The sequence below is a fragment of the Oryzias latipes genome, chromosome 8 (genome assembly GCF_002234675.1).
Source record: "Oryzias latipes chromosome 8, ASM223467v1".
NCBI classification, from domain to species: Eukaryota; Metazoa; Chordata; class Actinopteri; order Beloniformes; family Adrianichthyidae; genus Oryzias; species Oryzias latipes.
In genome coordinates this window covers 17546964-17689887 of record NC_019866.2, presented here as the reverse complement: position 1 = coordinate 17689887, position 142924 = coordinate 17546964, and the positions used below count along the sequence as shown (strand labels likewise).

Sequence of the window (142924 nt, the reverse complement as noted above, 5' to 3'; positions counted from 1 at the left end):
TTTCAAAAATAACACACACATTTGATCATAAAATTTATTAACATGTTTCAGTTTATTTTATTATAATTTGATGTTTTGTTTGAGTAACCAGTGATAAAGGTAACCACTGTTGCTGCTTCTTGTGTCAGGCCTGACACAAGAATGCATGCCAGTCAGCAGAGGCCTTATATTCAGCAGGCAGCTAATTGGACTGAACCATCGCCCAGTGGACAAGGAACTCTTTTTGTGTTTCTTTACTTTAGTTTCCATTTTGATGGTCCTTAGTTTCATTCATTGTGTATGTTAATTTATCACATGTTGGACATTAGTTTAGTTTGTTTTCTGTATTTTGTCTTAGTCTTTTTAAGTTCCCCCTTGTGTGTCTAGTTGGTTTGATCAGCCACTATATATGTTCCCTTGTGTTTTCAATTAGGTAGGCCAGTTTAATTAAGTTGGTTTGTCTGTTCAGTTGTCCTCTGTTACACTTAAAAGCTTGAGTTAATTTTGTTACTTTGACCTCTTTTAAGGGCCCATTTTTGCCCATTTACACTTTTTGAAAAATAAATTTAAATATTTTTGATAAAATTATTTGCTGTCCTTGCCTTCTACTGCTCGGTCCACCACACATCTCTTTGTCACCATCCGGCTACATTTCTCGAGGAGGGGGGGATAAGACCATGAAGCAGCATAGAGCAGCAAGTTTACTGGATGTTTATCATTACGGTAAGGTTCAAATGTAGTACATAAAGGGCGGGGCCTGTCCACACACACACTCAAATGTTATAAACACACATGCTAGCTGCAAAAATGTCCACATGTCAACATGTACACAAAACAGATAGTGTTCACACATGCATACTTATGCCTTTAAACCAACTGGTGTGAAATTTTTCATTCATTCAATCATGCAAACTATTAGTGCAAAGGTGAGCTAACACCTGTGCTCAGGTGAGTGTTTATGTTCTTCTAAAATGGATGGTAGAATGTGAAAAGAAGGAGGGAGAGTGCCTAGCCACCCCCACACCAAGACCCCAGACGCAGCAGCAGTGGCAGCTGGAACCCCCCAACGTCACACGGCACCAGGCAGGGAACAACCGCCCCCCGGGCGACCACATCCAATACCCAGGCCAGGGCCACCAGGACCGCCGCGAGGCCCCCAGAGCCAGAGAGCAGGGAGGCACGGGGGGAAAGAGAGCGCCGCCCCAGCCCAACCAGGAGAGCAGCCCCCCCGCCGCGCCGGGAGAGCCCAACGCGAGAAGGGTGCCCACAGCCCCAGACGAGCACCCCACCACCACCCAGGAGTTCCGGGCATCCCCCCGCCCCAACCCCAGGTACGAGCCAGGACCCCCAAGGGAGACCCGCTCCGCACTCCAGGCAGCCACCCACCCGGCCCACGGTTGGTCCAGGGAGGAGCAAGGCAGGGGCCAGCCGTCCCCGCCCAGGAGGGGAGCACCCCGGGGACAAGGGGGGCCACAAGGGATGTTGTAAACATGGCCCGACCAGGCTCGGCCACAGTTAGAAATTTGGCGGGGCCCAGCGCTCAGGGGCAAGGACCAGAACCCACCCCCCAGGGACACGGACACCCCCGGCTCAGGTGTAATTTGAACCCCCTCCCCGCGCGGAGAGAGCACTGCCAGGCCCAGGAAACCGGCAACCAGGGGACACGGCCGCCGTTGCCAAGGGCCCCATACCCCCCACCAGGGAAGGGGTAGGGGGATAGATGGTCCTAGGTCCCACCTTACTTGCAAAATGTGTATGTGTGTTTGTGAGGGTGTGTGTGTGAATGTGTGTGTGTTTATGTTGGAATGTATATTTTGAGGGGGGAGGGCGGTGTACTAAGGGGGGTGCAGTTAAAATTGGCGGGTAGGGCACTGAGGGGACATCTCCTGATTACTCACAGTGATGTCCCCTCACCCTCCCCACCAAAGGGGCCCTAAATGTCTAAGGTGCGGTTAAAATTGGCGGGTAGGGTGCTAGGAGGACATCTGCTGGTTGCTGGCAGTGATGTCCAAGCACCCCCCCTACCAAGGGCCCATGTCTAAAGTACAAATAAAACCGAAAGAGGGGGGGGGGCCACTCCATACGGCAACCATGGGAGGGGTACCACTGCCAAGTAGCCCCCCCCCCCCAAGGCGCATCGCAGGCTAAACCCCCCACCCCCTCACCCTAATATGAGGTTATGTGAGGAAGGGGGTAAGTTGGGGACAGCTGGTAGACTGTCCCCCGGTGGTCAAACAGCCCCCCCCCCAGCCCAGGGGCCCCATCCCCGGAGGCGCCGACACCCCATGCCCAGCACCACCCACCCCACACAGAGAGAGAGGAGCCAGAAAGTGCCCCCCCCCCCCGGAGCGAGTCCAGGCCCCCACCCCCAAGCGCCGGTCCTAGAAGAGCTCTGGGGCCTCATTTATAAAACTTTGCGTAGGATTTGCGTCAGAAGTGGCGTACGGATGAAACATAGGATGTGCGTACGCACAGAAATATTCAGAGTTATAAAACCGTGCGCACGCACATCCTACGCATCTTTCCCTTAATAAATCACTACCAATTCTAAATGCAGTGCAGCTTTTGCGGCTTTATGACACGCCTATAGTTGCCCATAAATAGTCCGTGAAACGCCCACAAATGAATATTCATTGATTGCGAAACCATGCCAAACACGGAGAGAAAATCAAAAAAACGTAACTTCACTCAATGTAAAGTAGAAGTTATCGTTGGCGAGGTGGAAAAGAGGAGAATAATGTTGTTTGGAGGGCACAGTGTGGCCTTACTAATGCCAAAAAGGCACGTGAGTGGCAGACGGCGGCAGACGCTGTAAATGCTGCAGCCTCACAACCTCGGACCGTGGCCGAAATAAAAAAGAAAAGGTCGGACATCAAAGTCAAGGCAAAAAAACGTCTAGCGCTGACCCCCCCCCCCCCCCCCCCACACACACACACACCCGTGTCTGCCACGGGTGGGGGGGGGGGGGGGGACACCGGAGCTGACCCCTCCTGATGAGAGACTGGCGGCAATAATTGGGGAATCCCTTTTAAGTGGAGTGGTGACTGAGGCGCAGGGGGACACCGACGCGCCAGATGCACCGGGTGACACACCCCCAAAAGCCCGCAGAGGAAGTCGGAACCGGCTCATAAGCCACTCGTCCTCGTTTGCCAACAAGTCTCCTTGCTGTCTAAAGATGCGTTCACTCCGAATTCTTCCATTTGCCACATCTTCTAAGAGCGCAAGATCAGCCATTGTGCGTCATTACGCATTGTGATGGGGCATTTTATTTCCCTCCATTTAATTACATCTGACAAGCTGCAGATGTCGGTAATAATCGACGTGGAAATGGGAAATTGATCAGCGCAAATGTAATTTCTTGTTGCTTTCTGAATGGTCGAGACATACGCCATACATTGTTTCATCAAAAATAAAACAAACTAAAGGCATATGCATGAATACCATAATTCTGTAGCTTATGAAGAAATGTTTTACTATGAAAACAACTTTCCCTAGTGCAGTGTTTTTCAACCAGTGTGCCGCCGTGGGAGATGGTCAAGTGTGCCGTGGGAAATTGTCCTCATTAACTGATCTAAAAACATTTCCCATCTCCAGGATTTCAGCTCTCTGTTCATCCAAACAGGCCCTGATAAAACACTGAGTAGTTAGGAATATAAAAGATGTAAAATACATTTTCTTTGCGTTTATTTTATTTTATTAAAGACATTTTGATAAGAATGACTGTACAGTACCGCGATTCAGCTGCACCTTCGGCTGTATTTTGGAAAAGTCCCGTCCCTTTAACTGTCTCCACCAATCATTCTTGGGGAGCTTAATCACATGTCATCAGTCTGACCAATCAGAAGTGGTTAAAGTCTTCACTTCCTTGTCCCGATTTAGCTCGTAAAGTCGCTCAGTTCTAACAAAAATAGCAGCTAAAGCTCGTCTTTAGCGGTGTAGCTTTGCACAGAATCCGGTATCAGACCGTGGAACAAGTGAACAAAACACTGAAGCACCGAAAACCGATCTCCAGCCGTTTTATGCACTACATCTCCCATGATGCATTGGGTCATGAGATTGACAGCGCACAAGGAGATCTGTTGTTAAACGTCTTGAAACAACGAACACACATCAATCTGTTTTTAAATCTTCTAACTTAACTTTTATTGCATTTTTTAGAAAAGCAAACAGCTGCAGTTTCCAGCTTTTTCTGACACAATTATCTCAAAAATGCATGTGAGATTGTGGAGGGACTGTAGATCAATACAGACCATGAGTTTCTCCTTTTTTTTTTTTTTTGGATGCTGGTGTGCCGCGGGATTTTTTTTAAGGTTAAAGTGTGCCGTAGCTCAGAAAAGGTTGAAAAACACTGCCCTAGTGGACAATTAATGCATCTCTCTCTATCTATCCATCTGTCTGTCTGCACCTATATCTGCTCCGCCAGACGGACACATTGACGAGAATATCAGTTTTGTACATTATTTCGTTCTGTTAAATATATTATTTATGAGGATGAATTGCACAACATGCCAATATTGCAGAAAATATTTCACTTTTCTTTTTGCAAATATGTGTTCATTTGAATTTCTGTTGTAATTTTCGCTTTATTTTTTTGTTTGTTTGTTTCACTGCTGATCGGTCCAACGGGTGTTCGTGTAAGCTGTTAATTGTAAGACTTGCTTTGTGAAGTCTTCATGTTATTTCTGAGAGGCAGTATTGTCATTTTCACTTTCACGTGTTTCTTCCATCTGCCGACGGCGTCGCCGTTTCTCATTTCACCCGTTTTTGTGCGTACGCCTGGGTCAGAGCTTGCGTGAAGGACCGCACATTTTCCCGTCAAGTTTGCTTTTTATAAATCTCAACTATTGCGTAGAGAGTGGCGTACGCCTTCTTTTGTGCGTACGCAACGTTTATAAATGAGGCCCCTGGTCAGGCCTGGACGGGACCGAGGCAGCCAACCGGCCGGGGCAACCGCCGATGGCCTCAGCGGAGACCCCGACCCGTCAACCCCTCAAGGTCCCATACCTATAGTGGGCTCTCTCCCCCCCCCCAGAATGCCCCCCCACAGGACAGGGCCGACAAGCCCCCCACCCCCACCCCAGACCCCGCAGCCGAAGCGGATGACATCCAGAGCGACCGGGGGTCCCAAGAGGGTTGTCCACTCCCGTCCCAGAGCCAGGGAAGGGTTGATCCCAGCCCCTGGTGTAGATGGGCAGCCCACCCAGAGCCCGAGCAGGGCCCCCGCCAATTTTATTTTTTTAATTTTTTTATTTTAAACTTACCTCCCTCCCCAATAATGCATCCTCTGTTCCCTGTTAATGTTAATGAAAAAAGGAAAAGAATTGAGAATGGAGATATGTCATTGGTTCAAAACTGGCCATAAGTGAATTTAAATGTACTGCTTTATAACTTTCTCAATGCTCATGAATAAAATTTTGAACAAAAAAACAAAAAAAACAAACAGAAAAGTGCTTCATCAGTGAGACGGCAGCCTCTGCTGGTGCTGCTTACAGGAGAAAGCAGCAACGCATGAGTGTGAGGCAGTGACCATTGACCCACTGGTTTCAAAAACAACCCCCATCATTGATGGCAAATGATCTCACCTATCATTTTGTGTTGAACTGTGAGAGGCAAGTTTTGCCTGCTGCCAAGTAATAATTTTATTTGACCACATTTCAAAGAGAAAATTAGAGTTGTATGGGACATTTTCCACCGGGATTTCAAAACACTGTTGCTGCAAAAAGTATCCTGTTATTCAAATGAAAAGGTTTTCCTTTTCAATCCAAATTACCCTAACAACAGTATCATTCAGCACACAGTGGCGGTTCTACACTAACTTACTCCCTGGGCGAGTAACCCCACCAGCCCCCCCGCCGCACACATACAAAATTTGACAACATCCTGTTGTGTTCCCTATCTTCTATTTAGCCATTTTACACAAAAAATGCATGAATTTTCTAGACTCGTATTACAGGGGGGTCAAACTCAGTCACACAGGGGCCTAAGTTAAAAACACGCTTAAGGTTTTGGGCCAAATAAGATAAACATTAACTGAACACACCAAAGCTAAACTTTTAAACCTTTTAAACTGAACTTTTTGAACATAAATATGAATAAAAACAGGAACATTAATCCAGAATAACTCAAGTTAAACCTTTTTACTAACTTGTAATATTTTGCTCTCCATAGAAATATATTCTGTCAAAATTATACAAATATGAACATGCTGCAGAACAAAACAAAGAAAGCCTGGAAATATTAATAAGAAATTACAAATCAAATAATTCCGTTTTTTTTTGCTCTTTTATGATTTTTTAGAGCATTTTTTTAGAGCTGAACTCCTGCTTCATTTTTAGCAATAATTTCTTAATGTGTGACGTCCTGTGTGTGTCTTTGTGAAACATATCAGAGGGATTAGATCTAAAAAAAAACTTATTGTGATTAATATGTTTAGGTCTTATTAAACATTAAAGACTAAATCATAGAACTCATCAGTGGGATCACTCCAATAATATTTGGCATTTCCCTAAATTTGTGCAACACCAACAGTAGAAATCCTCCAAAAAAACTCAATCCATAAAAAATGGTCTGCGCCCACCAGCACAGGTGTTTGTTCTGCCTAATTCCTTTTCATGTGCCTGTTTTACGTTGTTTCACTCTGAGTTATTTCATCTTTTTTTTTTTTTTTTGCACCATGAGTGTGAAGAGGAAATAGGATGAAGACATTCTTAAGAGTCTGATGTGTCACAATAAAAGCGTAAAGTGTCGGCAGCTGAGGCAATTTCAAATTAAAAGCTCCAAGCTTCCTCTTTGAATATGGTTGCACATTATGTGTAACGCATCGGGCACGGCAAATGTCGCCCCCTATGAAGTGCCGCCCTGGGCGACCGCCCACATCGCCCATATCAAAAACCACCACTGTCTGCACAAAGAGACACATTCTTCTTCTTCTTACTGCCTTTTACGCCTTGAGACGCTTAGGGCAGCAACGAAATCTTTCCACTTCTGACGGTCGCGGGCCAGGGTGATGATGGTTCCCCAGGTGTGTCCAAATTCCTTCAGCTCGGTTTCTACTGTTCGGCGCCAGGTGATCTTCGGCCGTCCTTTTTTTCTTTTTCCATCTGGTGTCCAATGTAGTGCTGTCTTTATTATTGTGTGGTTTTCACTCCTGAGTACATGTCCTATCCATGTCCAGCGTCTTTTGAGGATAATTGATGACATGTCTTCTTGATTGCTGCGGAGGAATAGATCTTCATTGGAGATCTTTTGGGGCCAGAAAATTCTTAATATCCTCCTTAAATTTTTGGTGTGGAAGGTCGAAAGTTTGGTCAAGTCCTGCTGTGTCATTCTCCAGCACTCTGCTCCATACAGTAATACTGACAGAACACAGCTGCTGTAGAGCTTCAGTTTTGTCTTAGTGCTGTACTGTGATGTCTTCCAAATATTGTTCACGCTTATGAATGCAACCCTGGCTTTATTAATCCTGTTCTGTATGTCCTTATTACTTCCACCTTCTGATGTGATGATGCTACCCAAGTAAGTAAAGCTTTCAGTAAATGGTAAATTCTGATCATTGACCTTGATGGGGGGCTGTGACGTAGTATTCAAGGTCCCGCTCTCTATGAGACCACCTGTAATGGGTGCCCATGGACTGACACCTTGTCGTGGTTGGGGGGCTTGCGTGTCTTGATGACCTGGATAGCTATGCTGGCTGGAGCTTTGTGCTCCTGGTAGGGTCTCCCATGCCAGACAGATTGAAGGGTAGAGACCAGACCAAGAGCAGTCCACTGGCCCTCCAGGTTGGGGGTTTGGCACAGGGCTAACCACCCGGTCCTATAAAACTAAGATGGTTACGGAAACAGCAACAAAGAGACACATGCACCCCATCTATTGACAGCTGTAACAATAAAATGGGATTGAATGCATGCATGGAAAAAAGGTTTCTCCTCGACTATGTGGTTTTAATTCAAGTGAATTCCTTATGAATGAGAAACCATGGACAGAAATCAGTGTTTGGTAAACATGTCCAACTTGCCATACATAAGCGACCCGTCGCAATTTCTGGAAGGCACACTCGGCAGTGTTTTACAGGTTACTCATAGGGCGGTTCAGTTAATTAACTCACCTGCTCAGTGTCCTATTTAAGCCAGGTGCGCAGTTATCACCTTCAGTTGTTACCTTCAGCGCTCATTCGTCGCCGTTCTCCGTGCCCGCGGGTGTCCTTCTCTTTCGGCGTCTTGCTGTATTACCCCCGTCCTTCGGATGGATGATCCCCAATTTTCTGATGTGGGGTTTTCGTTTCGCCGCGTCTGCTCTCCTTTTGCGGCGATTCAGCGGGGGGCTGACGGTCTCAGCGCGTTTGTGTTGCCGCGGTCGCATGCATCTGCAGGGGGTGTGTTTTCTCCGGTGTTCGGGTTGTCCGTGGTGCCCGATCAGGAGCTGTCCGGGTCTTCTCGTCTGCCGTGGTCATCAGAATTTCTACGGTGAGCGGCATGCGGTTCGTTTCTCGTGTTGTTTTTCTAAGGCTTCCTGCTTCCTTTTTACTCGGTAATCGGTTACGTCACGCCCCTAAGGACCCTGGGAATTGTGGTTTTGGACTCATGGTCCACTTCATGGTGCACTTCTGATTCATTTTCTGCTGTGTGGTTCTGCGTCGTCCGGTTATTGTTTCAGGGGTTGGGGGGTCTTTTCTGTGGTTGTGAAGGCTGGCGGTCATCGTCTGGACGGGTTTCTCATGCTGGCTAATTTTGTTGTGGCTTTTGGCATTTTTCTCTGTTGCTGTTTTGTTCATTGGGAGCTGAATGTGACTCTTGACTATCTTTAATTCGATGCTGGCTTTATTATGGCGGTTATTCTGTTTATTTTCTTCGTTGTTGTAGCTGCAGGTTTGTCAGCATGTGAATTGGTCTCTCTTAGGCCCGTCTATCCTCTTCGGACATTTTCCCCATGATTGGTCTCTTTTATACAGCGTCTATGGCTCATTTTGATTCACTCGGCGATCCTCGTTCGTTGCCCCCCGCATGTTCTGCTCCGCCTCCCTTTCCCCGCTCTGTGTACCCCAGTGGGTCCTGCCCTGGCTTCGGGGACTTGAGTCAGCCGCATTAGTGAGTGTGTCAGTCTCGTCGCGGCCTTGTTTTCTCGACTGGACAGTTAATTTGTTATTCTCTCTCTGGTTTGGTTTGTGGGGGCTATGTGATGGATTCTTCCGGGGCATCGTTTTCAAATCCGCCACTGAGGGTGGCCCCCTAGGAAGTGTTCAAGTTGACGTGACTTGATCTGGACCTGTTAGCGGCTCGCAGTTCATCTTTCTAGGCATCAGTGGCTAGTTCCTCACGCGCATTCAGGATTAGTATATATTTTCTTCAGCTGCCCATGCTGTCTCCACGATTTTCCTCCGAACGCGATATAAGGCTGAGGATGACTGTTATCGCTGATGTTCTCACTGTTCTGCCTTTATACCTCTCAGTGGCGTCTCTTGGCATTCAGTTGGCGCTCGAAGTGTTTGTCGGTTTACCTTTCAGCTGTCGTGGCAGTCCTCAAAATATCGACTTTATTATCAGAACCCCTGTACTGGATATTTGTAAGCGATGGGTTCCCCTTCATTTTGCGAGTTATTGATGATTTCTCGGTGGTCAAATTTCCTCTGTATCCCTGGTCTTTTGTATCTCTGTGGAAAAAACTTTATTTTCTGGGTTTCCACGTTGTCTATAATGTATGGTCCTCCACCTGTCCGGATTTATTTTTCTTCCATGGATCTGGATGGTTCAATGATGCTTGCCTCTCCCCATTATGTCATCTCTAACTTTTGTGCAGCGTGTACTTTATTCATTTTTTGGTTTTGAATATGATTTGTCAATGATTGGGCCACCTGGAATTTGCTGTGGCTTTGGTCCCACGGTCGTCCGTTTCATCTTGTGTTCTTGTTCCAGGTAGTTCGATCCTGGGCCCCGTGTTCCTGTTCTGGATATTCATGTCTTGCGTTTTGGTCTTTCCTTCTCGATGCTTGGAGTGGTTTTGTTATACTGATGACTGTCGTGTCTTCAGTCTCCCTCCACTCATTCTTCTGTGGCTGCGCCCTCTGGTTTTGGGGAGAAAGATTTATGCAGAGTGGTTTGTGTATGTCCAGCCGCTAGAATCCACAGCTCTGATGGTTTTTAAGGCACCGTGTGGTTATGAGAGAATTCAGCCATGGGGATTATATTAAGGCTCTTTAAAGAGTGAGATGATAGTCAGGGCCGGCCCTGGTCTTCCGGGGGCCCTAAGCGAAATTTAATTTGTGGGCCCTCTAACTGATCAGCAGCACCAACAAAACGCAACTGTTGTTGTAATATAAATGAGATATATCTAGTGCAGAATGTTGGAAAGAAGTGCCTTCACTGTTGTGCGTGTGTGCACAAATGTATAACTGTCTTTTAAGTAATAATGAAACAATAAGTTTGATTTGGGTTCCATATTGGGTAGATTTGAACTTACCAGCAGCAGCATCAACGTTTTCCCTTTCAACAGAAGATGTGGTGACAGGAGTTTCTTCTGCAGCTAAAAAACAAGAATTATTATACAATAATTAATGATGAAGTTAATAAAATAACTATAGCAGAATACTACTAATAGTTTAGTGGTTCAGTTAAAATCTGTGTGCAGGTTTTTCACAATGTCATGATCTTTTTATATATTTATGAGAAATAGATTGTTGGATTATATATTTGCACAAGATCATATTTATTTATTTAATTATGAACAGTTTGGGGCTCCATACTCTTCAGCCGCTGTTTATGGAAAAAAGGGGTTATGCAGACACCTTTTAAATTACTATACATGCCACATGAAGGGATGTGGATGCTGCACCTCCTCCAATACTTTTTGATACTTTTTGAGAGCAGAAGAAAATGTTGGCTGACACGGAACTGTGCAAAACATCCTCATTATGTAAAACCAAAACTGCAAAATACAAATAAGAAAGAACTGTACCTATTTATAAATAATAAATGTGAATAATAATTTGAGTATAAATGGAAATATAAGCATTTATACACTTCTTATTCTATTATTTTGTATGTTCATAATTTTACAATGAGTACATTTTTTTTGTCATTAATAAATTAGAACCTTTATTTCCTATGTATTTGGCAGTTTTGATTCTCCATATTTCATGCCAATGCAAGATTTTAAGACACATTGTTGGAAAAAGTCAGACTACCTGACTGTATAACAGATAAACAGGAGTTTTTTTACTGACATAAACCGGAAAATGCAGAACGCACTAAATATGTGTTAGCAAAAATGAAACAATACGATAACGTGAGTTAAACATTTATCAGCCATCACCGTTGTCGTTATTTAATCTTCTCTTCGCCGTTTTGGAAGGTCATGTCTGACCTCATCCAGGAAACTTGGGTATCAGAATTATTTTAGAGTTTTCCATTGGAAATTACGAAACGGGGTCGTTTATATGCAAACTTCACCTGTCTTTCTAACTTTACTGAACTTCGGATCAATTAGTATTTTAAATCGCGAATGCACAGAAATACTGGATAATGTAAAAAATATGGCCCCATCATCCTCCAAACTTACCTTGTGATTGATGCTGAAGTTGTTCATCTTTTTTCAGTTCCTGATGGTTAAAGTCTATGTGGCATGAAGTGCTCTTGTTGTCGCTTTGATCAGTGTGACAAAATGTGCTCGTTTTTTTTCTTTTCTCAACTTTATTGAAACAAAATGCTCTCGTAAATGCACACTGTGCCAGGCTCAGATGCAGTGATGTTGACCAATCGTTGCTGAGAGTGGCGTAACGTCATTATTTGGGTTGCCAGATTGGTTCAGGTGTGTTGACGGGGGGATCACAAAAGTGCAGGCAACATTCTTTTGCACAACATTCACAGCTATGAAATAGGTTGCCAGATTTGGGTCTTTTTTTAATTTTATTTTTTCTCCACTTCGGGGCCCTGGTGGTGACGGGGGCCCTACGCGGCTGCGTAATTCGCGTATAGGGAGGGCCGGCCATGATGATAGTCTTATATGTCATCGGTTGTCTTGGTTGGTGTTTAAATAACACCGTGAGCAGTTTTAACCCTGACCGTAAAACCTATATCACTTACACTCTCAAGCTTAGTTCAAGGGTTAAAATCTTGGGTCCACAAGCCAGTCTTCTATCTGCCCTGCTTAAGCAGATGACACCCGGCTAGATGCATCTACATTTAGGGGCTTGTTATGCTCCGCCTCGAATTGCTTAAGTTTCAGTCTAGCTAAATTACTATCCAAACCTACGATCCCTTGTGGATCTCCTGACGCCCTTGGCTAAAATTTCAGTAGTCTGTGCTTTGTTTTCCACCTATTGGAGAACCACTAATATCAAATACAAGAATCAAATTCAGCCGAGCTACAATCCATTGCTACGTGGGATGTTGACCTTCCTTATCTACAATCTCCTTGGTCCTCGGTTACCCTTCCCATCGCCTGTTCCTCGATGACCTTCGGAAGGTGCGTCCCTCTGGAACTGTCAAAGGTTACTTCTCTTACCATTGGTGTATATAAAATTGGTGTTAAGATATCGTGCGGGTTATATATTTCACTGTTGGAATTTGTGATTCTGGTGGTTTCTATGGTGCAATAAATCCACAATGGGTCTTTACCTTAACTATCTACTAAATTTCACTTTCTCAGATTTGTTCTTTAAAAGCACTGTTATTCCATTTATCTCAAGCATTTTGAAACTGATCAGTTTCTGGGTTATTTATATACCGGTATTCTTTGCCGAGACTAGTACTGCTTTTGTCTTTATCTATGCATCGCATCCTGAGCCTGCGAACCCCTACGCCCCGATCAGCTTCTCCGTTTCCAGCGAATGATGTCATCCCTGCATTCCTTGATCTGGTGCTGCAACGATGTCTGCTCGACGTACCTATTGCTGCACTGAAAGTGAAGGGGCGGTGGACCTCCTCTGCGTTCCAAAGACACTTCTGACTGAATCAATCAATATGTCAACAGCAGAATGAATTTAAATTCTTGGATTATAGATGTTAAAAGAAAATTATTTGCGAGGTGGAAGCCTCAAACTTTAGGATGTTCTAAGTTGTATTATAGTATGCTGGAGCTCGAATTTGGTTCTTAAGCTCATTTGTTTGTAGTATGCCAATGAAGCATAGTATTTATGGCCGTTGAGCTCGTTCTTAATATTTAGATGGAACCTCAACTAAATGGATGTTCCTTGAGCGCGTATAATTGGTATGCCAAATGGAAAAAAATTATGGCCATTAAGTTCGTATTGCTGTCGTTGTAAGCTTTGAAATAATGGATGTTACTTAAGCTCGTATAAATAGTTTGCTAAAATCGAAGAAGTTATGGCCGTCAAGCTCGTTCTTAGTTTAATGGAAGCTTGAATAATGGATGTTACTTAAGCATGTCACAGTACGCCATTAGAAGCATTGGATTGGATGTTAAGTTAGTGTCTCATACAGGTTGTTCTTGGCGGTTTAAATTATAGTTCCACACAGCATTTGCGGACTTGGGCTTTACGTTCTAAGATCAAGTATGAGTAATTCTTATGTTCTTTCCCTCTCTCTTTCAGATAGTATGTTCCCCTAGTGGTTTCCACAAACGGGAGCGGCCCTACGGTCAATGGTGCCGGGTCACACATAGTAGATTCACTTGATAGTATGTTCCCTTTGTGGCGCTTTACTCGAACGGGAGCAGCCCAACGGTCAATGGTGCTGGGTCACACATAGCAGATCCACTTAATAGTATGTTCCCTTTGTGGCGCTTTACTCGAACGGGAGCGGCCCAACGGTCAATGGTGCCGGGTCACACATAGCAGTCATACTGGGGAAATGAAATGAAAGGAGAATGGAATGCCGCCGAAAACACACCTCATCTTATTACACACTAATTATACATTCACATTTTTCTTCTTCTGGATGATCTTGGCGTTGGGGGTTTTGTTACCCCAAAGTTTTATGGAAAATTATATTATGGAATTGAACGGAGCCTTATGCCAAAACGAAAGATGTGAATGCCAACTTAAAGAATGTGAATATTAAGTATGTGGAAATAAATATTTCTTACTGCAAGAGTTGTCTGACAGAAATCTTGATATGCACAGCAGTGTGTACACAGCAGGCTGAGGTTCAACCATTTGTAAACAACACAAACATACACCTACGGCTTCATTTTTACTGTACTGATAAAATATAACTACATCATTTTAAGAAGCAATGCATTAAATGCAACATTTGTGCACGAACAAGGAAGCTTTTTCCATTTATAAAGGATTTAGTTTTAGATTTTGAGTCAGTATTATTCAATACATACTCATGTCTGGTCTGGTCTGGTCTGGTCAGATCTGATCCGATTCGATCAGATCAGATTGTCAATTCGATTCAAACTACAGGAGCGAAGTGAGCCACCCGGCCGGTTGGTGCAGAGACAATAATCTCCTCCTGAACGTGGAAAAGACGAAGGAGATGGTTGTGGATTTCAGGGGAGCGCACACTCAGCATGCTCCTCTGACCATCAACAATACAACAGTGGAAATAGTGAGCAGCACTAAGTTCCTGGGTGTGCACATCACAGAAAACCTCTCCTGGTTGGATAACATCGCATCACTGGCTGGGAAATCACAGCAGCGTCTCCACTTCCTCCGCAAACTGAAGAAAGCCAAAGTCCCTCTCCCCATCATGTACACTTTCTAACTTTCTACATAGGTACCGTGGAGAGCATACTGACCAGCTGCATCACGGTGTGGTATGGTGCCTGCAATGCGTCCTGCCGAAATTCCCTCCAACGCACCGTGAGGGTGGCTGAGAGGATCATCGGTGCCCCCCTCCCCTCCCTCTAGGACATCTAAAACACCCGTCTCACCCACAAAGCCCTACGCATTGCAGATGACCCGACCCATCAATCCCACAGCTCCTTCAGTCTGCAGCCATCTGGGAGGAGACTACGTAGTCTTCAGGCCAGGACCAACAGACTCAAAGACAGTTTTCTCCACCAGGCTGAACTCTCTCCCAGGCCTGCCCCCCCTCCCCTCTTGTTGCCCCATTGCCCCCGGCTCTGCTGAACTCTGAACTCTGACACACACTCTACCTTATCAGCACTGAACTGCACCTTCCACCAGTCCACTGGTGAAGAACTAGACTACAGTCACTTCATTTTTTTTCTCATTTTTACAGTCACTTTATTTATTTTTTCATTTTTACAGTTGCTTTACTTTTCCCTTTTTATAGTCACCTTATTTGTTCGTCTTATTCTATTTTATTCTGTAACTTGAAGTTATTTTCCCCGTTTTAGACTGCAGTTTGAATAGAAACGGAATTTCCATTTCTATGCATGTGAAAACATTATAGAGATTGACAATAAAATTTACTTTGACTTTGACTGGGTGAATGGAGCAGAGAATCCGGGTGGGGCAGAGTTAACTAAGGTGACCGCTCTGGGAAAGAAGCTGTTCCTCGGTCTGCTGGTTCTTGTCCTGGTAACCCTGAAGTGTCTGCCTGATGGCAGGAGAGAAAACAAGGGCAGGGCGATATGAGTCCTTCAGACTAAAATGCCAGCCTGTGCAGAGCGCAAGGCTCAGCATCTCTATCTCTCCAAAACATACAGCTTTTATGCGAATTTAAAAACATCAAGAGGGTTAGAGGAGGAAAAAAATAGTCCTGTTGAGGAAGGATGGAGCAGAACGAAATGGGAAGGAAAAGAGGATCAGGGAAAAGAGGAGGAGAAAGTGAGACTGAGTGATTATGTGAACAAGGTGAGAGATGCAGACTGACAGACAGAAGAAGGTTGGATAAGAGATTTGCATGTCAAGCAGTAATAGGTAGATGTACAGACATCCACATTCGTGTGCTTTAGTGCGGCAGTGCATTCGAGAGTACACACACATCTGTGTGTCCATTTAACACAATTCTTCTCTAAAAACATTGTTATTTTTATTTTGTTCTAAGTTTCATTTGCCCTTGCAAATTTGTTTTGCACTTAGCACACACTTGAGCTCAATGGCTATAAAATATTATCAAATCTTCCTATTCCTGCCTCTCTAATCATTATCCCCCCCTGAATAGGGCAGATAGTTTTGATGAGTATTTGGTGATGCTATTTCACAGTCAAATGAAACTCTAAATTCAAATTCCCCTCCATTTAAATTCATATCACTGATTCAGTGCTGGCCTCAGTTCCATTTCATGTGGTAGCTCATGCAGATCTATGGTCACAGGGTGCAGTGATTGGCTGGTCTTGTGATTTACCCCCCTGCTGCACATTTCTGTTTAACACTGACGCAAACTGCACAAATTCAAAGGAGCATATCGAGTTCCTCTGTCCACCGGGAGGCTGGCTAGCATAACGGGCCAGCCCACTGAGTGCCCAACTTAAGCCAATGCAAACACAGGTGAGGCCACCACGGAAACTGCCCTATTCGGGGCCCACTTGGCCTTGCTGGCTAAGTTCTAAGTCATAGAGCTCACCAAACAAAATTTGCACTACCTGCATTTTACTGTACATATTTTAGGGTGCACACCGTCAAGGTGGAAGGTGCACCATACTATAATGCAATCACACCCAAAGCGAGTCGCTCGGCAGAGGCGGACGGTTTCAATGTAAAGTCAATGGTACAGTGGTGATCTGAGGCCCAGCAGCAGATATGAGCGGCGTGGTGCAATTTGGGCAGCACGGCGCAGCCAGACGTTTAATATTTGAAGTCTCGCAAGGTCGTTGTGTCGCGTCAACAAATGAAGGACTCAACTTTGGGTGTGTGACGTTTTCAGTGACTCGATCAGCGGGTAAAATACACATCCAGGATGCTACTAACTACCAAACCCGCGTCCCTGATTAGTCAAAGTTCAACGGTTGAACTTTCAGCTGACTTCAGCGAAATTGCCTAGCAACGCATTGATGCGAGAGTTTTAAACACAGAAGCCAGAAACGTGGATTTAAGGGTGTTTACACCCACTTTTCATCGAAAGCGATTACTCAAATGGCAGTTGCTGAGGCCAGTGTGTACGTAGCTTTTCAAATGTTAGCTGTGTTAAAAGAATCAGGTCACAATGGTCACAATACCTGTAACTCCATATTTGTTTGCAACATGTAAAAGAAATAGGCAGAAGTTGAGACAGGTCCTGGGTGGTCAGGATGAGCTTCCAGAGGACTGGGAAACTACAGCAGAAATTATCAGGGAAACAGGTAGGAAGTTGCTAGGTGTGTCATCTGGAAAGAGGAAAGACGGTAAAGACACTTGGTGGTGGAATGAGGAAGTACAGGAATGCGTCCAGAGGAAGAGGTTGGCTAAAAGGAAGTGGGATGTAGAAAGGACTGAGGAAGGTAGACAGGAGTACAAGGAAGCGCAGCGTAGAGTGAAGAGAGAGGTGGCAAAGGCCAAACAGAAAGCTTACGATGAGCTATATGACAGGTTAGACACAAAGGAAGGAGAAAAGGACTTGTACAGGCTAGCCAGACAGAGAGACAGAGATGGGAAGGACGTGCAACAGATAAGGGTGATTAAGGACAGAGATGGAAAGGTGCTAACAACCCAGGAGAGTGTACAGAAAAGATGGAAGGAGTATTTTGAGGAGCTGATGAACGTGGAAAATGACAGGGAAAGAAGGGAGGAAGATGTGGTCGTTGTGGAGCAGGAAGTAGCAGAGATTGGAAAGGATGAGGTTAGGAAGGCTCTGAAAAGGATGAAGAGCGGAAAGGCCGTTGGTCCTGATGACGTACCTGTGGAGGTATGGAAGTGCCTAGGAGAGACAGCAGTGGAATTTCTAACGAGGTTGTTCAATAGGATTTTAGAGAGTGAGAAGATGCCCGAGGAATGGAGGAGAAGCGTCCTGGTTCCGATCTTTAAGAACAAGGGTGACACGCAGAACTGCAGCAACTATAGAGGAATAAAGTTGATGAGCCACACAATGAAGCTGTGGGAAAGAGTAGTGGAAGCCAGGCTTAGGAAGAAGGTGGAGATTTGTGAGCAGCAGTATGGTTCCATGCCCCGTAAGAGCACCACTGATGCCATTTTTGCTTTGAGAATGTTGATGGAAAAGTACAGAGATGGTCAGAAGGAGCTGCATTGTGTGTTCGTAGATTTAGAGAAGGCGTATGACAAGGTGCCGAGGGAGGAGCTGTGGTACTGTATGAGGTCGTCTGGAGTGGCAGAGAAGTATGTCAGAGTAGTTCAGGACATGTATGAGAGAAGTATGACGGTGGTGAAATGTGCTGTAGGTCAGACAGAGGAGTTCAAGGTGGAGGTGGGACTACACCAAGGATCAGCTTTGAGTCCTTTTTTGTTTGCTATGCTGATGGACAGGCTGACAGACGAGGTAAGACAGGAATCTCCCTGGACAATGATGTTTGCGGATGACATTGTAATTTGCAGTGAGAGTAGAGAGCAGGTGGAGGAACACCTAGAGAGGTGGAGGTTTGCTCTGGAAAGAAGAGGCATGAAGGTCAGTCGTAGTAAGACAGAATACATGTGTCTGAACGAGAGGGATCAAGGTAGAAGCGTTAGGTTACAGGGGGCTGAGGTGAAGAAGGTGCAGGAGTTTAAGTACTTGGGGTCAACAGTTCAGTGTGATGGGGAGTGTGGAAAAGAGGTGAAGAGGCGAGTGCAGGCAGGTTGGAGCGGGTGGAGGAAAGTGTCAGGAGTGTTGTGTGACAGAAGAGTGTCAGCAAGACTCAAAGGAAAGGTGTACAAGACAGTGGTGAGACCAGCTCTGCTCTATGGGTTAGAGACGGTAGCAGTGAGACAGAGACAAGAGGCTGAGATGGAGGTAGCAGAGATGAAGATGTTGAGGTTCTCCTTAGGACTGACCAGGTTAGACAGGATAAGGAACGAGTACATCAGAGGGACGGCTCATGTTGCCTGTGTTAGCGACAAAGTCAGAGAAGCCAGACTGAGATGGTGTGGACATGTTCAGAGGAGGGATAGTGGATATATTGGTAGAAGGATGTTGGAGATGGAGCTGCCTGGCAGGAGGGCAAGAGGACGGCCAAAGGGGAGATACATGGATGTCTTAACAGAGGACATGAAGTTGGCTAATGTTAGGGTAGAAGATGCCCATGATAGAGTGAGGTGGAAAAGGATGATTCGCTGTGGCGACCCCTGATGGGAAAAGCCGAAAGAGAAAGAAGAAGATGTAAAAGAAATAGACTAATACCACTAAAACAAAAGTTGCTGTGACTACACTTAAGCTGCATTCACACCGGACGCGAGTTGCGTGGCAGAGGTGGCCAGTTTCCATGTTAAGTCTATAGTACAGACACAATGTGAGCTCCAGCAGCACGATTTGAGCTGCGTGGCCATAGTTTAAATATTTTTAAGTTTTGTGAGGTTGCTGCGTTGCATCAACAAATTAGGTACTCAACTCAGGGTAGGTGACACTTTCAGTGACAATGGGTCAGGTAGAATACACATCCAACATGGTAGATTGATCCGGTAGTTCCATGCATTTTCTTAATCCGCTGTTTCCCTTTCGGGGCAACAGTGTCCTGGCTACTGTAAGACCTGCTGGGCCTCACGCTTGGGAGGCGAGCTGGCAGCCAGACAGAGGCAGCCTGGGTCGGCCTCCTGAACTGTTTTCTTGAAACAATAATAATCTGTGTTGTAAATGAGATCAACAAAGACACCGCTCCATGTAGCGAACAGGCTAAAAACATTAGCTGAAAGCTCTTCCCACATCAAGAATACATTCTTGGACAGGCAGCAGGCAGAGAATTTGCCATGTGGTGAATGAGGGGCAGCCGATGGAAATTTGTCGCATTTATTGTGACAAACGCAGCTTAACTCCCAACCTTGTTAGTAACATGCAAAAAAAAAACAGTCTAACATCCTTACACATTAGCTGATTTAGCATATCTATAATATTTCACACTCCTTGGTGTGTGAAAGCTAATGGGACTTTAACTTTAAGATTACATTTGGTGTGGTTAACCTGCTAATCTTTCATTATCAATACGTTGTTTTTTCTGCCCTTTAAAATACAATCCTTGTACAATATTTCAGTAAAATTCATTAGGACTAACTGCTAAGTTGCAAAGATTTGTTTAAACAAACAATTTTAATTCATACCCTCTTCTGAATTCTGATGGAAGTTTATCAACAAACAAAAAGATATATACTGTAATCTGATGCAATCTTTATGTAAAACTAATGAAATGTTATTGTTTGTATTAATGAAAAGATTTTCTTTTAAATCAAATGTACTATTTTAGTTATTATCTTTTTATTTTAAGCTGTAAAATCTATTATGGGGAGTTTGGTGTAGGGGTAAATGCCCAACTGGGATATGGTTTGCTCTGAGAGGTCACAATTGTAAAAACAACTTTATTATTCTAATAATAACTATATTATATAAAAATAATAAAATCTTATCAAACATTTTCTGGATGACAGAATTTTTAAGAGGTAAGGTGTTAATTTCAGTGACAGAAAATAAATTAAAATAGATGCAAAAAACAGTAAATAAAACCCACTTTAATCTCAAATGTTCCATTGATGCAAAAATTAATCAGTTTTGCCTCTTCGTTGTTGAAACTCAGAATCTTACTGGCAACATTTAACAATAAAAGTGCTGGAGAACCTGTTTCATTTTGGATTAAATTTAAGGATTAAACAAAATGTCACAACTGGTCTCAATTTTCTTCAGTTTAGCAGTAGTTATCTGTAAAACTCATCAAAACTATTGTGGCCTCTCAGGTTAGCAAACCATACCTCAATTGGACATTTACAGCACAAAAACTCACCACATAAGATTTTGCAACTTAAAAGTAAAGAAAAACCTTAAACACAACAAACAGCAATATGTTTTTTTTAACCCTTTATTTGAAGTGTAATACAAACTTTTTTCAATGTGATAAGTATAATTATTTAAAATTCTTGATTCTTTTTATGCATTAACAGAACACTCCTCTATTTAGGCTGCCTAACTTCTACAGTTGTCTTTTATCATAAAGTTTGTGTTTGAAATGTTGTTTACCAAAAGAAAAAGCTCTATAGAAGCATTTCTGTTTTGAGTCAACAAATGCAGCTTCATTTTGAAAATGAAAAAGCATTTCTGGCATTGACTTTTATTTTTAATTATGCTACAGAAATGCTTTCACGATGCCAAATACAAGAACAGTAAAAGTGTTTACATTGTTTATTTATGTTTGGCGTTTCTTTGTTGCATTATTTATTGATAACAGTGTAGTATTACACTAATTGCATAAACTTCCACCTTGTCAAGTACAAAAACTTCCTGCTTGGTAATTTAATTTAATCTATTGTGTCTAGGGAGAGACAAGTTTAAGTTTTGCTTGGTTTTATTCACACACATGCAGCTTTCTTTACTATTTATGAGAATGCTTGTGTATCTGCATTGGCTTATTTGTGAAGGAGAGCCATCTGGAATCGCATCACATTGCAACTAATAAAAGATGGTCAGATCACAAGCAAAACGTGTCAGAGAACTGTCTCCAAGGGTGGGGGATGGGGGATGGGGGGTGTCAACAAGACGTGAAAGCAACCCACTGAAATGCAGCTAGATAAACTGAAGTTAGTGAATTTATGAAAGCGAACTATTTTATTCATTATTTGTAAAAAAATTACCCACTGATCAGCTGCCAGATAGTATCAGAGTTTTCCAGCCCAAAAGTGATCTAAAAAGCTTCATACCCAGAAAAAAGAAACGCCCAACCCTTACAATTTATCAGAAAAATTATTCCACAAACTTAATTAAAACATTCAACACCTTTAGGAATATTCTATTCTTCATCATCTGTGTCTTATATGCAAAACTGCCCATTGGCAACACTGCCAATGATGCACTTTTTATTTATTATTTGCAATTCATTGACTTTTTTTAATGAATGATGCACTGACTAAAGAGCAGATTTAAATTTAAATGTACAATTCACAATGACAAATAAATTCTGCATTAAAAAAACCAAAGATTGAATATTTGAGCTTTTAAAGCCAAGTGACTGAAATGCACTAAATAAATATAAAAGAAGCTCTTGTTAAATTTTATATTCTGAAATAAATCATGCTTTCTCTGATTATACCAAAATCTTCCTCTACTTTTTAGCAGAATAAATTCTGCATTCCATCTGCACGCACAACTTTCACCTTTACAGTAAAGCAAAAAAGTATTTCATGAGCCTCCAATTGGGAAAGGTTCTCCCACCTGAATAAGATGAGAGAGGCCTGTAATTTTATTCATAGGCATACCTTAACTATGAGAAACAAAATGGAAAGAAAGACAAAAAAATACTACATTGTCTGGTTTTTAAAGAATTTGTATATCATTAAAAAAATAATTTATGCAACCTGGACAATTTCCTTTGTGCTGCTCAGTACCCAGGTATTTATCTCTGAGTCACACTGGTTGAATTCTTGGCTACAGATGTCCAGGATCGATTTTAGGTCAGTGGTTCGGATCATCTCTCGGTGGGTGGAGTGTCCCTGCCCCAGGTGGAGGAGTTTAAATATCTGGGGGTCTTGTTCACGAGTGAGGGAAGACCGGAGCGTGAGATTGACAGGCGGATCGGAGCGGCGTCCGTAGTTATGCGGTCGCTGTGTCGGTCCATTGTGGTGAAGAGAGAGCTGAGCCGAAAAGCAAAGCTCTCAATATACCGGTCGATCTTCGTTCCAATACTCACCTATGGTCATGAGCTATGGGTCATGACCGAAAGAACAAGGAACCGAATACAAGCGGCTAAAATGAGCTTCCTCCGTAGGGTGGCGGGGCGCTCCCTTAGAGATAGGGTGAGAAGCTCAGTCACCCGCGGAGAGCTTGGAGTAGAACCGCTTCTCCTCCACATCGAAAGGAGCCAGTTGAGGTGGCTCGGACATCTAATCCGGATGCCTCCTTGACGCCTCCCTGGAGAGGTGTTCCGGGCATTTCCCACTGGGCGGAAGCCCCGGGGAAGACCTAGGACACGCTGGAGAGACTGCGTCCCTTGGCTGGCCTGGGAACGCCTCGGGGTACCCCCAGAGGAGCTGGAGGAAGTGGCTGGGGCGAAGGAAGTCTGGGCATCTCTGCTCAGTCTGCTGCCCCCGCGACCCGGTACCGGATAAGCGGAGGAAGATGGATGGATGGATGGATCGGATCAAATCAGATTGTTCAAAAGGAACCAAAGTTCTTAGAACCAGCAGGTACTTCCTGTTTGGAACGTGAGTGACGAGGGGTCACTCAGTCTGGTTCTCATATATATTCAAAGATCACAACAAACTTTGGCCAGTATGGCAGATATCATATATATATCCTATAAAAACTTACCAGTCTTTTTTTGTTTGTTTGTTTGCCATACAATAATTAAAATTTCTATGATCCTAGAATCCATTTTCAAAGTGAACACGTATGTTTAATTAAATTAAATTAAATTTAATTTATATAGCCCAATATTACAACAATAGTCATCTCAATAGGCTTCATGCTGGTGATTGTGTAATAAACATGAATCATAAAGAATATAAATCATAGAATTCAATAGCTGATTGCTAAACTAAGCTAAGCAGACTGAACTAAACTGGGTCTCCCTGCCCTTAGACCCTCCTTCGCGGTAATGAAAAACTCCTAAAAAACAGATTTCGGAAAAAGAAGAAGAAACCTAAGGGGTGCCCACATGAAGGAAGGATCCTCCCCCAGGACGAACAAGCGATGTACCAATATTCTTAAAGAGAATTAGCGTATCTAACTCTGCAACTACGTATTTAAATAGTCCAACAAATGAGCTTCATCAAGATAAGTGAGTGGACGGCTGGGGGTGCGTGACGAGCCAGAGGTAGGGTCCACAGCACAGTGTAGCAGCAGGAGCAGAGACGAGGTACACGGTCAGGTTGCATGGAATCTGGAATCACTCCCACTCCGACAGAGGGATTGATAGAGGGACAATACATGAATCACACTGCACCAAACAGAGGCATGGAGAAATAAATCATCAAGAATAGAGGAAAGGAGAAGTACATGCGAGTAGAGGATAGAACCCCAGTGCACCACACGTTCCCCAGCTTCTGGTAAGGGTTAAACTTAGGGTTCAGGACAGGGTTAGGCTTTAAAGAAAGGGGGTGGGGGTGGAGGGGAGTCTTGTCAGTGGTCTGTGGGTACAGTCGTGGATAGATTGTAGTGCAGGCAGGATCTGGAGGTCCCTTAAAAAAATATTTGTGTGGTCGCAGTGGGATCAGATCATCCACCACATCATGCACCACATGCACCACACATCATAGATGTGTAGATGCAACTCTCCGTCTATCTTCTTCGCTGGTATGTGTGCTCAGCAAGGCAGTTTTGTGTTTGAGCGCCGCCAAGTTGTGTTTTACTGTAACTTCAGAGGCTCCAGACACCTGTGCAAAAGCGCCGTTCTCATTGGCCGAATAGATTTCGACGCGACGTGTCAAAAAAAAAAAAACGAACCCGAGGCTTTTTTTTTTTTGACGCTTTGACGCGTGGCTTTTTTTCGCGGCGGTGTGCACACTCTCATTGGTGCCCTTTGTTTAGCCACGAGGCGTTAAACGTCGGCGAAAATCGCGCGCGAAATTCGTCCCGGTGTGTACGGGCCTTAATAGCAACTAATAATTATGTTGCAGTATGGTGAGCAAAAAATCTTGGAATATCTTCCCGTTTGTGCCAGCTCTGCTTCTAATTCTATCACATCACAAAAATGAAGAACAAGAACAATTGGTTTTTTGAACAGAGAGAACTATATAAGGATCTAGCAGCTCTTCCTTGTTTCTATTATGAAGGGAAAATATCCACAGTTGCCATTCTGCAGACCATAAACAAACAGACATGTCAGTGACTGCTCCGTTTGTAAGCAACTTGGAGTGCTAATGTTGCAATCCAGCTCAGTTCTGCATGCTTTTGTCAGCTCCTGATTCACCACGATCCTCAGAAATGCAAATGTAATCTTAAGTTTCTTTATTTATTTTTTCCATAATCAGTAAAAATGCCAAAAAATCCTGAACCAAAAGTCCAAATCATGAAACAACAGAGAAAAGGTGATGGCGCTTATCAGTGCATGAAAGTTGGTTTAGTTTGAAGAGCTAGCCGGGCTAACCTCCTTTCCAGATAGTATATGTTATCAGGTTTACTGTGTGGCATTTCCAGCCAGTTTGGTCTGAAAGCAAACCAAACAAAACAACTGTGAAAATTGTCAGTCATCCAGGCACATCTGGAAGGACTGCCGCTGCAACTTTCTCTGTGAGGAGCAACAATAAATTCAAGCTTTTCTTTTATTTTTGAAATCTAGAATGAAAGTAACTGAACAATCATCTTCACAGCCTGATTCTGGCATGTGTTTTTTTCTCTATGGGATTGTGACCAGAATCACGACATCTTCACTGACTGTGTTCTTAGATTATTCACATCTTTTCATTTCGTGAAAGTCCCCAAGCAGATGTTCCTCAGCCAGTGATGGAATTTGTGAGTCTGTTGCAGCATGTGCAAATGTGTGCATGCAAATGGGCTTCTTTTGTGTTTTTTAATCTGGTGAGGAATTTAGTATTTGTAATGGGGTCCCGGCGACATGCACCCCATTGTGCATGAATGTGAGCCCCCTGTGCTTGTGCCCAGACTACTGCATGGCCCTGTCTGTGACCACAACTGTGTGCAGAATAGCAATGAGCATCTCATTTTACCTCCAGTGTTTGAGTGAGATGGAGCATGCATACATGCATGCCTTTGCCAAGAGGTGTGTGTTGTTCTGCTTAAATACTGACGTGATTGAGACATTAACCACAAATGTATTCTTTTTTGCATTAATAACAGCAACAGTTAAAGTTGTGGGTGAATTTACTGACCTGAAATAAAAAGCAAAATATCTATTTTAAAAAAACTGGGAAATAATCTGCAGAAGCCTGTGAAAGGGACATTGACAGGAAGTGATAAAAGCAAAGGTTTGTGATGCGGGAAAACTCTAGTCTGAGTGTGGAACCCACAAGATTTTACCCTCAGTGTGAGTTTGCATCTGCAACAGCCCAAATCTTTGCATTTGCTCATGCAGCATGTGCATTTTAAGCGCAGGCACAGAGACTGGATGAATCCGTCCTTCCTGGAGGGTTGCACAGATCATGCATATTTATGAAGATTCTGGCCTTGTGCTCCCCTCTTCTCTTTGGTTAATCTGTTGACTTATTTGTTCCACCACGCCAGAGGGCATGCCCTAAGCTGTCTAGACACCTTATTTATAGTTGTGTGCAGGTGCATCCTGAAGAAAAGCTGTGAGGGCTCTTCAAAACACAAAGGCAAAACCTTCATGTGCACACTCTTCAAACACATCTAAATAAAACCATTGAAGCCTCCTTTTATGGTGTAAGTACATCCTGTCCATTTAAATGTATACAGACGAACATGTCTCTGATCAGTGTAGACATTCCACTGTAGTCCTGGTTAGGTAAGCATGCGGCTTTTGTTTAATTTGTGAATCCACAGCAACTATCATGCTTGGTCGTAACGTGAGCAGACCCAAATGCTGAAACCCAAAACGACAGACACTGGAAGTGGCGAGAATGGATTTAATTTTGACAAGTCTTTGATCACTGGGAGACTAGTGGCGAAGATGTCACCGGAGCAGGAGATGCCAGATGCTGAGGAGGATGTTGGAGCCGAGCTGGAGCGACTTCTCTCTAGTGGAGCTTGATTTGCGAGGAACGGGCTTGAAGGCAGGATGGAGTTAGAGTGCTGGAATTTTGAGGAGCTGGAATACAGACTTGAGGCTGATGGTCTTGTGGCTGGACCCAGGTCGGCGTGGACGGATGCGAGAATTCTGTAGGCAGATCGAGAACTTGGATCAGGCGAGAGCAGGGAATTAACAAGAGCATGAATAATCAAAAACAAGAGCTTAGAGAAGACCAAGTAAGCACCATAGAGGGCAAACAAACTGGCGATGAATACTGGTCTGGAGTCGTCTTAAATACAGGTGCAGATGATGAGGTGAATGCCGACAGCTGGGTCCAATAAAGGAGGAAGCAGAGAAGGGAGGGGCAGTAGAGGACTCCTGGGGGTACCATGACAGCAACAGCTTATTATCACACAGAGGGAAAATTGGCGGAATTCTGTAAATGGTGTGCCTTCTTGCCATCACAAAAAAGGTCTGTCTGATGCCAACTCTGCCCTGAAAAATATATGAAAAAAGGTTGATTTCTGCAAATTTTGGGCAGATTCAACCTGCAACCATTGACCCTTACTATAATAATCCCTATCTATATTTCTACTGATAATCTAAACTTGTCTATCAATAATTTAACAATAAAAAAATCATTATTTCATTGGTGCAAAATGTTCCAAGCCTTTTAGCATTGAAAGTATATTTTGCATGACAAGGCGTGCCCTATAGTAGATGGGCTATTTTGAAACTTATTTCATAAGGCACACCAAAAGGGGCATTAAGCAGAACAAAAAAGTCAGCCAGACATTAATAACTGCGTTCAAGTAACGCTAGAACTTGTTTTTAAGTTCAGTTTAGCTCAGGCGGTAGAGCAGGTCGTCCAACAACTAAAGGGTTGGCGGATCCCCAGCCAGCTGTCGCCCCCCGAACATGGCTAGTCTGCAGCTTACCGCTCTCCATAGGGGATGGGTCAAAATGCGGAGAAGAATTTCCCCATTGTGGGATAAATAAAGTATCAAATATTTTATTATTAATTATTATTATTATTAACTCAGTACACATTAGCCATGTTAGCTTTATTACAATATCTTTTTTGCAACACTTATAAAAACTGATTGAGCTGAAACAAATGTTACTGTGACTATGCTAACTCTCAACCTTGTAACACATAAAATAACAGTCATACACAGCTCTACGTTAGAAATATCACACAACAAACATTTTGACAGAGCTCCGTGCATCTTTTAAAATCTCTTCGACATCAGAAAAACACAACCAGTTTATTTACGCACTCTGGATTACAAGGCGCACTGCTGTCTTTTGAAAAAAATGAATGCTTTTAAGTGTGCCCTACAGTGCGGACAATAAGGTATTTGGGGCAAAAAGTATTTAGTCAGCCACCACTTGTGCAAGTTCTCCAACTTAAAAAGATGAAAGGGGCCTGTAACTTTCATCATAGGTATACCTCAACTATCATTACTACGTGATCATTACTAATGTTTTTGTAGAAATCTTCAAAATAAACAACTCTGATCTCTTAACATCATCTGTGTCTTTCTTGCATTTTAAATTAGATAAACACAGACACCACTCCATGTAGCGATCAGGCTAAAAATATTGTAGTACACAATGGTTGTTCCTCCCACACGCGGCCAAGCGATTTTTGGGCAGGAGGTGAGCAGAGAATTTGCTGCAGGGCGAAATAGAGAGGCATCTGCCGCAAATCTGCAGCGCAAATCATGCTTGGTATGAACGCAGCTTAAGATCCGCATTGATCAGAGATGGGATGGTAGCTAGAAGACTGGGGGGGCGGGGGGTCTTTCTCCAGCTTTAGGAGAAGAATGGTGTAGACAGAGTTCATACACTGACGAAAAATATAAACGCAAAACTTTTGTTATTGCTCCCATTTTCTATGGTATGAACTCAAAGATGTGAAACATTTTCCACATACACAAAATAACCAGTTATTATATTGTTCACAAATCTGTCTAAATCTGTGATAGTGAGTACTTCTCCTTTCCCAAGACAATCCATCCCACCTTGAAGGTGCGCCATATCCAGATGCTGATTAGACAGCATGATTATTGCACGGGTGTGCCTTAGACTGGCCACAAGAAAAGGCCACTCTGAAATCTTCAGTTTTGTTTTATTGAGGGGGTCAGGGGACTCAGACAACCAGTCAGTATCTGGTGTGACCACTATTTGCCTCATGAAGTGCGACACATCTCCTTCGCATAGAGTTGATCAGGTTTCTATTGTGGCCTGTGGAATGTTGGTCCACTCTTCTTCAATGGCTGTGCGAAGTTGCTGGATATTGGCAGGAACTGGAACACGCTGTCGTATACGCCGATCCAGAGCATCCCAAACATGCTCAATGGGTGACATATCCGGTGAGTATGCTGGCCATGCAAGAACTGGGATGTTTTCAGCTTCTAAGAATTGTGTACAGATCCTTGCAACATGGGGCCGTGCATTATCATGCTGCAACATGAGGTGATGTTGTTGGACGGCACAACAATGGGCCCCAGGATCTCGTCACGGTATCTCTGTGCATTCAAAATACCATCAATGAAATGCACCTGTGTTCTTCGCCCATAACATATGCCTGCCCATACCATAACCCCACCACCACCATGGGCTACTCGATCCACAACATTGACATCAGAAAACCGCTCACCTACACGACGCCAAACACCCTGTCTGCCATCTGCCCTGAACAATGTAAACCGGGATTCATCTGTGATGACAACACCTCTCCAACGTGCCAGACTCCATAGCATGTGAGCATTTTCCCACTCAAGTCGGTTACGACGACGAACTGGAGTGAGGTCGAGACCTCGATGAGGACGACGAGCATGCAGATGAGCTTCCCTGAGACGGTGTCTGACAGTTTGTGCAGAAATTCTGTGGTTATGCAAACTGATTGTTTCAGCAGCTGTCCGAGTGGCTGGTCTCAGAAGATCTTGGAGGTGGATATGCTGGATGTGGAGGTCTTGGGCTGGTGTGGTTACACGTGGTCTACGGTTGTGAGGCCGGTTGGATGTGCTGCCAAATACTCGGAAACGCCTTTGGAGATGACTTATGGTGGAGAAATGGACATTCAATTCCCTAGCAACAGCTCTGATGGACATTCCTGCTATCAGCATGCCAATTGCACGCTCCCTCAAAACTTGCGACATCTGTGGCATTGTGCTGTGTGATACAACTGAAGATTTCAGAGTGGCCTTTTCTTGTGGCCAGTCTAAGGCACACCTGTGCAATAATCATGCTGTCTAATCAGCATCTGGATATGGCACACCTTTGAGGTGGGATGGATTGTCTTGGGAAAGGAGAAGTACTCACTATCACAGATTTAGACAGATTTGTGAACAATATTTCAGAGAACTGGTTATTTTGTGTATGTGGAAAATGTTTCACATCTTTGAGTTCATACCATAAAAAATGGGAGCAATAACAAAAGTGTTGCGTTTATATTTTTGGTCAGTGTATTAGCTGGTAGTGAGTGGTGATCTTTAATATATATAACCATTTTTATAAAAAAAAATGGTGCCAAGATGTCCCAAAATTCTTTTTAGAATTCTGCTGGGAAGCCATCCGTCCCCGGATCTTTGTTATCTGTTATCAGCCGCAGAGTATCGTAAAGTTCTGCCACAGAGACGGCTGAGTCTAAGGCTGGGATTTGTTCTTGGTTTAGTTTGGGTATGTTTAAAAACTCAAGAAATAATTTAACGTTTCGTACTGATGGGTCAATAAATTCCTATAAAAATCTTCAAACGTGTTGTTTATTTCATTTGGGTTGGTAGTGATATTTACCGTACTGTTCGTTCCCCAATCCAGGAAATTGCGATTTTTTCTTTATTTATTTTTTCATTGATTAGCAAAGAATTTACCAGATTTGTTTGCCTGTTCTTTGTAACTGTAATTGAGTTTGTTTATTAATTCTACAAAAAAATTCAAATTTAATTTTATTAAGATCTTTCGGAATATGTTCTTGTCCGGAAGCATAAGCAGCATCAAGGACTAATTTTATTTTCTAATTCAGATATGGCTGCCTTTTCTTCTTTTTTTTGTTAGATGAAAAGGAAATGATTTTACCACTTATTACTGCTTTTACCGCTTCCCAAAGTACACATAGTGTGACATCCATAGTATCATTGGTTCCATAAAGATATCCAATCCTCTTTTAAAATAAATAATGAAATCTTGGTCTTTAAGCAAAGATGTTTTAAATCTCCAGCTATTAAAATATTAATTTGATATGTTCTTAGATATAGTAATGGAAACTGGTGCATGATGTCACAAGAACAGGCAGACGACTGGATCCATTAGCTCAGCTAGAAGTCCACAAAGCTAAATCAGGGTCGGGCAGTCAGGGGTCGATAACAGGCAAGAAGTCATCAGATAAGAGACAAGGTAGTCAGGATCCGGTCGAGAGTCGTGCAAGAAGGCAGGCAAACAGAGTCAGAGACAAGGTCAGGAGACCAAAGATCAGGTCAATTATAACGCTCAGTAAAGGAAGGCAGAGTGGCACAACCAGTATCTTCTATTTTCAGTGACAGTGGGTAGAAAACCCATCCAATATAGTGAAGTGATCCATGGTTCTCTTGAACTTCCTGTCATTTTCTTATCCCTTTCGGGCCAACAGGGAACCCGCCGGCTCCGAGGCGAGCTGGCGGTCACAGAGAACCGCTGGGGGGGAGGCAGCCTGCTTGAGTCTCCTGAACTTTATGATTTTTCCCTCTTTTCATCATTAATAAAAAAAGGTACCCTGATTTTATTCTTTTATTTTTTTCCTCTTGGGTTAATGCGGGACATCAAGCCTTCAAACTTGGTCAAAGAGAGACGGAAATATGGAATTACATGTCTGCCATAAAGTGAAAGGGCGTTAAGACAACTGAACGGGCGTGTTTAGGAACTAAATTGTGCTGGCGCAATTCTACCCGAGCGACCCCGTATTTTACAATTGCACGGCTGCAATCCTAACTGAGCAGTGATCTTGCGCGGTCACTTCCCCTTTGCGCGCTCACCTGGATTTACGTTCAGTGTTAAGGGGGTATTTTTGTCACTTGTGGGGCGGTGTTCAGGGGTGTGTTTGTCACTCGGGGGCAGGAACCTTTCTGATCTGATTGGCCGAAATTTGGATGTCTTACCGGCGAAGCAGAGGGGCGGGACTTTCACTTTTCAGACCAGGGGGGCCTAACAGGTGGCTCTTGAGCTGCATGCGGCTCTCTGCCTTTTATCATATTTTCTACATACAGTACTTTCATGAGGACGGTACGGAGTGAGGAGAGGACGTGAAAGAAGACCATAGTACAAAGGTGCAGATATGAGTGCTAGGACATCACTGCCAGCAAGCAGCAGTTGTCCTCTTAGCGCTCTACCCGCCAATTTTAACCGCACCTTAGACATTTAGGGCCCCTTGGTTGGGAGGGTGAGGGGACATCACTGTGAGTAATCAGGAGATGTCCCCTCAGTGCCCTACCCACCAATTTTATCCACACCCCCCTTAGAACACACACCCTTTACTCCTCCAAATATACATTCCAACATATACACACATACATGCACACACCCTCACAAAGACACACGTATTTCGCAAGGAAGGTGGGACCTTGGACCATCTGTCCCCTACCCCATCCCTGGTAGGGGGAACTGGGCCCTTGGCAACGGTGACCGCGTCCCCTGGGTGCTGATTTTCTGGGCCCGGCAGTGCTCTCTCCACGCAGGGAGAGGGATCCCTGAGTTCTCTGGCAAGGCCAAGAGCTGGGGATCGCATCACACCTGAGCCGGGGATGTCCGCGTCCCTGTGGTGTGGGTTCTGGTCCTTGCCCCTGAGTGCTGGGCCTCGCCAAATATCCAACTACGGGTGAGCCTGGTCGGGCCATGTTCAAAACATCTTTTGTGGACCCCATCTTCTCCTAGTGCCCTCCTCCTGGGCGGGGGCGGCTGGCCCCTGCCTTACTCCTTCCTGGACCCACCATGGGCTGGTTGGGTGGCCGCCTGGAGCGCGGAGCGGGTCTCCCTTGGGGGGTCCTGGCCCGTACCTGTGGTGGGGCGGGAGGATGCCCAGAACTCCTGGGTGGTGATGAGGCGCTCGCCTGGGGCTGCGGGCACTCTTTTCGGGTGGGGCCCGGCGCTGGGCCCTCCTGGCGCGGTGGGGGGGGGCTGCTCTCCTGGTTGGGCCGGGGCTGCGCTCTCTGTCCCTCCCTGCTCTCTGGTCTGGACGCCTCGGGGCAGTCCTGCTGGCCCTGGCCTGGGTTGTTCTCTGCCTACTTCCGAGTGGCGTTGTGGGGGTTCTGGCTGCCGCACCTGCTGCGGCTGGGGTCTTGGTGTGGGGATGGCTGGGAACTCTCCCTCCTTCTTTTCACATTCCACCATCCATTTTAGAAGAACATAAATACACTCAATTGAGCACAGGTGTTAGCTCACCTTTGCACAAACACTTTGCGTGATTGAATGAAATATTTCACACTAGTTGGTCTGAAGGCATAAGTATGCGTGTGTGAACACTATCGGTATTGTGTACATGTTGACATGTGGACATTTTTGCAGCCAACAGGTGTGTTTATAACATTTGAGTGTGTGTGTGGACAGGCCCCGCCCCTGCTAGTTTTGTATTACATCTGAACCTCACTGTTTTGATAAACATCCAGCAACTTGGTGCTTTATGCTGCTTCATGGTTTTACCCCCCCCCCCTCCATAATCACCCTTCTAACCCCCCCTCTCTAACATCTCTCTCTCTTCTTCCCTCCTCACCTTTTCCGTCCGGTCCAACACAAAATATCCTCAAATACGATTAAAATGAGTAAAGTTTTGCCTTGATTAAAAAAGGGGTTTGTTCAGAAATACCTCTGGTTTGTCAGAAAATTCAGAACCCCTGTTGTTAAAGTAAAATATGTCCAACACATGAGGCCTTCAGCTCTCATCTGTTTGCCCAGCTGTTGGACAGGACAAGTTAAAAAAATAAAAAAAATAAAAAAAATAACTTGTTCGCCCCCCCCTTAGTGTTAGAGGCATTCACAGAAAAAACCGTTGGATGTAACGTGGATTAAACATTAACCAACGACCCAAAACCAAGGTTAGAAAGTGCAGCGGGGTTTTTTGTGCTGTAAATTTTTCTCGTGAAAATCACTGCAGTTGTTACCATTTTAATGCTTTTAATCCACGTTACAGCCGCCGTTTCTTTTCTATTAAAGCCCCGAAATGAAAGTCCCGCCCCGCTGCTTGACATGCAAATTTTAGCCAATCAGATCAGCCAGAAAGGTTCCTGCCCCCAAGTGACAAACACACCCCTGAATACCGCCCCCAAGTGACAAAAACGCCCCCTTAACACTAAGCGTAAATCCAGGTGAGTGCGCAAAAGAGAATTGACCGAGCAGGATCACTGCTCAGTCAGGATTGCAGCCGTGCAATTGTAAAATACGGGGTCGCTCGGTTAGAATTGCGCCAGTGCGGTTGTAAGGTTCACTCACTCAGTTCCTAAATGCACGCTCAGTTGTCTTTTCACCCTTTCACTTTATGGCAGACATGTAATTCCATACAGAAAGACCACAGAATTGGTCGTCCAGATGGAGATTTCACTGCAGGAATGAAGCTGAATGTACCAAGAGAAACTAAGAATGATCTCATGAACCCAAACATGGAGACATGATCTTTGATCAAAGTTGTAATAAAGGTTTTTGTAGAGCTCTTTAAAATAAATAAACCTGATCTCTCAACATCATCTGTGTCTTCCATGCATTGTAAATTAGATAAACACAGACACAGCTTTATGTAGCAATCAGGCCACTTGTGACCAGGGTGTCAAACTTGAGTTACACATTTTTGGACAGGCAAAAAAGGAGAGATTGCGGACATGAATTTTCTGTGCTAATCACGTTCAGTGCACCGTTTATTACTCACACCCCTTAAGTCTCAACAAGATACACTCCAATACACAAAAGCAAACAACACATACCTTACGCAAGAAGGGTGGTACCTTTGATCATCTGTCTCGTACCCCATCCCTGATTGGGGGAACCATGCCCTCGGCAAAGGGGGCCATGTCTATTGGGTGCCTGCATCCCAGGCCAGGCTGACCCTTCTCCATGCAGGGAGAGGGATCCCTGAGTTCTCTGGTGGGACCATAAACCAGGGATCATATCACATCTGATCCAGGGGGTGTCCATGTCTCTGTGGTGCCGGTTTTGGTCCTTGCCATTGAGCATTGGGCCCCTTCCAAAAAGCCTGGTCGGACAATTTTTTTTTATTTTATTTTTTTAACTAGTCCTGTCCAACATCTGAGCAAACAGATGAGAGCTGAAGGCCTCTTGTGTTGGACAGATTTTACCCTAATAATAGGGGTTATGAATCTTTTGACACACCAGATGTATATTTGAATAAACTATGGTGGGGTCATATGGACCCCAGAAGAAAGCGCAGTGAGGTAATTTTGTCTTTTCAGTTTATGTTCGGGACATATGCACCCCAAAAGACATTGCAGTGAGCTATTTTAAATGGTATATGGTGGTCACCCCATAAGATACCGCAGTGAATTTTATTTAACTTGTCCTGTCCAACAGCTGATCAAACAGATGAGAGCTGCAGGCCTCCTATCTTGGACACATTTTACTTTTACAATAGAGGTTATGAATGTTCTGACAAACCAAGGAAGTGTCTGAATAAACCCCTTTTTTAATCTAAGCCAATCTTTATTCATCTTAATCACATTTGTGACATTTTTGTGTTGGACCCAATGGAAAAGGAAAAGAGGGAAGAAGAGAATATGAGGGATGTTAGAAGGGGGGGGGGGGCAAGGAGGGTGGTTATAGAGGGGTTGGGGGGGTAAAACCATGAAGCAGCATAAAGTACCAAGTTGCTGGATGTTTATAATCATTACGGTTAGGTTCCGTTGAAATACAAATCTAAAAGGGGCGGGGCCTGTCCAAAGACACTCAAATGCTCCAAACATATCTGTTGGCTCCAAAAATGTTCACATGTCAACATGTACACAATACAACTAATGTTCACACATACATAATTCAAACCAACACGTGCGAAACATTTCATTCAGTCACGTGACCTATTTGTGCAAAGATGAGCTCGCACCTGTGCTCGAGTAAGTGTTTATATTCTTCTAAGGTGGATGATGGAATGTAAAAAGAAAGAGGGAGATTGCCCAGTCCTCCCCACACCAAGAAACCCACCGCAGCAGCAGCGGCAGCCAGGAACCCCCCCAACACCTGCACGGTAGCAGATAGAGAACAACCGCCCACCGGGCAATCACATTTGCCACCCAGGCCAGGGCCACCAGGACCGCCACAGGGCCCCCCAATGCTAGAGACTTGGGAGGCATAGGGGGACAGAGAGTGCAAGCTCCAGCCCAACCAGAAAAGCAGCCCCCCCCCACCGTGCAAGGAGGGCCCAACATGGGGCCCCGCATTGTGTCATATTGATGCCACAAGACAGCGCAGGGAACGTTTTTTTTTAGTATATAGTGGGGTCATATGGACCCCACTAGATGGCCTAGGGCATTTTTCTTAGTGTAATTTATGTGAACCTCAAAAGACAGAGCAGTAAACTTTTTGCTTTTGTTTCTGGTGGGGTCATATGGAGCCCACAATAAAGGATAGTAAACAGTTTATTTTTAGTCTATGGTAGGGTTATATGGACCCCAAAAGACAGCGCAGTAAGCCATGTTTATTTTGAGTACATGGTGCTGTCGTATTTTTTAAGTTTATGGTGGGATCATATTGACTCCACAAGACAGTGTACTGCAGGTGTGTCAAACTCATTTTCACTGAGGGCCACATCAGCATAGTGGCTGTCCTCAAAGGGCCAGAAATAACTTATACATGTAACTAAATGTAATGAAAAATACAGGTAATTAGTCCTTAATGTTAATTAAATCATTATTTATTTATTATAACTTTTTAAAGTGACAATTACAGTTGCATACAGAACATAGGTTTGCTTGTTAATCTAGAATAAATCCTTTTACATTTGGTTCTGTCAGGTTAGGTTATATAGACAGTGTTTCAGTCCTAATGTTTAGTTGCCCAATCCCATATTTCAAGTCAGATTCCCCCTAGTTATAAATAAATTCACACCAATTTTTATTTTTCTTTATTTTTTTATTTTAAGAAATTAAAAACTTTTACGCTCTCGCGGGCCACATAAAATGACACGGAGGGCCACATTTGGCCCCCGGGCCTTGAGTTTGACACATGTGGTGTACTGGACTGTTTTTGTTTAGTTGAAGGGGGGGTTCATGTGGACTCCACTAGAAAGCACAGTGAACAATTTATTTTGTTCGGTTTATGGTGCGGTCATATGGACACCAGAAGACAGCACAGTGAACTGTTTTTTGTTTATGGTGGTTGAACTATTTAATTTATTTTGAATTTTCATCGTCATCCCTGGCAGACATAAAATCCTGTCCATTTTTGGCCTTGGAGGGATAACGTGTTGACGTAAGGGTGGGCGAACGACCCCGCATTTAACAACTGCATGGTTGCAAGCTTTACTGAGCGGTGATCCTGCACGCTCGCTGGGTTTGCACGCAGTGTTCAAGTGTGAGGTATTGGGGCCAGGGTGGTTTTTGTTCTGCTTTTATTTTGTTACTTTCAGTTTCTCACATGTCTTCTCATTTCAGGTGTCTTGATTTCTCCCCAGTGTAATTCTCCCTCAGTGTCATCACCTGTTCTCCCTGATGTGCGCACATGTTTATAATTGTTAATCTGTCCTCATGTTTATAGTCTGGGTCTCCCCTGCGCTTGTTGCCGGATTGTTTTGTGCGTTTCTTAGCGTTACGAGTAATTTTTTCATTCGAGCAGGTCTACCAATTAAATTTGGACTTTATCTTGAGAGATCATGCGTCCTGCATTTGTCTCCACACGGCATCCCTGACATTACAATCCGGCCAAATGGACACAGTGGACGAAGAAATTTCACGAGCGGCTCTCACCAGCCAGGAGCGGATCGTCCGTCATCAGGAGGAACAGATGAGCTTTTTTCAACGAGGTTTGGTGGAGATGTCCACTCGCCATGAGCAACAGCTGGAGAGCGGATCGAGCGGATCGAGCTGCTAGCGGGGCAGATCCAGCATCCTTTCTCCTCCACTTCGGTGCATGTGGTTCCGGCCCAGATATCCCTTGCTCCTGCTGCTCAGCTGGCCCGACCAGAGAGATTTTCTGGCGACTCCGGGGACTGTTAGGCATTCATCACACAGTGTCAGCTCCACTTCGAGCTGCAGGCTGTCAACTACCCCACAGATCGATCCAGAGTGGCCTTCATGATTTCTCACCTCACCGGCACAGAGCCGGAGCTTGGGCCACCACGGAGTGGCAACGTAGAGCAGCCACCTGGTCCATCATCCACCGTGCAGGCCTTCAACCAGGTGTTCCAGCACACAAAGCCGGGGAGAGATGCAGATGCAAATAATGTTTAAGGGTGGGGGAATTCGTAATCGGGCCTTAGTAGACTCCGGATCTGAGCAGAACCTCATGGATGCCGAGCTAGCCAAGCAAGCTGGTTTTAAGACTGAGTTACTGTCCCGCCCTTTGCAGGTCATGACCCTTAATGGTGAGACTGTTTCCACTATAGACCAGGTCACTGGGCCACTCCACCTAATTATTTCTGGAAATCATCATGAGCACACCCGGTTTTACCTGTTCAAGTCCTCTCATAATCCGGTTGTTTTAGGGTTTCCCTGGCTCATGACTCACTATCCTGTGATAGACTGGTCATCCAACCGGATGTAACCAACTGGAGTAATCACTGCCACAATGCCTGCTTGCGTTCAACTCGGTCTCCAGGAGCTGACCCCGCAGCCCCTGTAGGGCAGCCGCCCTCACCTGTCCAAGGTTCCGTTAGATTATCATGACTTAGGAGAGGTATTTTCTAAATCCAGAGCTCTCTCGCTACCACCTCACAGACCCTATGACTGTGCAATAGAATTACAGCCCGGTGCTCCTCTGCCTAAGAGCCAGCTTTTCAGCCCGTCAAGACCGGAGAGGGAGGCAATGGAGCAGTATATCCGTGACTCACTGAGCTCAGGTCTTATCAGACCCTCTTCATCCCCTGTTGGAGCTGATTTATTTTTCGTAGGGAAGAATGATGATACCCTCCGCCCATGCATTGACTATCGTGAATTAAATCATATCACCATCAAGAACCGTTATCCTCTTCCTCTTGTGAACTCTGCTTTTGAGGCACTGCAGGGTCTTCATTAAATTGGATTTACACAACGCTTATCACTTGGTGCACATCAGGGGGCGGCAGTGGCTCAGGAGGTTGAGAGGGTCATCCAATGATCGAAGGGTCGGCGGTACGATCCCCGCTCCCCCCAGCCAACTGTCGTCGTGTCCTTGGGTAAGACTATTTACCCTCCTTGCCTCCAGTGGGGCAGCTGTGGCTACATCAGTAGCTTACCAAGTATGAGTGAGAAGTGAATGAATGAATAATGGACACAATGTAAGCGCTTTGAGTGACTTGAAAAGCGCAGATAAATCCAATCCATTATTATTATTATCATTATTATCAGGGCTGGTGACGAGTGGAAGAATGCGTTCAGTACTCCACTCTGGCACTTTGAGTATTTAGTTATGCCTTTCGGACTTTCGCACGCTCCTGCAGTGTTTCAGGGGATGATTAACAATGCGCTCAAGGACTTCCTTCATCGCTTTGTGTTTGTGTACTTGTATGACATTCCTATTTTTTCCAGGGATCCCAGCGATCATAGGCGCCATGTTCGTTTGGTTCTCCAGCGGCTACTAGAGAACAGGCTTTATGTAAAGGCAGAGAAATGTGAGTTTAACTCCCCCTGTGTTTCTTTTCTGTGTTTTGTTATTGCAGGCGGGGAGGTGCGACCTGATCCTACTAAAGTGAGCACGGTTGTTAATTGGCCCACTCCTGTGAACCGCAAACAACTCCAGCGGTTTTTAGGGTTTGCCAATTTTAACGACGTTTTATAAGAAACAACAGTTCTGCAGCTGCGCCCCTCACAGGTCTGACCTCCACATCCACACCCTTTCACTGGACGGAAGCCACGAATTTTGCTTTTCGTAAACTTGTCAACCCGACCCCTCCAACCAGTTCGTAGTGAAGGTAGATGCTTCTGACACTGGGGTGGGGGCAGTATTATCTCAACGGGTGGGTGCAGACAACAATCTTCATCCTTCTGCGTTTTTCTCACGTCGGCTTACACAGGCTGAGGGGAATTATGATGTGGGGGATAAAGAATTGCTAGCCATTAAGCTTGCGTTGGAGGAATGCAGGCACTGGTTGGAGGGGGCAGCTCAGCCGTTTGTGCTCTGGACTGATCATAAGAAACTGTCTTATCTCTGGACTGCAAGACGGTTGAATCCTACGCAGGCGTGGGGGTCCCTGTTTTTTGACCCGGTTTGACTTTGTAGTTTCTTATCGCCCTGGCTCCAAGAACGTCAAACCAGATGCCCTTTCCCGGCAACAGGAACCTGCTGTGGGGAACCAGCAGCCTGCGAATGTGATACTTACTTCCTGTGTTCTGGGTGCACTCTCTTGGCAGCTGGAGTGGGACATCAAGGTAGCACAAAACAATGAGCCAAACCCTGGAAAGGGTCCTCCTGACAGACCTTTTGTGCCTAGGGCCGTAAGGAGTCAGGTCCTTCAATGGGCTCATGTTTCTCGTCTGTCCTGCCACCCGGGAGTCCGTAGAACCATCTCCTTTCTACGTCGCCGGTTCTGGTGGCCCAGTCTGGCTGACGACACCAAGGAGTTTGTTTCTGTCTGCTTGGTCTGCGCTCAGAACAAGGTCCGTAATCTTCCACCTGCTGGACTTCTTCATCCCTTGTCAGTTCCAAGCTGCCCGTAGTCCCACATAGCACTAGACTTTGTAACCGGCCTTCCCCCCTCTGCTAGTAAAACTGTAATCATGACAGTTCAAGTCAATTCAATTTTATTTGTATAGCCCAAATTCACAACAACTGTCGTCTTGATGGGCTTCGTATCGGTAATTGAAAAAGTTAAACATAAAATCAAAAGGATCATTAATACATAGAATTCAATAGGAAAATACTAAACTGAACTAACAAACTGACTATGCTAAACTGGACATCCCTGCCCTTAGACCCCCGTTCGCGGTAAGGAAAAACTCCTAAAAAAAACGGATTCCGGAAAAAACGAAGAAACCTCAGGGGTGTCCACATGAAGGAGGGAAGAGGCAAGTTACCTGAACTCATAGAGAAGAATTAACTTATCTAACTCTACAAATACATATTTAAAGTCCAGCAGACGAGCTTCATCCAGCCGGAGTTGGGGGGACAGTCGAGGGCACGAGTCGAGCCGGAGACAGGATCCACAGTCAGGTGTAGGAGCAGGAGCAGAGACAAGGTACACGGCGAGGTACAGAGCAGAGACGAGCCAGAGGCAGGATCCACAGCCAGGTGTAGAAGCAGTAGTAGAGGTGAGTCAGAGACAAGGTACACGGTCAAGTACAGGAGCACGGATGAGCCAACTGGAATCTGGACGCACTCCCACTCCCTAGGATGCGAGAGGGAAAGAGGGACAGTTCATGAATCGCACTGCACCAAACAGAGGCATGGAGAACTAACGATGAATACTGATCAAGAATAGAGGAGAAAAGGAGGGTAGAAGTAGATGAGAAAAGAGGACAGAACCCCAGTGCACCATAGCTATCCCCAGCTTCAACTTCTAGCAGCCTACTAACAACAAATTGTTATTGTTATTAAGTTTAATTTAAACACATTAACATTAAGTAAAATAATCTCTGAATACTAACTAGTCTGTTAATAAGCCTGTCCAAAGAGGACTGTTTTCAGTCTAACTTTGAATGTAGAAACTGTGTCGGCCTCTCTTACATGAGCTGGGAGCTTATTCCATAAAACAGGGGGTTGGTGGCTAAACACTCTACCTCCAACCATACTTTAACTAATTTTAGGAACCACAAGGAGTCCTGCATTTTGCGAGCGAAGTGTTCTGTTTGGGTGATAAGGGACTATGAGGTCCTTAATATAGGACGGGGCCATACCATGTAAGGCCTTACAGGTAAGCAGGAGGATTTTGAACTTGATTCTAGAATCAACTGGGAGCCATTGAAGTGAAACTAACACAGGAGTGATGTGATCTCTTCTGTTAGTTCCTGCTAACAATCTAGCTGCTGCGTTCTGAACAAGCTGGAGACTTCTTAACCCTCCTGTTATGTTGCGGGTCAAATTGACCTGTTTTAAAGTTTGAACATCTAGGAAAACTATTTAAAAGTTTTTTTTCAGCATGAAACTTCTTCTGCTTGCCTTTAGTGTAATCAACATATATTATGAATTTGGTTCTTCTCACATATTTGCAACCCCCTCCTGCATGTTTCTATCACATAGATACTGTTCGGGTCAATTTGATCCGGCAGTCAAACTGGAGGTACAAGGATGTGTCATTATTAGTAGTATTCCTTTATTTGCAGCTGTTAGACATACTTCGCCCCAGTCATACACGTAGACACACACGCACACGCACACCCACACACACGCGCGCACACACACACACACACACCCACACACACACACACACACACAGGTGCATAGGTGTTATGACTTTTGACAGGAACCATTTATGTTCTCGCGGGAAAACTCAACCCACATTCAGTGGACACTCAAAAGGGGAGGGGCAAAACATATAAAGATTCTCTGCATAGGATTCCTTCCAACATTACACTCTGTCAGGCAGACCTTTACAAAATGAGCAGCAGAAGCAGAAAGATGACAGCCCAGGAGGCTCTGGAAGTCATCACTAATCATGATCAGAAGAAGACTATCTTGAGCTAAATTCTGATTCTAATGATTCTGATTTTGAACCAGATGAGGGAATTGTTATTCCTGTTCCTCCAAGCAAGACATTCATATCAAAGAATGGTGAAATACATTGGTCTTCATCCTCAAATATGCGTCAGACAAACCTGTCTGGAGAAAACATAATAAAGACAGTGCCAGGGCCCACTAGGATGGCAGTGACTCATGTGACCATGTCAATTCAATTCAATTCGTATAGCCAAAATTCACAACAACAGTCGTCTCAATGGGCTTTGTATCGGTAATTGAAAAAGTAAAACACAAAATCAAAAGGATCATGAATACATAGCATTCAATAGGAAAATACTAAATTGAACTGACTAAACAGACTAAACTAAACGGTTATCCCTGCCCTTAGACCCTCCTTCTCTGTAAGGAAAAAGTCCTAATAAAAAAACGGATTCCGGAAAAAACAAAGAAACCTCATTGTTGCCCACATGAAGGAGGGATCCTCCCCCAGGACGGACAGGCGATTTACCAGAACCAGAACATAGAGAAGAATTAATTTATCTACCTCTACAACTACATATTTAAAGTCCAGCAGACAAGTTTAATCCAGATGGAGTTGGGGGGACGGCTGGGGGCGCGAGTCGAGCTGGAGACAGGATCCAGGTCAAGGCAAGCATGACCTGTGCGAAATGTGCAAAATTAATTTGCACAAAGCACAGTGTGATGACTGGTCACTCTTGTGCTGTGTAGATGTACAAAAAACGCACAACTTCATATTGCAATTGCTTGTCTGTTGTGTTGTGATTTTGTTTTTTTCTGGTTCACAGTACATGTATGTAAAACAAAATTTCAAGATTATGTTTCAATGTTATGTAAAACTATTGTTTTTTATATGTTAGTCTTTCAAAAGTAATACAGTAGTGAAAAATTTGAAAAAAGTTTGAACATGTATATTTTTAAGAAAAACGAGTGAATTATCAAATAATTGAACCACTTCCTGTTAGTGGTAAGGAACACCATTTCACTAAGTTTTGATAGAACAATAAGTAATGGAGTTAGTAATGAAATATTCACACTGCTTGTTAGGATTTTTTGGGTTTCAGACATCTTTTAATTAATAAAACATGCACCGGGTCAAATTGACCCAGGAACATCATCTCTGTTCCTCACAAATGAACATAACAGGAGGGTTAAGGAACTTTTAGGACATGGTGCTAACAAAGAGTTACAGTAATCCAGTTTAGACGTAACAAACGCATGGATGAGTTTTTCAGCATCACTCTTAGAAAGTATATTTCTGATCTTAGCAATATTCCGCAGGTGAAAAAAGGTAGTTCTACACGCCTGAGATATGTGAGCCTTAAATGATAAATCCTGGTCAAATAAAACCCCAAGGTTTCTAACTGTGGAATTGGGGGCTATACTTATGCCATCCAGGGAGACTATCTGAGAAGACAGAACCTCTCTGAGGTTTTTAGGACCTAGTATAATGACCTCTGTTTTTTCTGGGTTCTAGAGGAGTTCATTAATTGTCATCCAGGTCTTGATGTCTCTGATACAGGCATTCAATTTCTCTATATTATCATTCTGGTCAGATTTAATGGATAAATACAACTGCGTATTGTCAGCATAACAATGATAATTAATGCTGTTTCCTGATTATGTTTCCTAGGGGTAACATATGTATTATAAACAGGATGGGTCCTAAAACTGAGCCCTGTGGGACTCCGTAGTTAACTAAAGTGCACTGAGAGGAATGCCCATTTACATTAACGAACTGATACCTTTTGGATAAATAGGATTTAAACCACTGGAGGGCAGATCCTCTGATCCCTATGCCATGCTCTGATCTTTGGAGTAAAATACTGTGGTCGATAGTGTCAAAGGCTGCACTGAGGTCTAACAGGACCAGAATAGAAAGTAGTCCCTTTTCTGAGGCCAATAACAAGTCATTAGAGACTCTAACTAATGCAGTTTCCGTGCTGTGGTGAGGTCTAAACCCCGACTGAAAGTCTTCAAAGTCGCTGTTGTCCTGTAGGTGGCAGTAAAGCTGCCTAACTAAAACTCTTTCCAGGATTTTAGAAATAAAGGGGAGGTTTGATATTGGTATATAGCTGGCCAAGTTGCTAGGATCAAAACTGTGCTTTTTCAGAAGAGGTTTAACAACTGCATATTTAAAAGACTGTGGCACGTTACCCGTTTCCAAAGAGGTATTTATTATCGTTAATATGCAATCATTAATTAGGGAAAGGTTTCTTTAAAAAGTCTAGTGGGAATTGGGTCTAACAGACAAGTTGAGGATTTGGAGGACGTAATAATTGATGCCATTTCCGCTTGATCCACAGCAGTGAAGCAGTCTAATGTCACAGAGGTTTCTATGGATGCCTCCACTTTTGCCGCTTCAGCCTGCTCTGGGCTGATACTAGGAATAACTTGATTCAACTTATGTCTAATATTTGAGATTTTACTATCGAAAAATGTAAGAAAATCATTAGAGCTGAGAGAAACAGGAACATGTGGTTCTACTGAGCTCTGAGTTAATCTAGCAATAGTGCTAAAAATAAATCTTGAAGTATGTCCATTCTATGATATAAAGGTTGAATTATACTGGCTTCTAGCTCTACGCAGAGCTTTTTTTTTATAATTTAAGATGCCATGTTTCCAGGAATTCAGAGACTGCTCTGAACCGGAGCGGCGCCATTCTCTTTCCAACTCACGGGTTACTTGTTTAAGAGAACGTGTTTCAGTGTTAAACCACGGTGCTACTCGGTTTTGTCTAACGAACTTAGGTTTCAGGGGGGCAACAACATCGAGTGTACTCCTGAGGGCTTGAAAGGCATCATTAACAAACTGGTCATTTATACAAGGACTGATGCCATGGGAGCTGGACTCAAGGCCCGTACACACCGGGACGAATATTCGCCAGCCGTAATTCGCCAGCGTTTTTCAACACGTGTTTTGTGTTCACACCCAGGCGATTTTCGCTGACGATGAGCCGAGCGAACATGCAATTTCATTCCCTGACATTAGATGGCGCTTAATGTAAATCAGAAATACCCCTGTACAGAAGGTGGCGCTGCGCAACTTTACGCATCTTAAAGTTGCTTTTGAAGGAAAAAGAAATCTGTCGCTTTGAGATTTCTTCCATGCGTGTTTTTATTGTCCCTAACAAATAGCTCTAAACAAAATAAAACAGATTGATCTGGGTTCCCAAATCCAATGCCTGCAAAACGTAAGAAGTTACATTCGAACTTACATGCAGCTTGTCTGGGACAAAGCTTCTTCCAAAGCATGGCCCTTTTAAGATGTGGTCCGAGTCCCTCCTCCTGAAAACATCATGGCGGCCGAATCTCCGCCTCTGGTCACTAGAGATTGGCTGACAGAGGAGCCCACCTACTTCCTTCAGCCCATACTTGGAATCACAGCATCTGTTAGAGAAGCCAGCCCACTTCCTTAAGTCCATACTTGGAATCACAGCATCTGGTCTCTGGGGAGCCATTTCACAGATGGACACAGTATGGAATCCCCATGAGGTCCAACACAGGTGGCAGGATCTTTCACCACAGTCAGTCATAAAGCTTTGTTCTTCACAGGAGAGCGGGCGCCTGCAGAGGTTCCCATACATTGAATCAGCCCCAGAGATGATCAATTTATGGTCCATGTCAGACCTACAGCCCAGCCTTCCAAATGGCCTTAGAAGTGTCCCTGCAGGGGGTGAGCTTGGAGCTGAAGTCAAAACCTTCTCACATATGCAACTTAAGGAAGCTTTTTCAAAGTTCAAAGGACAGAAACAACACACACTAATAAAACTAAACTTCAGTGAGACAGAAAAACATAATAAAATGAAGACAACAAATATATATTCCTTCACTTTTCACTCAGAAGAAGTGAATTTACGCGCTTGTCAGAATCAAACAAAGAAAACATGAATATTTCCAGCACGAGTAGCTCTAGCTCCAGTTCCAGCGATGAAGAAATTATTGTTCTGTAGAATGATGAAAGACGCCGGGAAAGACATCGATTTTGGGTACATCCCATAGTTACGAGAAGAGAAGAACATGGGGAGTTTTATCGACTGGTACAAGAGCTGAAAATGTATCATGAACATTTTCTGGGATATTTTAGAATGTCCGTCAGTGAGTGCATCTTCTTCGTCTAATTTCTTCGCGGCAGTGTAGATGCTACTTGGCGAATATCTTCTTTGCCGTGACGTATGTGTGTCAGCAAGACAGTTTTGTGTTCGAGCGCCCCCAAGTTGTGTTTTACTGTAACTTCAGAAGCTTCAGACACGTGTGCAAAAGCGCCATTCTCATTGGTCTTATAGTTTTTGACGCGGTGCGTCAAACCAAAAAAACGAACCCGAGGCGTTTTTTAAAAAATGACACTTTTACGCGTGGCGTTTTTTTGCGTCAGTGTGCACACTCACATTGGTGCCCTTTGTTTAGTCACGAGGCGTTAAACGTCGGCGAATATCGCGCGCGAAATTCGTCCCGGTGTGTACGGCCCTTCAGAGTATTTTCTCAGAATGTCACTAAGTACTGGTTGAACTGTGAGTTTAAACTCAGACACAGATACGGTTCTTCTAAGCTGTTTCTTATTTACTAGGGCAGTAGCGTGTTCTAATGTAAACTTGAGTCTTCCTGTTTGGCTGATTTATAGACAACATGATGCTTTCAAAGGAGTTATACCTTTTTTCAACTCAGTTGTGGACCGTTTCTCAAAAGTGGCCCACTTTGTGGCCTTGAACAAGCTGCCTTCTGCCACAGAGACTACCAAACTTGTTATGACCTATGTGTTCAGGTTGCATGGCATTCTAGTGGACATGGTGTCGGTTCGGGGTCCACAGTTTATTTCCCATGTGTGGAAGGCTTTCTGTGCAGCTTTCGGTGCCACAGCCAGCCTCTCCTCGGCCTTCCACCCCCAGTCTAATGGTCAGGCCGAAAGACCCAACCAGGACCTAGAGGTGACCCTCCGGTGTGTCTGTTCTCACCGCCAGACCTCCTGGAGCTCCCTGCTTCCTTGGATTGAATACGCCCACAACTCGCTAACCTCATCTGCTTCGGGTATGTCCCCTTTTGAATGTTCCCTGGGCTATCAACCCCAGCTGTTCCCTGAGTAGGAGGTGGCAGTCCAACATCTTTACCACCACTGCAGATGCATGTGGAGTGAGGCACGTGCTGCCCTGCTTTGCTCATCGACTTCAAATAAGAGGCTGGCTGATCGACATCGCGCTCCTGCACCTACTTACTCACCAGGTCAGTCCGTCATGCTATTCACAGCCAATATAAAGCTCCGGACTGAGTCAGAGAAACTGTCACCCAATTGGCCCTTTTGAGGTGGTGAAGGTCATCAACCCTGTGGCAGTGAAACTATGTCTACCAAGGACCCTGCGCATTTACCCCGTCTTCTATGTTTCACAAGTTAAAGCTCATGTCACAAGTCTATGGAAGTTTTTCTGTGCCATCAGATTCTGAATATTTTTAACCCTTGAATTTTCATTCTGAATTTTTAATTTTCATTCTGAATTTTTATAACTTTTGAATTTTCATTCTGAATTTTTATAACCCTTGAATTTTCATTCTAAATATTTTTTAACCCTAACATTTGATCTCCCAAAAATTCAATGTAAAAAAATTCGACGTGGAAGACGCTGCTTCTTTTGTGCCACTAGCACAACTAGTCGATCTAAGAACACATCAATATCCAGCCAATCAAGTCATGAGAACGACATGACGTCAGCGTTCGGTACGTTTTACAGAAGTCCAAAAGATGGCAGCAAACTCGGCAGGCGGTTCATCGGTGAGTCATTAATCCTTTATATCTCCCTATTATCGTCTCATTGACGTCGGCTAATAGAGCACAAAAACGTGCATCTTTTGTTGATATTTTATTTTTTCAATTTTTCCTGCCGCGAACTATGTGTCAACTTTCAGCTTCCGGGTTCAGGACGTTATTGCTTAGAACGGACCAGAGAAGCGGTTTCCAACTATAGAGCGAGATGATTTTCTAATGTGCTTTTATTTTTGTTGTGATAATTATTGAGTTCATGTTCGCTCATAATTTTCTAAGTCCATACATGTGGCCAGTGCTTTATTCTTTGCCGAATTTACCCGTAATAACTTAGGGTTAGGCTAATATGTGTCAAAAACCTTTAGCTTCGGATGAACTTACATTCAACGCCGAAATGTGCATCTTGGCTGCAGGTAAATATGTGGGAATAGAATCCGCCTTTTTTCTGGACGTGACTTCTCACTGTCCCAAAGCCGATCCTCTGATTGGAGACACAGTTCTCCGAGTCCACTCATGCAGAGCCGGCGGACAGAGACTGCGGTCAGAAGTCTCCTTTTTGCAACAATAAAGAAAACTCAGATATGATAACCGGCATTATGTTAATGGGAAAATAAAAAAAACAAATTGTTTTTTTTTTTATTTTAATTTGAAAAACGAATGATGGATGGATTGTTGTTGCTGTAATGCCTTCAGGTGCAGAGCGGGGGCATACCCCAAAACAATAAGTCACAGGCTTCTGTTTCAGTAGTTGCAAGGAGGCAAAATAAAAATTTTCATGTCTATATTTAGGAGTTATTGACAATACAAGCTGGAAATCTGCAAATGTCCGTCAGATTTAACAAGACTCTAATTCTGTCTTTTTTTTTCTTTATCTCTCTTCTAGGAACTTCTACAACATATTTTTGAGAGACTTCGCTCCCGTTTGGAACATGTTCTTCAACGCTTACCCCTAGATCTGGACTTCTTAGACTTCATTTGCACTCAAGAACATGTATTTTTAAATGCTTTGTCTAGTCAGTTAACAGTCTGTCCTGCTATTTTAGAGGAACTGACACATCTGCAAGGACTTATTAGTACTGAAAAAGAAAGAACAAACAGTTGCATTGCTGTTGTGCAATGGGAGCAGGGTCCAGCTGGGCGACAACGAATGGCGCTATCCTCAGACTACCTTTGTAGCCTTCTGGAACTTAATCTTCCGGTCACATGCATAGCCAAACTCTTGGGTATGTCCAGAAGAACAGTTTACAGACGTATGAATGAATCTGATCTTTCAGTGAAAGGACTATATAGCACCATGTCAGATGAAGACTTGGATCAGTGTGTCAGAGAAATAAAATCCAGGCAGCCTAATTCTGGGTATCGAATGATGAAGGCTCTGCTGCAAGCCCAAGGACATAGAGTGCAGTACAACAGAGTCAGAGCATCCATGCATCGTGTAGACACTTCAGGTGTCCTGTCACGTATGGTCCATCTAGGATGCATTGCTCGACGAACGTACTCTGTTCCAGGCCCCATGTCCTTGATACACATAGATACCAACCACAAACTAATACGGTATGTTATTTCTGAATTATATATTCTTGATAACGTGAACCTTAATGCAAAGTTTGCGTTGAAATACAGTTGCAAATGATATGCATGTTATTTGATCAAGTGCTTTGTTGATGTTACTTACCATGCAGCACAAAAAAAACACATTTGAGTTATATTTAACTTTTTTGGTTTAAAAAAAATAATCCTTTCTTTTCCCTTTTTCCTACTTTCAGCTACAGCATTGTCATTTTTGGTGGCATTGATGGTTTTTCACGCAAAGTAAGCACACTTGTCAATAAAAACACAGTTGTTTAGATGCTTATTCCTCATAAAGGTGTTTTTTACTGTTCTTCAGATAATGTATCTTGGTACAGCATCCAACAATCTGGCAGCAACTACACTATCTTTCTTCCAAAGGGCAGTTGAAAAGTTTGGTTTTCCTCTGAGGTTAGGAGGTATTTTTTAATTCCAATTTGACATTTAACCAATATTTTCTAAGCACCATTACATATTGTGTGCTTTTTTAATTCACTATATTAGGGTACGTGCTGATCACGGGGGAGAAAACGTAGACGTTGCACAACTTATGTTTACGGTCCGTGGCACTGGAAGAAGCAGCTTCATTTCTGGAAAAAGTGTTCACAACCAAAGGTTTGTTTGTTTTAAGAACCCGATATGTGAGTGTTTTTTTTGTACAAGTAGTAATAGGACAACTGCACTGTCAAAGCATGTGCTACTTTAAGTTGGATTTTAACACACAATTCATTATAAGAAAAATTTATAAATTTAACACAAATCTTGTATGGGTTTAAGGTCTGGAGATTTCAATGGTCAATTCATATGTAAAAATGATTGCCCGAACCACTTTTAATTGTTTAGGTCTGTCGTGATCTTGGACTAGCATGTTATGTTTTTGTTCATATAACTTTTCCTGTGATATTATGGATCACATCAGAATCAGAAATACTTTATTGATCCCACATGTGGGAAATTTGTTTGTCACCATAGCAACTGACAGCAGAGGGAGAAAAAAAAGGCTAAGAATAATATAAAAAAAAGAACAAAGAAACTGTAGCATAAATGCAAACAAGGTAGTATAATTTAAAAAGCTATTTACAGAACAGTGCATGTTCAAGTGTTCATTTAAAAACACAATTTTTGCAATTTCCTACAGAAGATTTATAATGGAATACTCCATTTACTGAATCACTGTTTTTGTAATGACCTAGGATTGAGCGGCTCTGGAGAGATCTGTGGGTTGCTGTGACCAGCACATACTACAACGTTCTCCACCACCTTGAAGAAGAGGGATTCCTCAGCATTGCCAGTGTTCAACACCTCTTCTGCTGCCACTATGTATTTTTTACCACGTATACAGGAGGACCTGGACACTTTCTGCAGTGGTTGGGATAATCATCCTTTAAGAACAGAAAGTAACATGACTCCTAACCAGCTGTGGGTACTGGGTCGTGCACGTCATCCCATTCCCGAACAAGAGAACATGGAGGTATATACGAATATATAGATAACTTTGTGATGTTGGTTTGTTTGCTCTTTACCATTTATTTATTTCTGTGGCTTGCATACCTCAGGGCATGGAGATTCCACATATTGAGTGGGAGGAGAGTGGACTTCCTCATCAGGACCATTCAGACGTCGTTGTGCCAAACATCAACTGCCCACTGACAGATGAACAAATGGCAGCTTTAAGAAGTGCAGTTGACCCAAGAGCTGAATCAGACTCCTTTGGCTCTGATGTTTACATTGCAGCTGTTCAGTTTTGTGAACATTTTTTTCCACAATAAAGGAAAAAAAATCTGTTAAGAGGCCAGTGGGATCAGTTTCATCAGTGGTTTATTTGAGAGCAAAATCTCAATCTTTTTTTTTTAACAAAAACAGTAAAACACGTGACATTCAATGCCACAACAAACTTCCTGATCTTAACAAAACCTTTTTTTAAGAACATAAAACAAACCCAAGAATTTACAGGAGCCCAAATCCTGTATGACAAGTCTCAATACAGGCAAGGAGATCACATCTGAAAGATCTGTAGTCTCTGTAATGACCTGGAATTTTTAAGGTCTCATAGCATGTGGAGGCTGTGGGATAGCTGCTTCTGACAATCTCCACAGACAGGCTCTTCGGTAAAATCTCCCATCCAGTCCAAAATTTGGCTAAATTCATCAATTCAACTGCCGTTCCTGTAAACATAAATGAAGCAAAATCCAGAATAAAGATTATGTTTCAATTTATTTGTCAAAAAAAATTTAACTTTACAATTCTTAAACTGTGTGTCAGTGTAGCTTTAAGGCTAATTTGGAAAAATATGTATTTAACAGACGTAATTACACTTACTGGACAAATAAGAGTAACATAATCATGTTAATGTTTTCATTCATGAATGTTAAGGTTTTCTTTCTGGAATTGATATTTTTTTATAAATTCAATTCAATAGCAGCCAGGTAAAACTTTTTTAGCACTCCCATTTATGAAAGAAACGTACCATTTTTAATGAACTCCTGAAGATACCCCTTGATGCGGCTTTTGGTTTCAGCAGACCATCATCTTCATCTTCCTCCTCCTTTGGCCAACTGATGCGTTGAAGAAATATCTGTAATAGGATAAAAGTATTAAACATGTTGGAACAATTTTAACTTCAATATATAGTATCCCCCCCCCCCCAATTCACAGGGGTTAAGGACCAGAGACACCTGTTAATACGCCAAATTTGAGAATGCCAATACCACATTTATTTTGTAAAAAGCATGAAAATTCTCAACAAAGTGAATTTTTTAAGAAAATGGTAGAAGTACAAATCCTAACTGAGGTCACTGGCAAATATGTACCTCAGGACAAATGTCGCCTGTTCTTTCACTTGGAAAAATCAAGGCTGCAGTTTCAGGTCGCTTGGTAAGCACTGTCCACACTGGAGTCTCTTTAAGCCCTCGTCTCAGCTGTTTAATTTGCCTTGTGACACGTCCAATGACCTACAAACAAACAGATTTAAACAAACAATTTATAAACAAACAAACAAATTATAGTTGGTGATGGCACAGTTGTTAAGTAGAGAATTTGGAATTGTCACTTCATTTCATAAAACCTGGTCTGGAGTCTAATGATGCTAAAAAACAAGCTCTCATAAAGGATGTCATACATTTTCTATCATGGCTTTGCTAATTTTTTTATAGAAGGTCTGGTAGTTTATTTAGAAGGAAAAGCAAAAATACTATACTCAGGCATCCATGATATTTAAATAAAAAGATTCTGCCAAAAAAAAAAACATTTTCACTCACAGCATGGATCAACAGCTTCTCAAAAAGCCATTTTTTATTGCTCTCTGTCAAGCAAGGAAGGTCCCACGCATAGGCCAATTCCTGAACCCTTGCTCTTTCAGCATCAGAAAGTGCATTGTCCCCTTCAAGCTTAAAATAAAATAAAAAGTTAAGATCTAGCGCAAAACGTGATATTAAAAAATAAGTGTAGTTCAGATATTAAAACACACTTCTCAGAACCTAAGAACAAAAATTTTGAAAAAATTGAAACAAAAATTACAAGCTCGATTTTCTCTCTGATGTCCAGGTCTGCGCAGTCCTCCAGTGTAACGGTTGCCGTTTCAGGGCTCCCACCAAGTAGGACATGGACAACAGCGGGGCTGAGCCCAGACAAGCAGGGTCCTTCATGTATGAAGGAGTGGCCAATCATTCTCCCTGCCACCAGGAACATGTTACTCTCCACGAGAAAGTGAGAGGCTGAGGGAACTAAATGGCCAGGTGGTCCTTCAAAAAGGCATGTAACATTGGAATTTGCTGTTCAAGACATTAAAATGAAAAATTAATTAAGTTATAGGTTAGTCTTTCATACGATTTGGAAGGAGGCATAATGTTATGTGCTTACCAAAATTGATGCAAAATCCAGATTTCAGTTTCTCCATACATGTGGAGATAAAGTAACGAGTGACTCCCTGTCCAACAGCAGTATCCCCTTTAATACAAAGGTGAGGTTTTAAAAATTGAGCAAACAGTAAATATGTTTTCTTTTGTAGTAAAATTGCTGTGACATCCATTTACATGTACCTTCCAGTCTGCAATTCAGGGGACGTGCCCACTCTACATTAGGCCGCTTGTAAAATAAAACAAGGGCCAAATCCTGTTGAGCTGGGGTCTGTCTCAGGTCCATGCTCAAAACCAATGGACTTTCCCTTTCATGAATACGGCGATAAAAACTTGCACATGCAGACATGGCTTTTATGGGGTCACTGATGGTTAGCCAACCTATAAAAATAATCAAAAAATAAACGAATGAAGTGGTGGTTTATTTAAACCACATGTCAAGCGTCAAATCTTAAAGGCATGTCACTTTTGCTTGGATGTTAAATTAGTTCACCTTACATTTGAACATCACTGTAACAGTAAACCATGAGTCGGGAGTACAGCAATATTACAAAAAAGGTTACCTTCTGCAACTACTGCATTGTACTAACCATGAGCTACACCTACCATCACTGACAGTTGAAGTTCCAGATGGTCCTGGAACTGCAGTTTGCTCCTCCTCACTGACAGTACCTTCAAGTATTCTTTCATTTCCTGCACTACTCACATAGTTCTTTCTGTTACACTTCGGACAAATAGGTTTAATGTAGAGTAAAAACTTTCAATAGCAAGAAGTTAATAATTACCTTTCTCCACATGAAGAAGCATGCTCCTCGATGAAGTCAGTGGAAAACATTTCCGTGCATAGAGGACATTGCTGCAATGCTGAAGAAATCAAAAGTTACAAACTGAAATAAATTTCCACTGCAAGTTTTAAACAACTAGTTTCTAAATTTGCTGTAGTCACAGTGTGTTTACAAAAGATTACAAAAAATTCTTACATTTGTTCACCACTGGTCCATTGGCATCCACACCAGCACAAGACTGGATGTGTACTGTGAGAAGTTGAAGGGGAACTGCTTCTGTACACTTCTGACATGTGGCTTTGGGCATGCTGCTGAATGCCTTATCAGTTGGGTGAAGAGGGTCGGTGCTGAGCTCTTCTTGTATTGGCGCTATGAATAACGTTGCATTGCCATTCTTATTTGCCAATTTTAAGATCTTGCCTGTGTATCCGGTGCTATCAGGTGCCACTAAAGAGAGTTTTCGGCTCCCCCATCCGCCTGTATAAAACATTTAAGGAAAATTAGGCTATAAAACTTAGATAGTTACATTAATACTTTAAACACACTAAAAAACTTAAGGCCAATTTGATTACTGTTTGAGTACTATCAAAAACAAAATAATCTAAAGCAATCTTAAGGATAAAAAAATATACCCAACTTTGTTATTAGGAATTAAGATGTCATATGTATACAATTACAAATAAATATTATATTTTCAAAACTTCTTCAGGTGTATCAATATGCAAAAGTGATGAAATGGCACTGGAATAGAAACTCAATATTTCCCACCTCGACACTTGTACACCAACCAACCACCAGTAACTGCTGCCAGTTTTGGAAACAAAACATTGAGGGCTTCACACAGCTGTAAACAAACATTATATACATTATTAACTTAATTAAGGATAAAAAAAAAAGTACTCTTATATAATTGTAATAACTTTGTTTTTTTATTTCTTAGATGTCAAACTGAGGGAGTTACCAAATAGATATTGAAAATAGACACACAAACATGACAATTTGCATCTTATTACCTCATCATGTGTTGTGCTTTCATATAGTTGAGCAGTCCTGCGACCCAACCCTGCCTGCAGGTGGACTATCTGCTCTTCTTCAGATGGACTTCTCTCATATTGTTTAGGCAACAAGTGAAAGACCACTTCCAATGGTTTAATTTTCTTTGCAGGGATATAACTTGCTGCAGGAAAGCGCCGCTTTCCTCTTCCACGGGCAAAGATACCTGGAAAGGACCTTTAAAAAACAAAAGAACAAAGATGTGTGACTAAAAAACACTATTATAACAATTTTATTTGAAGATTGACATATGAAACAGATGAACAACATAAAGCTTGCTATGACGTAATAACCTGACATGGTGAGTCAAAAGTCTAGACACATCTCATTATGAAAGTGTAGAAATGTCAACACCCATGATTTCTTTATGTTATATAAACATTTAGAACAAGAACTTTTGCGTTGTAAATTGGTGGTATTGTAGTTAGCACAACCACCTCATGTGAAAAAAACAAAAACAAATTTTCTTAACCTTTTACCTTGGGCAATAAATATGGAGCCATAAATGTTTTGTATTGGTCGAGCATAACGGTATTTGCTCAGTTGTGCATAACCTTAAATTGGACTAACTGGGTGGCAAACATTTGTTTAACAAAATAATTTCCCATTGCTATTAAGAGCATGTGAGCCACATTCAGCTGAGGAGCTGCAGGAGTGAAACCAACTAAAAGAAAGAGAGGCAAAAAGAGGCAAGAAAAAAAAGGCAAAAGAGGGCTTGTCTAGATATGTTCAGCACCCCCCATTGTCGTGCCTGTTTTTGTCACTACAGAAAAACTACCAACACAAAAAGGTTGAAATGAATGAAAACACAGTTCCGTTCAAGTTTACCGTGTCATTTCCATCTGAACAGATGGTCTTTCTGGTCCAGTGTTGTTAGTGTGGCTGCCTTGCCTCTGCTCCCTATACAATGCAAACATATTCATTAATCAGATAAGGCTTGACCTCGAATTTAATAATCAAAAAAAAAGGCAGAGATGAAAACCTCTGGTTTAATACTCAACCCTTCAGTGTGAGTAGTAACACCAGAGTTAGTGCTCTGGTGTCTCCCAGATGATGTTACCAGGTGCAGTAAGCGTTGGATTGACTGCACAATTTCACTGTTATCACTCTAACACAAAACACAAATACACAAATTTAGCCCACGGATGGAAACATAAAATATTAGCGTTATTTATTTTGTAGTCCATAAACGCAGTGCTTCTCAATTATTTTTTGCGCACGCCCCACTATTTGAGAAGCACTGCAGATTAACGCAAAATATAAGGAGATGGTAGTCGCTATCTAGCTATATACGTGGTCTTTCACGTTAGCAAAAAAGCTAACACAAGGCGGGAAAATTAAAAAAACATAAAAAATATTTTGTCATTTATTATATAAATTTGAAAAATAGATGAGTGGTTCATGTAACATTGCTTTGTTTTTATTTTAAGTTGAAAAACGAATGAACAAGTGATACACGTATTGTTTCTTTTACATACGCATACCAGAGTTAGCGGTCTGATTCTGTCTGACCCACGACCAGGTGCAGCAGCAGTCACTAAGCGCGGGATTAATAACTGCACAATTTTTTTTCACCGTGATTCGCGGCGGGAAAAATAGCGAGAACACAAATTTGAAAAAATAAAATATCAACAAAAGATGCACGTTTTTGTGCTCTATTAGCCGACGTCAATGAGACGATAATAGGGAGATATAAAGGATTAATGACTCACCGATGAACCGCCTGCCGAGTTTGCTGCCATCTTTTGGACTTCTGTAAAACGTACCGAACGCTGACGTCATGTCGTTCTCATGACTTGATTGGCTGGATATCGATGTGTTCTTAGATCGACTAGTTGTGCTAGTGGCACAAAAGAAGCAGCGTCTTCCACGTCGAATTTTTTTACATTGAATTTTTGGGAGATCAAATGTTAGGGTTAAAAAATATTTAGAATGAAAATTCAAGGGTTATAAAAATTCAGAATGAAAATTCAAAAGTTATAAAAATTCAGAATGAAAATTCAAAGGTAAAAAAAATTCAGAAAGAAAATTCAAGGGTTAAAAATATTCAGAATCTGATGGCACAGAAAAACTTCCATACAAGTCTGCTGCAATTGTCTCCCCCTCCACCACCTCCTCCACCTCTAATTAATGGTCAGCCTGTCTACGATGTGCATTGCCTGTTGGACGTCAGGCGCAAGGGATGGGTCTTCAGTACCTAGTGGACTGGGAGGGATACGGGCCTGAGGAAAGGTCCTGGGTCCTATCCTCCTTGATTCTGCCCCTTGAGGGAGAGGTACTGTGAGGTATTGGGGCCAGGGCGGTTTTTGTTCTGCTTTTATTTTGTTACTTTCAGTTTCTCACATGTCCTCTCATTTCAGGTGTCTTGATTTCTCCCCAGTGTAATTGTCCCTCAGTGTCATCACCTGTTCTCCCTGATGTGCGCACCTGTTTGTAATTGTTAATCCGTCCTCATTTTTATAGTCTGCGTCTCCCTTGGACTTGTTGCCGGATTGTTGGTGCGTTTCTCAGCGTTACGAGTAATTTTTTCATTCGAGTAGGTCTACCAATTAAATTTGGACTTTATCTTTATAGATCATGCGTCCTGCGTTTGTGTCCACATGGCATCCCTGACATCAAGGGTTGTCACTTGGGGCGGTGTTCAGGGGGTGTGTGTCACTCGGGGACAGTTACCTTTCTGGTTGATCTGAGTGGCTGGAAATTGCATGATAAATCCGGCGAGGTAGCAGGGCGGGACTTTAATTTTTTTAGAGGTATTTATAGAAAAAAACAGCGGCTATAATGTGGATAAAAACGGTAACAAATTCAGTGATTTTCACGAGAAAAACTTACAGCACATAAACCCGCTGAACTTTTCTCCCTTGTCTTGGGTTGTTGGTTAACATTTTCCATGTTACATCTGTCGTTTCTTGTGCAATTAAAAAAACAGGGGTGGCGAACAACTTTGACACAAAGCTGAAATTTTTAACTGTGATAGTCAAAGAGCCACACCACGCACTGACCTGCCAAGACATAAACACACAAACACACAATTAAAGCCATGTTATTTCCAATAACACACTCCTTTCCTTACAATAAAACAGCACCTGATTAAAGGGCGCAGTTTCAATGATGGGTGTTTTTTTCTGTATTTAACATTTTAAAAATACCGGTAAAACATGCATGCTATAGTGTGTGTTTTAAAAAGCCAGCGGGAGCAAAACTGAGTTGATTGTGATTTATTTTTAATTTTTTCAGTGATCAATCAGCATCCAAAAATCCATCAAAGTCCTCATCTTCTGTATCTGAAAAAAACAGCTGAGCTAAATTTCTATCAAACACGCCAGGTTCACTTTCGTCATCGTCAAAGTCTGTCTCATTGCTGTGCGGCTTCTCATGAATCATTCCGGCTTTTGCGAAAACTCAACGAACAGTGCAAGCAGACACGTAAGCCCAAGCTTCTAAAATTCATTCACAGATTGTGGCGTAACTCACCTGGCGCTGCATCCCAGTAAAAGGAGCGGAAGATGGAAAGCTTTTCATTGTAATCCACTGGAAGTTGCTGCGCTCGAGTCAATCTTCCAACTCGGTCAACCTTGCCTTGTTTCCGCGGAAACTCACCTGCGTCCAACTTGACTTGTCGGATATTGCTATCCAGCTTCTTCCACTTGTGAACCATGGATTTATTTATCTTGAATTATCTCGCAGCTGCTTGATTCTCATGTTCTTCCGCTTCTCATGGTGTCCTCTCCTACGTCCTCTTTACCGAAGTCACACAACACATTAGGGCTGCACCATAGGTTCATTTTGGAGAAAATTTAAGACTTCTTAGTGCGCGCGAAAGTACGGTACATGGCCGCGAAAGTACGGTATATAGAAAATATGATAAGAGGCAGAGAGCCACATGCTTATTAGCCGAGGAGAACCGCGTGTTAGCCAGCCCCGCTCTAAAAAATTAAAGTCTTGCCCTGCTGCCTCGCCAAATTTGACATGCAAATTTCGGCCAATCAGATCAACCAGAGAGGTTACCACCCCCAAGTGACAAAAACACCTCTGAACACTGCACGCAAGACCAGCTAGCGCGCAGGATCAGGGCTCAGTTAAGATTGCAACCGTGCAGTTGGGGGGGGGGGGGGGGGGGGGGGTTGCTCGATTAGAAATGCGCTTGCGCAGTTGTAAGGTTATCTCATTTAGTTTCTAAATACACTCACTCAGTTGTCTTTGCACTCGTTCAATATATGGCAGCCATGAAAAGGCATATTTCTGGTCAGGTTTAATGGATAAATACAAATTAATATATCATCCAAATGACAGTGAAAATTATTGCTGTGTTTCCCGATTATGTTTCCTAAGGGTAGCACGTAAAGCATAAACATGATGGGTCCCGAGTCCTGGGGCTCAGTTCTAGGAGTTAGACTCTGTAGCCAACTTGAGTGCAATGAGAGGACTGTCGATTTACCTTAATAAACTGGTACCTATTAGATAAATATGATTTAAACCTTTGGAGGGCAGATCCTCTGATCCCTTTGTCATGCTCTAGTCTCTGGAGTAAAATGCTGTGGTTAATAGTGTCAAAGGCTGCACTGAGGTCTAGAATAGAGAACATTCCCTTTTCTGAGGCTGATAACATGTCATTAGAGACTCTACTAGCTTAGTTTCAGTGCTGTGTTCTCTCTCTTTTTTTTTTTTACCAAGTTGATATATGTGTTTATTTATTTATACTTATGTTTTATTATATATATATATATATATATATATATATATATATATATATATATATATATATATATATATATATATATATATATATATATATATATATATATATATATATATATGTATGTATATATATATATATATATATATATATATATATGTATGTATATATATATATATATATATATATATATATATATATATATATATATATATGTATGTATATATATATATATACACTCAACTCAACTTTATTTATATAGCACTTTCATACAACAGTAGTTGAGACAAAGTGCTGAACACAATAGTAAAAAACATTAAAACATGTTGAGGGGGGGAGGGGGAAACACCGAGGGAGATAAAACTATAGAAAACAGTAAACAGTTAGAAAAACAGTGGTCTCATATTGGGCCAAAAGCCAAGGCATAAAAATGGGTTTTTAAACGGGTTTTAAAAATGGACAGTGAAGGGGCTTCTCTAATGGCCAGCGGCAAAGTATTCCACAGCTTTGGAGCGGCTACAGCAAAAGCTCTGTCCCCTCTGAGCTTCCGTCTGGACCTCGGTACCTCCAGAAGCAGCTGATCAGCTGATCTGAGGCACCGTGCCGGCGAATAGGGAGAGAGAAGCTCAGAGAGGTACAGCGGGGCAAGACCGTGTAAAGATTTAAAAACAAGCAGAAGAATCTTAAAATGAATTCTAAAATGAACAGGCAGCCAGTGAAGCGATGCTAGGATCGGCGTGATGTGGTCTCTCTTGCATGCTCCAACCATAAGACGAGCAGCTGCATTTTGAACACGTTGGAGACGCAAGAGAGACGACTGGCTGAGTCCAAGATAAAGAGAGTTGCAGTAATCCAGCCGGGACGTGATGAAAGCATGGATTACTGTTTCAAATTGTGCAGGTGTTAAAAAAGGTTTTACCTTAGCAAGTTGACGAAGGCTTAAAAAGCTTAACTTCACTACAGAGCTTATCTGTTGGTCCATCCTAAAATTACTCTCCAATTTAACACCCAACTTAGAAACAGTTGATTTTAAGAAACCAGTCAGAGAGCCCAGATCAATCGGGGATGGTCCACTAAAATCATTCGGTCCAAAAATTACAACTTCTGTTTTCTTTTCATTCAAACTCAAGAAACTTAGGGCCAACCAGTCCTTAATGTCGTGGAGACATGACAGGAGCCGCGTCACAGAGAGATTATCCTTTTTAAGCGGCAGATAAATCTGACTGTCGTCAGCGTATAAATGAAAGGAAACGTCGTGTTTTCTCAGAATGGACCCTAAAGGTAATAATAATATTAATAATAAATTTTATTTCAAGCGCCTTTCAGGTCACCCAAGGTCGCTGTACAAGGTTAAAATAAGAAAAACAGAATAAAACGTCAATAAGAAATTATCAGAGTAAAACATGAGTAAACATAAAGACATAGTTAAAAAAAAAAAAAAAAAAAAAACATTTAAGATAGATACATAAAAAAATTATAGGATAGAAAAACAGACAAACAGACAAATGAGGTTGCGATAACTGAATGGATTAACTGTATGATTGTTTGAAGAGATGGGTCTTGAGTTTGGATTTGAATAGTGGCAGTGTGTCGGTGTTCCGTAAATCTGGAGGAAGAGAATTCCACAGCTGAGGGGCAGAGCGACTGAAAGCTCTGCCCCCCATGGTGGCAAGACGGGCAGGTGGGACATGGAGTTGGAGAGAGGAAGTGGAACGGAGAGATCGGGAGGGAATGGAAATGTGAAGAAGGTCAGAAATGTAGGGTGGAGCCAGGTTATGGAGTGCTTTGAAGGTGATGAGGAGAATCTTGAAACTAACCCTTTGTTTTATGGGAAGCCAGTGTAAGTTTTGGAGAACTGGTGTGATGTGGTGGGATAACGGGATCCTGGTGATAATGCGGGCTGCAGAATTTTGAAGAAGCTGCAATTTTTTGAGTGTTTTATTGGGCAAACCAAACAGGAGGGAATTACAATAATCGATCCGAGAAGTGACAAGACTATGAACAAGTACAGCAGTTGTATGAGGTGTGAGAGAAGGGCGGAGACGAGATATATTGCGAAGATGAAAGTAAGCAGAACGGGTGATGTTATTAATATGAGATTGGAACGAAAGTGAGCTGTCGAGGATGACACCCAGACTCTTTACCTGGGGGGAGGGAAGAACAGAGAAGTCATTGACAGAGATGGAGAAGCTATTGGATTTGGAAATAGTGGATGGAGTGCCTACAAGGAGGACTTCAGTTTTGGAACTGTTGAGTTGCAGAAAATTTGAAGAGAACCAGGAATGGATTTCTTGCAGACAGAGGGTAAGGGAGGAAGGAGGAAGTGATGAGGAGGGTTTCGTAGAAATGTAGAGCTGGGTGTCGTCTGCATAGCAATGGAAATTAATGTTGTGTTTATGGAAGAGAGAACCAAGAGGGAGGATGTAAATGATGAAGAGAAGGGGACCTAGGACTGAGCCCTGGGGAATACCAGCAGAGAGTGTGAAGGTGTTTGACATATGAGGTTTAATATGGATAAATTGACTACGGTCTGATAAGTATGAAGAAAACCAGGACAGAGGGGTGTGAGAAATACCAATAGTTTGAAGTCTGTGAATAAGAATATTGTGGGAAATGGTGTCAAAAGCAGCAGTTAAATCAAGGAGAATTAGAATGGACAGTGAACCGGAGTCCGAAGCTAAGAGGAGGTCGTTTGTGATTTTTAAAAGAGCTGTTTCTGTACTATGGAGTGGGCGGAAACCAGATTGAAAGTGTTCGTAGATGTTGTTACTGGAAAGATGAGCACGGAGCTGAAGAGCAACAGTTTTTTCAAGGATTTTGGAAATGAAAGGTAAATTAGAGATTGGGCGAAGATTATTAAAGTTATTTGGGTCAAGACCAGGTTTTTTCAAAACTGGAGTTATAGAGGCGACTTTTAGAGAATGTGGAACAATACCAGACATGAGAGAGGAGTGAATAATGTTGGTAATTGATGGGAGAAGAGAAAGGAGACAGGATTTAACGAGAGATGTAGGAATGGGATCCAGTTGGCAGGTGGAAGGTTTAGAGTTTGTAATAAGGTCAGAAATGGTTTGTACAGAAGGAAGTGAAAATCTTGAAAAGGTTGTCAGAACCGAGGGAGGAGTGAAGGTGTCCACTCCAGAGACTGCAGCTTGGCTTGTGAGCTGTTGATGAATTGTAGAGATCTTAGAAACAAAGAAGGACATTAACGCGTTACAAAAGTCAGGTGAGGAGAGATGATTAGGGAGAGAATCAGGGGGTTTTGTTATATTAGATAGAAGTGAGTAGAGGGTCCTAGAGCTATGTCGGTTTGAGTGAATCAGGCCAGAGTAATAGGAAGTTTTAGCGGACGCTATAGAATCTTTATAGAGGATAATGTAGTTTTTGTACATGTCCTTATGAATTATGAGTCCAGTTTTATTTTGAAGTCTTTCCAGCTGTCTGCCTTTAGCTTTGAGCTGACGTAGTGCAGGTGTGAACCAAGGTGCAGAGCGGGTGAAGGAAACTGATCTTGTTTTGAGGGGTGCATGAGCATTAAGAAGTGACTGCAAGTCATTGTTATACTGCAAAACTAGTTCGTCAGGTGTGGCTTCAGGATTTACTCTGGGAAGGTTGATGATATCGGCTGAAAAACTAGCAGTGTTGATGGCTTGTATCTTACGGAATGATATGATGCGTGGACGTTTGAGTTTGGATACTGTGAGGAGGAGATTAAAGGTGATGAGCTTATGGTCAGTGAATGGGAGTGTGTGAGGTTTGCAATCAGAGGGAGTAAGTCCAGAGCAGCACACTAAGTCTAGCGTGTGTCCTTTGCAGTGAGTGGGAAAGTGAATAAATTGCTGCAATCCAAGGCTATCTAAACAGGATAAAAAGTCTTTGGCAAGAGGATTATTACAGTTATCCATGTGGAAATTAAAATCACCAAGAGTAACAATGTTCTGAGATAGTGAAGTGAAATGGGTCAGGAGATACGAAAAGTCATTTAGAAAATCCTTGCTGATTTTGGGTGGACGGTAGACTGTAGCAACTATGGTGGGGGCAGGACCAGAAAGAAGTAATGCAGAATATTCAAATGAGCAGTAAGTAGGAGCAGAGACAGGAAGGACTTTCCAGGACTCACGATAGATCATCAGGATACCACCACCTCGAGCATGTGTGCGCGGCTCACTGGTGTACACAAATCCAGGTGGAGTTGCCTCATTGAGTGCAGTGAAGTCCCCAGGTTGCTGCCAAGTCTCTGTGAGGCATAGAAAGTCCAGCTTTCGGTCAGCAATAATTTCCTGGACCAGCTGGCCTTTATTGGTGAGCGAGCGGATGTTGAGGAGACCAAGGATGACTGTAGTAGAGTTAGTGGAACAGAGAGGAACTGGAGTGGAGCGGGGGAGAGAGGAGAGCACACTGTGGTCAACGCCTCTGGCCGGTGCCTCTGGGAGGCAGTGAGTGTTTGTTTTTCTTCCAACATGTCCCTTCACAGAAGACCTGACTGTAATAATAGTCCTAATAGGATAAACTGGGGGGGCAGCAGGTCTTGGAACGGAAGCAGTAGTGATGGTTTGTTGGAGGATGTGGGAGGAAACCAAATCTAGTCAGTCACTTCTACAAACCGATGTCTGTACGGATGAGGAGGAGGTTCGGACAGGTGTGGGCACGATGGGGGCAGGTGAAGTCTGGACAGAGTGTCTGATGTTGGCCGCTAAAACATTGCTGCCCAGTGGACTGGGGTGAATACCATCAGATTTATAGAATGAAGTTCTGTTCCAAAACAGGTTAAAATTGTCAATAAAAACGAACTTGTTCAGGCTGGCAACAGACTGGAGCCAGGTGCTCAGACTCAGCAGCCTGCTGAAGCGGCCCTGGCCGCGGGAGAGGGAGGGGAGGGGTCCCGAAATAAAAACAGTCAATGGACAGGAGTTTAAAAAATTAAAAAGTCTGATGAACACCTTTTTAGTAGTTTCAGACTGTCTATAGGAGGTGTCATTAAAACCCACATGTAAAATCAGCCTCTTGACTGTGGAAGGGAGAGACCGCAGCAGGTCTGGGAGTTTCTCCAGAATATCCGGAACTGTGGCTCCCGGAAAACAGTGAGTGACTGCGTTGAAGAAGCGGACCTTCCTTATTATAGAATCCCCGATTATCGCCGTTGATGGGGCAAACAGGGGAGGAGGAGACGCGGGCGCAGGTGCAGCGCCGACAGGCATGACGACAGCGGCAGCGGCGGCCTCACCTTGCGGCCGGTGGTCCGTCAGCAGCGGCGAGGCCCGAGACTTGCTACAGGTAACAGATATAAAGAAAACAGAAGAGGTCCCAAAACCGACCCTTGTGGGACCCCATAAGAAACCAGAGCTGTGGTGGATTCATAACCACCTAAACTGACACACGGTTCTTTCCGCCAGGTAAGATTTGAACCAGTCCAGTGCAGTACCTTGAATCCCCACTAGGTTCTGGAGCCTAGAAATTAAACTGCTATGGTATACGGTGTAGAATGCTGGAGTTAGGTCCAGCAGAACTAGAACAACATAATCTCCAGCATCATTGGCCAAGATATATTTAAATGTATTTATTCACATTTAGCATTTTTTGTCTATTAAAGTTTATTTATGTATTATTTGTTTTAAATCTATTTTAATTTTTTCCTTTTTACATTTAAGTTTTAACTCCAGTGTTTTCCTTAGAGGGATCCTCCACATTAGTGACTGACCGTTCTCAGTGAATGAGGTCGCTACAATGGATGTCCCAGGTCGGGCTCTTTGTCTAGATCTGGTAGGGTCCTGTGGCAGTGTATTCTGTGAACTTGAGTGGGGGGTCACTGATGTAGACATATCTCAAAAACATAGTTCTAGTACAAAGCCAGGTTTCTACACTGCATCATTTTAACATTCTTTTTATCACGGTGTGTGTGTTGTGTGTGTGGGCAGTGTTTGGGTTTTAAACAAAAATTTAATAAAAATTTATTATTATTAAAACATTTGTCTCGTCCTTTTGTTTTTAAATTTGATTGTTTTTATGTAAAGCACTTTAATTAGCTTTTGTTGCTCTACAAATAAAGCTTGATTTGATCAGATTTGAATGCTCTAAAGCAGAGGTCCCCAACCCCCGGGCTGTGGACCGGTATCGGTCCGTGGGTCTTTTGGTACCGGGCCGCACAGAAAGAATAAATAACTTAATTGCGTATTATTTATTTTGGAATCTGAAAGACGTTTTATAATGACAAATTGCCCGATCCTGTTACATCCGTCTATTTCACTCTTGATGCAGGCTAAGGTGCTCTTCTCGGTCATGTGATAGGTTACAGCTAAAATGAAACCCAGGAGCATGCAAAATGAGTAAAAAAAAAACATCTTTGGAAAGAACTTCTTTGCATCATGAGTGTGGGAAGGGGAGAGGATGATGACACCTGTGCGAAGTACAATGCCATGGATGTCAAAATAAAAGCTCAGGGTTTGTCTTGTCACTTCTCTGTTCCTCCTTCATCATAGCGATGCTACGCTAATCATCCGCCTACATCTTAAAGACTGGTCCGTGAAAACTTTGCGTGACGTCATACCGGTTCGTGGTGCTAAAAAGGTTGGGGACCACTGCTTTATAGCATTCAACCGATTAAAAAAATGGTTTAAGTCATCTCAACAGTAGCGGGCGCAATAAAGACAAATACAACCAAACCTGATTTGCATGGATTGCTTTTTATATCCTTCAAAAGCAGTAAATAAACACTAAACAGTGATAAATAATTTTGCCGTTCAGCAGTTGTAATTAAAACAAACATTTACATCAGCAAAGAAGAAAAAAATTCAAGTACAGAGGTTGAAATCATAAGCCCTCTTCGAATTAAATCACAGCCCTCTTTGGATAGTGGCGGATACGCACCCCTGTGTGAGGCAAATTAAATTACTGACTCAGTTTTTGTCAGCGTGCTAGATTCCTCACATTCCAGCTGGAACTTTGCAGGTTGGGTAAATCTGAACTAGAGTTGCTGGCGCTCGGAAAGGAAGTGGTGCTCGTGTGCAAATTCTTTTAACTCAAACAAACTCACAGGGGTCATGTGATCCATAAAGTGCGTTCACTTTGCAGCTTTTGGATTTGTCTACATTTTGACAGTTTTTTTGATGAGATCCCTTTTATTTAAATAATAACAGAAACCAAAGGGCATAAAATAGATTCAGCGACATGATGGTCAGAAAAAAGGAAAAACATCGTTCAATGCGGTTTTCTTACTGCTCTTTTTTTGCTCATTACATTTGCATTTTCCGCAGCTGGCTGCTCCTGCAGTTGTGCGACATCTCCTTTCTGTGGTTTTTCAGTTTCCCTCTGCTGCTGTCTGATGAGCGAGCATTGCCACCACCACTGCTGCCCCTACTGGGTCGCTGCTTTTGCTCCTCCTCATCCCTTCGACTCCTTTGTTCTTTTCTGGCTGACTGACTGCCATCTGACCTGCACTCTCCTCTCTCGTTTCGACTTTTAGGGGGCCAGTTGGTACCCCGGTGAAGGCTACCGGATGAATCAAAGTGGTTGTAAAAAAGGGAAGGAGGAGAGAGGTGGCTTCGAGCTGGTTTCTCTTTATCTCTTTGATTGACTGATGAAGCTGGGTGATAGCTGGAGCGGCGGACGCTGTAGTCTCTCTGCGTTTTGGATACACCGTGATAAGGGAGGCCGCTCACTTCACCAACTGAGGTGCTTTCCTTTTCTCGTGAACTGCAAGATGTTTTTCTACTAGAATAGCCCCCCCTATGGTGCTGCTGGTCATTTCTTTCTGCTTCCTGTAACAAAGGGGAGGGCAGGTTTCTTTTTTGCACGGAAGTGAATTTTCTTCCTTCTTCTTCTCTTGTTTCTTGTTTTAATCGTTTGGTTTCCTGTTGAGCGTAGTTCTCCCGTCTGCATCTCTCCCTTCTTTCTATATCTCGGTTTGCGCTCAAACTACTCTTTGTGCCCCTAGAGGGAGCTAAATCCTTGTCCCTCCCTCTTTCGCTAGAGGGTTGTCCCTGTCGTTTACTGTGTTCCTCCATTTCAGTGCTGTTCTTTGGTTCTGAAAGATCAGAAGGAACCACAGTGGGAGAACTTGAGCTAGCTGTGATCTGTCCATGTTTCTCTTCATTTTTCCGCTCTTCATCACAAGGAATCTAATAAAAAAAAAAAAAGAGATTCAAGCAACTTGGACTTAAATCAAACAGCCTTGAAGAAAAGAAAAGTCACAAAACACTTTTTTCCAATTGTCAAGGAGATAAAGATGTGTTTTTCTTAGAAGACATGAGCTCGCAGATCATTGGAGGAAGGTCTAGGACTAATCAGTTGGATTCGTTTCATGGCCTTCGTGGTGATTGTTCGAAAAGGTCAAGCGATACAAAGTGGCTTTTGAAAAGATTTCGTTTACCCAGATATTTTATTAGTAACCTCAGAAGCTCCTCTGAGGCTAAATGCTCATAAAGGAGGTTTAAATTTTCTTTCAACCTAAAAATAAATCTGCCAAAATGAAGAAAAGCCTTTTCTGACAGAGGCCTTTCAGCTCACAAGTCATAAAAAGGAGCAACAACAACTGGATAACAGGAATGGAACAGGAATCTAGAAATGAATTATTAGAAGAACACTAAAAATGCTAAATGTGGTGGCACTTCAAAACAACAATTTAAATAGAAGAAAGAGTCAGAGTATGTGGGTGAAAAAACAAATATAGCTAACATATCAGTTAGCCACATAAGCAAAATAGTCAAATAATCTTTATCATTTTATTTTATTTACTTTAGGTTTAGGAAAATGTATCTAAATCACAATCATTACAGCAAGAGTCTGCAACCTTTAAAAATTAAAAAGGGATTCAGGGATTTTTCACCGAGCCACAAAGTGTTACTTAAAAAAATAAGACACTGACTTCTATTTATGATCATATAACGTTATGATAGATATAAATAAACCACTGGTATTTTTGCAAAAATTAATCATAATCCTAACGAGTATACTGATACTGAATGAGATGAATAAAGACCTTTGTTTCCCTTTGTGTGTCGTAGATTCCAAAAAATACAAAAACATTTTGATATTCTTCAATCAAAGCAGGGGTCAAAGAGCCACATGTGGCTCTGGAGCCTCAGGTTACAGACTCCTGGTTTAGAGTAATCAGTTACCTTTGTGCTCAGCTGGACTCACTTGTTCACTTTGCCTTGCTTCATCTCGGTCCTGAACTTTTTCCTCCTCCATTTTCTCTGTAGTCCTTCTTTCCAGACTGCCTTCTTCTCCACAGCTTCCTCCCACAGAGAAACTACTGCATTTGTCACACAAAGGTTTAAAAACGTGATATAGTTACAAATTAAAAAGGTGTTTTTTATATGACACACCTGCTTCAGGCCACACGTTGTATGGAGCAAATTTTCACATAAAAAAATCTCTGTTTTGTCTGTAATTCTCTGGTTATAGTTCACCTGTGTTACAATCCTGCAGATTTTACATTTTTAATTTTTAGTTGCCTCTTTGAATGATTAAAAATGTATTTAAAATCCAACTCTGAGCTATTTTAAAGTGCTCTCATTAGCCTCTTAATTATGATTATGCCATTTTTGGGCATCCGTTCCAAACCAGAGTTTCTGGTGTTTGGAAAGGAAGAGGTGCTCATGTGTAAATTCTTTTAACTTAAACAAACTCAGAGTGATCCATAAACCGCGTTCACTTTGCAGTTTTTGGATTAGTTTAGTTGTAGAACATCTGGGTAACAACTGGCAATTGAAGATAGAAGTAATAGTGTTAAAGAGTCACAGCCTTGCCATATTAATAAATAAAATAATGGATCAAACCATCTTTACATCTGTGAATTTTTTATTTAAATTGTGACTGCTGTACATATGGGGATGAAAAAAGCAGCGACTCTGACCTCCCATTATCCGGACTCTTCTTCTGCCCATGGTGGAGACTCTTTGAGCTGAACTTCTTTGCTGCCTCTCTGCATCTTGAGTCAGTTTTTCTTTTTTGCTCTGTACTGACTTTTTGTGCTCCACCCTGATCCCCTACACCCTCCACTTCTTTTCTTATTGTTCCGTCATCCTCTCCTGCAGTGGAGAGGGTACAGTGCCATAATTCTAAATATTCCTTCTCTGTGTCATTTTGCTCTTCTTTATCTGAGTTTTTCCAACATTCTTCCTTTTTATAATCTGTTACTACAGCTTCCTTTTCATCTGATTTTATTTTTTCTTTAGCCGTTTCTTCCTGATTTGAGTCTATTAGTTTATCCACTGTTTTTTCTGACCTTTCTCCATACTGATTCTTTTCTCTTTCATTAGTCTCCACTGTTTTTTCCTTACAATTCATATTAAAGGAAGCGGATTTCTCTCTGTCATTTCTCTCCTTCATTTTTCCTTCCAGGTTGATGTTAATGCTTATCTTCTTCTGAGGTATCACCTTCATCCCTCCTTCCCAGATGTCTTTCTCTGTTGAAGACATCTTCTCCATCTTTTGCTTTTTTCGACTTGGAGACTTTTTTCTGTTGCTTTCAGGGTTTTCTGCATTTTTCTGAAATGTGCTGTTTTGAGGTCCAACAGTATCACTCCTTTCAAGACTTTCAGAGTCTTTCCTTTTTCTCATTATTTTCTTATGTTCGGCTCTTCCTGTTTCTGTCTTGCCAAGCTGTGTGTGGCTATTAGTTCTTTGTTTTTTTTCCTCGCACTCTCTGGAGGTCAATTCCCTGCTTTCCCTCTTTCTGCTTTGGTTTCTTTCCAAACCCTTTTCTTCTTTGGATTTTCTTTCCTGCTCTCTGTCTAAAGATTTTTCAAGTTTTGTGAGAGGTTGGACTGAGTCTGAAGGATTCCTGGTGGTTGTTTCAGTTTGATTCTCCTCTCTGCTCTGATCTAAAAAGTCTGCAGAAGCTGGAGATGATGCCCCATCACGCACTCGCCTCTGAAACACATTTTCCTCCTTTTGGTTTTGAGTCTGCGGGCTGAGTTGTTGCTTGCCGATTGTTTTGTGTAGATATATTTCTTTGCTTTTCTCAGTGCAGCTCTCTGGAAGTTCCCTCAGCTGAGATTTGTCTTCCGATGTCGTGCGGCGACCCCCGCTGGATGTCCAAGAGGGAGGGGAGTGACCTTCATTGGCCTTATCAGAGGAGATGTCACTTGATGAGCGGGAAGTGGTGGAGCAGCTGTCAGTTGAAGACTGAGAGGAAGGGGAGCGGCTGAAGCTGGAGTGCTCAGACAATGGGGAGTGGTCATTTGTCCTGTTACTGTTCCGGCCTGAGCTGTGAGAATCCTGAGGATGAGGAGGAAGAGGAGGAGGAGGCAGAAGCATCTGGTGAAAGTGGGTGTAGCTCTTGTCGTACCAGGCTTGGAACTCCTTCCTCCACTGCAGGTAGAGCTGCAAGTCCAGCTCCAGGGGGCCGTTTGGGGTGTCTGCGTAAGCGCGTGATGGGCCCGCCGCCTCCTTCCTGGCACATTTTCCGTGCCTCCTGGAGCTGAGATTCCTTAAAGCCGAGCCCTTGTGAGAGTGACGGGTGTGACAGCGGTTCTTCTGGTGGTGGGAGGAGGAGTTACATCTAGAATGGTGGCCACAGCGGGGAGAAGAGGATGAGGATGTGGAGGAAGGAGGCCGTTTGTAACCGAAACTATAGGTGGATGGGTATGACTGGGGGTGCAAGTCTCTGTGACTGGAGACAAAAAAAAGAAAAGCAAAAAGATTCAATTCGATACCTTAAAAAGGGGGGGAAATAAATTCTTATTTCTTATAGTTTTATAATCTACTAATTCCAAGCAGAAAAGAAATGTTAAGTATCTTTAAAGCCTTTGCTGACAAATATTTAAAAAAAAAGTTGTATTACCACAAGTTGACCTTGAAATTTAGAGAACTATCATATTTTCAGTTTACTCCAGGTTTGATGCCCTTCTTGTATCCTTTGTGTAGAACACGTGTCAACCCAAGGCAGATGTGGCCCGCCATGTCATTCTTTTAATGTGGCCCGTGAGAGCATAAAAGTTTTTAATTTCTTAAAATAAAAAATAAAAATTGGTGTGTTTTTATTCATATCTAGGGGGAATCGGACTTGAAATATCTGATTGGGCAACTGTACATTAGGACTTATTCACGGTCAATATAACCTAATCTGACAGAATCAAATTTAAAAGGATTTATGCTAGAGTAACAAGCAAACATATTGTAGTGGCGGTCATGTGCATTGTAGATCTGTAGCAGCAGGGGATTGTGGGACGTGGTCCCCTGATCTAATTATGGCTCAGCAGGAGCGTTTCTTTTTGCCCATGTTTCGTTTCATATGGCAGTTTTTGTTGTTCCACCTTAGTTTATTCTTCCTGTTATGTTGTTTCTTTATGTTGAACCATGAGTGTGGAAGGGAGAAAGGTTGATGACTCCTGTGTAATGCTCAATGTTGCGTGTGTTCAAAATAAATGGGCTTGTTATCCTGGAAAGGAGACTGCACTCTCAGCTTCTTTTTCTGCTTCCTCCTCATTGAGACTGTTCGGAGTCGTGCGTTGTATGGGACACGGACAGTTCTCCAGCGCAGCCAGATTGATAGCTCAACTGGTCAACTGCTTGGCTCCCGTACTTCCCGCTGCAAGTGACGTACCTGCTGTACGTTACAATATGTTTTCTATGCAACTGTAATTGTCACTTTAAAAAGTTATTATAAATAAATAATGAGTTATTTAACATTAAGGATAGTTGCATTTATTTTTCATTACATTTAGTTACATGTATAAGTTATATCTGGCCCTTTGAGGACAACCATTAAGCTGATGTGGCCCTTGGGGAAAATGAGTTTGACACCCCTGGTATAGAACCTTAAAGTCCCACTTCAATCACCTTTTGATTTATTGTAAAAGTGTTCCCAGTGGTCTTTTAATAATAATTATGCTGTTTTAGCCCAGATCTAAAACCTGTGTTATTTTCTAGGACATAGTTTCTGGAGAGCGGCAGCAGTTCATTAGAAATGTACCTCTAAGGTGCGGGTGGGACTGTTTGGGTTTAAGTAAACCCACGCCCATTTCCTATTATAATCTGTTTACACTCTCTCGTGCTATCTTAGGGCCGATTATAATTCACAGCCATCACATCAATCATATCCAAAACTGCGCAGACTACTTCATACTAATGTTGGCTGGTTTTGCCTGTGTAGCGGCGTAAAATAAATTTCTGTGTGTGTGTTCCAGCCGCGTGTCTATTGCAGGCGGCAGTTGAAAAGAGCAGTTGAAAGAAGCCATGAGGGAAGATGTTTGAAAAAAACACGGGCAGATCAGGGCCAGCAGCTGTGACTGTTCATGCATTCTTTTCTTTACTTTTTTTTTGTTGAAGTTCTCCACTGTAAATAAATCGTTCTTTCTTCCTCACGCCTCGACTATTGACCGACATAACAATTTGGAGGTCACAGAAATTTTATTTTAGTTTTTTTTGGCGTTTCATCGCTGCCATATATTGAACGAGCGCAAGGACAATTGAGCAGGAACCGAGTGAGTGAACCTTACAGCCTTACAACCGGTGAATCTGCGCACTCACTTCGCTCCTGCGCTTGGTGGGTTTGCGAGCGCGCAGAGTGGTTTTTGTCACTTTTGTAACTTTTCTGGTTGATCTGATAGGCCAAAATTTGCATGTCAAATCCGGCAAGGCAGCGGGGCGGGACTTTCATTTTTTAAGGCGCGGGGGGGGCTAACTGGCAGCTCTTGAGCTCTCTGCATGTGGCTCTCTGCCTTTTATCATATTTTCTATATACAGTACTTTCATGACCATAAGGCGCACTTAAAAGTCTGAAATTTTCTCCAAAATGTACGCAGCGGCCCTAATCTGTTTTTGTGTGACTTCAGTAAAGAGGATCTAGGAGAGAACAGCACGTAAAATAAAACCCCCCCCATAGTACAAAGGTACAGATGTGTGCATAATGCAGAACAACTTCGTTTTGGAAACCCTGGAAATGCAAAGAGACACGATTACGAAGCACAGTTTGAAATGAAAGATATCAGCTACGCGGAGGAACATGGGAATTGAGCAGCTGCCAGAGAATTCAAGATAAATGAATCTATGGTTCGCAAGTGGAGGAAGCTGGAAAACAAACTCAGACAAGACAAGAAGACGCAGTAGCTGCTGAGTTTCCGCGGAAACAAGGCGAGGTTGCCTGTGTTGGAAGATCTACTCCAGTGCAGCAACTTCCAGCAGATTACTATGAAAAGCTGTCCATCCTCTGCTCCTTTTACTGGGAGGCAGCGCCGGGCTAGTTACGCCACACTTTTGGACTGTAGAACTTTAGCTTGGGCTGACGCGTCTGCTTGCACTTTTCTTCGAGCTTTGGAGCCGCACGGCAACAAGACGGACTCTGACGATGACTACAGGGAACCGGGTGTGTTTGATAGAAATTTAGCCCAGCTGTTCATTCCATTTACAGAAGATGAGGACTTTGATGGATTTTTGGACGCTGATTGATGACTGAAAAAATGAAAAATAAATCCCAACTAACTCATTTTTTTGTGCGCTGCCTTTTTAAAACACACACTCGCATGAATGTTTTACCGGTATGTTTTAACGGTAAATAAAGAAAAACACCCAACAACACCCATAACTGAAACTGCGCCATTTAATCCAGTGCTGTTGTATTGTAAGCAGAGGAGTGTGTTATGGGAAATAACATGGCTTTAATTGCGTGTTTGAGTGTGTATGTCTGGCAGGTCCGTGCGTGGTGTAGCTCTTTGACAATCACAGTTAAAAATTTCAGCTTTGTGTCAAACTTGTTCACCACCCTTGTTTGTGTTAGATTTTAATTGGAAAAAAAACAGCGGATGTAACATGGAAAAAAACGTTAACCATGACCCAAGACCAAGGTAAGAAAGTGCATCGTGTTTTTTTGTGCTGTAAGTTTTTCTCATGGGGAAAATCACAGCATTCGTTACCGTTTTCATCCACGTTACAGCTGCTGTTTCTTTTCTATTAATGCCCATAAAACGCCCCTGCTCTGAAAAATGAAAGTCCCGCCAAATTTCGTCATGCAAATTTTGGTCAATCAGATCAACCAGAAAAGTTACCGCCCCCAAGTGACAAATGCACCCCTAAACACCGCCCCCAAGTGACAAAAACGCCCCTTTAACACTGCGAAACCCAGCGAGTGCCCCAGGAGCGAAGTGATCGTGCAGGATCACCGTTTAGTTAGGATTGCAGCCGTGCAATTATAAAATGCGGGGGTCGCTCAGTTAGAATTGCGCTTGTGTGGTTGTAAGGTTCGCTAACTCAGTTCCTGAATACACCCGCTCAGTTGTCTTTGCGCTCGTTCAATAAATGGCAGGGATGAAACGTCACAGTTTTTGACGATCTGTCGACGGAGATACTGAAGGTTATCAGAACAAAGAAAAGACAGTCGAGGAGTGACTGTTTCAGCTAACATTTGAAGAGCTGTGCCTGGTGTGCGAGTTTTTCAAGATCTTGGAAGGTGATCGAGCGAGAGGAAAGACTCGACGCGCTCTCGTTAAACTCATCAAGTTCTGTGAGCGAGAAGAACTGTTGGAGAAAGAGGACGAGGTCATGTTGGTGCTTCTGGAGCTGAACAAGCAGCTGGAGGACCTGCTGCGGGGCCGATCGCTGGGAGGAGCTGCGGGATGCGGGAGCTGGGCGCCTCTCTTCACCTGCGGGGGCGGAGCAGACAGCTCCACCCAGCGGCGGTGAGGGCCAAGCACAGCGTCAGGCAAACAGTGAAAGCACATCCCTGTCATCACAACTGCAACAGTTTCTTCATAGAAATTCAAGAAACAGCGAAACCCGGAACGAAAAAAGGAGTTTAAGATAAAAGGGACACGTGGGTGAGTCAACCTCCAGAGACAGTAATTTTCAGCAGCTTGGAACACCAGATCGAAAGTGGCCTCAAAAAAGGTTTTTCAGAGCTGGAAATAACTGAAGCTGTGATCGGAGCTGTGAGCCCTGGCCTGAAATTAGGAAGCTATTTGGAGGGAAAAGCAAATCTAACTAATGACTTTCAGACAAATATTAAGAGCTCATTATGCAGAAAAGGATGCAACTGTGCTTTACCGGCAGCTGTCAAAAGCAATTCCAGAACCCAGTGAAACAGCACTTGAATTCCTCATTTGTGTACTTGATCTACGCCAAAGGGTTCTGTTTGCATCTCAACGTGCACAAAGAACTTGTCCAAAGCCAGTGTTTCTAGTCAATTACTGCCAGTCTGGTCAAAGACAACATCAGGGCTGAAATGCGAATGTACCTGCAAGATAAAAACAGTGGTGAAGTACTACTCCATAAGATGCAAATTGCTCAGTACAATGAAACCGAAAGAGTTCAGACAGTAAAAGCTGCAAACAAACATGTTTAAAAGGTGAGATTTAACACAACAGACCAAAGTGAAGAAAGGTTTGCTCAAATCGCCCAAAGCTCAGAGAAACAAAATAAGCCAGTTAAAGAAAGCCCTCTATTTTCAAAAATAGAAGAAAATAACGCAGCCATAAGAGAGCTCATGGCCAAGTTGCTTCACTGTTCGAAAGCATTCACAATGACAAGCATTGTCCCTCCAGTAGAGCCCGTGGAAACTTTGTTCGTCGACCTAAAAGACAATGCGCCGCCTGTCAACGAGACGATATTGACTGCCAACATTTTTTAAGTGCGATAGTGAAACCCACTGGGTTCACGAACATTGACACCAACAGAAAAAAACTCGACTGCATTCAGGAAAACTAGAATTTTTGGTACTCAAGTGGGGTGTTACTGACCGGTTCAGAGACCATTTCTTTTATGCTTCTTCTCTAACAGTGTACAGTGATGATAACCCTGTCACTTATGTTTCGAGGACAACGAAACTGAATGCAACAGATCATCGCTGGGTGTCCAAATTAGGTGACTTCAACATAACACTCAAGTACCGCCCTGGAAAAAGCAACAGCGATGCTGATTTCCTGTCACGCACACCTGTGAGTATGGAATCTTACATGAACAAGCACTCTGAGCAGTGTCTCCCTGAAGTGCTATCTGCAATATTCAATGACACTGAAAAACAAGATTACTATACCTTAGACTGGATCTCCATCATCACCTGTAGCCCACATGCCCAAGAACTAACTGCAGACAGTCATCCAGATATTACAGTTACTAAGCAAGACTTATTGCAAGCACAGCTATATAATTCAGCCATAGGTCAAATAGGGGTTGTGCCGATGGACGATACCATCGTCCACATCGTGATGGGTGACTGACATCCCGATGGAGAGACACCATCGTGATGCCACGCCCCCGCCACGCTGAGAGTCGACACCATAAGCCGCGGTTACATGTGAAAAATATCTTGACCGGATCAATGGTCGGGTTAGAATCCAACCGTGTACATGGTTCCAGAAAAATGTTTTCAGAATATAAAAAACGTTCACATGGCTCACACTTTCGGTCGGAATAAATCATTCGCACATGCGCAGTAGGGTTTGAAAAACCGGAAGCGGATATCAGTTTCGTCGAGCGGCTATTTTTTTCTCAAACTTTATTGAATGTAACAATTCAATACAAAACAATGTTGCCGAGCGGCTATAAACATTGATATGTCAGCTCGGTAATATACAAGACGATCTTCTAAACGTGCTTTTAATAATTTTACGATTATTATGAAACGCCTGTTCGCTCATCGTTTTATTTTTAATCCTTGTGGTCAGTGCTTTTTCTGTTGAAAAATGGAGCCGGAAAGAAGCCAGAATTAGCAGTATGCTAACACGGGCTAGCAACATTAGCTTTAGGTAGTGCTGCAATCTGCATCTTGGCTGCATGTAAACATGTGGGAATAACATCAGCCTTTATTTAGTCGGGACACGACTCGGGACACAAATCCACGTGATTGTTTGAACGATTTCTAAGGACTGAGCGACATTTCTGCTTTGAAGCTCACACCGCCCCAAAGCGGTGTGTGTGTGCTCACGATCCTCTGCTAAGACACACACTTTTAGACCCGGTTCTGAGTTCTGTAGCCCGTTCCCCTAGAGCTGCGGAACGGATCGCAGTTCTAAATCTCCCACATACTACCCCTCATGTAACAAAGCACCCCCCCCCCCCCCCCTTCCACTCAAACGCAAAGCTGTAAGTCTGCGCTCCGCCGGTCCACTTGACTAGTTAAGTGCGGGAGCGGACCATTTCTTTTCTAGTTTGTTTGTTACTTTTTTTGTTAAAGTCACTTCCCTCAGTTTATACTGGATAATTGCGGATGAGTCATTAGTTGGGAAATAAAATAAATAAAGTAAAATAACGAATAGCAATTATAAAAGACCGAAATATTAAAAATAGCCCCCCCCCACGACGATATCATCGTCCATCCCGATGGTTGACAGCAAACATCGTCAACGGCCAATATAAGGGACATCGCCCAACCCTAGGTCAAATACTGAAAATGAAGAAATTGGGAAGAAAACCTACCAAGAGAGAAAGCAATATGAAAACAAAGTTCAAGCATATGCTTCACGAATGGAAAAGACTGTACATTTCTCAAGAAGGGTTGTTGAAGCGCAAAACGGCAACATGTTCCCAAATTGTACTTCCAGAGCAGTACAATGGACAGGTTGATAAATATCTTCACACTGAAATGGGTGACCTGGGCGTAGACAGAGTTTTACACCTTGCCAGACAACGATTTTATTAGCCAAGAATGCAAACATGAGTTTGCATTCTTGACATTGAGTCTTCATAACACAAGTTTGCAAATATAACATTCAGAAGAAACCAGTCGTCCAAAGCAGAGCCCCCTTGTGTCACTTGCCAGCAACTGCACCATTTGAAATAATATCAATAGATCAGGGTTTTTCAACCTTTTTTGAACCAAGGCACACTTTATCCTTGACACACCAGCATCCAAACATTAAAAAAGGAGAAACTCTTTAGTCTGTATTGATGTACAGTCCCCCCCCCAGTCTTACATGCATTTTTGTGATACTTGTGGCAGAAAAGTTTAAAAACTGTTTGATGTGTGTTCGTTGTGGTTTTAAGACGTTTAACAGAGTAGACTCATTGTAGCACAGAGATGCTGTCACTTTAACACAATGCATCATGGGAGATGTAGTACAAAAACTGACGCTGATGGCAGACAGATTTGCGTCTCTGAGCTTCATTATTTTGTCCACTTGTTCCATGATCTGACACCGGTTTCTGCGGAAAGCTAAAGAGACAAGATTTAGCTGTTATTTTTGTTGGAACTGAGAGTCGGAACAAGGAAGTGAGGACGTTAACCACTTCTGATTGGTCAGACTGGTGACGTATGATTAGGGGTCCAAGAATGATTGGCAGAGACAGTTGAAAGAAAAGACTTTTTCGAAAGCAGAGCTGAAGTTGCGGCTAAACCGTCATTCTTATCAAAGTATCTTTTAAAGAATCAAATAAACAGAAAGAAAAAAGTATTTTATGATCTTTCATGTTCCTAACTCCTCTGTGTTTTATTAAGGCATGTTTGGAACACAGATCTGATATCTTAGCGAAGGTAAATGTTTTTAGATCGGGGAAAATGGGTAATTTCCCACAGCACACCTGACACACTACTGTGCCGCGGCACACCGGTTGAAAAACACTGTAAAAGGTTATCTGAATCTGGAAAAAAAACAGGGGAGGGCATGAGTACATTTTAGTAGGGGTGTGTGTATCTCGATACGCGCCCCGCGATACAATACATATCCCGATATTTTACCGAAACATATTTCCTGTTTTTTTAAAATGTGACTTTGAAAAAACTTAACCTGAATTTAATGCCTTCCACTGTAATAAAATGGTAAAATTCAGTTTATTTAATGATCACAATGTTGAGCACTGCAATTGTATCTCATATGTAACTTGCGTTTACCAAAGCCAAATTATAGTGCTTTTATTTTGGTAAGTTAAAATATAGAAAGGGAACAGTCAACATTGTCTGATTTGCAAAAAAATATATATATTTTTCAGTGTAAGAAAAAACAAATAATGAATGTTCCTTAACCAATAAGTTTCTTTTGGGGAAATAAAATGCTGTTTATTTTCAGCATTGGTTAATGTAGCTTCTCTAGTGCTTTTAAACAGTTCAGGAGCCTGAATGGTGCTTCAAAAATAAAGGGTGTGGTGGGGGGGACACACTGATTTTCTTCCAGAAACAATAAACTGTGATGACGAGGCAGCATGACAGAACGAAGGAAAGTTGCTTTAATGTGACAAAAAAAGGGGCTTTGTTTACATATCTGCTGCACCAGTTTGTTTCCCACACACGGAAGTAACTGGTAACGCTCCTCGCCACGATCTGACGATGTCGGCCTTTTTTCAGAGCGTTGTACACATCCCTTTGATCCAACAGGTCCCTAAATTAGAATATGTTGCTGGGAGGTTCTGCAGAACTTTGACCCGCTTCTTTGTCGATAGCATTTTAGCCGATACTAAGCGCATTAGCCGCTGCCGTGCTTCACTCGTATTTATCTGAGCCGCTAAAAAGCACAGCAATTCACGTTTTTATATCTTACTGGCATTAACATGGCTCAGAGTTTCTGTTTGGTATCCATTCCAGGTAAAAACGAAGTAGTTTATGTCTCATAACAACAGAACAAGCTGCCTCTGACCGCAGTCTTCCTGTTATTTTTTGCAGAGTAGAGCTGCTCAAAGAGGCTCCGTGTGCTCTGCTGCCGGAGGGTGAAGGGGACGACAAGAGTCAGACACTAAAGGACGCTCAGAAATAATTAAATAAATATCGTCCTGGCAGCATTTTGAATCGATAAAAGTATTGCCAAATGAAGTATTGCAATATATTGCCGAATCGATTTTTTCTTACACCCCTACATTTTCGTGATTGTGGACAATTTTACAAAATTTGCACAAGCCTACCCAACCTGAAACAAATCAGGCAAGACTGCAGCTGACAAGATTTTGAATCATTTTGCTTTAAAATTTGGATTTTCTGAAAAAATACTTAATGATCAAGGCAAAGAATTTGAAAACCAGCTATTCATGAAACTTCAAAAATTCACAGGTGTTAAAAACTTACAAATGACCCCTTACCACCCTCAGGGGAACCCAGCAGAAAGATTTAACCGAGCCTTATTAGCAATGTTGCGAACCTTGGATGAGGAAAAAAAAGGTGAACTGGAATGACTATGTAAACAAAGTCGTACATGCCTACAACTGCACTGTCAGCGAAGCCACAGGTTACACACCCTTTACTTGCTCTTCGGAAGAGACCCACGATTACCAATCGATTTATTCGTTGGATTGAAAGGCGAAGAAAGACATGTCTTACCACAAGAATATGCTCAGAAATTACAACAAGTGCAAGAAGCATATGATATTGCATCCAAAAAGAATTAAAGAAATACAACCAGGGGCAAAACATATTACGACCAAAAGAGACAAAGTCCAGTCCTTTCACTGGGCGACAGGGTTCTTGTGAGGAACATGTTGGATCGCAGAGGACCAGGAAAATTATGTTCATAATGGGAAAAACAAATATATGTAGTTGTGTCCCAAAAATGAGAAAACAGCCCAGTGTATGAAGTAAAACCCGAATGTGGCACAGGAAAGGGCAGAGTTCTTCGAAGAAACAAGCTAATGCCATGTAATGCTTTACCTCCGCAAAAACAAAGGCAAAACCCTGTGAGAAAAGAAACACAGACAAAGCCTAGAAAAAGACATCCAACTATTGAAAAAAGAGAAGAGGCATTAAGCTCAGATGGGAATTAGCTTCAAGAACAGTGTGTTGCAGATAGGCAAAAAAACTGTCACAAGGTCTGGGAAGTAGCGTGGGGCCAATCCCAGCGCTCCAGAGGTGGAGCAGCAGCCCAGATTTGGCACTGCAGCAACGGAGCACAGATGTATGCTGGGGCAGACTTCACCTGCTGCACTCTCAGCCCCTGTCACTGCAACGGAGCACAGGGTGGAGACTCTAGCAGAGGAGCCTGTGGACAGTAACAGAGCTGAAATTGATGTTCCAGATAAAGCACAAGAGACTCTGTGGACAGATCCCGCTTGTGCTCAAGAAAGAGACTGGACTGATAAAGCAGCCACGAATATCTCAGCGGGACAGACATCACAGAGAAACTCTAACCTAAGACACACTGGGTCATCCGACCAGTCGTGTGGTGGGGCTTCAGGGTCGGCAGGTCTATCCACTAGATGTTGATGCAGCCATGCTGCTGTATGGACACTACTGTGTGCCATGGTTACCACTGCTCACACTTGGACCCTGTGCTGTGTATTCTAGCCTAGTTCATAACAATGGAAAAATTGGACTCTTATGACTGTGGTACATCACAAATGACAAATGAACTGTTCTGATCATTCTATTAAGACCACTACATTGGAGTAATGTGTGGCATGTGTGAATTAGAGTGAAAATATTGTTATTTATTTACTGTCATGTTGTTTTTTTTGCTTTATGCTGTCGCACGAATGTTGTGGACACCATTCAATTAGCAGGGGAGGAATGTAGCGGTGTAAAAAAATGTGTGTGTTCCAGCCGCGTGCCTATTGCGGGCGGCAGTTGAAAATGCATTCTTTTCATTAGTTTGTTCTTTTGTTGCTGACTTGCTCTCCACTGTAAATAAATCGTTCTTTCTTCCTCAAGCCATGACTATTGACCGGCGTAACACTGCGATAATTGCAATGAACTTGTAAGTGGTGTTTATACTTTTCAAACGACGGGATTGTCGCCAGCATTTTATTTTTAAACTGAATGACATCTTGCCCATACACTTGGTGAGTCTGTGAAGGCGGATGTACATGAAAGGCAGAGGAGGAAGTGGTGTATTTGTCCACTAAGCAGAGGCAGGCAATACAGAGGTGGAAACAAAATAAAATGAAAGGGGCAAATTGCATTCTCTAGTGCTGCAAGATATGAGATACAAGATATATCTTTCCAGCAACTTGGTCTATTTTCTACTTAATTGTCCACTCTCTCTGCGTCTGTGTGTGAAGTTACCCCGTGGGTATTTCCTAACTTCTTCAATTAAGTTTTCATAATTTGCATTGTTAAAAAGACATTTTTCTGGACAGCGATTGCTCCGTCATTGCGTACTCTAATCGCTCAAAATACCTTCAGGTTAAATGACGTAATTTCCACCTGATTGCACTATGGATGTAAGATTCCAGTCATGGATGATCTTATCAGCAGATGTCCCAGCGATCGGGGCGGTTCCACTCCAATGGCCCTGCGACCAATGCCACTCAAGTGACTACAAATCCCTTTGAAGTCTAAACCAGCCCTTGCAACCCCTCACATCCTTAAGCTAACATTGCTGGTGCAGGAAAAAGGGCGAGCAATATTGGAGCAACCTAGCCATACAGTTTTGAGCCGGATACCAGTTCGGACGAGAAAAACAAAGACGTACATGGATCTACTAGTTTAAATTCGGATGAATCAGAATGAATTGGCCCAGAGAGTTTGTGCCCCAGAGATTTTTTACGTCAAAAATATGATCTTTTTCAAAATGACATTTTTGCATCTGCTCCTAATTCACAACGAAATACTCAGAAATGCAATTTTGAGCTTAATTTGCTTCATATTTATCCATCATTAGAAAATGCTACAAGAAAATGTTTAAAACACCAAAACACCATTAGCATTTGAGGGGTGTTTAAGTAGGTTTGATGCATCTATGTTTTCTGTATTTTTCAAATTAACTTATGACTGAATATCTTAACTAGGTTTCTTATATCTATGTTTTTTTTGTTGCTTAAACCAAAAAATCTCTGCAGTTGACACAATGTGCAATACTCAAGTAGACACTGCTTGTTTTGCTTTTGCTTTATCCATACTGTGTACTACACTCATTTTCTGTGCAATCTTTGACACTTCATTAAATGCCAGTATGTAAAACGACTACCAGTGAAAGTTTCTTTATTTCTTTTTTATTCTTTATTGGTTTTTATGCAGACATTTTTAGATTCAGTCTGATAAAAATAATGTTTTTTTTTACCTTTTCTTTAACATTTTGTAGATGTAAAGAACAATCTTGAAAAATATAATAAAAAAATTAAACAAAGTGGAATAAGTGGGGTACAACAAACATTTAGCTTTGAGCTTTAGTTCTGAGCTGGCTTCAATTTACTCCATTGGAATTGAAAATTTTCAGCTTTCAAATGTATTTGAAATGTAATTTTCTCCATACAACAAATTTCCTCCAAAGATGTGAGAATGGTTAGCATTCATGTCCCCGGAGTCTCCAGCATTTCATGGAGTCCTCAGCTGTTTGCTCTTTATGTGGGGACTGATAAATAACCTTGTTATATTTTTCAACCCAAGTTGTCTTCATTGTCTTGAACTTATTGAGGTACAAAGGGAAAGGCAGATTAATTTTTCGTGAAATCGACAGGTCCACCTGCAGTTTTGAGTACCATTTTTGTTTTAAACACAAGTCGAAACCATTACATTTAGAAACTTTCTTTGAGGGCAGCTTCTTATAAGCTTTTGTTGTAATTTCTATCAAGCCTCTCCCTTCCTGAGAGGCAAAACCTTTTTTTTCTCTATGTCTTTTATTGTATTTAGTTTTGCTGTCAAGTAAATGAACTATTTTATTCCCATAAGTCCCACTGCAGTTTTAATTTTCTTCTGAGTGGTTCAGATGGTTTGTAATTTATGCCTAGTATTTGAGTCTTGGAATTATTTAATTTATACCTTGATTTCCCTCCATAATCTTTTAGGATGTCCAAATTACTTCTTATTTTTCCCTTTTTTGGCAGAACAGAAATAATTGCTTCTTTCCATGATGGCGGAGTTTTGGCTTTTTTTGAGTGTCCGATTAAATGAATCTAATAATACAGGAGCAAATTCTTCTTTGAATAATTTGTACCATTCATTTGGGTAACTGTCATTCCCAGGGCTTTAATTACTTTTCAGTCCCCCTATAGCTTTATCGAGATCTTTTCTAGTGATGGGTGAGGTTAAAGTTATTTTTAATGGTTCCGATAGAGGGCAGATCTAAGTTAGCCAGACAGCCTGTTTTGTTTTTATTTTTTGGTTCAGACTAGCTATACAGAGTCTTATACTAATTGAGAAATATTTTTTTTAATTTTGTGCAGTTAATAAAGGATGTCTTTGGTGGATGAGACTCGGATTTTGTGAAATAAGTTCCTCATTTTATGTAATCTTAGGCGTTTCGCTAGAATTTTGGTTGCCCTGGAACCCGATTCGTAAAAAAGTTTGCTTTTGAATCAAATCAAACTTTATTTATATAGCACTTTTTATATAGAACATAACACAGAGTGCTTAACAACAAAACAAAAACATAAAACAGGCACAACAAAATAAAAATTCAAATAAACCCCCCATTCCCATCCCCACACCCAACCCACACAAAACCCCTAATGCCATTGATGATGGGGATAAACATTTGGGAAAGAGGCTGAGCACGGAAAAAGTTTGTTAGTGTAAAAATTAATATTTGGAACCTCGCTCTCTGCGAAATGCTGTATAGACAGCCAAATTCAGCATCACAGGCGGGGACCCAGCAACACCACTGCAAGGTGGTGATGCATGTTCCCATCTTGAGCCGCAGGGGCTGAACAGCAGCTGACTCAGAGGGAGAGAATGCAACTGAGGAGGCTCTGGAAATAAAAATCAAACTAAAAGTAAAAATAAAAGGTAACCATAATTGGTAAAAGACATAAATAATTAACAATAATTGCTAATCCAAATTTTTTCATATGTTTGGAGCAGCCCAAGTTATTCAAGTTATAAACTGACCAATCAGGTGGTGGGGGTGTGGCCTTCAAACAAGCTCACTCCTGATTGGAGAGAGTGGTTGCCATAGAAATGTAGATGGGCCAATCATGGCTTAGTGAAGACATCTGGTTCCAACATGGAGATGGACATGTCGCAGAAAAATGGGGACCGATTTGAATTTACTTGGTTGGAACTGGAAGCAAGACATTTTCTATGGGTGACGCGATTTGTCCAGTTATATATTGAACAGTCAAATTTTTAATGCCATTGCCAAAGCCAATGCTTTACCTTGCTCGGCTAAGCTGTTAGTTTTTGCCGTCAAGTTGCGTTTATCCTGAGTTTTCGGCACTCTTTCGTCCCATCTCCCATTTTTATAAATATCCCCTCAATTGGTAGTGCATTTGAGTTTACAAGCTGCTGTTACTAACTTTAAGTGAGCTATTTAGAATAATCATAATTTAAAGACCACTGGGAAGGTTTTTAAAATAGATATGGATATGAACAGAATGGAACTTTAATAATTAGATTTATGCTTGTTGATCCCACATTTGCTGTTCAGTTCATTTATATACACAAACAAATTCCCCACTATGGGATTAATTAAGTATCACATTATCTTTAAAAAAAAAGCAGTTTAAAAAAAATACCTGGATCTAGAGTGAGTGGATGAAAGGCCATAGGAATGGGACGTCTTGGGCTTGAAATGAGAAGGGGAATCCCTGTAAGGCATACAAATAGGAAGATATTTGATATTTAAAATAAAATATCAGTCATTATGACACGGAAAAACGTATTTAGGAACGTACCATAGCAAGATTGTATTCATTTTCATTATAGCTATATATGTGAAAAACAAAGATATACAGTAATCCCCCCGTATTCGCGGGGGTTACGTTCCTCACCCCCTTGCGAATAACGAAAATCCGCGAATAATTGACGCTGTTTTAAAACTCCCAAAGCCAGAGCCTCTGCAGAGTCAGAACCTTTTTCTGCCGTTTGGGTTCATTTCCAGAAGCTGGAGATGATGCAGGGCGTTTGGATGGCATCTTAAACGCGTAAACAATACTTTACAGTAAAGTACAGAGTAAATCGTTTTTCAAAATTCGCGGAATGAGCGCTGTTCTGTGCCTCAAGCTTGTGATGTCACGTCATCCGCGAATGGGCGGGGCGCGAATATTAAACCGCGAATGGGCGGAGGATTACTGTAGACAATACAGCTTGTTCTTTTTTTTGTATTTGTTTTTAATTTCTGCAGTAAGGGTTACAGTTTTTAAAATAACACCACACAAAAGTGTGTTTGATTCTTTAATGTAAAATAAAAAAAACTATGTATGAATGAATGGAAGTTAAGTTTATATTTGATTAGCTAAACATAGCTATCAAAAATAAACTTGTGAACAGTCTCAACAGCATGTTTAGCAATGATATATGACTTAAATTACATAAGCTATAATAATTCTCTGGAAAAATAGGAAATTCTTTTGCATACCTGTCTCTATCGTTTTTATGGTAACCGTACCATTTCTTGGGAATGGGGGCAGAAGAAGGGGCGTCCCCGGGGGGAAGTGTCCAGGTGGTCAGGGTTGGTTGGTAAGTGCTGTTAAGTTGGCCTGTTGGGATTGGTGTGTTGATGAGCGAGTTGGGGCAGAATGGTGAGAGAAAAGAGAAGGACGGCGAGGAAGATAAGGAGGAGTGGGAGTTTCTAGGCTGCTGGGAGTTGGATTCAGTCAAGCTTCCAGAGGAAGTACATGTGGAAGACAATGTATTGCTGGGGAAGGCAAAGGAAGAAAACAGCCATTTGAAATTTACATTAAAATATAACAGTTTTAATATGAATATCTGCACGTTTTGTACCCGTCCCAGGTAGAGGATGATCCAGACAATCCCACGACTGGATCTGTGCAACCAGAGAGAAAAAAAAACTTTTCTGACAAAACTTACAAAAGAATACACAGTACAAACCAAACCTTTGGACATTCAAATCAAGAGAATGCCAAGAGTGTGCAAAGCAGTAATCAAAGCAAAAAGGTGGCTACTATGTAGAACCTAGAACATGACATATTTTCAATTGTTTCACACTTTTTTGTTATTTATATAATTCTACATGTGTTAATTCATAGTTTTAAAGCCTCCAGTGTGAATCTACAATTTTCATAGTCATGAAAATAAAGAAAACTCTTTGAATGAGAAGGTGTGTCCAAACTTTTGGTCTGTACTGTATATATACACATTTCCTAAATATTAACGTTTCATTCCCTCACCTGAGGAGGAAAGCTTTTCTTTCACTTCAGACACTTGAGTTTGGCTGACCTGAACAAAAATTACATTCCATAAACTACAGAGTCGAAGTGTTTTTACATTTGTTCTGTATATATTTCCTCACCTCTGAAACCAGCTTTGACAGACTATCCACAGGTTCTTTGTCGAGGGAAACAGTGGATGAGTTGTTGTGCATCTTTCCTTCAGTCTCACTTAGTAAACAAAACAAATGTCATGGAGAAAACAACAGCCTAATCACCCAAGAAATCTCAACCAGGTGAAAGTCAGCTCTGTGAACTGTAGAGTTAGAATGTACATGATGATGTTATTTATGGTACATCCATAAATAACAGTACTTTTGGGTGTTTCCTACTGAAAATAACAAGTAAAAACTGGTCGTTATATCTACATGAAGCTATAGTCACATACAGTATGCCTGTATGATCTAAAAAAGTTTCCAGTGGTCTGTTAGTTATGGTTATAAAGTTTTTAGCCAAAACCTAAGAGCCAGTGTTATTTTTTAATATATTTTTTCTGCAGAGCAGCAGTAGTTCATTCACCTTTAAGTTGTAGGTGCCTTTGTTTACACTTTTCCTGCTAGCTTACAGCTTTCAGCAGGTGTATCATGAAATATTAATAAGGATAGGTTAGTTACAGTGTATGTGTGTTTCATATGTTAGCTTACATTCTAGCTGTCAAGAGGCTTTGTGCTGACAGAGAAGATTTAGATGAGCCACTACCCCCGGCGAGATCTGTTGCTACAGGCAGGACGACGTCAGAAGCGCGACATGATGGTCGCTTTGAAGCTGTCTGATGGTTCAGTTGAGAATCCTGTAGAGGAGATTCAACAATGGTTGTTGAACCGTTCTCTGTCTTTATTTATGGATATTTAAAACAACAGCATCATAAACAATTCAAAATCAAATGCAGTTTGCAACACTACTGTCAAAAGCTTTACCTGTTGCATGTGCTGTGGCTGTAGAAGCTTTTTTAGAGTGAGAGGGGGCAGGGCAGGACCAGGTAATGGAGTTAAATTCTGAGGCGTGGTGATGGCAGGCTTTTTCCTCAAGCTGTTTCCACCCACTCGCTCTTTCTTAAAATTGTTAACAGCCTGAGTTTGAAAGAACATAAAAGGAATTTCTGTTCATTTTATTTTTACACTTTTATCAGACTATAGAGCGCAAACTATTTAAAAAATAAAATAAAAACGTAATCTTACCTGTCTGAGAAATTTATTGGCTGTCAGGCTGTCTGGGGAAACAGAGGATTGACCACACGTGGGGCAAACATGATCATCCGAGTCAAGTAATGTGGTTCGAATGCCTGAAAGAGATGGAAGACACTAGGACTATGACATAAAAACACTATATTTTATGTTAAATAAAGCAGTACAAGTCGGAGCTGTAATCATTCATTGTTTAATCATTCAAAGGATGGAACGTATTGGTCAATGCACACCCAATTTTTAGTAAATGTTTTGTAAATGTTAAGCTCACAGTCATCACAGTAGCTGTTTCTACAGCAGTGTATGACCACGGCATCATCCAGCAGGTCGCGGCATATGAGGCAAAGAAGTTCATCAGGGACCGGATCATCCTCGCTTTCAGACTTGGGCTGCTTCTGCGGTAAAAATGGAGGCCTTTCCTTCTTGCCGATGGCGTACGCCTCACTATAGACATGTAACAAAGAGATATTTATCAACTTTTGAGACACAGTTAACAAAAAATTTGTTTTTTTTAAGTAAAAAATAATAATTTGAATCTTGATAAAGATTTGATTTGCAAACTCATGACAACGGACCCTGTTAAGAAAGTGAAGTTTGAAGTCTGCAACCATTTATTAATTAACTGGTTTATTTTAAGCCAATTCAGCTATTAAAAAAAAAGGCAATGAAAAGAAAACTTATTGTAAAATCTATTTAACATGGTAATTCATAAAATGATTTGAGAATAAAAAAACAAAAATTTTACTATATCTTTTTGACATAATATTTGCTCCTGATTCTAAATAGACATAATTGTACTTAAAGATACAGTGTACACACACACAAAACACATCTAATCCATCAATCTGTTTCTTTGATGCTACGGTTACGTATACAACTGCAACAGTGCAATGGGGAGGCATCAGCAGCATCTCCAAGATCAGCTGCCGCCACCCGCTTTTTTTGAAAATCGTTGGTATGATCATGAATTCATACGTCGGCAGTTGGTCAGGGATGATGCCTTTAAGAAATAGGGTGACAGCTGGGCGGCGGCAGCCCTGTTTGAACAATGTAAATGTCTCAAAATGGCGACGATCATAGTAAGTGCCACCGGCAGCCAGGGGTATTTTAAAAAGCAGGCCATTCTGCACCACAACTCGGATTTTGAGCGATGCATCCTTGGGGGAGGAGCAACTTGGCAGTGGTTGGGCCCTCCCGGGGTGGCGGGGGGGGGCTGCTCTTCTGATTGGGCTGGAGCTTGCACTCTCTGTCCCCATATGCCTCCCTACTCTCTGGCATTGGGGGCCCCTGTGGCGATCCTGATGGCCCTGGCGGTGGATGTGATTGCTCGGCAGGCGGTTGTTCTCTATCTGCTACTGTGCGGGAGTTGGGGCTTTCTGGCTGCCGCTGCTGCTACGGCGAGGGCCTTGATGTGGGGTTGGCTGAGCACTCTGGCTCCTTCTTTTTACACTCCGTCATCCAACTCATAAAAATGAAAACAATTACTCGAGCACAGGTGCTATCTCACCTTGCACAAATAGTAGTCTGAGTGCATAAGTATGTGTGTGTGAATGTTCGTTTTGTTGTTTACATGTTGACATGTTTGTGAGTGAACACTTTTGGAGCCATCAGGTGTGTTTGTAACATTTGAATGTGTTTGTGGATAGGCCCCGCCCCTTCTAGATTTGTATTACATCTAAACCTAACCGTAATGATTATAAACATCCAGCAACTAGTTGCTTTATGCTGCTTCATGGTTTACCCCCCCCCCCCCTTTTCTTTTCTGTCTGGTCCAACAAAAAACTGTTACAAATACAATTAAGATGAATAAAGTTTAGCCGAAATTACAGAAGGGGTTTATTCAAATATACATCTGGTGTGTCAGAAGATTCATAACCCCCTGTTGTAAAAGCAAAATATGTCCAACACAAGAGACCTTCAGCTCTCATCTGTTTGTACAGCTGTTGGACAGGACCAGTTAGAAAAAAAAAACAAAGACAAATGCCACCACGCGGCCAACCGTTCATTTTGCTGAAATCTTGCATTAAGATTGCTGTGCGGTGGCCTCATAGCATATGTGACCGTAGTCTAACCCACTATATCCCTTTTGGGTCTGGGACTGCCAGAGCCTGTCCCAGCTACTGTTAGGCAAAGCCGAGGTACACCCTGGACAGGTTGCCAGTCTGTCGCTGATAGGGTTGTGCCGATGATACCATCGTCCAATGTGATGCCACGCCCCTGCCACGCTGCGAGTCGACACTATAAGCCGCAGTTACATGTGCAAAATATCTTGATCGGATCAATGGTCGGATTACAATTCAACTGTGTACATGGGCCCAAAAAAACGTTTTCCGATTGTAACAAACGTTCACATGGGTCACACTTTTGGTCGGAATAAATCATTCGCACATGCACAGTAGTGTTTGAACTGTCAATAGAGTTTGATTACTTGCTTGAACTGGATCGGGAAGAATTTATATAATTCCAGCACAATAATGTTTTTCGTTACTTTTTTTTTTTTTAACAAAGTTGCCCAATTCTGTTTTTCAGCACCTATTTAAAGTTAATATTATTACCACTGATTTGCAGATTTTGCCAACATTTGCACAAGTGAATAAATATGTTATTTAAAAAAATACACTTCTTAAAGTTATCCACAATGTAGGTATGAAAAAAACTTTTTTGGTCGATAAATAGGAAGAATACAGTATGTTTTATTTTAACTAGTTAGCAAAGAGAAGTTCATTCATTCACCTTCTAAACCTATTTTGCTCCTTTCGAGGTCATGGGGATGCCAGAGACTATCCCGGCCACTCGTGGACGAAGGCAGGGGACATCCTAGACAAGTCGTCAGTCTGTCGCAGGGGCACAAATCACTCACCCATGCACATTCACAGTCACACCTATGGACAATTTAGAGTAACCAATTAACCTATGAAGCATGTTTTAGTGGGAAGAAGCCCGGAGACCCCGGAATGCCCGGAGAAAACCCATGCATGCACAGGGAGAATATGCAAACTCCACACAGAGAGGTCTCCATCTGTGTTCTGTTTCAGGTTCCTCAGCTGGGACTTGAACCGGGGGACATTGTTACTGTGAGGCAAGAGTGCTAACCCCTGTACCGCTGTGCAGCAGCAGACAGAATTAACTTTTCAAATGATGGTACCCAGAAAATAAAAAATGAACAGCACAACATTACACGTATACTCACGCATCAATAGCAGGAATTGCGTAGCGCCCACAGTTGGTTACCATGACACCTTTGATGTTGGGATCATCCACCTCAACCATGAAAGAGCGAGGAATTCCTGTGCTCTTCTTCAGTCTCTGAGGAGCTTCAAAGTGTTTGTCCTGCTGGCAACAACAAAACTCTTTATGTGCAAACAAAAAAAAAGAACAGTTACCATTAAAAAGCCAATTCCTCTCTAAATTAACATTTAATACACAAGAATTTCAAAAGTTAGTATTGTGTATAGAACAGTGGAGGAAGCATCATGGTTTGGAACTGCTGTTTTTAAGAGTGCAACCAAAGGATATACAGTCAGGACCATAAATATTTGGACAGAGACACATTCTTTCTAATTTAGTTTCAGTACATTACCACAGTGAATTTTAAATAAAACAACTCAGATGCCATTGCAGTGCAGACTTTCAGCTTTTGTTCCATGGCCTGAACAAAAAGATTGCATAAAATGTGAAAAACTGAAGCATTTCTTAAACACAATCCCTTCATTTCATGGGCTCGTAAGTAATCGGACAATTGATTTCCATGCTATTGCATGGGCAGGTGTGGGCAATTCCCTTGTTATGTCATTATGAGTGAAGCAGATAAAAAGGCCTGGAGTTGATTAGAGGACTCGTGCTTGCATTTTGATGATTATGCTGTGAACAGACAACATGCGGTCAAAGGAGCTCTCCATGCAGGTGAAAAGAGCGATCATTTGTGACATCGCCACATTGAAAAACGAATGAAAAGTACAATGAATGAATAATGAAAAAATGTAAAATATAAGGAGAAAAGAAACTGATTACTCAAGGGAAAATGCATATGAAAAGAAAATTTGGGAATTATAGCATAAAATCCTGTGTACACTGCCTATGAATATGATTAATGGCGTTATTGACTATGGGACCTTTTGACTGAGTAAACAATCGTTAGAGGCGGAAACCAAAGGGAATTTGAAAAGAGGAGCGGGAGACGCTGAATGAGGAGAGACGTCAGACGCTGAAGGAGAGGGCCGTGGCGGTGCCAGACGCTGAAAGTCTGCAGCCGCAATTTGTCATCTCTTCATTCATCTACCAGTATTGGAAGAATAGCGGGAGATACTTAATCCTAATCTTCATCTTGGTGGAGCTGTTGCGGAAGGACTGTGTCCCGGAAAGCGGCGTTCTGGATGTGAGGAGCGCACTCGAAGGAGCGGTGTTTGGATTATGCTTGGAAGCGGTTAGACCAACCCTTAATATTCATTTTTTGGATGTATATATATTTTTTTGTAGGTCATGGTACCATGTGAAGATTGAGACTTCATTTTTGTATTTTCTGAGGAACTTTTTTCCAAACGGATTATTCAAATATTTTTCCTTTGTATCATATCAGGAGGGGACGGAGAACTATTGACTCTTTTTTTTGTTGTTTCTTCTTTTTCAGCGGGTTTGTTTGTCGCTGGAGAAAGGTCGTTTATTTATTAGGGTGTTTTTCTTTGGGTATATTTTGTAATTCTTCTGGGTTTTGCTGGTCAAAGGTCTGTCAAAGACAATTTCAGTTTCTGTTCATTATAAAAAAGCTGTTTTGTGACTAGCAGATATAGTGGCTGGTTTATTTTGTTTGGGTGTATCTGGGTTTGTTTGGCTTGAATGTCATTGTGAGGAACCCCCTTGGTAATGTATCAATCAGAAGACCTAGTAAATATTTTTTGAGCATTAAAGATTGCATAAAATGTGAAAAACTGAAGCATTTCTTAAACAGAGTCCCTTCATTTCATGGGCTTGTAAGTAATTGGACAATTGATTTCCATGCTATTGCATGGGCAGGTGTGGGCAATTCCCTTGTTATGTCATTATGAGTGAAGCAGATAAAAAGGCCTGGAGTTGATTAGAGGACTCGTGCTTGCATTTTGAAGATTATGCTGTGAAAAGACAACATGCGGTCAAAGGACCTCTCTATGCAGGTGAAAAGAGCGATCATTAAGCTGAGAAAACAGAAAAAAAAAACTTGCGAGAAATTGCTACAGTATTAGGAGTGGAAAAATCAACAGTGTGGTACATCCTGAGAAAGAAAGAAAGAAAGCACTGGTGAACTCAGCAACGCAAAAAGACCTGGACGTCCACGGAAGACAACAGTGGTGGATGATCGCAGAATCATTTCCATGGTGAAGAGGAACCCGTTCACAACAGCCAACCAAGTGAACAACACTTTCCAGGAGGTAGGCGTATCAATATCCAAGTCTACCATTAAAAAGAAGACCGTGTTAACATACCCACAGATAACCCAAGGTTTCTTAAAACTTTTAAAACATTAATAAAAGCAATATGCCCTATTAACATAATTTCAAAATTATACAATAGTATCTTGACGCACAAGGGGGAGAATACGTACTATGTAAAGGAAAGATGGGAGCGAGAAGGAGGGCTCACAATTACAGAGGAGGATTGGGAACAAGTATGTCGGAAACAATGGGTAACAACAGGATCAAACATTTGGCATGAATTCTGTTGGAAGAGCATAAGGAAGTTTTTTACTACACCCTCTCAGAAAAAAATACCTAGGAAGTAGTAAATGTTGGAGGTGTGGTAATAATGGAGCCAATCACTTCCATATATTTTGGGACTGTGTGGTTATCAAAAGATATTTGGCTGACATACATGAACATCTGCAAAATGTATTTTCTATTGTTTTCCCCTTGTCCTTTTAAAGTCTGTTTTTGAGTAAAATTGATGGCCTAGACAACAGAAATAAGAAACTGCTCTACATTTTGCTGGCAGCCAGTAAGAAATCAATAACCAGAAAATGGCTTAAACCTGAACAACCAATGACAGAGGACTGGATTGATGTTGTACAACGAATTTATTTCATGGAAAGAATCTCACACTCATTACAAATACGACTGGATGTTTTTTACGCTACTTGGTCTATATAGACAGAATATGTTAAACCTGTAAGATCAGACTTCATCTGAAACTTCACTGATATCATGTCATTTCATCTATGTTTTGAATATCCCTGCTTCCTCACATGTTCCGTTTTTATTTACTTTTTTTTTTCGTTTTTTACTTTTCTGTTAAAAAACAACAACAAACAAACTGAGAAAGCAAGAACATTGTAATCAGTCACAATGTAAAATTTATCCTGTACTTTTTCAATAAAAAATAAATTTGAGAAAAAAACAAAGAAGACTGCATGAAAGTAGATACAGAGGGTACACTGCAAGATGCAAGCCACTCATAAGCCTCAAGAACAGGATGGCTAGATTGGACTTTGCTAAAAAGCATCTCAAAAAGCCAGCACAGTTCTGGAAAAACATTCTTTGGACAGATGAAACCAAAATCAACCTCTACCAGAATGATGGCAAGAGAAAAGTATGGAGAAGGCGTGGAGAAGCTCATGATCCAAATCACACTACATCATCAGTAAAACACTGTGGAGGCAGTGTGATGGCCTGGGCGTGCATGGCTGCTAATGGCACTGGGACACTAGTGTTTATTGATGACGTGACACAGGACAGAAGCAGCCGAATGAATTCTGAGGTGTTCAGAGACATACTGTATGCACAGATCCAGGTGAATGCAGCCAAACTGATTGGGCGGCGTTTCATAATACAGATGGAGAACGACCCAAAACATACAGCCAAAGAAACTCAGAAGTTTATTAAAGCAAAGAAGTGGAATATTCTTGAATGGCCAAGTCAGTCACCTGATCTTAACCCAATTGAGTATTCCATTTCACTTGTTGAAGACTAAACTTCAGACAGAAAGGCCCACAAACAAACAGCAACTAAAAGCCGCTGCAGTAAAGGCCTGGCAGAGCATTCAGAAGAAGAAAATCCAGCATCTGGTGATGTCCATGAGTTCAAGACTTCAGGCTGTCATTGCCAACAAAGGGTTTTCAACCAAATATTAGTAATGACCATTTTGTTTTCAGTTACTTCATTTGTCCAATTACTCATGAGCCCATGAAATGAAAGGGATTGTGTTTAAAAAATGCTTAAGTTTTTCACATTTTTCAGCAATCTTTTTGTTCAACCCATGGAATAAAAGCTGAAAGTCTGCACTTCAATGGTATCTGAGTTGTTTTATTTAAAATTCACTGTGGTAATGTACAGAAACTAAATTGGAAAAAATGTGTCTATGTACAAATATTTTTGGCTCCGACTGTAAATCCTGTATTTCCAAATTTAACAAAGGCTAAAGTGAGGTTTTTTTAATACAAGTATGTTGCGTTTCAGGTGTGGATTGGTTGCTACATTTGACATAATTTGTGCTTACCCCACTGGTTGGACAATTTCGAATATGGTGTCCAGCATTTCCACAGCGGAAACAAGTGTAGTTCTCTGGAAGGACGGTACCAAGCTTTGTGTTCAAGCTAGAGACAAACAGGGATGGAGGTACACTGTTGTTTAGACGTCTATAAAATTTTCTTTAAAATTTAATTCTAAGAAGACAAGTGTTTTATATTCACTTTTGTAGTTGAGGAGATTTTTATAGTTTTACTTCTTTTGTATGTATTATTTCTTTTGTAGATGCAAGATGTTGGGATAAAATGTGTGCTTGGTAGTGTAGACTTATACAGGTGTAGAAAATCAATAAAAAAGCTGCCAATGCCAAAAATCTTCTTCAAAACTTGAAGAATGACTGATAAATACCACTTTAAGTAAAACATAAATTAAGAATGAGGTCAAACCAGAAAAAAGTCACCAGGAATTCCAAAAAGTAAAAGGCAAACAAAGATCCATTGCAGCTTAACTTACTTCATGGTGCTGTAGTTGGACTGATTCATCATAACCTTAATCTTATCCTCTTCTGGCACATCTGCATCCACTAGATTAGCCATCTGCATCTAAACATATATACATACATTTGTTATAAATGTCAGCCAAAGTTCATATAAGTACACAATGGAATCCATACCATAAAAATGGTTAAAACCAAAGCATACCTTGGCAAAAAATGATTTAGTAGAACTCTGGTCCTCCATTTGCTACAAGAAAAAAAAATCTCTTACACATTATACAATAGTAAAACATCCTTACTTTTCAAAAACAAAAGTTCTTAGAGAGAAGTGATTGTAATAAACCAGATGATTTAATGTAATTTTGATAGTTGAAATTTACAACCAACGATTATTTTTGCAACTACACCTGTTTCTGTACAATCATCTTCACTACCATTTTGCTTTCCTTGTATTAAGTTTCTTTTTATTGAAAATGACAATTCATATTTTGGTATCTCTGTGAAGCCTTATTTAAAATTGTGTTATACAAAAAGCTCAATGATTTTATCTTCAGCTTCTATTAAAAAGAACAATGTTCTAAACTTTGCGATGAATAACTTTTTAATCTGTTGCAAAACATGTTGAGATAAGTTCATAAAGCATTTTTAAACTGCATTAATTTGACATATTAACATATGCCAACTTATACATCATATAGCTTAAATCTCATAAAAACACTTTGTTAAATAACAAATTCTGGTCCCTACTAACTAAAGCTAAACAAATATGTATGCTTTAATATCTTTAATTTCTTTTTTTTTTTATTTCCTTAAACCACTGGTCCACAAGTTGGGAGTAATCTTACAATTCTCAAACTATGACAATATTTCTCCTTTTTCCATAAACAATCTAAAAACTGATGCTAAAGGTGAAGTTTCCTCAGCCAGAAGTCAAGTCAAGTCACTGTCCCGTATAAACCCAAGAAGGAAAAATAAAATAATTATTGTCTAAATAAAAAAAAAAGAAAAATATCACTATGTTCAGGAGGCCTTCTTATCCCGTAGCGCAGGGGTCTGCAACCTTTACAACTTAAAGAGCCACTTGGATCAGTTTCCCACAGAAAGAAAACACAGAGAGCCGCAACACCCTTTGGAAAACCCGGTGTTTCCAGTGAATGGCATCATTTTACTCGTTTTTAAAGTTTTCACTTGTTATTTACTTCTCATTCAACTCATGTCTTGCTGGCTAGTTTGACACACATGACTTAGTGCTTTCTTTTTGAAGGCTGGCTGGCTCTGGTTTTCAGACTCAAATTTAGACTAAAATAAAGCAGACTCGTTTCTATCTTGTTTCTTTAACTTTTCCTAAAATCCAGTAAACCCAATAAAGTATATTAATTTTATGGATGACAACTATTTTTTATTAGGAACTAGCTGTTTGTTAGTTTGTTGCAGGTCTGTAATCACAAGCGGTGAGTCTAAGCCCCTCCCTCCTCTCTATCTGCTTTTCCTCTCTACCTGTTCACATCCTCTGCAGTTTCTAGTTGGTATACTGAGTAGGGGTGTGTATTGGCGAGAGTCTGGACAGTGTCTTTCTCACACGCGGAAGTAAACTAATAACGGTCATCATCACGGCGTTGGCTTTTTTTCAGTGTTGGACACATCACTCTGATCCATCAGGTCGCTGAACTAGAATCCATTGCTGTGAGGTTCCGCAGAACTTTGGCCCGCTTTGCAAATATGATTTTGGCTGATGCTACGTGGATTAGCCGCTGTGCACGTGGACCAGCAGGTTGAACGTGACCCAAACTACAGCCAGAATGTAAATAATAACAATATGCAAGTTAAATTAAATAGTACAGTCTGTACATAGTACAGACTGTATGTGTTGGCCTAGGTGCGGTACTGGCAGTGCAGACTCTTTACACATAGGATAAAAAATAGATTTTTTTAAACAAACATTCACATTTTTAAAAACTAGTGCAAAGAAATACTTTTACAACTTGTTCAGTTGAGAATTTGAATATTTATGACTCATCTGTAGAACAAGGATTATTTTAAGAAGAAAATTATAAAGTCTAAAAAGGAAAGTTATGACTAAATTGAAAGAATTAGTTTGTTATTCATGCAGCTTGGGCAGGAAACACTTGCTCACCAATGGCTGTTAGGGGAGTCAGTATCTTAAAACAACAGAGTTGGGCTTATCAGCTGTGAATAGCATGCCTGCATGACAATGTATGACCCGCCCAGGCAGCTCCCCTCTCCCTTAGATACTGAATGAAACTGCCACCATGACCAAACTGAAAGCAGATCATTCTATTCTAGTAGCGGTTACATTTAAAAAAACTGTAAGAACAATAAAGGATTATGGGATGTAGGGATTCATGATTAAAGGTAGCTCATTTCTTTGTAGCTTTTTATTAGTTGTGGTTGTTATGGAAAGATTATGGATTTCCTTTATTTATTTATTTTATCACTTTTTCCCGGACCTTACGCTTTGTGGACGGTACCTTGGCAGCCGTCCCACTGTCGGCAGCATTAAGAGAGCCGTTCTCATTAAAAATAACTTTTTTCTTCTGAAATGTCTTTGTAGGTCTATGTTAGCTTTAAGGCAAAACCCAAAATACCCTTGCTGTCAGCTTAAATGTTTATTAAAAGAGATAGAGTCTGGAAGTCCGAATCTGTGAATATTTTTCTTACTTTTCCCAATTTATTTTGTACGCTTCCTGCTCAAACTAGTGTCATATTCTGCAACGCTTTACGGCAGTTAAAATGCTGTGATCCGTTCATGATAAGCAGACTTCTAGTAATGTATTTATCTTTATTAATAATCTTGTAAATACATAACGCTGATCATAATATGAATAAAATAAATATTCAATCCCTGATCAGGTTGTAACATGCGATTCTGATCAAGTCTGAAACTGCAACATTGGGCTCGTTTTTCGATGATTGGATTGGGACATCCCTTGTAGGATATAAATCATATATGTATGAAATATCTAAGTTATTTCCAATGTTAAGAGTTTTGGTGCAGATAGAATTGGTTTCAACTTAAAAATTTAGCAAAGAATACATTTGTACCCAACTTTTAGAAACTTAACATTTACAAAATAAATATTCAAAACATTGCTGTATATTTTCTTTTGAATTGCAGGTCTTTGCTTTCTGTAAAAACTATTATTGTCACATTTTTATTTTGAATTTTTACTTTGAACATCATAAATTAAAAGACCTTCTATACGCTATTTGTGGTGAAGGCACATACTGCAGCAACAGAGCTCACAGAAATAAATGGATTATTTCTGTAAATGTACATTTTTTCACTTTACTTAATCTAAATATATGTCATTAAAATACAGCATTCTGGTTTTGGTAATAAGTACGATGCAAATGAGCAAAATGCTTGTATTTAAGGGCATTTGGGTTTTCTGGCAAAACATTCTCAAAACAAAACTTTAGCACTAATATGAAGATTTTTTAGAGCAAATAAAAAAAAAGTCTATTTGTTGGGGGTTGCATGGTTTTGATTGAATACGTACGGATCTGCTGGCCCCAAAGATGTACCCATGTGATCGTTCACTGAAAGACAAAAACCAAAAGGTCATTAGACAAGCACAGAGGCAGGTCTTTGTTAAAAACAGTAAAGCATTAATGTTTTTTTTTTAACAGATTTAATTTGGAAAAAGGTAAAAATATTTTTCTCCTGTTTTTGGAGAAAATGTCTTTAATTGAGATATAAAATTAAATGTATGAGTTATTTAAATCATTTCTGGTCAAACTATTAACCCCTATGCAAAGGGGGGCAGCTGGCATAAAAAGTCAGCATAAAACCAGGTGAAAAGTGGTTGCTCATATCTGACTTTCACTTTTAAGTCTCAGTTTCCCGTTTCCTCACTAATAACAGCTGAATCATTGCTGATCTGTTTATCAGGTTCATATGTGAATAATGTCACAGTGGCATAGACTTGTGATAACTATGCATAGCTTTAAAGATCTGTTTAAAGAAGGAAGCATATGTCTGTCTGCACAAAAATATACAAAAATATTTAAAAAGAACAATAAAACTAATTGTAAATTAAATACTTTTCAAAATCAAAGCCTTTTCGTGGGTTTTTTGCTTTTTTTAACCCTTGTTGTGTAGCACTTCTGAACATGGTTGCACCTTGGTTGAAACCTACGGTGGCCGACAGGGCTCACTACATACAAAAGAAAAAACGCAACAGCATTACCTGAAGCACAACGGCATTACCCGAAGCACAACAAAATTACCCAAGGCACAATAAGATTACCCGCAACACCACGACATAGCCGCAGCAATAGCATTAGCCGCAGCACAACGGAAATGAGGACTTTATTTTTTTCCTACTGGTGAAAAAAAAAAAAATTCAGTTTCAAACTATTCAGCGCTCCTGAGAGCTATGTGATATTTGGACAAGATTAGGGTGTTTTCTTACTAGATAACATAATTTCTTACAAATATACGTTTGTCTAAAAATATAAATTTACCCAGCTCTCCACATAGTGACATCTGCATCTAACGCTCTGTCTTTTTTTTAATTACGACTTTTAATTTACGAGATTAGAAAAAATCTCGTAAATTTACACTGTTTTATCTCATAAATTGGCGATTTAAAATCTCGTAAATTTACGAGAAAAAAGTCATAGATTAACGAGGAAACACCAAAGATTTCCATTTATCGGAGCCAAGCTAGAAGATGAAATACGTGGGGCTTTTAGTAAAGCTTTATTTCAGGATAGGTTTAAAAAACAGAGATTCTGAACCTTTTGGCGACTCAACATCAGATTATTGTCAGTGGAGCCGGCTTTCCGGGGTTCGGTGTCGGTAAAGCGGAATTTCATATATGAAATAAGGAGCTCAGAGACACGTTTGGGTGTAGAGAACCGCTGCAGCCTTTATTTTCCTTTTCATTCACATAACCTGAAGTTCATTTGTCACCTTACGTCATGAACCTGTCATACGTACATCAATGCAGAAGTAAACAGTGTTACATACGCACCCTCCTCCAGATGAAACGAAACAATAAAGATGAATAAAAATAGTCTGTTATATTAGCATTAGAATGTTGAAAATGCCAAAAAGTGCTCCTCTTGAGACGGAAGCGTCAAACAGACGTAGAGATCTGGGGCTTCATTTATAAAACTTTGCGTAGGATTTGCGTCAGAAGTGGCGTACGGATGAAACATAGGACGTGCGTACGCACAGAAATATTCGGATTTATAAAACCGTGCGCACGCACATCCTACGGACTTTTCCCTTAATAAATCACAATCAATTCTAAATGTAGCGCAGCTTTTGCGCCTTCATGACACGCCCATAGTTGCCCATAAATAGTCCGTGAAACGCCCACTAGTTAATATTCGTTGATTGGGAAATCATGGCAAACACAGAGAGGAAATCAAAAAAGCATAACTTCACTCAATGTGAAGTAGAAGTTATTGTTGACGAGGTGGAAAAGAGGAGAAAAATGTTGTTTGGAGGGCACAGTGTGGGCATTACTAATGCCAAAATGGCACTTGAGTTGCAAACGGTGGCAGACGCCGTAAATGCTGTAGCCTCACAACCTCGGGCCGTGGCCGAAATAAAAAAGAAATGGTCGGACATCAAAGTCGAGGCAAAAAGACGTCTAGCGCTTGATCGCCAGAGTGTGTCTGCCACGGGTGGGGGAAAGGGGACACCGGAGCTGACCCCTCTTGATGAGAGACTGGCGGCAATTATTGGGGAATCCCTATTAAGTGGAGTGGTGACTGAGGCGGAGGTGGACACCGACGAGCCAGATGCACCGGGTGACACGGGCAAGGCGTGGTTCCTCCGAGTGCTCCTCTGTAACGCCGGGCCCAAAAGCCCACAGAGGTCCAACAGGACGGCTCGAGGAAGTCGGAACCAGCTCATAAGCCACTCGTCCTCGTTTGCCAGCAAGTTTTCTTGCTGTCTAAAGATGCGTTCACTCCGAATTCTTCCATTTGCAACATCTTCTAAGAGCGCAAGATCAGCCATTGTGCGTCATTACGCATTATGATGGGGCATTTTATTTCCATCCATTTAATTGCATCATACAAGCTACAGATGTCGGTAATAATCGACGTGGAAATGGGAAATTGTTCAGCGCAAATGTAATTTCTTGTTGCTTTCTGAATGGTTGAGACATACGCCATACATTGTTTTATCAAAAATAAAACAAACTAAAGGCATGTGCATGAATACCATATTTCCGTAGCTTATGAAGAAATGTTTTACTGTGAAAACAACTTTCCCCAGTGGACAATTAATACATCTATCTATCTGTCTATCTAATTGCACCTATACCTGCTCCGCCAGATGGACACATTGACGAGAATATCAGTTTTGTACATTATTTTGTGCTGTTAAGTATATTATTTAGGAGGATGAATTGCATAACATGCCAATATTGCAGAACATGTTTCACTTTTCTTGTTGCAAATATGTGTTCATTTGAATTTCTGTTGTAATTTTCGTTTGATTTTTTTTTGTTTGTTTCACTGCTGATCGATCAAACGGGTTTTTGCGTAGGTTGTTAATTGTAAGACTTGCTTTGTGAAGTCTTCATGTTGTTTATGAGTGGCAGTATTGTCATTTTCACTTTCACATGTTTCTTTCATCTGCCGACGGTGTCCCCATTTCCCATTTCACCCGTTTTTGTTCGTACGCCTGGGTCAGAGCTTGCGTGAAGGACCGCACATTTTCCCGTCAAGTTTGCTTTTTATAAATATCAATTATTGCGTAGAGTGGCGTACGCCTTCTTTTGTGCGTACGCAACGTTTATAAATGAGGCCCCTGGTCTTTGGAGGAAGAAAGGATTGAAGTGGACAGCTGCAGGGATACTGCTGGACCTTTCCTGCGCGATGACTTCTCTTTTTTTCATTCCGACCGTGGACGGAAAGGCAGGGGAGATCCTCTCCAGAAGACGGATCCTCGTTTGGGGTTCACTTTCCCGTTCGGACCCTTAGCCTCCAGAGTGGGTTAATAAAGACTCCAAAACAGTTCTTCTTGGGGGGACAGCTTTTTATTACGGTTCTCCGTCCTCCAACACACAATATAAACGCACACTCTTCAGCTCCGTGCTCTCACCCCCCTCTCTCGTTGCACGCGCTTCTTCCCCCTCTCACACACACGCGCGGTCCCCAACACACACCCCCACTCCACAACAATACCGACGCCGTCAGCGACGGCTTCATCGGGCAGCAGAGATCCTGCAAACCACCCATCAATAAATAAAATATTAATAAATCATAAATCAAACAAATAAGCGTCCAAACACATTATCAATAAACATTCAGCTCACCTGTTCTAAGTTTAGTGGGTCTGCTCTGCTGCTGCGCAGCGTTCACTTGCTGCTCTCTGTATCATCCCCTCCACTTTAATCTCGTAAAAATACGAGTTTTTTTCTCGTAAATTTACGGTTTAAATTCTCGTGATTTTACTTTTTTTTTGGTGGCCCTAAAACTCCATCACACCGAATAGTTTGCAACTGAATTATTTTTTTTCTGCCGGTAGGGAAAAAAAAGGTCCTCATTTCCGTTGTGCTGAGGCTAATGCTATTGCTGCGGCAATGTTGTCTTGTTGCGGGTAATTTCGTTGTGCTTCGGGTAATGCCGTTGCGTTTTTTTCCTTTTGTATGTAGTGTGAGCCCTGTCGGCCACCATAGGCTTCCCCCAGAAACCCTTGAAGTCTGAACACAGGACTAGCAGAAAAAGTAAATAATCAGCAAAGAGGAATGTGTTTAATGTGTTTATTATAGTTCCAATAACGCACCATATGCAGAACTCAAAAAAATTAAAAAAGTGTGGTGATGAGGTCATCAATGCGCTGATGCGGTTAACGTCACACCACCCAGAACACTGTATTTGCTAATCCTTAAATTACGTTCACACTGCCCTCTGCAAAGGTCAATGAAAGGTCTATTAAATGCGCTTAAAAGCACCTTTTGGGCTTCCGCTTTCACTAAACATTAAACTGCAGAATTTGAGTCCCTGGCGGCGTAGTGCGTTATTGATGGTAGCCTTTGTTACTTTGGTCCCAGCTCTTTGCAGGTCATTCACCAGGTCATTCGTTTCCCCCCCGTCTGGCCTCACTTTTCATTCACGTTAGTGCTAACTGTTTGAAAATTGATGATGGAAGAGAAATAAATCATTGTGGTTGGAGTTATATAACGCCAAGTCTTTCATCTTTCGTATATCAGAATAGAGCTGTAAAGGAAAAAGCCTGGAGTAGCATTGAACCGCTTCAACATTTCTTCCAGAGAAGATCTACATGGACTAATGAGCCAAAATACCAGCTACAGCTTGTGAAATCCTAGAGTATATGTTTGACTGCTGTAAATGCCAATATTTAACAAAGTACTAAGTTGAACTTTTTTATTGACCAAAAACTTTTTTGTGTGGTTTTACCATAATTGACAAATAAATACATCAGACATCAGTATACATCAGTGCTTTTGTGGATTTTTTTTCTCATTTTGTCCCTCATAGCTGAGTTTACTTATGATGAAAATTACAGGCCTCCCTGATCTTTTTAAGTAGGAGAACTTGCACAATTGGTGGCTGACTAAATACTTTGTTGCCTCACTGTATTTTTTGCTCATAATTTGCTTTTGGTGGAGGTGTCAGAATGCAGTGTCACACAACTGTAGGCTTTTTGGTGCCACATTTCCGTTTACACTTCAGGGTGGAGTAAGCTAATGTAGGGATTTCCACATTAGTAACTGGCTAGGAACCAACTCATTGAAACCCCCAAAAGACCCACTTACGTGTTCTGAGTCTTGCTGCTGGAGCTGGATTTGACTCCATTGATGGGAATTCTTCTGACAATGACGGAAGATCCTTTGGAAATCAACTCCTCATCCTCAGTATACTCTGAAACAGAGAGATGAAGGCTGTGAGCGAATTTAAACAAACCACTTTCATTTCTCTCTATTCTCGCTATTCCACAGAAACTTTTGAAGTTAAATTCAAATAGTCGAATCCATCTTTTAAAATAATTAATTGCAAACATATGCTAAAATGTGCTGAGATTTCAGCAATGTTTAGGGTATATACTGTGGGGAACTAGGTATTTTTTGAACCTTTTTACACTCAGTCTGTTATGTTAATTTTATGTCAGTTTATTTAATGTACTTCATGTTAATAATGTACTTTTTTTATTTTTTATTTATGGTCTCTTGGTGGCTGACCACAGTCAGCAGGGGACAGAGGATGAAAATACACTAAAGCTATAATGCTATTTACAGTGTTTCTTTATTTAGAGCACTTCACACTGTTTTTGTATGCATTGTCCCTTTATTAAAATAAATACAAATACAACATTTTTTTCCTTTTTTTAAATGTAAAAATAAAGGATTTCTTCTTGTCCCTGCTAGCTAATGCTAAACAAATAGCTATACTTCATTCTCTAACATACTTTTAAAGAATACAAATAATTTCTTTACAGCATAATTTATAAATCAGATTTATTTTTTGGTTTTGAATATTAGATACTTTTATACAGTTTTTAGTTTTAAAGAGACAACATTTTGATAATTTAGACACCCAAAGTATAGAATATAATTATAAAGTTAAGGTTGCACTAATTTTAAAATATTTTTTCAAACTGTAAAAACTTTTCCTAAAGAACACTATATTGGATTATTCTACATTTTTGGGGTTATTACACAACAAGAAAACCCCCCAAAGAGCTGTCAAAAACCGGAAGCACGTGGTTTAAATTAAGAACTTGTGCGTGAAAAATAAAAGCTTCCCAATAAAATAAAATAAAAAAATTAAAACACTAAAATCTTCCTTTACCTTCTTTGGTCTGCGCGTTGGTGATCTGCAGGTCACAGTCTCCGGCTCTTAGCTTTTCCCGACCCATAATTCGTCTCTTCAGATCAGTCAGCGTGATGTGCGGGCCGTCAAAAACCACTGTGTCGTAGCTGAGTTTAGAGGAGAATTTATAATGAATGTGCGCCATTGGGAGCCCAGACTTAAATCCTCTACCAGAATGCCCCACGGCCTCTAAAAGTGCCCCCGTTGCAAAAAGTCAAAACCGACGTTTGCGCTCAAAAGATGGCTAACAAGAAGAAGCCAACGCCGCTACCACACCGGGCACTTAATGAAACGCTGCACGGCCCGGGAGAATGACCCTCGCTGGATGACATGCCCCGGCTGTCAGAGGAACGGGAACAAGCATTCACACCACAGCGTTTTACGTCACTTTCGAGTCAACTGGGAACTTTTATTCGCGGTAATGTTGCGATAAATCCAGCGAGTTTGCTGACAGAAACCACCAGCCGTTTCTACAGGCAAGCGACTCGTCAGCACTGTGCACGCACAAGCCCGTGCTGCCTTCAGGCGACTCTCGTACACCCCGTCTCCAATCATCACGCGACGCTTGTGCTTGAAATCAAACAGGAATTTTGATTGTTTTACAAAAATTCAATCCTAAATAAACCTTAAATGAGACTATAAAATGTAATTCATTTTAATTAATTTTATCCAAAACGATTTTCATCCAGTCTATTATCATATAAATTAACAAGAACAGAATATTCGCAACACTCATTCCTGCAACTTTTGTCAATTTAAAAAAAAGATTCAGAGTTAAATAGGAAATTGTAAATTGCAATTGTCGCCTTACAACAGATGTCCAGATTTGTCTCTTTCCTAATTAAGATGTTTAAACATGCCATTAAAATAAAACTTTTAAAAAGTGAAAACAAGAAACAATTAACCTAACAATCTAAGACTTAATAGTTGTCAATCAAATTTTTCTTTAAAACAACAATTACCCAATGTTCTGAGTTGTTATTGACACGTAAAGTTTAACTTTCCTATTTTTCCCGTGACTGCAAAGGCAGCATTTTTCTGCTCGGGGCACCTGTTAGTTCAACATAGCATGTTCTGTAGGAACACGGCAAATTTGATCTGAAACCTGAATATGTGATTTTTTTTGTGCTGTTACTGCCAGAATAGACATCTTATTTAAAAAAAAAAAAGATAAAAAAAGAGAGAGAAATTTGAACTATTTGAAAATGCTTTAGGTTGTTCAGTGGCACTGGCAGTGCCAAGTGAGTAATAATTTTAATGAAAACATAATTTTTAAGCCTTTTATCAAATAAAATATATTTTTTTTAAGAACCACATTAGAAAAAGCATTTAAATACAGAAAATACATCAACTTTTGATTCACATTTTCTGTGTGCATGTGCAATCAATATTTACCACTAGAGGGAGACAAAAGACAATTTTCCAACTCTTTGTGTTCTCCGTGCTGCTGTAAAAATTATATGACCATATATATACGCTTATAATAGGGAGCGGGTTTAGCTCGTGCTGGTTTGCAGCGCCATCCGTCCGTGAAACCAGGGTACGAATCCGGGATGCTCCCTATTCCCTTCTATGCTTCTGTGCCAGTCACAAGGCCAGATAAATTGTGAGGGTTGCATCAGGAAGGGCATCCATTGTCAAGTTAACCATGTGACTCATCCTCAAAGGAGAGGTTGTTTCGCTGTGGCAATCCCTGATGGGAATAGCCTAAAAAGGGTTGTACCACAATACATAACAGATATTTGTGTTATGTATAGTATTTAAAGTAATTTTGACTGAGTTGTTTTGGCTAATGTCAAAACTGACCTTGACGCTGAGTACATTTGAAATAAGTAAACCTAAAATAGATAACAGCCTTTTTTGAGCCATTTTTTCCACTTAATAGAAATAGACGGGGGTGCGTCAAGATCTAGCGACTGTGCCCAACAATTTATTTAATCAACCTCTTAAAATATCCCTGAGATGCTTTGCAGTTTTTCAAAATTCTTCCTCTTTCGGCTTCTCCCATCAGGGGTCGCCACAGCGAACAAGTTGCATGGTATATTTGGCAATGTTTTGCACCGGATGCCCTTCCTGACGCAACCTTCTCAAACCGGGCTTGGAACCGGCACAAAGGTAGAGAAGGGAACAGGGAGCAGCCCGGAGTCGAACCCTGGTTTCACGGATGGAAGGCGCCGCAAACCAGCACGAGCTAAACCGGCTCCCCTGCAGTTTTTCAAAATTACGAATAGCAAAACACAAAAGTTGGTTCCGTGGTGTTTATTGTTGAGTTTCTACTTTCCTGGTAGATGGAAAAAATATACACTTGAATTGGATGAATTAAAGTTAGGCTATATGTAAGCTGATTGGCGGGTGATTCAGTTGAATGAAGAGGGGCAGAAAATGGCCTGCACTCAGCCTTTGGTTGGTCTGACACGTGCTCTTCTGCCAGCTCTCCTCAGAGGAGGAATTTGCCTTATCTTCTCTGGCTTACCGCACCATAGTGAGCAGTGGGTGGACAGAGGGATGCAGCAGGAAGAAAGAAAATGAGGAAAAGGGAACAGCTGCTCCTTTTGAATGGATATTACTTTTGTCATTTGATCAAAGAGGATTTTACTGACTCAATCATTTAACAGAAAAGAGTGAATACCAATTGCCTATCAAGATGCCCCAAGAAGTGTGTTTTTTTATAGTAAAGGGCAACACAGTAATTTCTCATCCTCAAAAATATTTTTGTCAGGCTGCAATGGAGGCAGTTTATCTGTCTCAGGTAGAAACACGGGTTTGTTAGCACTGTTTAAGGATGGTTTCATGAAAAAAAAAACTCTAAATGTAGCTGTAATTGCCACAGCGTTGCTTCATAAATCATATATTGCTTTACCTAGCCAAGAGTCTGCTGGGAAAACTGAGATGCTTTGAAAGATTCACTCCAATCATCTTTTGATCTATAGTAGAAGCGTTCCCAGTGGTATTTATGCTATTTTTAGCCTAAATAATAAAAAAAACGTATTGTTTTCTAGGACATAGTTTCTGCAGACACTGTGTCAAGTTCACGGGCCGTCTCACCTACCTCAGCTGCGTTGGCTAATCCTGAGGGGCAGTTGGCCAACATGGTGGAGTGGAGTGGCAGTGGCGGCGGCACGGCTTGGGAGGTTCAACCTGTTCAACCACCACCCCCCTCCCTCCATGTTTGACTGTAACAGCCTGCCAGGTGAAGAAACAGCTGGAGAAACTTAACCAGCACAAAGCAGCCGGCCCAGATGGCATCAGCCCTCGTATCCTGAGGACCTGTGCACACCAGCTGTCTGCGGTTCTTCAGCATCTCTTCAACCTGAGCTTCAGACTGGAGAGGGTGCCACTCCTCTGGAAGACCTCCTGCCTGGTGTCTGTACCGAAGAAGTCATCTTCATCTCACCCCAGAGATTTCCGTCCAGTAGCCCTCACTCATGTGATGAAGGTGCTGTAGATCCTGGTGTTGGCTCAAGTGAGACCATTGGTGAGTGTTGGATAAAGTGAAGTGGAACTATTGGTTGTTGTGTATGTATCCGGTCGGACGGACATTAAGGAGACACAGAATAAACCACGGACGTGAGAACAACGCATGGTCTGGTTTATGTCGGTCAAATGTTAAGCCAAAGCAGCTAACATAACATGGTGTCAGAAGTGAAAAAGTGACAACAAGACAGTCATGAGTGAGCAAGATGCAAACAGGAGGAGCGGGGACGGAGCAGCGGCCGTGCCTCAGCTAGCAGCGCCAGGCAAGTTCGACTTCGCAAAAGTTGCGGAGTGGCCAAGATGGCTGAAGCGGTTCGAGCGATACAGAATAGCTTCGGGACTCGACAAACAGTCGCAAGAGTTCCAGGTGAACAGCTTCATGTAGGCAGCCGGCGACGACGCGGAGGACATCCTGAATGTGTTGCCCCTCACAGACGCACAGAAAAAGTAATACGAAGACGTATATGCAGCGTTCACGGCGCACTGTGTGAGGAAGAGGAACGTCATTTTTGAAAGAGCGCGCTTCAACCGGAGGAATCAAGAGCCGTGTAAGAGTGCGGAGTCTTTCATTACGGCGGTGCACACGCTGGCGGAGTACTGTGAGTTTGGAGCATTGAGAGAGCAGCTGATACGGGATCGTATTTTTGTGGGAATAAGAGATGCCAGACTTTCAGAGAGCCTGCAGTTAGATGCAGATTTGACGCTGGAGAAAGCCATGACGCGTGTGAGGCAAAGTGAAGAGATAAAGAGACAGCAGCCTGTTCTCAGGGGGGCGGAGCTACCAGGACAGGTGGAGGCTATACAAAAACGAAACTTAAAGTCATTTAAAGCAGCAACAAGCAAAAATGACAGTTGAGTGCAGCAGATGTGGACAGTTAAAAAGACACACACGGTTTGAATGTCCGGCCCGGGATGCAGAATGCAGGAAATGTCACAAAAAAGGACATTATGCAAAGAAATGCAGATCCACCGGGGGAATCCACAATATAATTGGACAACAACAGCAAAGAAACAGTGAAGACGATGAAGAAGATTTTGCATTTCTAGGTGAAATGGAGAACAAAGAGGTTGATGAGTGGAGCAACATTGTGCATCTCAAACAAGAAAAGACTTTGTTTAAGTTAGACACGGGTGCCAGTGTCACGGCTATCCCGAGCAGCATTTACTCCCCACAGAAGCATGGGACATTGCAACCACCATGCAAAGTGTTGTATGGTCCAGGCAAGCAGAAACTGGATGTAAGGGGACGTTTCAAAGGGGAGCTGACTTTTGACAAAAGAACAACTATGCAAGATGTGTATGTGGTTAATGGACTGTATAAACCATTGCTCGGCCTTCCCGCAATAACTGCTCTGGAGCTCATCAAGAGAGTGAGTGCAGTGCAGACACAACCAGTGGACTTTAAGGCTATGTACCCCACAGTGTTCTCTGGTCTAGGGAAGTTAAAAGAACCATACAAAATCGAGTTGGAGCCAGGAGCGGTCCCATACGCCCTGTCAACTCCACGTCGAGTGCCCCTACCCCTGCGAGACGCAGTAAAAGAGGAACTGAAGCGGATGGAAAAAGCGTGTGTAATTTCCAGAGTGACACAACCCACACATTGGTGTGCAGGCTTGGTTGTGGCACCAAAAGCCAAACCAGGGAAAATAAGGTTGTGTGGGGACATGACACACCTGAATAAGTGGGTGCGACGAGAGAGACACATCCTCCCAGCTGTGGACCACACACTTGCTATGCTGTCCGGAGCAAAGGTGTTCACAAAATTGGATGCCACCTCAGGCTTCTGGCAGATCCCGTTGGCGAAAGAAAGCAGACTTTTAACAACGTTCATCACACCCTATGGCAGATACGCGTTTAACCGCCTGCCTTTTGGGATTTCATCAGCTCCTGAGCATTTCCAGCGCAGGATGTCACAGATGCTGGAGGGGTGCGAGGGGGTGGTGTGCCATGCAGATGATGTGGTTGTCGTGGGAGAGGACATGCAGCAGCACGATGAGAGGCTTCACAAAGTGCTGCAGAGATTTGAAAGCAGAGGGACTGACACTGAACGACAAGTGTGAGTTCTCTAAAGATAAAATCTCTTTTGTAGGTCACTGTGTTACGGCTGATGGGGTGTCCCCAGACCCAAACAAAGTCAAGGCTTTAATGGAGATGCCTGAACCGCAAGATGTAGAGGGAGTGAGGAGAGTTATGGGCATGGCCAACTACTTGGGAAAGTTTCTTCCTCACCTGGCATCATTTTCAAAGCCATTAAGAGACCTGCTTTGTGAAAAGAACGAATGGCATTGGGGAAACGCACAGAAAGAGGCTTTTCAGAAACTAAAGACTGAACTGAGTTCACCACGGGTGCTCGCCTCATACTCAATCGACGCCAAGACGTGTGTGGCAGCAGACGCATCTTCATACGGGCTCGGGGCAGTCCTCACTCAGGAACAAAAAGATGGAACCTGGAGGCCAGTAGTGTTCATTTCCAGAGGGTTGACGCCTGCAGAAAAACACTACGCTCAAATAGAGAAGGAGGCTCTGGCGGTGACGTGGGCTTGTGAAAGACTAGCACCTTACATCCATGGACTAAGAGTCAGGTTGGAGACCGATCATAAGCCTCTTGTACCTTTGTTGAGCACCAAGGCATTAGATGAGTTACTACCAAGAGTGTTGAGGTTTAGATTGAGACTTATGAAGTTCACGTTTGACATCGTGCATGTTCCGGGAAAGTGCTTAATAACGGCAGACACACTGTCTAGAGCACCGGTAAACCACACGTTTACACCAGAAGAATTGAACAACGAAGCAGAGGTCAAAGTCTTTGTGGACTCTGTAGTTCAGTGCATTCCTGCTACAGAACCCAGACTAAGAGAGATTCAACAAAAACAACACTCCGACCCTGTTTGTGCAAAAGTTATCCAGTGCTGTAAAACAGGCTGGCCCGAAAGGCACATGCTGCCACGGGAGCTGAGTGAGTATTGGTCAGAAAAAGACAATCTCAATCTGGCGGGTGAGTTGTTGCTGAGAGGACAGAGACTGGTCATTCCGCCAAGCATGAGGAAAGAGATCCTGAAACAGATTCATGATGGACATCAGGGCATAGTCAAATGCAGGGCTAGAGCTCGTCAGTCTGTGTGGTGGCCAGGTTTGTCGGTGCACATCAGTAAGGTTGTGGAAAATTGTAACACATGTTCACAACATAAAGCAGAACATCGAGAACCACTACTGACCACACCAGTACCGGAGCGGCCCTGGCAGCGGGTTGGTACGGATATGTTCTTTTGGAATAAGGACACTTATATTCTGGTGGTGGACTATTTCTCAAGGTACATAGAAGTGGCTAAACTGAATGTGACATCTGCCGCGACAGTCATAGCTGCCATGAAGGAGACATTCAGTCGCCATGGGATCCCAGAGACAGTGGTGTCGGACAATGGACCGCAGTACGCCAGTGAAAAGTTCAAGGACTTCGCTACGGAGTACGGGTTTGTTCACATCACCAGCAGTCCAAGATACCCGCAGGCGAACGGAGAAGCTGAAAGAGCAGTAGCTACTACTGTGGAAAGGAGGAGGTGAGAAGACAAAAGCACTTCTCTCTTATTGGGCTACACCGCTCGAGTGCGGCTACTCCCCTGCACAGCTGCTGATGGGTAGACAGCTGAAGACAACACTGCCACAGCAGCCTGTGACTATTCTCCCAAGATGGCCAAATATGAAACAATTCAAAACCAAACAGAGACGGTACAAAGCAAACCAGCAACGCCAGTACGATCGGCGTCACCGGGTCCGTCCTCTGACGGTTCTTCAAACAGGTCAAACTGTATGGCTACCAAGAGAGAAGAAAGAAGGCACAGTGGTACAACATGCAACTACACCTAGGTCGTACATTATTGACACTGATGAAGGTCAGATTAGGCGCAACCGCACACATGTGAGACCTTTACGTTCTCCGGAAAGGTCAGAGTTAACTGTGTCCACACAGCAGACTGGAGTGGAAGAAAACGCAGGTCGAGAATCTAGTATACCTAGTCATAACACACAGGACACGGTTAAGCCACCTTATGTAACATCTTCAGGACGAGTGTCCCGTCCGCCCAAGCGGTTAGATCTGTGAGAGTTTTTGGAAAATAAAAGAGAATGGTGTATGAAAATTTATGTTTGGTTAACAGAAAAGTGAGGAAGTCTGTGTTTTGATTTACAGGGAAAAAAAAATAGAAGTAAGAAAGTTAAGTTGAATAAGCTAACGTTATTTGATACCCTAGATAGTGGGAATTATTTTATGTTCCAGAATGGAATTGTTAATGTTGATAAAGAAAGAGTGTTCTAACTAAAAAGGGGAGGTGTTGGATAAAGTGAAGTGGAACTATTGGTTGTTGTGTATGTATCCGGTCGGACGGACATTAAGGAGACACAGAATAAACCACGGACGTGAGAACAACGCATGGTCTGGTTTATGTCGGTCAAATGTTAAGCCAAAGCAGCTAACATAACAGTGAGCTCTTCTCTGGACCCCCTGCAGTTTGCCCACCGACCGCTCCTGGGGGTGGATGATGCTGTCATCCATCTGCTGCAGAGAGCTCACTCACATCTGGATGTTGGTGGAGACATGGTGAGAATCCCCTTCTTTGATTACTCCAGTGCCTTTAACACCATCCAGCCTTCTTTACTGGGTGAAAAGCTGTGGGTGATGGGTGCTGGTGTGTCCACTGTCTCCTGGATCACTGACTACCTGACAGACAGGCCACAGTTTGTCCGACTGGGCTGTGTCCTGTCTGATGTGGTGCTGAGTGGTGTGGAAGGTGTGGGCACGGTGCTCTCTCCATTCCTATTCACCTTGTACACCTCAGATTTTCAGCACAACTTTGAGTCATGTCACTTACATAAATTCTCTGATGACTCTGTGGTTGTGGGGTGTATAAGCGGTGGACGGGAGGAAGAGTACAGAAGGCTGGTGGACGGATTTGTGGAGTGGGCTGGAAAGAATGACCTGCTGCTCAACGTGGACAAGACCAGGGAGATGGTGATCGACTTCAGAAGGAAGGGGACAGTCTTGCAGCCTTTCTGCATCCTGGGCAGAGATGTGTAGGTGGTGAAGGGGTAAAAATACCTGGGAGTGACTATCGACAGCAGACTGAGCTGGAGGAGCCACTGTACTGCTGTGTGCAAAAAGGCCTGCAGCAGACTCTACTTCCTAAGGAAGCTGAGGTCCTTTAACCCTTGTACTATCCTAGGCACTTTAACATTGGGAGTTGGATCATTTAGACCCACTAGACAGTGCGCTGAACCTTTTTTCTTCAATGATTTGTGATCTTCACTGGTGTCCATGGATTACATGAAATCTTTACACCTTTATCCACCTTTGTCATGGTAGGGAGAACATGTCAATGTAATGGTGGGGTCATCTAATGTAGCACAAGGGTTAATGTGTGCAGCAAGATGCTGGAGATCTTCTACGAGTCTGTGGTGGCCAGCACCTTGTTCTCCTCTGTGGTCTGCTGGGAAAGCAGCATTGCAGTCAGTGACACCAACAGACTGAACAAGCTCATCAGAAAGGCGGTTTACAATTTTTACAATGCTGTCATTTGTTACGGTAATCAACAAATTTCCCATGTGTGGGATCAATGAAGTAATTGTGATTCTGATTCTGAGGTGGTGGGTCCAGTGTGTCTGTGGAGGTGGCCATATTGCAACAAGTCCAGGGCCATGCCGGATGCCCCCAGTCCTGTTGCTTCCGCTGTGCTGAGATTGGACTGGGCGGGGGTCACCGCAGGCCCAAGTGTGTGGCAGTGCTTGCCTGTAGGCCCTGGGGTGACCGTGTTTGTGAGAAACCATTCCTTGAGCTCAAATATGGAGGACTTTTCGAGCACAAATTTATGCCCTAACATTGCTCCTCTGCAAGAATGGTTGGTCATATTATGTGACTGGATAGTTATCTCATGTGAACAGACACTCATCTCGGCACAAACTATCATCTTCCACTGATGGGTGAATGACTTTAAACCTAGCCAGAAGGACTAGAGTCTGTCTTGGATTTGTCGTGCTCTGCCACTTCCACCTGCCAATATAATATATATAAGTGAGGTCAAGTGTGGAAAAGAACTTTGCCTGTCGCTGAGCTTCCAAAACCTCCTCTATTACAGTCAGGTGTCACCTGGACCTGAATGTAGGTCCTCTTTGACTTGGTAGTGACAGGAATTTTTTAGTTTCTTTAGTCAGATTTCTGAGCTTAGCTTGCAGCTCCCGGAAGCTCCCCTTGTGAATTTACATTCCCAATCTGGGAATGGCTTACCGCCTCTTTGACTTTCCTCCACTGCTCTCAAAGTTGCCTCCAAATATATAGCATAGGAGCAAGCAGACTCCCCTGATTGCTGACTACATTCATAGAAGTCGGTTGGTGGGTCCAAAGACACTTGTGTGTCACCATATTCTGCTCTCAGTTCTTCAAATGCCTTTTCTGGGGTTTGGTCATAGGGAGGTGGTCGAAATAAACGTTCTGGCTTCACCACTGAAATAACGTGCCACAGTGGAAAAGCGGAGATGAAACGGGAGCTCTATTGCTTCCAGGAGATATTGCATGTCACCAGTGTCCATTCTACAGTAACTTACTCCCCGAGCGAGTAAACATCCTGCTGTCAGCATTACCATTGAAGACTTGGACATTCTTTACTTGATGAGTTTGCAAGAAACCACCATAAGCGGCTAGTGAGAGACTTGTTAGCGGTGTGGCGCTTCCTTGGTTATTTAGCGGTGTATGAATATGAGCGGAGGGTGTGGGCACCAGGGTGGGCTGAGGGGCAGCATCAGGAGATACGCTGGCCTGGGGGGCATAAGACGGGTGCAGATGGACTGGAGTTTCGATGTGGGGGAGAGACTGCGTGGGGAGAGCTAAATCCATGAGTCACATTCAGAGAATTAGGCATAGCTGCAGTGGGGCCCTGTGCATTGTTGGCAGAGGAATTCAGGGGAACTATGGGGTTGTAGCATGCTGCTAGGGACATGTGAAGCTGGGGGGGTTTGTCCCAGCTATGCAACTTGGTATGTCAGCTCAGCTCGAGGGATGTCATCAGTTGCACTCTTTAATTTTGGAAAAACTTGACTTGGGGGCCCCGAAGAGAGGTCACCATAGCTAGTGGGTACATTGGATCTGGGCTGATAAACTTGTGTTGGGAAAGGATAGATTGTTGAATGGTGCCTGGTGGTCTGTTGCATACTCTGTGAGTCAGGGGAGTTAAGGCATGGGGAGCCCAGAGGTGGAAGGAAAGCTGTGCATGCTGGTCTGGGACTGTTGGCCCATCATCTCTTTGCTTACACTATCTCCATCTACCTTATAGTTTCTTTACTTTACAACCTCACATTACTGATGCAACAAAAATGGTGAGCAATCTAACTATCCAGCTGTACAGTTTTGTTATCCAGCCATACAGTTTTGATCCAGATGACAGCTCCGACAAGGAAAAAAAGACACGTTGATCTGGTCATCTAAAAGTGGATTCATCATGATGGAGCAGAGCAGGGAGCTTGTGGTCCACCCAGTACATTGACTACATCACAGATAAGATCTTTTTCCAAATACATTTTTTCATCTGTTTCTGATTCACAAAAATTTGAATTACGAAATACTCAAACCCAATTTTATCTTAATTTTCTTTGTATCTGTCCTCCATCATAAGAAAAATGCCACAAGAACATGTTAAAAAAGACCATTCAATAATTCAATCATCTTCTAATCCGTTTGTTCCCTCTCGGGGTCAACCGGGTTGCCAGAGCCTATCCCGGCCACTTGTGGGCGAAGGCTAGGGACACCCTGGACAGGTTGCCAGTCTGTCGCAAAGCCACAACCACACACCCATGCACTCTCACATTCACACATATGGACAATTTATAGTAACCAATTAACCTATAAAGCATGTTTTTGGACAGTGGGAGGAAGCTGAAAAGATCTAAAACACAATTTTCATTTAGGTGTATCTTTAAATTATTTAAAACCCATAGCTTTGTTTGTTCTTAAAACTTCTTAAAACTCTGTGAACATGTTCCATTGCCACATAGAGATAAGAAATGTCATAGTATAATTCACTTTTTTGAAACACGTCAAAATCCTGTAGCTGAACAAATATTGCTTTATTAACTTTCTTTTGCATTAAATTTGTCTTTTTCAGACATTAGCCTTAACATCCTTGATTACCGGTAAATGACAGTTTTCATTAGTATTTCCTTTTAGTCTTATTTTTATTTGTTTATTTTGTACAAATTTTTTGACAAATAAAGAGAGATTGGGTTTACGTTTCTTCTTCAGGAGATTAAAACATCTTCTCTCTTATTTGCTTTGAAACCACGCATCTGCAGACATATTCCTAGTCAGTCAGATCAGTGGCAGAGTGCACATTAGCATACAGGCATCAGTATTTAGCTCAAGGCTCTGCCTTGGTACAGCCACAAATGTCCATGACGGGAATGTAAAGTTTGCATTTCAGAATGCAAATTACCTTTGTAACATAAAATATGCATAAAATGTCTCATTAACGACTGGAATGCTGTGATCCAGAGTCTCTCAGAAGTAAAGCAGATGTGAAAGGGGCCTAAGAGAGGCAGAAACGAGTAACCGGAAAGGCCTAAGACAATGTCTTAAAGATTTACTTGTATATGTGTGTGTGTGTGTTTGTGTGTATGTATGTATATATATATATATATATATTAAAAAAAACGCCCCTCTCACCCTCCGCTGGTGGTTTCTCCTCCAAGCTCGGATCCTCTACCAGAGGCCTGGGAGCTTGAGGGTCCTGCGCAGTATCTTAGCTGTTCTTAGCACTGCGCTTTTCTGGACTGAGAGGTTTGAGGTCTTTCCAGGTATCTGTTGTAGCCACTCCTCCAGCTTGGGGGTTACTGCCCCGAGTACTCCAATTACCACAGGCACCACTGTCACCTTCACTTTCCATGCTTTCTCCAGTTCTTCTCTGGGTCCCTGGTATTTCTCCAGTTTCTCATGTTCCTTCTTCCTGATGTTCCCATCGCTTGGCACTGCCACATCCACCACAACGGCTTTCCTCTGTTCTTTATCCACCACTACAATGTCTGGTTGGTTCGCCATTACCATCCTATCAGTCTAGATCTGGAAGTCCCACAGGATCTTTGCCCTCTCATTCTCTACCACCTTCGGAGGTGTTTCCCCTTTTGACTTTGGGGTTTCCAGTTCATATTCTGCACACATGTTCCTGTATATTATTCCAGCTCCATGTATGCTTTACCTGCCCGCATCTCACATCCTGCAGTTATGTGCTGGATTGTTTCAGGTGCCTCTTTGCACAGCCTACACCTTGGGTCTTGTCTGGTGTGATAGATCTGAGCCTCTAACAAACTGGTGCTCAGGGCTTGTTCCTGAGCTGCCAGGATGAGCGCTTCAGTGCTGTCCTGAAGGCCAGCCCTTTCTATCCATTGGTAGGACTTCTTAATATCAGCCACATCAGTTATGGTCCGGTGGTACATCCCATGCAGGGGTTTGTCCTCCCATGAGGATCTGTCCTCCAGCACTGTATCCTCTGTTCTCCTTGCCTGAGACATTCACTGAGCACACTGTCAGTTGGGGCCTTGAGGTTGATGTACTCATGCATCTTGGATGTTTCATCCTGGATAGTGGCTTCTACGCTCACTAGTCCTCGGCCTCCTTCCTTACGGCTAGCATACAGTCTCAGGGTGCTGGATTTGGGATGGAACCCTCCATGCATGGTGACAATCTTTCGTGTTTTAACATCTGTGGTCTGTATCTCTTCCTTTGGCCATCTTATTATTCCTGCAGGGTATCTGATTACTGGCAGTGCATAGCTGTTTATTGCCCGGGTCTTATTTTTGCCATTGAGCTGGCTTCTCAGGACTTGCCTTACTCGTTGGAAGTATTTAGCTGTTGCAGCTTTCCTTGTTGCCTGCTCCAGGTTGCCATTTGCCTGCGAAATTCCAAGGTACTTTTAACTGTCCTCGATGTCTGCTATTGTTCCTTCTGGGAGTGAGACCCCTCCTGTGTGGACTACCTTGCCTCTCTTTGTCACCATCCGGCTGCATTTCTCGAGCCCGAATGACATCCCAATGTCAGTACTGTAGATCCTGGTGGTGTGGATCAGGGAGTCAATGTCACGCTTGCTCTTGCTATAGCTTGATGTCATCCATGTAGAGGAGGTGACTGATGTTGGCCCTATTCTGAGTCGGTATCCATAGCCAGTCTTGTTGATTATTTGGGTGAGGGGGTTCAGACCTATGCAGAACAGCAGTGGGGACAGAGCATCACCTTGGTAAATCCCACATTTGATGGACACTTGTGCAAGTGGCTTCCTATTGGCTTCAAGGGTGGTTTTCCACAGCTTCATTGAGTTTCCTATGAAGGCTCTTAGAGTCCTGTTGATGTTGTACAGCTCCAAGCATTCAGTGATCCATGTGTGTGGCATTGAGTCATAGGCCTTCTTGTAATCAATCCAGGCTGTGCACAGGTTGGTGTGTCGTGACTTGTAGTCTTGAGCGACTGTTCTGTCGACCAGGAGTTGGTGCTTGGCTCCTCTGGAGTCTCTACCAATGCCCTTCTGTGTGTTACTCATGAATTGATCCATGTGCCTATTTATCTTGGTTGCAATGATGCCTGACATGAGCTTCCATGTTGTGGAGAGACAGGTTATTGGCCGGTAGTTGGATGGGACTGCACCCTTTGAGGGATCCTTCTGGATCAGGATCGTTCGCCCTTGCGTTAGCCATTCGGAGTGAGTCCCATCTCTTAGCAGCTGGTTCATTTGTGCTGCCAGGTGCGGTAAGCTTCTTCTTTAGCCAGTAGGCATGTATCATGTCAGGGCCCGGTGCTGTCCAGTTCTTCATACCTGAGACTCTTTCTTGGATGTCTGCCACTGTGATGGTTACTGGATTCTGTTTAGGGAGGTTGCTATGTTCTTTTCTCAGAGAGACAAGCCACTGGGCATTGCTGTTATGTGCTGTCTCTTTATCCCATATACTTTTCCAGTACTGTTCAGTTTCTAGCCTTGGTGGGTCTGCTCGGCTGTTTTGACCCTGCCACTGAGCGTACACTTTTGCAGGTTGAGTTGCGAAGAGCCTGTTTATTCGTCTGGCTTCATTGTCTCTTGTGTACCTCTTTAGGTGGATGCTCAAGGCTAGGAGCCATTGTTTGGCAGATTCCAGTGCTTCAAGTATGGGCATCTGGCTGTATCTCTTAGGTACTTGCTTTCTCATTGTACCTCTTTGAGCCTCTGTCAGCTTACTCACATCCTTCCAAGTTGCCTTGATTTTGGCCTCTAACCATTGTTTCCATGGTGGGTACTGTTTTCTTCCATGGCATCTCAGCTAAGCATCTCAAGGATCACTGCTGCTGAAGTGTAAACCAGTTCATTGGTTTCTGTGATGGTTGTGGTAGGAATTGCCCTCAATGCTTCATTCACATTTACCAGTAGACGTTCAGGCGGTACATCACTTAATCGTTGTAGCTGTTGTCGGGGTTGCCTAGTGTTCATTGTAGACATGATTTTGTCTTTCAGGTCAGCTGCTGCCTCGCTCAGCGTAATTGTGGTTGTCTTACGCACCTGTTCTGGATCCAACGTTTTTTAGTCCCTCTCGCCCTCCAGCCATTGTTGGTTCGTCTGCTTCTCTATGGAAGAAGTCACGGATCGCTGTTGAAGCCAAGATAATGTGGCAGGATGAGTTAATTGGGCCTCCAGGTGTAGGCACTCCCATCCTGGTGCTGCTAATGAGCACCTGGCCATTTATAAAAGGGGACGGAGCTGGCTTTCGCTCATTCCTGGCTGAGACTGCCTCTCTAGGTTCCCGCAACTGTCAGTGCAGGTATTGTGGCCAGTCTTGCTGCCCTTACATTTTCCCTCTCTCTGTTTTGCTGCATTTGTGGTGTCCTTTTTGTTTTTAGTGCCGTTGATATCACCACCACATGTCACACAGCAGGTCGGCTTGTGACTGGCATAAAGGTGCATTGGGAACGGAGCGCATCGCTCCCTGTTCCTCCCAGTGATATACCACACTGACTGGTATGTTTGTGATGCGTACCTCTTCGCCCTGCAATTCCTCTGGTTGCTGAGGTAATGCCCTGCTGCCCTTCCTTCTGGTTTCTGGTTTGCCTCCACAGGGCTTTTGAGGAACCCCGCTGCTGCTTGGACCATTCACTCCACTGGTCCGACGGGTCAGCCGCTGGCAGCGGCTTCTCCTCTGCCGCCTCCCTTGTTGCCGACCATGTGAGTGCATAAGCGCTCCTGGGACTTGGAGGTCTGTTGGGGCTCGTGACCATCTACCCCTCCCTGGCTACCTGAAACAGTGACTGACTGGTGCACAAGTTTCACTTGTTTGTGTTTCTTTTATTTTTTGATTTGGTTTTCACAATGTATACCTGCATGTGGGTGGGGTATTTTTATTCTGTTTTGGTTTTTGTTGAGTACCAGCTCTGTTTGCACATGGGCTTGAGGCCCCTAGTGTCTTTATTCTGTTTTTTTGTTCTGTCTTTTAAACCTATTTATAATCTTTTAAATTTGGAACCACGTCTCCATCTGGTTGAGTTCCCATTTTTATTAGTGTGCCTGAACCGCTTGTGTTGCCACAATAACCTAAGCCAAGCGGAGCCAAGCCAAAACTCATCAAGCCAAGCCAAGCCACATTAAGCTAAGCAAAGCCAAGCCACTTTACGCCAGGATGTCAGAGTCATTAGGGGGTGTGAAACAAGAGAGGGGGTTTGGCTTGAGATCACGTCATCCTGGGCAGAAGGAAACAGAGTGAAATCAAACTGACTGAAAAATTAGGCCTAACAAGCTTGACGTGGGTTGAGTATTTTGGCAGCACACAGATACTCCTTGTGATCTGTCCAAACTAAAAAGGAATGTTCAGCCCATCCAACCAGTGGCGTCATTCTTCAAGGACCAGTTCAATGGACAATATTTCCCGGTTTCCCACGTCATAGTTACGTTCCAAGGCTGAAAGTTTGTGGGAGAAAAAGGCACATGGAAGTTTACTGTCATCAGTGCGTTGAGAGAGGACTGCCCCCACCCCAATATCTGAAGCATTAACCTTAACCACAAACCAAAGGGTAGGATCGACATGGGCTAATATCGGGGTGATAAAAAACCGATCCTTGAGGTGGTTGAAAGTATCCTCAGCCTCCTGGTACCACAGGAATGGGGTCTTGGTTGACATTAAGTTTGTCAGGGTATTAACGATGCTGCTTTAGTTACAAATGAAGTGACGATAATAGTTAGCAAAACCCAGGAAGCACTGCATATCTTCAGATTTTCGGGTAGTCAGTTGGGGCCAATCCTTAATGGCGGACTCTTTGGTTGGGACCGTATTCATACTCGCCCATTCTATAATGAAGTCCAGGAAGGACACTCTGGGAACATGAAATTCACATTTTTCAGCCTTGACAAAAAGTCAATTTTCCAGGAGTCTCTGAAAGTTCAGTGGCAGTAGGTCTCAAGAGAAGGGGAACACATGAGAGTATCATCCAGGTAAAAAAATACAAAGCTCTTCAGGAAATCTCGTAGAATGTCATTAACAAGAGCCTGAAACCCCGCTGGAGCATTGGTTAATGCAAAAGGTATGATCACATACTCAAAGTGACCCAAGGGTGTGTTGAATGTCGTCTTCCATTCATCCCCTTCCCGTACTCGCACCAGCTGATAGGCGTTACAAAGGTCTAACTCACTAAAAATCGAAGCACCTTGGAGGTATTCAAAGGCAGAGTTAAATAAGGGTAAAGGGTAATTATTTTTGACAGTGATTTTATTAAGCTGACGGTAGTCAATACATGAACAGAGTGTTTTGTCTTTTTTTTAACAAAGAAAAACCCGCTGCCAGGGGAGAGGAAGATGGTCGAATTATGGCAGCAGCCAGAGATTCTTTGATGTTCAGGTTTAGAGAGGCTGTAGAGTCAGGATGTGGACAAAGTGGCACCTGGGATCAGCTCAATAGCGCAGTCATAGAGTCTGTAAGGAGGAGCAGAAGCCTTATGTTTACTAAAGATGGCCGCGAGATCATTGTAGATTGGGGGAAAGCCGGACAAATCTGGGGGGTCTGGAGGAGGTGAAGAAATGGGCAGATCAGGATATGCAGAGCAAAGGCAGGGGGTGACATTAGGAGCTTCAGCTCATTGTGCTATTAGACTGCCAATCAATGTAAGAATTGTGTTGAAAAGAATATTTGATGCTTGCCAGAAACAAAAAGGAGAACAGGAGCAGTTTGGTGATTGATAACAGTAAGGGGATGTCCATTAGCTGCACTAACCCTCAAGGGTCTAAAGGGATGAGTTTCAATCCATTCCCAGAAAGGGAAACCATGAATTAAATCCTAGTTGGGGTGGGACTTTGAGACCCTGCACCCTTCAGTGTCCCCATTATCACCTAGGGCTCTCACTTTTGGTTTCACAGGACAGACAGCCACCCGATGTGCATTGCTGCCGCAAAAAAAAACAACATTCACCTCGTGTCCATTATCCCTGCCTTTCCTTTGGTGTTAAACGTGTTCTCCCCAGCTGCCTTGGGTCCTCCGTGGATGAGGATGGAGGCGCAGACTCATCTAATGTAAAACTTGAGAGGGGCATTACCTGGCATGACGTAGTTCTGGGAAAGATCTGCTTGGACTTGTAGTTCCGGAAGAGAGGTGCTCTCGAAGATGATTGTAAATTCTGAAATAAAGATAGATTAGAGAGTCCAGGGAGACAGGTTTGTCATAGTTCTAAGGACAGTGAAATTAAGCCACCCCCTTGTTAATTATTTTATAATTGTTTAATTTTAAAACTGTTTCAATTGTTTGTGGGTTCATGACAAATCGTGTGGTACTGTAACTAAGGCAGGTGGAAAGAGCGCCGTCAAGCATTCAATTCAATTCAATTCAATTCAATTTTATTTGTATAGCCCAAAATCGCAACAACAGTCGTCTCGATGGGCTTCGAAGTAAAACATGAACTCAAAAGGATCACGAATACAAAGAGTTCAATAGGAAAATACTAAAATGAACTAACAAACTGACTATGCTATACTGGCATCCCTGCCCTTAGACCCCCCTTCGCGGTAAGGAAATATATATATATATATATATATATATATATATATATATATATATATATATATATATATATAATATATATATATATATATATATATATATATATATATATATATATATATATATTATATATATATATATATATATATATATATATATATATATAAGTCCAGCAGACGAGCTTCATCCAGCCGCAGCCGTGGTTGTGGGGACAGTCAAGGGCGCAAGTCGAGCCGGAGACAGGAACCACAGCCAGGTGTAGGAGCAGGAGCAGAGACGAGGTGCTCGGTCAGGTACAGAGCAGAGACGAGCCAGAGATGAGCCAGAGGCAGGATCCACAGCCAGGTGTAGGAGCGGGAGCAAAGGCGAGGTAAACGGTCAGGAACTGGAGCACGGATGAACCAACTGGAGTCTGGAAGCACTCCCACTCCCCAGGAGGGGAGAGGAAAAGAGGGACAATACATGAATCGCACTGTACCAAACAGAGGCATGGAGAACTAAATGATGAATTATGATCAAGAATAGAGGAGAGGAAGCGTAGAAGTAGAAAAGAAAAGAGGACAGAACCCCAGTGCACCATAGTTACCCCAGCTTCAACTTCTAGCAGCCTTTTAAAGGAAAAAGTTATTAAGTTTAATTTAAACAAATTAACATTAAGTTAAATAATCTCTAAATACTAACTAGTCTGACAATAAGCCTGTCCTAAGAGGAATGTTTTCAGTCTAACTTTGAATGTAGAAACTGAGTCGGCCTCTCTTACATGAGCTGGGAGTTTATTCCATAAGACAGGGGCTTGGTGACTAAACGCTCTACCTCCAACCGTACTTTTACTATTTCTAGGAACCACAAGCAGTCCTGCATTTTGCGAGCGAAGTGTTCTCATTGGATGGTAAGGGACTATGAGGTCCTTAATATAGGACGGGGCCATTCCATGCAAGGCCTTATAGGTTAACAGGAGGATCTTGAACTTGATTCTAGAATCAACTGGGAGCCAATGGAGCGAAACTAACACAGGAGTGATGTGATCTCTTCTGCTAGTTCCTGCTAACAATCTAGCTGCTGCGTTCTGAACAAGCTGGAGACTTCTTAAGGAACTCTTAGAACACGCTGCTAACAAGGAGTTACAGTAATCCAGCCTCGACGTAACAAATGCATGGATGAGTTTTTCAGCATCACTCTTAGAAAGTATATTTCTGATCTTAGCAATATTCCGCAGGTGAAAAAGGCAGTTCTACACGCCTGAGATATGTGAGCCTTAAATGATAAATCCTGGTCAAATAAAACCCCAAGGTTTCTAACTGTGGAATTAGGGGCTATACTTATGCCATCCAGGGAGACTATCTGAGCAGACAGAGCATCTCTGAGGTTTTTAGGACCAAGTATAATGACCTCAGTTTTTTCTGGGTTCAAGAGGAGGTAATTAATTGTCATCCAGGTCTTGATGTCACTGATGCAGGCGTTCAGTTTCTCTATCTGGTCATTCTGGTCAGGCTTCATGGATAAATACAACTGCGTATCGTCAGCATAACAATGAAAATTAATGCTGTGTTTCCTGATTATGTTTCCTAGGGGTAGCATATAAAGCGTAAACAGGATTGGTCCCAAGACTGAGCCCTGTGGGATTCCATAGTTGACTCGAGTGCACTGAGAGGAATGTCCATTTACATTAACGAACTGATACCTATCGGACAGATAGGATTTAAACCACTGGAGAGCAGATCCTCTGATCCCTGTGTCCTGCTCTAATCTATGGAGTATAATACTGTGGTCGATAGTGTCAAAGGCTGCACTGAGGTCCAACAGGACCAGAATAGAAAGTAGTCCCTTTTCTGAGGCCAATAACAAGTCATTAGAGACTCTAACTAGTGCAGTTTCCGTACTGTGGTGAGGTCTAAACCCCGACTGAAAGTCTTCAAAGTGGCTGTTGTCCTGTAGGTGGCAGTAAAGCTGCTTAACTACAACTCTTTCTAGGATTTTAGAAATAAAGGGGAGGTTTGATATCGGTCTATAGTTGGCCAAGATGCTAGGATCCAAACTGGGCTTTTTCAGAAGAGGTTTAACAACTGCATATTTAAAAGACTGTGGCACGTAACCCGTTTCCAGAGAGGCATTTATCATTGTTAATATGGGATCATTAATTAGGGGAAAAGTTTCTTTAAAAAGTCTAGTGGGAATTGGGTCTAACAGACACGTTGAGGATTTGGAAGACGTAATAATTGATGTTATTTCCGCTTCATCCACAGCAGTGAAGCAGTCTAATGTTACAGAGGATTCTATGGATGCCTCCATTTCTACCGCTTCAGCCTGTTCTGGGCTGATAGTAGGAATAACTTGATTTAACTTATGTCTAATATTTGAGATTTTACTATCGAAAAATGTAAGAAAATCATCAGAGCTGAGAGAAACAGGAACATGTGGTTCTACTGAGCTCTGACTGCGAGTTAATTTAGCAATAGTGCTAAAAAGAAATCTTGGGTTGTTTCCATTCTCTGATATTAAGGTTGAATAGCACTGGCTTCTAGCTCTACGCAGAGCTTTTTTATAATTTAATAGGCTATGTTTCCAGATATCCAGAGACTGCTCTGAACCGGAGCGGCGCCATTCTCTTTCCAACTTACGGGTTTCTTGTTTAAGAGAACGAGTTTCAGCGTTAAACCATGGTGCTACTCGGTTTTGTCTGACGAACTTAGGTTTCAAGTGGGCAACAACATCGAGTGTACTCCTGAGGGCTTGTAAGGCATCAATTACCAAGTGGTCATTTATACTAGGACTGATGCTACGGGAGCTGGACTCAGAGTATTTTCTCAGAATATCACTAAGTACTGGCTGAACTGTGTGTTTAAACTCAGACACAGAACGGTCAGTTAAGGTTCTTCTAAGCTGTTTCTTATTCACTGGGGCAGAAGGATGTTCCAGTGTAAACTGGAAGGTAATCAGAAAGTGATCAGAAATGATGGGGTTAAGAGGAAGGACACTCAGCTGGCTGATCTCTATACCATGGGTTAGAACAAGATCCAGCGTGTGCTTATGACAGTGAGTGGGTTCATTCACACTTTGGGTGAAACCAACATCATCTAATAAAGCTGCAAAAGCCTTTCCTAGGCAGTCACTGGGGTCATCAACATGAATATTAAAATCCCCTAATATTATAATTTGATCAGAATGTAAGACAATAGTCGATAGGAAGTCAGAAAACTCAGTTAAAAATTCTGAATATGGGCCGGGGGGGCGATAAATAATCATGAGTAAAACAGGTTTTCGAGTTTTCTTGTTTGGGTGACTTAAAGACAATATGAAGCTTTCAAATGAATTATAAGCATTTTTAACTTTAGGGCTGAGAAGTAAGCTAGACTGTGATATCACTGCCAAACCACCTCCTTTCCCTGAAATCCTGGATTTCTGATAGTTAGCATAAGTGGGGGGGGGTTGCTTCATTCAATCTAACATAGTCATCCTGTTGGAGCCAAGTTTCTGTTAAGGCTAAAAGACTAAGATTGTTATCAATGATCAACTCATTGACTAAAAGGGACTTGGAGGAAATGGATCGAATGTTTAATAAACCGCATTTAATTACATCATAATTCTGCTTGTGAGTACTGCTGTCTGTCACTTTTAAGTTTCTATGACGTGCTCGTTTCATTTGTCTTTCAGCACATAAGCTAAAGCTAGGACCTGCTTGACTTTCCCTGCATGGGTTTTGCACCAGCACTAACCCTAAGGGAGGCTCAGAGGAGCGTTCTACACTGCTGCTCTGCGCCCGGGTCTCGTCTCTGGATTGTCAGGTTAACAGACTAAGGCTAGCAGAAATGTTTCTAGAAAGAAGAGCGGCACCGTCCCGAGTGGGATGGATGCAGTCTCTCCGCATGAGACCGGGCTTCCCCCAAAACGCGCTCCAGTTATCCACAAAACCAACGCCGTTTTCTGGGCACCATCTAGAAAGCCAGCGGTTAAATGATGAAAAGCGGCTGTACATTTCATCACTGACTAAGTTCGGCAGGGGACCAGAGAAAATTACAGTGTCGGACATCGTCTTAGCCAGTTTACACACCGAAGCTACGTTTAACTTAACCACCTCTGATTGTCTCCGTCGGGCATCATTACCGCCTGCGTGAATCACGACTCGACGGAACCTGGACTTACTCTGAGCTAACATCCTAAGGTTCCCCTCGATGTCACCAACTCTGGCCCCCGGATAACATATCATGCAGAGAAGCCTAAATGAGAGGGAAAAGAAAAGAGATCTGAGGAGCGCTGAAAGTTTGTTTTTCTAGAAAGAAAAAGCACATGTATGAGCTTGCATAAGCTGTTGTACTCTGAAGAACCCGTGAATGAAACGCACAAAATGTTCAGTGGTCTGCTGTTCATTTAAAGTGTGCAACATAATGCAAAAGTTCATCTTTTATGGAGTCGGTTAACCCGTTGTAAAACACTTCCTGAAGCGCTTTAGTGTCCAAACCAGCTTCCGTGGCCAAGATGCGGAAATCAACAGAGTAATTGCCACAGAGTGTTTGTCTTGGCGTAGGCAGCATTTTCCGGGATACATTGTGATATTTCTCCGGTGTCTCAAATATATGTTTGAAGTGGCTCATAAAGTCCAGAAAAGATAACGCAAATGGCAGGAAGGCAGTTGGTCAGAGTGTACTTCTTGAGGATTGATGGTGTGGAGGAGAAGAATCCAGAAGGTCTTGATGTGGCTAGTGGCTTGGCTTGACTTATATGGTGTTTCATCGCTAGCACAAAGTGAAAGGGCGTAAAGACAACCGAGCAACTAAAACATGCAGGCTGGTGTGTGTTTTTAAAAAGGCAGCGAGCACAAAACTGAGTTGGTTGTGATTTATTTTTTTTATTTTTTCAGTCATCAATCAGCATCCAAAAATCCATCAAAGTCCTAATCTTCTGCATCTGAAATGAACAGCTGGGTTAAATTTCTATCAAACACGCCAGCTTCCCTTTCGTTATCGTCAGAGTCCGTCTCGTTGCCGTGCGGCTCCAAAAAACAGAGCAAGCAGACGCGTCAGCCCAAGTTTAAGTCCTACAGTCAAAAAGTGTGGCGTAACTTGCCCGTTGCAGCGTCCCAGTAAAAGGAGCGGAGGATGGACAGCTTTTAATTGTCATCTGCTGGAAGTGGCTGCGCTCGAGTCGATCTTCCAACACAGGCAACCTCGCCTTGTTTTTGCGGAAACTCAGCTGCTGCTGCGTCTTCTTGTCTTGTCTGAGTTGGTTTTCCAGCGTCCTGACTTGCGAACCATGGATTCTTTATTTCGAATTCTCTGGCAGCTGCAGTCCGGTTAAGTTAGAAATATCTTCACAGATTCGGACTTCCGGCCTAAATAACTCTTCTGATAAACATTCAAATGTGTCAGGAAATATCTCAGTCCTTTTGTATTAACACAGAGAGTGAATTACAAATGCATTCCTAAAGAAAAAAAATTGTTTTTTGCCTTTTAATCAGAATTGTTTGCATCAAGCTGTGAATGGAGACATCCAGCGAGCTGGCTGCCAAGGGACCGAACTGCTGCTGCTTGATTCTCATATTCCTCATTCCTCATGCTGTTCTCTTTTAGGTCCTCTTTACCGAAGTCACACAACAACACATTAGGGCCGCTCAGTACATTTTGGAGAAAATGTAAGACTTTTTTGTTCGCCTTATGGTTGCGAAAGTACTGTATATAGAAAATATGATTAAAGGCAAAGAGCAGCATGCAGCTCAAGAGCCGCCTGTTAGCCCCCCCTGCTCTGAAAAATGAAAGTCCTGCCCCACTTCCTCGCCGAATTTGACCAGCAAATTTTGGTCAATCAGATCAACCAGAAAGGTTACTGCCCCCAAGTGACAAAAACGCCCCCTTAACACTGCACGCAAATCCAGTTGAGCGCGCAAAGGGGAACTGACCGTGCAAGATCGCTGCTCAATTAGGATTGCAGGCGTGCAGTTGTAAAATGCGGGGTCGCCCGATTAGAATTGCGCCTGTGCGGTTGTAAGGTTCGCACGCTCAGTTCCTGAATACGCCCGCTCAGTTGTCTTTACGCCCTTTCACTTTAAGGCAGCGATGAAACGCCATATAAGTCAAGCCAAGCCACTTCAAACCAAGCCAAGCTTAGCCACATCAAGACCTTCTGGATTCTTCTCCTCCACACCATCAATCCTCCCCCCAGGAAGTATGGCAGTGATGAAACGCCATAGACTTAGCTTAATGTGGTTTGGCTTGGCTTCGTGTGGCTTGGCTTGGATTCATATGGCTTGGCTTTCTGTTGTAACGATCATCTATTAATTTTAGTTCTCACTACGTTTTTAAGGGGTATTTAGATTATTTAAATTGATATACTTACACAACAAATTCGACTCTTTGTAATTCAGTTTCTTTTTATGTTATAAAAACAAACAAACCAACACAAAAAAAGGTATATTAATTCTCAGTCTCTTGATTCGTTTTCTTTAAAGTTCCTGTTAAAAAAATAAAATAAATAAAGGTCCTGTTAATGTTCGTGCTGTACGTCTTCCTTTTAGAGTTCACAGTCTTTCCCACTCCTGACACGTAGGCATCCACAACGAAATGAAATCCAAACATAAGAAAGGAATCCTCTCACCCATAAGTCCAGGCGAGTCCAAACAGAAATAAATCCAAAAGGAAATTTTATGTGCAAGCATTTTGTCCCCTTTATCAAATTAATGACAGGTACCTCAGTCACAAGACTGATGTGTCCTTAATACAAAAAAAACCAGACAACACATGTTTTTCACATGCTTTACACTTTTATAGGAAATACATGAATTTGACACAGAATTAATCATAATGTCAATTAATTGATTAAATACTTTTGTGGCTACAGTGTGGCTTGGTGTGGCATGGCTTTATGTGGCTTGGCTCAGCTTTGCTCAGCTTGGCTTAGCTTGGCTTCAGCGAGGCTACAGCAGTGATCAGTGAATTCTTCCACTGAAAAGCAGCCAAAATGACAATGGCTGGAGGGCCTGGATGACTGATAAAGGTTGTCTGATTAGATGCAGAGCAGGTACGTGAGACACAATCCTCAGGCTGGTGTGCGAGGGCGGCCCCTACACCTGACACTGGTGGGGTTGCTTCATTCAGTCTAACGTAGTCATCCTGTAGGAGCCAAGTTTCTGTTAAGGCTAGTAGATCTCAATTTTTATGATTTTTGGAGTGAAATAAATGACTAAATTTACCACTCAGAAGGGAGTTTTTTGAACACTTTCAGGTTCACTGTCAAATTATTCTGTAATATAATCAAGCATATATCTTTAAAAAAAGAAAGCTGGCGTTGTATATATAGCATTGCCACAAAAACAGTTTAGATATATTAACAGCAAATTGTAAAGAAGAAAAATGATTTTTTTAAAACCAAACTACTAAGGGGTAAATTAACTAATTAAAAACGTGTAGTCTCAATGCCATATATTCACACTGATTACTTTTAGTTCTCTTTATCTTATTTTCACATAGCCACATTTCTGGGAGACACACAACCACAGATTTTCCTCTCAAAAAACACAAGATTTTTTTAACAAACATAAAACTTTGTGGGTTGACTGTTTAGACTATATTTCCTCCTGCACAAATGTCAGCTTCAGACCTTGAGGACGCGTTGCATAACTGTCCTGAGCAGCGCATTAAGACTGTTTTGATCTCCATCCCCCACTGTGAATCCTTCATGTCTTTTATTGGCTATTAGCATAGGAGGGACGTTTTCTTGTATTGGGCCAATGGAGCTGAAGAAAGCAATTACCACAGAGCCATGCTGCTGGATGGTGGGGAGGGTTGACAAAAGAAAAGGAAAGGAAAATGTTCTGGCGGTGGGGGTTGGCTGAAAGGATCAGAGAAGCAGCAGGAAGGAAATAGCTTAAGAGAAAAGTTGTGCTTTATTGAGGAGATGCAAATATGGTTGAATCCGAGTCCTTCCCATACTCCTACTGCTTCTCCCTAACCCCACATTTGCCCCTCCAAGTGGAGAATTATGGAAAATAGTGTCTTCAAATTCAGACTACACCAGCCCTTCATGATGTCATGAATAGTCACCGGTGAGCTACGTTAGCACGTGGCAGCCAGCCCTCCGAAAATACCCAACAACATTGGTTCAATAATTCTAAAAAGTCTTACAAAAACAAAAGGCTTATGGGAATAAAGCCATAAAATGAGAGAAAAGTCCAAATTTTTTGAGAATATTGTCATAAAATTATGAGAAAAGTAAAACATTTATGGGATTATAGCCATAAAATTATGAGAGAAAAATCCACATTTTACAAGAATATTATCATAAAATTATGAGAAAAAAGTCAAAATTTTACTACATGACTACCATAACATTTTAGGTAAGAAGTGACAATTTTACAACAGCATAGTCGTAAACTTATTATGTAGCCCCATCACTCAGCACTACTTTAACCCTTGTGCAATCTTAGATAACCCCACCCTTACATTGATGTGTCATTCTTACCATGACAAAGGTCGATAAAGGTGGAAAGATTTCATGTAATCCATGGACACCAGTGAAGATCAAAATCATTGAAGAAAGAAGGTTCAGCGCATTGTCTAGTGGGTCTAGATCAGTGTTTTTCAACCTTTTCTGAGCCACGGCACACTTTAACCTTGACAAAAATCCCGCGGCACACCAGCATCCAAAAAAATAGATAAATAAAAAAAAAAGAAAAAGCTCAGTCTGTATTGATCTACAGCCGCTCTGCAATCTCACATGCATTTTTGTGATAATTGTTGCAGAAAAAGCTGGAAGCTGCAGCTGTTTTTTTCTAAAAGATGTATTAAAAATTAAGTCAAAAGATTCAAAAACTGTTTGATGTGTGTTCGTTGTTTTAAGACGTTAAGAGGAGAGACTCATTAAGACAGTCACTTTACTGGATCATGGGAGATGTAGTGCCGATAATGCGCCGACCGCAGAAAGACCAGCGTCTTTGAGCTTCATGGTTTTGTTCACTTGTTCCACAGTCTGATACCAGATTCTGTGGAAAGCTACACCGCTAAAGACGAGCTTTAGCTGGTATTTTTGTTAGAACAGAGAGACTTTTTTGCGCTAAATCGAAACAAGGAAATGAATACTTTAACCACTTCTGATTGGTCAGACTGATGACATGTGATTAAGCCTTCAAGAATGATTGGTGGAGACAGTTAAAGGGGCGGGACTTTTCCTTACACAGTTATAGCTGCAGCTAAATCGCGGTATCCCGTTATTCTTATCAAAATGTCTTTAATAGAATCATAAAAACACAAAGAAAAAATAATTTTAGGATATTTCATATTCTTAACTTCTCAGTGTTTTACCAGGGCCTGTTTGGATGAACAAAGAGCTGATTTCCTGGAGATTGTAATTGCTTTTAGATCAGTTAATGAGGGCAATTTCTCACGGCACACTTGACCATCTCCCACGGCACACTAGTGTGCCGCGGCACACTGGTTGAAAAACACTGGTCTAGATGACCCAACTCCCAATGTTAAAGTGCCTAGGATAGCACAAGGGTTACAGAATAGTAACCAACCGAGACACGATGGGGGGAGTGGGTTCATTGAGCTATGGTATCACCCAATCGGGTTACCTATTTAAGTCTTAAGAGTCACAGCATCACAGAACTCAAAGTAGACAGTTAAGCTTTCCTTAAAAAATATGACACCAGAAAACCATTTAAAACTGAATACTGGTTCAACTTTAATAAAATAAAGATTTGACTCTTAAAACAAACAAAATTTAGGTCAATAGTGTAGCAACCTGGGGGTTACCCCTGCCTTCAGCCCCTAAGACTCATGGGAACACAATTGACCTCCATGCTGTTTGGCTGTTTGTGGTGTGTTTGAATAAATGGCCCGTTGATGCTGAAAAGGAGAATTTGCTACTCTGCCTACTTCTTTCTCTCTGAGACTGTCCGGGGTCGTGTGGTGTATGGGGCACAGACTGCTCTCCAATCAAGCCACTTAATTAGCAGCTCGGCTATAGTGACATACCAGCTGGGTCGTCACAATATATATTGTCTATGTACTGTTCCTCTTAAACGGAAAAGAAAGGACTTGAGACCATTGAAATTTCAAACCTAACTGAACTCTCAAACTGGTTTCAAAAGTTCTTATTCACAAATATCACACCCTATTCACCACATCATTAAAAATAACAAACTGGGCCCATACTCTCTCACTCATTCACACAGTTAGTTACCCCCAGGGGAAAAAACTTGCTACAGGCCTGAAAAAAATAACAACTTCATAGCCTCCAGTTGCAGAGATGTCCAGAGTTATCCGAGCAGCTTTAGCCATAGCTATGCCATTACACAGCACCTGCCGTCCGTCGCGGGAGAAATCCAACGGGCTCCAGCGCTGCAGCTCCGCTCCATGGGCTCCGGGACACGCTAAAGCCAGAAACTCCAAAACGGGAACTTTCAGTCACCTTTTTTGTCACGGGAATTCACTCTCAGGTTTGCCTCATGACTTTCTCAGTAGAAAGTTTCCTTTTTCCCCGTCTTTTCCTTCACCTCCCGCACGCTTCCACCTCCAGAACCATCTCTCCCCCTTTTTGGGATCCACTCCTCCAGCCAATCAGCTTAGTCCAAATGAAAACCAAAGAACCCTCGGCAGAACACTCGGCATTTCTTCAAAATAAAATATAGTCCTGCGAGATGTTGATGTTGATGTTACACAATCAACATTGATCGATAAACAACAATAAAAATTGTTATTTAAAATCAACCCATATCCTTCTTGTTATATCTGTGTCATCACCCAGACGTATTCAAACTTATTCCTTATATTATAAGTCTGTAATATCAATATTAATACTAATGTTGATCACTTATGAGATTAACTTATTTAATTCTCTCTTTTTTCTTCTTTTCGGGGCTACACTTACCCCCTTCTAAAATGTTTGATGTCCCAATCAAACAGTAAAGTCCAGCTAACCTAAAAACAGTTCCGAGTGTAAGCTGAATAATGCAAACACATTAGGAACACAACGCCATTGGATGAATAGAATAGAATGCCTTTATTGTCACTATACACATGTACAATTCGTATCACACGTGCATACAGTGAAATGAGAGCCGATCATTGTTCAGTGCCGACATGCATGAGAAAAGGAATTTCACATGTACAATTCACAAAAGTACAAAAATGTACAATAACAAAATGTAGTTAATTAAGTTTTACTTTCCACAGTGAGGTAGGTATTGTACTAGCTATGCCCATGATAGCAGAGAATCATTGCACATAATGAGATGATACTGCACATCCTGAAATGGTATTGCACATACTAAGATGCACATAATGAGAGAGAGACGAAAGAGAGAGAGAGACATGTGTGTGTGTGTGTGTGTGTGTATGGGTGCGTGCGTGTAGAGCTGTCAGTGTCAGTGCATGTGTGAGTTCAGGATGGTCATGGCTTTGGGGAAAAAACTGCTCTTAAGGCGGTTTGTCCTTGATCTGATGCACCCGTAGCGCCTTCCCGAGGGCAACAGGTCAAACAGTGTAGAGCCAGGGTGGGTCTTTTATGATCTTTCCAGCTCTGCTAAGACCGCGGGAGGAGTAGATGTCCGACAGGGAGGGGAGAGGGGAGCCGATGATCCTCTTAGCTGCTTTGACTACCCTCTGCAATCTCTCCCTGTCCGCCATGGTGCAGCTGCCATACCACGTTTTAATGCAGTACGTCAGAAGGCTTTCAATGGACGTACGGTAGAAGGTTGTCAGCAGGTTGGGGTCCAGATTGTGCTTTCTGAGGAGACTCCACAGAAAGTAGAGTCTCTGCTGGGCCTTCTTGATGACCTCTGTAATGTTTTCTGTCCACGAGATGTTGTTGGAAAATACGACTCCCAGAAACCGGAAGGTGTGGACCCTCTCCACACGCTCTCCATTGATGTAGAGGGGAGCTGGGTAGGTGTTGTGCTTCCTGAAGTCCACGATGATTTCTTTGTTTTTTTTGGTGTTCAGAGCTAAGTTATGTCTGAGCTAAGTTATGTCAAGCTGCCAGCTTCAGGACCTCCTCCCTGTAGGCTGTTCTCGTCTCCCCTGGAAATGAGTCAGATGACTGTGGTGTCATCAGCAAACTTCACGATGAGGTTGCTGTCGTGCTGCGGACTGCAGTCGTGGGTGTAGAGGCAGTACAGGAGTGGGCTCAGCACACAGCCCAGTGGGGAGGCAGTGCTTAGTGTGCGTGTAGGGGAGAGGTGGGGTCCCAGCCTCACAGCCTGGGGCCGGTCAGTGAGGAAGTCACATGTGAGGGGGGGGCAGGCCTAAAGTGTCCTGTCCAATATTTTTGTTCAACCCATGGAATAAAAGCTGAAAGTCTGCACTTCAATGGCATCTGATTTGTTTCATTTAAAATTCACTGTGGTAATGGACAGAAACAAAATTAGAAAGAATGTGTCTCTGTCCAAATATTTATGGTCCTGACTGTAGCTCAGCGGATTGTTGTCAGTCCTCACCACAAACTGTGCCCCGTGCAAATGATTGTGGAATTTGTCCACCACCGCCCACTTCAATGCCAAGAATTCGAGCTGGTGCACTGGGTAATTCCGTTCAGCCAAACTGAGCTTCATACTGGCAAAAGCAACTGGTCTTAACCCTTCAGGGTGCTCCTGGTTCAATACTTCCCCCAAACCTTGAAAGCTGGCAGCCACGTGCAGCACATACGGCTTGGAGAGATCAGCGAATGCCAAAACCGACACATTTGTTAAGCACTACAGAATCTGCTGAAAAGCCTCTGTACAAGGTTCATCCCACCTCTCCCCAAAGGGTTTATGAACCTTATGGTAAACCTTCACCGGTGTTTTCCCAGATTTGTTTTTTTTCTGGGTTGGCTGGGAACCTTTACACAACTCTGTCAGTGGCCGGACAATAATGGAGTAGCCTTTAATAAAGCGATGGTAATACCCATAGAATCCTAAAAAGGACTGCAATGAAGGGAGATCGGTGGGCTGCTTCCATTTAGCCACAGCTTCCACTTTGGCTGGAACTATGGCGATGCCCTTTTCAGAGATATGTCCTACATAGGTGACTTGGGGACGACAAAATTGGCATAAATCTGGAGACAGCTTAAGGCCAGTCTCTTCCAGATGGTCAGTAACTTTGAGGAGCCTTTGTTCATGTTCCTCAAGGGTTTTGCCAAATACAATCAAATCATCCAGATACACAATGACTTCCAGCATGTGCATATCTCCTACTGCTTTTTCCATAAGTCGCTGAAACGTTGAAGGAGCTCCAGTTATCCCTTAGGACATTCTTTCAAATTGATAAAACCCAAGTGGACATATGAAAGCAGTCTTCTCTTTGTCATTTTCTGCCATGGGTATTTGGTAATACCCGTTCTGCAAATCAAGCACAGAAAACTTCTTGCTTCTGGATAGACAATTCAATGCGTCGTCAATCCGTGGCACCGTGTACTGATCAGGTACCGTCCTGAGATTCAGCGTTTGGTAGTCCACACACATGCACAGCTGTCCACTTTTCTTCAACGCTAAAACAATCGTTGACACAAATGGACTTCTGGATTCCTTTATTATGCCTGCTGCCAAAAGCCCTTGCAGATGGCGGCTAGATCAGCCGGTGCTATGCGACAAGACTGTTCTCTGAATGGGGTTTCATCTTTCACTCTTATAAAATGTTCCACACCTGTAGCCAAACCCACATCCCATCATCATCCCATTATCAGTTGTAAAGACATTTGAGCGTTCAGAAAGCTTCTGTCTTAGTCTACCTTTCCATTCATTTGGAATCGGTGAGTCACCAAAGTCAAACCTGGGTTAACCTGGCCGGAGGTACAGGGTTTTGAGCTCGGGACTTCAGTCACTGTGTCAGCCACACACAGCTGTGCCAGCACAGTGCCTATAAGAATAGAAGTGTCTTTTAGGGACTCATTGCGTAACAAGACAAGAAATTTGTCTTTATCCAGCTTCTTGGAAAATAATACAGTTGGCTGCACCTACACCCCTGGAGGGAGGGGTGGGGAAGACGCCTGTTTAGTTATTAAAACGGTGTCTCCCACCTTGTACCTCTCTGTGACCTTACAGACAGCTATCTGGTCCTTACCTGCTGGAATAACCAGCGGACCTTGTCCCACCCACTTTACTTCCGCCACAGGGTTGTAACTCACCTTGGCTTGAAGCGGATATAATGCATCTTGGTCTTTTAACTTTTTGCTCTGTTACACCAATGCTTGCTGTGCTAACATTATGTGACATCTCAGTTTTACACTTTGCAGGTGATGGCCATACTCTGGAAACATTGGTGTCTATCAACATTGGTAGTGTATCTGTACACCGTTGGTCAGGGAAAACTAGGGTCAGAACCTGAAAAGGCCCTTCCCCTCCATTGCGTCTTTTCAAAAAACTCCAACTCCACTTGGATGTTGCCTTCAAATGGATAACTACTCTCCGACACGCTTAGTCCCCAAATGGCTAGTCCAGACAAGCACCACTGGTTTACTCCACACTGAGACTTTGCATCACAACTAAAACGAGGAATACTCCAATTAACATCTAGGACCGCATCCAGTACTCACTTCCTCCTCCACTGGGACTCACACTCCTCTGTCATCCCAAGATGCCATCACAGATTCTTCCACCAGCTACAGAACACTTCCCCTGAATAACTGTTCCGGCATCTGGATCGGTTTTTGTTCTCCGTTTACATGACAGAATGAACTGGCCAATCACAAGACCCAGCTGACCTGGAAGGTTTCCGAGACACCGTGAATTTGTGAACTTCCGCCTCCAGGAAAAGGTCCGCCTGTAACCGGACCACTTCTTCTGAGAGGTGGAGGCCTGTGGCGGTTTCCTTCTGAATTGTCAACTGATCTGTCAACAAGCACCAAGGTATTATCAGACTCATCACAGTAAAATTACTTTAATTGTTAATTCTATCAGAGGGAGAGCTATGCAGTAGACTCAAGCTTATTTATCCTCCCATCCGATTTCCCTCTTACCTTTTGATCACTTTCTAGCAGAGTTCAAACTAGTTCTCGACCAGCCTCGTAAGGAGGACAAGGCTACCTGGCGTTTGCTTAGTCTCAAACAAGAAACCATTCAGTGAGTAATCATGTTATTGATTTCCGCATACTGGCAGTCAAAGCAGGATGGCCAGATAAGGCCTTAAAATGGGTTTTCTACCAGTCCCTAAATGAAGCCATCAAAGACCATCTATGCTCACAACCAGAAGCTCACACATTCAAAGACATGATGTCAGCGTCCCTTTGTTCCGATATCCACCTTGAAGAAAGACTAGCAGAAAGAACCTGCTCAGTACGTAAGCAGGCATGCAATTCCAGTCGACATTTTTCTATGCCAAACTCTCCACCTCCTTCCCCAGTACAGCAATCATTACGGAGGAACATTGATGTACCCAGGCAGATTGGACATTCCAGTGGCTCAGGAGGTTGAGCAGGTCGTCCAATGATCGAAGGGTTGGCTGTTCGATGCCCGCTCCCCCCAGTCAACTGCCACTGTGTCTTTGGGCAAGACACTTCACCGTCCCTGCCTCCAGTGTGGCTCCACTGGTGTGTGAATGATTATGAATGTCCCGGTGATGGTTAGAGGGACCGTGGGCGCGAACTGGCAGCCACGCCTCTACCATCGCCAGTACATGAGGAGTGAATGAATAATGGACAAATTGTAAGCGCTTTGAGCGTATGGAAAAGCGCAGATAAATTTAATCCATTATTATTATTATTCCAAGCTCACTCCAGACAGAATAGGAAGGAAGAGCGATCCTATTTCTATTGTGGCAAGTCAGATAATTTTTTTTTGTCAGCTCCGTTTAAAAGACAGAACCCCCTGCTAGACAGCCGAGGGCGGTTGGTACAAAAGTTTACCTTTGCAGAAACTTTTTTTCCTTCCTGTCAAGATTTGTCTACAGGCTGAATTTCTCGAACTTCAATCTCTTGTTGATCAAGCTTCATTGATCAAGGTCTGGTGTCTCAGCTATCACTATCCATTGAACTTTATAACTCACCTGTTGAGGCTGCTGGATTGGATGGACATCTTCTCTCTCATATCATTCACCGTACCAGTCTTTTCCTACTCATTACCTCAGGTAATCACAGAGAACATATTAAATTTTACGTAACCCAAACATCCTAGACTCCCATAGTTTTAGGGTTTCCATGGCTCCAGTTACATAACCCCCAGTTTGATTGGGGACAACGACGAGTTACCAACTGGAGTTTTTTCTGTCTAGCCAATTGCCTCCAGTCAGCTATTCCCTCACTGAAGCCACCTGCATCTGACTGCCAGGAGGAAGTTGTTTTGGTTGTCACAACCTCAAACCAGTCTTCAGCAAATCTAAAGCTTGCTCTTTACCTCCTCATCGACCTTCTGATTGTTCCAATGATCTGCTTCCTGGAGCTTGTCTTCCCAAGGGAAGGTTGTTTAACCTTGCTGGTCCGGAGAAAAAAGCCAAGGAGAAATGTATTCAAGAGGCGCTTTCTACTGGTTTCATTCACCCCTCTTCCTCTCCAGTTGGTGAAGGCTGTTTTTTCGTGGAGAAGAAAGATGAGGCACTTTGACCGTGCATCGATTACCGACCACTCAATCAGATCACCATCAAAAACCAGTACTCCCTGACCTAAGAAGCGCTTATCATCTCCTCTATATTAATTCTATTCAATTCAATTCAATTTTATTTGTATAGCCCAAAATCACAACAACAGTCGTCTCGATGGGCTTCGAAGTAAAACATGAACTTAAAAGGATCACGAATACAAAGAGTTCAATAGGAAAATACTAAAATGAACTAACAAACTGACTAAGCTATACTGGCATCCCTGCCCTTAGACCCCCCTTCGCGGTAAGGAAAAACTCCCAAAAAAAACGGATTCCGGAAAAAACGAAGAAACCTCAGGGGTGCCCACATGAAGGAGGGATCCTCCCCCAGGACGGACAGGCGATTTACCAGAACTCTTAGAGAAGAATTAACTTATCTAAATCTACAACTACATATATAAAGTCCAGCAGACGAGCTTCATCCAGCCGTGGTTGTTGGGACAGTCAAAAGCGCGAGTCGAGCCGGAGACAGGAACCACAGCCAGGTGTAGGAGCAGGAGCAGAGACGAGGTACTCGGTCAGGTACAGGGCAGAGACGAGCCAGAGATGAGCCAGAGGCAGGATCCACAGCCAGGTGTAGGAGCGGGAGCAAAGGCGAGGTAAACGATCAGGAACTGGAGCACGGATGAGCCAACTGGAGTCTGGAAGCACTCCCACTCCCCAGGAGGGGAGAGGAAAAGAGGGACAATACATGAATCGCACTGTACCAAACAGAGGCATTGAGAACTAAATGATGAATAATGATCAAGAATAGAGGAGAGGAAGCGTAGAAGTAGAAAAGAAAAGAGGACAGAACCCCAGTGCACCATAGTTACCCCAGCTTCAACTTCTAGCAGCCTTTTAAAAGAAATAGTTATTAAGTTTAATTTAAACACATTAACATTAAGTTAAATAATCTCTAAATACTAACTAGTCTGACAATAAGCCTGTCCTAAGAGGAATGTTTTCAGTCTAACTTTGAATGTAGAAACTGAGTCGGCCTCTCTTACATGAGCTGGGAGTTTATTCCATAAGACAGAGGCTTG

General features: G+C 42.4%; 3 protein-coding genes and 2 long non-coding RNA genes across 11 annotated transcripts; 2 read left to right on the top strand and 3 right to left on the bottom strand.

The window, feature by feature from the left end:
- Positions 1–26410: 26410 nt before the first annotated feature.
- LOC110015501 lies at positions 26411–28421 on the bottom strand. The gene is made up of 2 exons (XR_002290711.1): positions 26777–28421; positions 26411–26679 (listed from the first exon to the last, which is right to left on the bottom strand). It is a non-coding gene; the product is annotated as an uncharacterized LOC110015501 (long non-coding RNA).
- Positions 28422–47979: 19558 nt separating this feature from the next.
- Positions 47980–51442, top strand: LOC111947778. 5 transcript variants are annotated; one of them, XR_002873705.1, is made up of 7 exons: positions 47980–48087; positions 48962–49301; positions 49845–49890; positions 49967–50058; positions 50152–50262; positions 50841–51118; positions 51204–51438. XR_002873705.1 is itself a non-coding variant. In XM_023957708.1 (7 exons), exons 1-6 carry the CDS (start codon positions 48058–48060, stop codon positions 51022–51024), a joined length of 1134 nt encoding a protein of 377 aa, XP_023813476.1. In that variant the 5' UTR covers positions 47982–48057; the 3' UTR covers positions 51025–51118; positions 51204–51442. The 5 variants fall into 5 exon arrangements, 4 of the variants coding, with proteins under 4 accessions (XP_023813476.1, XP_023813475.1, XP_023813477.1 ...); XM_023957708.1 differs by having other exon boundaries at positions 47982–48087; positions 48962–49632; positions 51204–51442; XM_023957707.1 differs by lacking the exon at positions 47980–48087 and adding an exon at positions 48120–48491 and having other exon boundaries at positions 48962–49632; positions 51204–51442.
- Positions 51443–51448: 6 nt separating this feature from the next.
- On the bottom strand, positions 51449–59317 carry LOC105354612. Its single transcript, XM_023957706.1, has 16 exons — positions 58814–59317; positions 57052–58341; positions 56341–56447; positions 56168–56239; positions 55300–55516; positions 55055–55130; positions 54482–54763; positions 54287–54365; positions 54108–54199; positions 53685–53882; positions 53506–53592; positions 53164–53417; positions 52905–53033; positions 52458–52598; positions 52115–52222; positions 51449–51812 (listed from the first exon to the last, which is right to left on the bottom strand). The coding sequence occupies exons 2-16, from the start codon at positions 57079–57081 to the stop codon at positions 51795–51797; spliced, it is 1890 nt and encodes a 629-aa protein (XP_023813474.1). The 5' UTR covers positions 57082–58341; positions 58814–59317; the 3' UTR covers positions 51449–51794.
- A 7378-nt stretch (positions 59318–66695) lies between these two features.
- Positions 66696–108029, bottom strand: rbbp6 (RB binding protein 6, ubiquitin ligase). Of its 3 annotated transcripts, none has more exons than XM_023957703.1 (19): positions 106841–107498; positions 105808–105913; positions 100561–100600; positions 97245–97286; positions 97057–97145; positions 96575–96671; positions 92304–92446; positions 89385–89557; positions 89108–89211; positions 88847–88999; positions 88574–88719; positions 88013–88100; positions 87891–87939; positions 87484–87526; positions 87119–87397; positions 86277–86348; positions 69889–71649; positions 69171–69285; positions 66696–68149 (listed from the first exon to the last, which is right to left on the bottom strand). In XM_023957703.1, exons 1-19 carry the CDS (start codon positions 107004–107006, stop codon positions 67265–67267), a joined length of 4551 nt encoding a protein of 1516 aa, XP_023813471.1. In that variant the 5' UTR covers positions 107007–107498; the 3' UTR covers positions 66696–67264. The 3 variants fall into 3 exon arrangements, with proteins under 3 accessions (XP_023813471.1, XP_023813472.1, XP_023813473.1); XM_023957704.1 differs by having other exon boundaries at positions 92304–92443; positions 106841–107496; XM_023957705.1 differs by having other exon boundaries at positions 68035–68149; positions 69149–69285; positions 106841–108029.
- A 14083-nt stretch (positions 108030–122112) lies between these two features.
- On the top strand, positions 122113–123199 carry LOC110015423. The gene is made up of 3 exons (XR_002290615.2): positions 122113–122146; positions 122226–122343; positions 122442–123199. It is a non-coding gene; the product is annotated as an uncharacterized LOC110015423 (long non-coding RNA).
- The last annotated feature ends 19725 nt before the right edge of the window (positions 123200–142924 follow it).

Coding starts and splice junctions, on each gene's coding strand:
- LOC111947778 (XM_023957707.1), top strand. CDS start 48,450: ATGAACTTACATTCAACGCCGAAATGTGCATCTTGGCTGCAG. Junction 49,633..49,844: donor ACCAACCACAAACTAATACG/GTATGTTATTTC, acceptor TCCTACTTTCAG/CTACAGCATTGTCATTTTTG. Junction 49,891..49,966: donor TTGATGGTTTTTCACGCAAA/GTAAGCACACTT, acceptor ACTGTTCTTCAG/ATAATGTATCTTGGTACAGC.
- LOC105354612 (XM_023957706.1), bottom strand. CDS start 57,081: ATGGCAGCAAACTCGGCAGGCGGTTCATCG. Junction 53,883..54,107: donor AACTTCAACTGTCAGTGATG/GTAGGTGTAGCT, acceptor TTATTTTTATAG/GTTGGCTAACCATCAGTGAC. Junction 52,599..52,904: donor AGAAGCTGTTGATCCATGCT/GTGAGTGAAAAT, acceptor GTTTGTTTGTAG/GTCATTGGACGTGTCACAAG.
- rbbp6 (XM_023957703.1), bottom strand. CDS start 107,006: ATGGCGCACATTCATTATAAATTCTCCTCTAAACTCAGCTACGACACA. Junction 87,527..87,890: donor AGAAAAGCTTTCCTCCTCAG/GTGAGGGAATGA, acceptor CTGGTTGCACAG/ATCCAGTCGTGGGATTGTCT. Junction 87,398..87,483: donor TCATCCTCTACCTGGGACGG/GTACAAAACGTG, acceptor TGCCTTCCCCAG/CAATACATTGTCTTCCACAT.